At 37.8% G+C, this 125,912-nt stretch overlaps 2 protein-coding genes and 2 long non-coding RNA genes across 7 annotated transcripts; 1 reads left to right on the forward strand and 3 right to left on the reverse strand.

The window, feature by feature from the left end:
• Nucleotides 1-9,935: 9,935 nt before the first annotated feature.
• On the reverse strand, nucleotides 9,936-11,453 carry LOC149478576 (uncharacterized). Its single transcript, XM_089708380.1, has 4 exons — nucleotides 11,293-11,453; nucleotides 10,799-11,011; nucleotides 10,389-10,547; nucleotides 9,936-10,155 (listed from the first exon to the last, which is right to left on the reverse strand). The coding sequence occupies exons 1-4, from the start codon at nucleotides 11,332-11,334 to the stop codon at nucleotides 10,006-10,008; spliced, it is 564 nt and encodes a 187-aa protein (XP_089564506.1). The 5' UTR covers nucleotides 11,335-11,453; the 3' UTR covers nucleotides 9,936-10,005.
• Nucleotides 11,454-11,477: 24 nt separating this feature from the next.
• LOC149478577 (uncharacterized) lies at nucleotides 11,478-14,683 on the forward strand. The gene is made up of 4 exons (XR_016317305.1): nucleotides 11,478-11,673; nucleotides 12,783-12,919; nucleotides 13,054-13,118; nucleotides 14,147-14,683. It is a non-coding gene; the product is annotated as an uncharacterized LOC149478577 (long non-coding RNA).
• A 24,096-nt stretch (nucleotides 14,684-38,779) lies between these two features.
• Nucleotides 38,780-40,189, reverse strand: LOC149478578 (uncharacterized). Its single transcript, XR_016317366.1, has 3 exons — nucleotides 39,890-40,189; nucleotides 39,702-39,763; nucleotides 38,780-39,627 (listed from the first exon to the last, which is right to left on the reverse strand). It is a non-coding gene; the product is annotated as an uncharacterized LOC149478578 (long non-coding RNA).
• A 2,538-nt stretch (nucleotides 40,190-42,727) lies between these two features.
• Nucleotides 42,728-77,984, reverse strand: LOC149478579 (uncharacterized). 4 transcript variants are annotated; one of them, XM_089708378.1, is made up of 3 exons: nucleotides 77,866-77,984; nucleotides 58,108-58,182; nucleotides 42,728-44,502 (listed from the first exon to the last, which is right to left on the reverse strand). In XM_089708378.1, the coding sequence occupies exons 2-3, from the start codon at nucleotides 58,114-58,116 to the stop codon at nucleotides 42,850-42,852; spliced, it is 1,662 nt and encodes a 553-aa protein (XP_089564504.1). In that variant the 5' UTR covers nucleotides 58,117-58,182; nucleotides 77,866-77,984; the 3' UTR covers nucleotides 42,728-42,849. The 4 variants fall into 4 exon arrangements, with proteins under 4 accessions (XP_089564504.1, XP_089564503.1, XP_089564502.1 ...); XM_089708377.1 differs by lacking the exon at nucleotides 77,866-77,984 and adding an exon at nucleotides 74,627-74,795; XM_089708376.1 differs by lacking the exon at nucleotides 77,866-77,984 and adding an exon at nucleotides 67,226-67,393.
• Nucleotides 77,985-125,912: the final 47,928 nt, after the last annotated feature.

The raw sequence follows: 125,912 nt of genomic DNA on the forward strand, positions 1-125,912 counted from the left end.
GGCCTCGAAGGACACTGTGCGATATGCCCTCACGACTCTGAGCGCCATGACCCGCTGCGGTCTACGCAAGTATGGTCTGGTACGGACGCTCAAAGAGTCGGCCCAAATTGGCGCACCATAGAGGGCCATGGAGCGAATGACGCCGGTGTATAGACGACGACACGCACCCCCAGCCCCTCTTAGATTCGGGAGCAGACTTCCAAGTGCCCCGGCCACCCCAACAAGACGGGGGGCGAGGCGACGAAAGTGCTCCACAAATGTCCACCGGCTGTCCAGCACGATGCCCAGGTAGCGCAAAGTGGAACCGACGCCGATGGACGTGCCACCCACCTGGATAGCTGAACCAGCAGCCTGCGCCCTTCGACGGCCGCGAAACAAAATTGCCTCCGACTTGTTCAGAGCGACCTCTAAGCCAAGTCGTCTGATTCGGCGCACAACATCCGCCACACCAGCGGTCGCAATGAGGGCTGCCTCCCTGTACGAGGCCCCGCGTGCAGTTACCAGGGTGTCATCCGCGTAGCAAAGCACGCTGACACCCGGTAGATAAGTGGCACGCAGGACCCAGTCGTAGCCGATGTTCCACAGAAGGGGCCCAAGAACCGAGCCCTGTGGAACACCGCACGTCACTTCCTTTTCTTGCCACCCACGACGCGCGGGGTACGCCACAGCCCTCTCCGATAAGTAGGACTGCAACAAGCGCACCATATACCCGGGAACGTTGTGGTAGCGGAGCGCTTCGATCACGCAACTCCACGGCAGAGTGTTGAATGCGTTGGCGATGTCAAGGGACACCGCCAAAAGAACTCCGCCTTCATTATCTGCATGATCAGCGAGGTTCCGCAATTCAGCAATCGCATCGATAGTGGACCTTCCCCGGCGAAATCCAAATTGGTTCTCGCTTAGGTCCGGCCCCACTCCCTCCAGATGGTCGATGAGGCGAGCTGCGAAGACGCGCTCAAAGAGCTTGCTCACCTCATCGAGCAGCACGATCGGCCTATAAGCCGAGGGCGAGTCGCGCGGGCGTCCCTCCTTCTGCAACAGGACCAAGTTCCCGGTCTTCCACCTACGGGGAAATTGGCCCTGTTGGAGGCATTTTGTGAACAGCTGTTCCACCCTGGGTCCAAGAGATTCTAGCGCCAGCACCCAGGCCCGCCCGGGAACACCGTCAGGGCCGGGGGCGGCATTCTTCGCCTTAAGGCGCTCTACTGCCACAGCGAGCTCGTTGCGAGTGACTGGAGGGACATTTTCGTTGTTGAGCTCCTCCTGCGCAGTCATCGTGGGTGCCATCGGTGGGGGAGAATGTCTTCCCCGACTTGGAAACAAGGACGTCACCACTTGCTCCAGAAATCGTGGCTCGAGACTTTGAGACAAGGGCGGGGCCCAAGGGCGAAGCTTTTGCCTCACCCTCTTATACGGCCGACCCCAAGGTTCGCGGTTCAAACTCTCGAGCATCTCCTCCCATGCACGGGTCTTAGCGCTGCTGATGGCGTGCTGCAGAGACACAATGCAGTCCCTATAGACGGCGTATAACCGCGCTTCCTCCTCTTCGTCACGCCGCCTACGGCGCCTGTGCCTGGTGTACGCCCGCCTCGCAGCCACGCATGAAGCACGCAGCTGGGCAACATCGGCGGACCACCAGTACATTTGGCGCCTACGTGGAACCGACCGCACCCTCCGCATGCTCGCGTCGCACACCTGAGACATAGCTTCGGCAAGCCAAGTGGCCTCCTCCTCTACGTTTTCGCCGTCATTCTGCTGCGACGGGAGCCAAGCCTGCACTAAGGCAGCCTCAATGAGGAGCTCCCTATCGAGGCTACCAAGTGCCCAGCGCGGACGACAATCGCCAGGGGGGAATTGACTGGGAGCCGTCGAGGGCGTGGAGACGCTAAACCGGATATAACGGTGATCCGAGAGCGTCTCCACGTCCAAAAGAACCCTCCAGTCTTGTATACGACGAGCGAGAGGGGGGCTCGCAAACGTGACATCTACAATGGATCCACCCCTCCGCCGAACACACGTTAATTCTGCTCCACGGTTAACAACCGTCAGTCCCGACGCAACTGTCCAGTCAGCGAGTGTCGAGCCACGTATATCACTTGCCACGCAGCCCCAAGACACCGACTTGGCGTTCAGGTCCCCGGCCAGAAGCACAGATTGAGGTTGTGCGAAGTCTAGCAGATCCCTCAGCTCAACCAAGAACTGCTCGAAATCGGCGAGGCAGCGGTTCGGCGAGAAGTACGCCCCCACAACGGTGAAGCCATTGACAACCGCCGAGACGCATCCCCGTCGCCTTATGATTTGCTCAAGCTGTGTGTCGCCTTGAGCAACCAGCGCCACCAAGCCGTCCAGATCGCCCACCCAGTTATCCCGGGGGGGCAGATTGTATGGCTCAGACACTACCGCCACGTCAATCTCCCACTCTGCCAGACTCTGATGTAAAAGGTCCTGGGCCCTGGCACAGTGGTTGATGTTGGCCTGTAGGAAACGCAGTGGGGCCATTACTGCGTTTCCATGGCTGCCTCCGTTTGCGGTACCTCATCAGGCACCGGAGCAGAGCGTGATGGCGTTGGAGCGCCATCTTGCTTCCGCATTCCACCTCTTTTAGGCTTCGGGGCCTTACAGGCTGCGCTTCCAAGCCGATGCTCTGCCGGTAGCTTTGCCTCCGTGCATAGGGCGCAGCGAGCGGAGGCGGCATCGCATCCACCAGCTTTATGGCCTGTTTCACTGCAGCGGAAGCAAGTGGCACTCCGGTCCGTCGGCGAGGAGCACGTGGCGCTGACATGGCCCACCTCCAGGCAGCGGTAACAGCGCAGGGGCTTCTGCTCGGTGAGAGAGACTTTCGCCGAAGCCCACCCAACCATTACGCGCCCCGCCTGCGCCAGCTTCTTCGCCGCAGTCACCGGGCAACTAACCCAGGCTGATACAGCACCTCGGGGGCCCGTGCGCAGGCCACCACACTTCACATGCTCCGCGGTACACTCCCCTGCGCGCGATACCGCAGCCGCAATGTCCTCGACTGTGGCCGAGTCATCCAGGCCAGTGATTCGCAAGTCTGCGCACTTGACCGGCCTGGACACCTTAACGTTATCCTCACCGAGGACCTCCCGCAATTTGGCGGCAAGGGAGTCCGCTTCCTTGGTGCTGGAAGCACCGGGGATCTCTAGTATCCTGGCACCAGTGACAGCGCGCTTAAAACGCATTGCACTGATGCCAATTTCGGCGAGGTCTATTCCACGCCGCGCCTCCGTCAAAACACCGGCGTAGGTTACGCCACGCTCCTTCGCACTCGGCTGCAGGGTAAGGACGACAGCCGAGGAATTCGGAGCGTGGAGCTTTCGCGACTTCTTCTTGCGGGACTTAGCCGCAGGCTTCTTCCCTTTCCCCTTATTTTCTTTTCCTCGCTTTCCGACCACAGTCCACTCTCCGTCCTTTGACGGCTGCTGCGGGGGGCCGGATGACGTGGCCAGCGTATCTTTTCTGGGGGGCTTTGAACCCGCCGGATCAGGCTGCACGGGGACCCTTTCCTTCCCCTTCGCTAATTTCTTTTTCCTCTTCTTCGAGGTTGCCTCGATCTCCAAAGCTGGGACCGCCGTCTGCTTCGCGGTTTTCTTAATTGCGGGCCCAGACACCGATCTACCCGGTTGCGATGAAGCCGCAACACCTGCATATGTCCTCGCCTTTGATGGAGGGGGCGGTGCGAGGTCATCGGCCATCGCTTGTTCAGCCGCCTTTGCCGCTTTCCTGCCATCTGCCGCCAGCGGAGGTCTTATGCGCTTTTCCGGCAGCAGACGCTCCTCTAGAGCCTCAAATCTCGCGTTAATCATTGCTCCGACCTGGCGCAAGATATCCGAATCTTGGGGCTGAGCAGGCAGCGACGAGCCCTGAGAGGCCTTCACCTCTTGGAGTTCCCTTTTCAGGGAGTCGAGCTCCGCCTGTAGGCGGGAATTGGCTGCCTGCAGCAATCTCGTCTCCTCAGAGACAGTGTGTTTCTCTAATAGAGCTACTGACTGCTCAATGTCATCGTGGGCCAATTTCAAGGCCTTTTTAAAAGTGCCCTTGAGATTTGATGACTTGGTCATCACCTTCACGATTGCAGCCAGGTCATCGGCAATGCGGCGACTGAGAGCCTCGGACGTGTTTGTCTTTGCTGGAATGGGAGGGAGAGGAGCGCTAGCTTGCGCCACTTCAATGCGCTCGGCGCACTCAGCTACCTCCTTCTCGGCCTGCGCCTCCAACTCCCTCTTACGCAACCTCGTCATATCGAATGTGGCCTCACGCCGAGTGGCGCTTGAACCCGATGGGCGGCCCTTCCCTCTTTTTGAGGTGGTCTTAATAAATGGGGATGTAAAAACCCCTGTGCCATCTTCTTCGTCGGAACCAGAACAGCTGGTGTCCAGCGTCCGCTTCCGCCACAGCCTGTCTTTTCCATCTATTTCTATGATGCTGTTGGCAGAGCTGGAGCTTGAACGCAGCACAGCCCTGCCCCGCCTTGTCTCGACACGCGCCGGAGACATACTTCCGTCAGTGTCTTCCAAATCATAGAAGTTTTCAGTGTCCATAATTGTGTGTTTGCTAGGGTCGTCGTTGATCGGTTCGGAGTTAAAGGACATTTTTGTTCCCACGAGTATGGGGGATATAAAACGTCCATCCGGGCGGTGCCCCCTGCACCCGGATAACCCTTTTACACCATGGAGGTCGGGCGGTATCCATGGGTGTACACAGCTAAAAGCTCACGCTCTCCCGAGCCAAACTGTCCAAGAAGGACAGGAAATCCACGCCGCTGGACTACAACGCGGATTTGAGGGTTTTTGATGAGGTGTCCTTCCTCTCAGGCCAGCCGATTAAGGCAAGCCTCCTGGTCCGTCATAGCTGCTAGACGTGACAACAACACTACGACGGATAACAGGTTGCCCGACGGGAGGCCGAAGCCTCTAACCAGGCGACAGAAAACCTGCCGCCCGGCCCGCCGCGCCGCGATTGATACAACCGCCATCCATCGCTGCAAAGCAGCCCGTCGTCCAGTAGGACTAAATCGTCCGCAACCACTGGTCGCCATACCTCGCCACAAAAGCAGCACTGTTCGAAAACAAACCCAGCAATTTCTCTGCAAAGCAGAGATTGCAACGAGGACGTGGTAGCCCTCGAGTTCCTCCACGCTGATTTTGGTCCGCGCCGGCAAGACCACCGGTACCCCCCATATCTGGGAGGCCTTCCCCTATCCGCCACCTGAGGACGCGCCCGATGGGAGACCAGAAACTCCACACGGGAACCTAACCTAACCTAACCTAACCTAACCTAACCTAACCTAACCTAACCTAACCTAACCTAACCTAACCTAACCTAACCTAACCTAACCTAACCTAACCTAACCTAACCTAACCTAACCTAACCTAACCTAACCTAACCTAACCTAACCTAACCTAACCTAACCTAACCTAACCTAACCTAACCTAACCTAACCTAACCTAACCTAACCTAACCTAACCTAACCTAACCTAACCTAACCTAACCTAACCTAACCTAACCTAACCTAACCTAACCTAACCTAACCTAACCTAACCTAACCTAACCTAACCTAACCTAACCTAACCTAACCTAACCTAACCTAACCTAACCTAACCTAACCTAACCTAACCTAACCTAACCTAACCTAACCTAACCTAACCTAACCTAACCTAACCTAACCTAACCTAACCTAACCTAACCTAACCTAACCTAACCTAACCTAACCTAACCTAACCTAACCTAACCTAACCTAACCTAACCTAACCTAACCTAACCTAACCTAACCTAACCTAACCTAACCTAACCTAACCTAACCTAACCTAACCTAACCTAACCTAACCTAACCTAACCTAACCTAACCTAACCTAACCTAACCTAACCTAACCTAACCTAACCTAACCTAACCTAACCTAACCTAACCTAACCTAACCTAACCTAACCTAACCTAACCTAACCTAACCTAACCTAACCTAACCTAACCTAACCTAACCTAACCTAACCTAACCTAACCTAACCTAACCTAACCTAACCTAACCTAACCTAACCTAACCTAACCTAACCTAACCTAACCTAACCTAACCTAACCTAACCTAACCTAACCTAACCTAACCTAACCTAACCTAACCTAACCTAACCTAACCTAACCTAACCTAACCTAACCTACACGGTGGATTCGCCTTCTACTTGAACAGATTCAAGCTGAAGGAGAATCCATCGTGCCTGTGTCAGCCCGGAGTCGATGAGACGGTTTCTCACCTGTTGCTCGAGTGTCCGATTTTTGCAAGAGATAGATATGTTATTGAGCAAAAATTGGGCATCGCGATGACGGGTGAGAATCTGCCTGCGGGCCTGGGGGACGAGACGAGAACTGAATTCTTGGAATATTGTAATTGTACATTGTTGGGGTGGTTAACAAACGAAACTGTGATAAGCTGTGATGTTAGGGTTAAGTTTTATTGTTGTGCCGTACTGTTTCAATTGTATTTTTATTGTAATGTTTTAATTAATGTAAGTTTTAAATGTAATATTGAATTTGGAATTTTTTTATTATTTTAGAAATTTTATTGTAAATTGTTAATGTGTATTCTTTTTATTTTATTTCTATTTTATTATTTTCTTTGTAATGTTTTTAATTAATGTAAGTTTTAAAGGTAATATTTAATTTTAGTATCTTATTATTATGTTGGAAATTTATTGTAAATTGTTAATTTGTATTTTTACCTTTAATTGTTCTAATTTAGGCCTAAATTGTTAATAAAGAATTGTTTGGTATTTATTTGATTAAAGAAAAATAAACATCTCTGGACAATATTCCAGAGAAAAGCACACAACACCCTGTGATGGCGGGTGCTTTTTTAAAAAAAAAAAAAAAAAACCTAACCTAACCTAACCTAACCTAACCTACACGGTGGATTCGCCTTCTACTTGAACAGATTCAAGCTGAAGGAGAATCCATCGTGTCTGTGTCAGCCCGGAGTCGACGAGACGGTTTCTCACCTGTTGCTCGAGTGTCCGATTTTTGGAAGAGATAAATAAATAATAATAAATAAATATTATAGGACATTATTACACAAATCGACCTAGTCTCACAGTAAGCTCAATTAAGGCTTGTGTTGTGGGTACTAGGCGACGATAAATATAATATTTAATAAATACATATATAGATAATAACACCCAGACCCAAGAACAAATAATTGAGTTCATCACACAAATATTTGTGTAAATATTTGTGATAAAATGAGGACTGAATTTTTGGAATACTGCGAACGAATTGTGAGGGTGGTAAATAAAAGAAACTGTGATAAGCTACTGTGATATTAGGGTTAAGTTATTGTTGTGCCGTACTGTTTCAATTGTATTTTTATTGTAATGTTTTAATTAATGTAAGTTTTAAATGTAATATTGAATTTGGAATTTTATGTTTCAAATGTGACTTTTTATTATTGTATATTGTAATCAATTTAAACTTTTTATTGGACATTGTTAATTAATTGTATTATTTATTTTTGTATTGCTAATTTGTAATTGTAATTTTAACTGTATTTTAATTAAGGCCCTAATTGTTAATAAATAATATTGTGTTTTTATTTGATTAAAGAAAATAAATGTCTCTAGACTATACTCTAGAGAAAAAGCAGACAATACCCTGCGATGGCGGGTGCTAAAAAAAAAAAAAACCTAACCTAACCTAACCTTTTTTTTTTTTATAGTGGAGAATGCATTTAGGCATACCCAGAGCGCTCGGGGAAAGAGCCCTGGGTTATGTCGGACTCACACCGCAGAATGCGGCGACTACCGACTAAACTCCACTGTGTTCCGTCGCTCCGCTATTTTTGCAGGGCCGCGGGTATTTGGTGGAACCGCTTCCGCAACCCCGTCAGCGGCAGCCTATCTGATATAGGCCCATCGCGATTAGGACCTGGCTAGTGTTCGCCAGTTTCTTCTTCCTGGGGGGGGTGGCGTGAACGGAACACGTCTCACGCCACCTCACCGCACCGGACGATGGATTATGTCCCCGTTCCACCGTCCGGCAACCTAACCTAACCTAACCTAACCTAACCTAACCTAACCTAACCTTATCAATTTGGATATTGTTAATTTGTATTAATTATTTATTTTTGTATTGTTAATTAGCACTCCATAATTGTAATTGTAATTTTAATTGTATTTTAATTAAGGCCCTAATTGTAAATAAATAATATTGTGTTTTTATTTGATTAAAAGAAAATAAATGTCTCTAGACTATATTCTAGAGAAAAAGCAGACAACACCCTGCGATGGCGGGTGCTTTTTAAAAAAAAAAAAAACCTAACCTAACCTAACCTAACCTAACTCACATTTTTTTTTGATCTGCTAAAAAATATGATCTGCTACCGGAAGTTGGCGGATCATTTTTTCAAAATATGTCGTTTCTCGTACCTCAAAGGTAAAAACGCCAGAACTATTTCTAAAAAGTATCAGGAACAGTAGAACTCGTTGAGCTCTTTCTGCCTGTATAATGCTACTTTTTGCAGATCCTCCCCAAACGGTTATGCAAAAACTGACGATGGATTCGCATAAGGCCGAATATACCATTTTAAGGATATCCCTATGTGCGGCGAGTCTGAGTTTTTTGAAAACAAAAATAAGTTTTCTAATGCGTGAGGAAACTGCTTCTATATGGGGTTTCCAGGTTAAACAAGCGTCCAGGTGGACCTCTAAATATTTTACTGATGCAGTACGGTTCACGGACGGGCAGTGACAGTTTCTCTGGCTTGTACACGAGTGAGCTGTGAGGGTGTAAGAATTTTCAGCTGGAAGAGATGATTGTCTGGGGCCAAAAGTGACTGCATGTTTTTTGGATGTTATCTATTTATTATATACAACTGTACTCTTTTTATGTACCTTGATCATCTTATATCTGGAAACGGCTTATTTCCAGATATTCAGATGATCAAGGTACATAAAAACATTACTTAATTCACGTATTTTCTGATTTTCACATATTATGTTTTAGAATATTATGTATAGTTAAAAATGAGATGTCAGCACTCCCAGATACTTCCCGTGAGTCATATTGCTTAGCTTTAAAGCTCTCACAATAACAAAAGAGTTTGTACTATTCTCCTATTATCTGTACTTTATGTGTCTTCACTTTTTGTGTTCTCCTATTATCTGTATTTCTTTTGTGTGTGCAATAAATAATAAAATTAAATAAAAAAATTAAATAAAAGTCATCGAGATACGTGGAATTCCAGTAAAAGATAAGTAATAACTTTATTTCTTATAATATTATTTTTTAATAATTATAGTAAACTAATGTTTTTAGTAAGTAAGTTTTTTCATATTTGTTACACTTTTAGGTAGTAATGTGAATTTGATGATATGTTAGTTATTTTTTCAATGTGTCTGGCAAAATTTAAAAACCATAAAAACTGTCCGGCTCTTGAGGTAACATGTTTTTATACATCCCCAAGTAACGTAATAATAGATATATAAAATTTAGCTCTTATACTATTATGAAAGTTAGGTACTATGTATTTGTATAAAACATAAGAGAGTGAAAGAGAAATAATAATCAGAAGTCAGTCTCGCACAAGACGTGCATGCGGTAACTACTAACTAGGTCTTTTATAACAAATACAGTTCGTTAAAAGTTTTGTGTGGGCTCTTATTTTAACAAAACCAGTGCCTGCTCACACTAATTTTATACACCTTTACTACCTGTTACCTGCCAAAGTAACCACAACCCAAACTTGATAGGTTGGTCGTACTTATCTGTATAGGATACATATTATACAGAGAAACTTTCAACTTTTATAAAATAACAAAGGTCTGGCTGTCATGGGCTCTTGGGTTATACTAGATAATATTGAATACAGAAATTATAATACTAATACTATAGTATTGACAGATCACAGAATAGAAGCGAGATGAAAATAACACAAAGATAAGAATTAAAAGCTATATTTTCGATAATTATAATTAATAGTATAAAGTGTGGTGGGAGAGACGGAGCGCCTATTGCTTGTTGGCGACCTCGTGCAGTTTCTTCTGCACCTGCTCGACTTCCTTGGTGAATTCGTCGTAGGCCTTCTTGATCTGCGGCTCCAGCTTCTTGTTGGTCTCCTCCATGTTGGCGGCCACCTCCTTGGCCAGCTTTTGGGTCTCCTGTTAGATTTGTTAAATGTATTCGTTTATTAATTATTTATACTATTAGTCGCTTCGCTGACTCTTTGTTTAAACTGTTTCCGAATTGGCGGTAAAAAGTCTAGTTAGTTGTATAAATAATGAATGTTTAATACCTATACTTAACTGATTTATTTATATTATTGTATCAATTTAAAGCTTTCGTGAGTGTCATACATAGCACTACATAGGCTGCATCGATCGTGCCCGCATACCTGCACGGTGGACTCCACGGCGGCCTGCAGCTTCTGGCGCAGCTCGTTGGCCTGCTGCTCCACCTCGGGGTGCGACTTGCGCAGCTCCTGCACGGTGCGCTCCAGGTTGCTGCGGGTCGACTCCAGCGCCTCCTTCGCCTTGCCGTTGGCGTCGTTCAGCTGAAACGCACGCCTCGAGCTTTACACGGCACGTCATACGAGTGTTCGTGAACGGGAGAATCGGGGATTAAAACGAATAGCGACTGTCGGTCGACGGCTGGCCGGTAATAATTAAAAATTATTATGTAAAATTGTAGATAAATCAACTCCTAATCATATTATCAAAGTTTTCGCCGGCCTCGACCCGCGGGTGAATGTCGATAAGAGTAACCGGGCGAGCGGCAGATAACGCAGAGCGAAAGGTGACTCACGGCGCCCTGCAGCGACTGCGAGAAGGCAGACAGCTGCTGCAGCACAGAGTCGGAGCCCTCCTTGAGCGCCTTGTTGAACTCCTGCGTGTTCTTGGAGGTGGCGAGCGAGTTGAGCTGCTCGCTGAAGGTCTTGCCGAACTCGCTGGCCTGCTTCTGCAGCGCGTCCAGCGGCGACGCGACCTCGGCCTCGCGACGCACGAGGCGCGCTGAACACTGCAACATCCAACGAATTACTTACAAAATTCAATTCTACCATAAAAGAGCCCCTTCATTGGGAAATAAACTTTTTGATCGATTTTAAATTTCTTTTAATCGTCGCATATATTATGATAGAATGGGAACAAATAAAAAAATTAATTCATAGTGACGAAGAGAAGCGTATTGAACACGATTAGGATAACTATACATATTGACATTGTGAATAAACTTTTCAATAAAATTTTATTATCTAAGATCAGAAAAAATAATACTATATAATAAGGAGTCGAACTCACCACAGCCACTAAGGCAAAGAGAACTAGGAACTTGGCAGCCATTGCGGTGTCGGTACTGAATCGGTGATGAGCTGTGAGTCGGGAGGAGTGTGCGGAGTCGGGCGGCGCGAGGCTATATAAAGCGGGCGCCGGGAGAGGCTCAGCGGGCGGCGGGCGGGGGGTGACGGCTGATAACGAACCTGGAGAAATTTTCCTGATCAACAACGCCCTATGAACCGTGCAGTGTACACACAGTAATTAGGTAATGAGCTGAGCTGTTTGTTTGTGCGAGGATCCGGCCGCCGCTAATGGCCCGGCGATTCGTCTAGTCGCCGATTGTTGCTCGAGCGTGTGTCGTCCGTGTCGCTGATGGGAAGTCGCGAATTAAACAATTAAAGTAACGTAAGTAACTTGCTGCATAATTTCCTACTTCTCGACAATACTTCTTGATTGCAGATTATTCTATTTATACGAGAGAGATGCTACATCTGTGTAACGATGCACCCGGACTGAGTAACTGAACTTGTCAATTATTTCATAGCACACATTTTCGTACCCATAAAGTCGTGAGTAATAAATATCATGTAATATTAACAATATTTAGAAAAATAACATAATATGAATATAATTTTATATTTAATTTAATTTAAATATCTCTGCCCATAAAATTTACCTACTTCTCTTTCATGAGTTATATTATGGTAATAAAATATGACTTGTTTTTCATTTATTTTCTTTCTCAAGGTATATCAATTAAGTATTATTATAATATAAATTATAATATTGTATTTGCTTAATTTATTTTTTCATTTATTGAAGTAGGTAAATAGCAGCATTGGCTGCATTTACAAACATTGCACATAGGTACCTAGTCTTTATCTGATCTAGCCACTTTACGAGTCAGAGATTGATATTTTGACGAGAGAATTTTCGATTGAAAATAAGGTTGTTTTTTTTGGTATTAACTTAGGTATTAACTATTAAGTTGAAATAAGGCGAAAAAATTAATATTATTATACATATTAAAAATTAAAAATAAATCCAATAAATTACAGTGTATTTGGGACATAAAGTAAGGTAAGTTTTCACCAAATTTCGTAGAAAAAATTATATTTTTAAAGAGATAAAATAAAAAAAACCAAAAACTTGTTTATTTAAAAGTTTTAAGTACCTAAATCTTGAGTCTGTGAAAAAATTGAAAAAATACAAAAGTTGTGGATCTTTTTATTACCTACATCTTTGCCATTTAACTTTCTTCCATTCTTTCATATGACTTGTAGTTTTGTCTGAAATCGAGATAAACCAATTTTTACCCTTAAAAGCTCCCCTCTCAATTCCTGAACTCGGAAGCTCGGAACTTTATTTTTCCTTTCATTTTTATCATATCCTTTTCTAATCGATTTCATCCTACTGTTATTTTTTTTGTTTTTTATCATTTTTGAAGGGATCGACATTAATTATTATTAAACGAAATATTCTGTCCACACACTATACTGTGATTGTTTGTTTAGCGTTGCCTGTGACTGCGGCGTGTGCGGCGTGTGCGGCGTGTGCGGCGCGGTGCGGCCCCCAAGGGTCACGGTCTCTCTATTATTTACTTTTTTATGTTATTCTTAATTAAGCCACTCCTCAAATGGAATTTTTTTATGTACGTATTAATTCACCTTCATAAAGTGCAAAACTGCAAACCCTCATGAGGAAAGGAGCAATTGCACTCAAATTTTTAAGAAATAGGTAACTAAAAATGTTTATTTATATAGGTATGTAATTGTATAATTTCAGTTAGCGTTTTCAGTGTTTCAAGTTCGTGCGAAAGTTCGCCGCCCCCGCTTCCCCGTGGTGCATAGGTAGGTATTACTTATGTGTATTGTGTACACTGTATAGCCTGTAGCACTCGGAGATCACGTATATATCCAAGGTTGAATGAATTTTTGAAAACAGTAGAGTGACTCTCGAGACTAGCGTGTTCAAACAAACAAACACTGTTCTATTTACAGTAGGTACTTAATAAAGCTAGTATCGATGCCATTAATTAATTATTATTTATTTATAACATGTCTGTGCATCGAACAATCAAAAATTATCATAAGCCATAATCAAAATTGTATCTCTGTTATTACAACAATTCAAACCTGTAAAAGTCTACTCCAATATTGAGTCACTCTAAATATACCGATCTTATAATTTATTTGTAATTAAATTAAAGTAAAAATTTCATGTTTTTAGGTATTACATATAATATAAATTGTTTGTCTCAATCAGTAATAAGTTATAAACTTGTAATGTTTATCTTCTTTATTAGGTTATCGTAACGAAGCTCTTTTTATTTGGTTAAGTACCTATTGATTATTATTAATCGTTATCGGATAAATACATTGTACATTCATTGTAGATCAGAATTGCGTTTTGATACCATCACATTTGTATTTGTTACGGTTCTATGATGGTTCTTATTTATCTGTTCACCATAATATTATGAGGAGTGTTTTGGCTTTCTGCAGTAATCATCCTTTCACTTGCTGTAAATATAGGAAATTAATGATAGCTATACTACTTGTGTCCTAAACCTATCCTGCAAATACGGGATAAGCGACCGTGGTCACACATTACGGTACATATTCGTCATCAGCATTAAATATGCATAAATAATGTCTGAATAGAAAAAGATAAATCATTACTATATTATGTTCGTAATTATTGATTTGTTTTAAATATTTAACTTCATAAGTGCAATATGTAGATGTGGTGTAGATTACATTATTTTTATATTATGTTTGCAATCGAAATCGAAGCAAATATTGATACGCTTTTAACTATGCAATAAATAATGATATTACAATTAATTGCATAGGTATATTGTTGATAACGATTATAGGTTAGTGAGATCGCGAACCGGAAGCCGCGCTATCGGCCGGAGCCGCTCAGCTGTGTGCCGGGTAAAGTGCACCCTGCACCCTGCACAGTGCACAGTGCACCCTGCCCCCTGCACAGTGCAAAGTGCACCCTGCACACTGCACCCTGCACCGTGCGCTCTGCACACTGCACCCGCTCCCCGCTCACAACAAACATGCTTATTTAATTGCTTTGTGACCCTTCTTCTATCGCCGTTTATTATGTTTGCTAATCTTAAGGATCATTAACACTGTATAAATAAACAAATTAATTACTACAATTATGAATATGGAATGTTTCAGGTTATCGCGATGTTGTTTCTACTTTTTCAATTCTGATGAAATTGTTTCGTATTCCCTATCGGAATTAATTTCATCAGAAGTCGAACTCTGAGTCGGATAGAAATGAACTACGCACTAGAGCACAGCGCAAAGCCTAAAATACATTTAATATGTAATTACATTAAAAAAATAATGTAACTACTTAGGTTCTTTGGAAAATTCAATAAAATATATTTGATAAAATCTTACCTGGTGGCAGCTGCGCCGTTGCTGCGTCGGAAGGCTCGCAGGACACTGGTCAGTTGGTTACCAATCTCACCACCGACGCCACCACACCGCCGTCGCTCTGCACGCACGTCGCACACCTTATTCGGAACTCCTCACATGATGTTTTATTCAAAGTATAATATCATTTATACGTACAATTTTTATTAAGAATCTTTTAGAACTTCGAAGCATAGAGCAACAATGTTTGTCTGTTTGTCGGGCTAATCTCAAAACTGTATTTATGTTTTAGTTCGATTTATTGATGATTAAGTAATAGGTATTAAATTCCTGCAATGATTTCATTGTCACCAATCCTTGATAGATATACATACGTATAAAGGTATCGGGTGAAGCTAATAAAAGCGTGTTAAAAAAAGTTCGTAACAATGTATAGATGTATGTTTGTTAATTGTTTGTTACTCATCAACACATAAACACAAACGGATTTTGATGCTACTTCACAATGATGTGGCTTAGGTATTACAATTACAAGCTAAAGGAATAATATAATAATATTATTATGTACAAGCATAGACTATCTCTCTGTACCTACATAATATTATACTAGGGATGACAGATGTACAATAATAATTATTGTACAAGATTTTGTCTGCGGGATCGCCTGCGGATGGAACCGTCATAGCAATCAATGTATGTTATAATATGTATGTCCAATAATTAACCTTACATTGTTATGTAGAAAACAAATCTGTAAGTGTGCCCTCTGCAATCAACACCAAAAGCGAATTGTAGTTCCTTATGTCTGCCAATTGGTGATCAATAACACAATCACGTACGTGTCGTCCATATTATATCATTAATTTTAATGTTGTGTTATGTGTGTGTGTGTGTGTGTGTATAGAACACAGAGCAATGCACGGCGCTGGTGGCTCTGGGCGCGACGCTCTTTGTCCGCTGATTGCTCATTCATTGACTGACCTTGCCAAATCCTTTTTAACTTTTAGATTAACGGATGACATTACAATTTATAATAATAGCTTCTGATATAAGCAGAGTTTCCTAAACACTTGTGATTTGAAACTTACAAGCAAAAATTAATTCAATTATGCATCCACCTAACATCTGCATATTTAATGTTAGGTGGATGCAATCTTATAGGTGAGCCTCAGCCTTATATTATATCCTCAATTTTTGTCCATTTAAGCAACACATCAATTTTTCATTGTTTTTAAAGTAATTATAGGAGTCCAAACACTCAATGACTCAAACTCTAAAAAATATATTAAGAGCTCATTAATTTTAATCAATTTTATGAAGCTCTGCAGTTTCTCTTTAGCGTACTTTATTAGTATTATAGATTATGGAGTACAACTACATGATATTGCGGTACGGTTGGCAACCCGAGGTTTAGACCAAACGAACTTGAAATGAAGCTTTTTCTATCCCTCCCTTGATCCCTCCCTATACATCCATCAAACAGAATTGCGTCTTCTGAGAAACACAATTAACTAATACTTCATTTTTAAATTTAAGAAAGGTCAGTTAAGTAGCAGTAAGGTATTAGTAATAAGGGCTGCTGTCAGCTGAAGTTATATTTTCGTGGGCAAAGCGTGTGTGCATGCACGACGCGTCACGCGTCACGCGACTGAAGAGTGAAGACGCGCGCGGGCATCAAACTAATTTGTAGCTAGAGACTAGTATTATTCACGTAGAACTATGAATTTACTTGTTATTATAAACATACAATTCAGTATTTTATTACAGTTTACCCTGCATAATAATAAAACACCTTTACAATATAATTCTAATCAAATAATAATATTATGAGACCCTGCCTCGAACCTTGAACTTGATCTAAAGAAGTAAATAGATAACACAGAAATGTATGTTCGAGTAATAATTTATTATGATGAGGTGTTTCATGCGTTATGATCACAGATCAAAGAAACTAAAGGTGGATCTCTATGGTTATGATAATAAATTAGTTTATTTTTCATCGAAGCGCCATCTAGACATACTAAATAGTACTAAGTATTGACTACTAGGTGACTGATATTCTAAAAACCACGCAGTTCATTTAATGTTGTAAAGATGGCATTTTATTCAATATTTAATAACTTTTCAATTATATCGTAGTATTTTGTATACGTAGTATATTATTATTAGTCTGTGGTATTATAATATCACAGTATTACAATATTTCCTATAATATTACGTTAATATTATAATTCTCTACAAAGTAAGTTCCTAATAAAAGAATTGAAACTGGCGCTCGACGCGCCACACTTATAATATTATTTTGATGCATTTTAGCGGACACTTCTATACTACCTAAATAGTAAATACTTATAAGTTGTAACCTAGGCGGGCCGCACACCAGGTGGCGACGTAAATGTTCGATGCATGTAGCATGTGGCGCTGGTGTGCGGCGCGCCTTAGGTTGCTGAAATTGATACGTCATGTAAATGTGTACAGGCGCTTGGTAGGTAATTGGTTTTATTATAAAATATAGTACCTATGTAACTATATTCAAAAGCCTAATACATATTATATACATAAAACTTTGTAAAAATATGTAAAGCCTAATTATATACTAAGTAACAGCTTCCTCTTGATTCTCTCTATCTTTTAAAATACCGCATGGGAACGCGACTTTGTCTTATACTATGTATGTCATCTTTATGTACTACCAACCTAATAATCCTAATCTTATATATAAAAATGAATCGCAAAATGTGTTGGTAAGCGCATAACTCGAGAACGGCTGAACCGATTTCGATAATTCTTTTTTTATTATATTCCTTGAAGTACGAGGATGGTTCTTATGTAGAGCAAACGTAAACATGTACCACGGGCGAAGCCGGGGTGGACCGCTAGTCTAGTCTATAATATAAAAATGAATCGCAAAATGTGTTGGTAAGCGCATAACTCGAGAACGGGTGGACCGATTTCGATAATTCTTTTTTTATTATATTCCTTGAAGTACCAGGATGGTTCCTGTGGATGGTTCTTATGTAGAGAAAACATAAATATGTACCACGGGCGAAGCCGGGGCGGACCGCTAGTTCCTAATAATATATTCATGACCACTTCATGACTTTAAGGTGATTGCAACGATCTGTTCCCAGCCAATATCCCGCTAGATGGCGCTGAATTCTACATTTCTAGTTTATTTGAGTTTTTGCGTAATTGGAATAGTCATCAAACCTAGGAATAGTCATGGCGGTTACTGAATATTATATTTTATTGAAATATGTTATATCATTGCCTTAAAATCCACCCAATTCGGTAAAATTATGCGTTTTAACATCTGTCATTGCATACAGGGTCGTTTACACACACAGACGTATACAAAAATGATAAAGATTTAACTCTAGATGGCGTGAATGTAAAGCGCGTCACACACGGTGAAGATACTACCTATAATATTTTATCTAATCTAGTAATATTTTATATTACAGTATCTTAAGGTATCCGGTATCAGCGTTCTGACCATCATTTTTCTTGTTTCGCTGTAGAACCGCCATCCTGTTACAAATGACCCACAAAGGAGAATGACCACGGGTGGTATCGGTAAAATTTTAGTTGTGCCACGTATTCGTTATATTGTTAATTCCTATTTGTATTTATAATGATCATATGTATCAATATTAAGTCTTAATTAAACCGGATAAATTGAAATAATAGTAAAAGTAAAAGTTTTTCTTTTGAAACATGTATGAACTTTCGCATTAGTAGGAAGTAGGATTGTTATAAAAATAAAAGTTATATTTGTTGGCGTAAACTATTTTATTGTAATTTTGGGAAATAAATAATGTCAAAATTGATTACCTACAATAAAACGCAGTTTTATTTTATTACCTACATTACACTATTGTTTTTTTTTTATCAAAACATGTATTTGAAGTAGCAAATATGATATTATGCTGATCCAAGCATTTTCACTCAAAACTAATATCACTAATGATTTGTAAAAGTAAATAATTTCAAAATACATTTCATAACCAACAAGTAAGAATAATTATTCATACAACAACAAATCAAAAACACTATTTACTATGGAAAAAAAACCAGGAAGGTGAAAAACATATTTACGATTTCGATGCACTCGACTTTTAGTAAAATAATAGGTAAAAATATTATTATGGTTTTGATCACAGACATATCTGTGGTTTTGATATTAGCTACTAGTATCAGAAAGCTGCGTGTTCAATGCACGTCGGGGTCCCACAACTGTGGAGGAAGGAAGGTAGAATACCTCCATCGAATAAGTGAAGTTTCTCGACATACTCGATTTGCCGGCCGGCCTCAATGAAGATTGTCCGAAAGTTGTATATGTCCTCTATAACGAAAAAATTTCGCTAGCGCGATTCAGAGTGAGGTGTCGTACAATATACCTAATGAAGTTTTTCATCTTTTTATTTTACTGCAAATACAAAATAAAAATTAAACAATGGTAATGTAAATTCTAAACAAACTACTACCAAAATACAATTAGAACAAAAATCATTTGACTTGTTTATTTCACCCAGAGGCCAGAGGCGGCTCGTGACAAAATTGTATAGGTGTTCACTTGAAATAAAACAACGAAAATACAATAGCGTTCGGGATGATTTATTACAAAAAAATGAGCACCACATTTTATAAATGTCTATAACACTAAAAATTACAAAGTACAGGCTATTTCAAAACGAATTCAATGACTAGGTATCAATAATTAGTAAATCACCGAATTTGCATTCGCGAGCGTAGGTATCCATAGTGTTTGTCACTGACGGTCACTGACCTCTATAACTTATAGTTATAGAGGTCAGTGGTGTTTGTTGTGTAAACATGTATGTATTTGAGTAGTTAGTAGCATATTATATTCTGAATTTCTGATCCATGCCTATTCACTCAAAACTAATAACACTAATGATTTGTAACAGTAAATTATTTCAATAGGTAGGTATTTGAACATTTCCCAACAAGACGTAAGAATAATTATTCGTAGGTATACAAGATACAATAACAAATCTAATACACTATTTATTATTTTATTATTTACTAGCGGTCCGCCCCGGCTTCGCCCGTGGTACATGTTTACGTTTTCTCTCCATAAGAAGTAATAGCTAGAGAGCTAGCGCAAAGCTACCTGTATGTATTTGACCAGACCTGGATTTTTGTGTGTTGATTCCCCTATACCTACTATACATGAGATGAGGAGTCACTAAGCCCAGAGTGGTGGACGGGGCGCGCGCTTAGGTAAGACAGGTGGAAATTTTTGGCGAACTTTGAAACCATTTGACCACGTCTGCCATTTTGATATTTGAAAATAGATTATTATTACTATCGGAAAATAACAATGGCAGACCATTATCACGCGGATAACATTCTGGCAGACACTTATGAAAGTGCTGAAAAAAATACAATTTTGAAAGTATTTGACCAGATCTGCCATTCATATATTTTATTTATTAGGGTCTTAAAAACTTATTTTCGAAACGGCAGACATTTTCATTGCGTACAGACTTCAGCAGACAACAAAACTTTACAGACTTCAGCAGTCAACAAGACTTAGCTTCTACATGGTCAGATGTATATATGTATTACGTTCCCTGACCTTACATCAATGATTTACTTTATTAATGTTTTTATGGTCATTTACATTTAATTTTGAAAACTATGGAATAAAATTTATAAATTTGATGATACAAAACTAAATATACATTTGTAAAGAATCTCAAATATAAAGTTGTGTTGCAAATAACAAATCATCATTTAAATATTTAGTTTATTTCTTTATTTAAGAAACAATTAACAATAATTACAAAACAACATAAAAAAACACGCATGCATTTATTGAAATGTTCATTCATCATCACTATCGTATGGCGTTGTGTGACTCGTCTTCATAATCCATTGAATCGGATTCTGTAAAAGTAAAACGTAAATTATATAATAAAAGAAATGAGTCATTATAAACTTACCTAGTAAGGCAATGCCTTTGATGTCGCACGATGCCGCGGCCGCGCCGCCAGTGTAGGTACTTCTGCTGCTACATGAAAATATGCTAGGGTTGCAACAAATGGGAAATAAAACAATTGTGATTATTACTATTATGATGTAATCATTTATTCATATTATGTACATTCAAAACAATTGCTATTATTAAATCTGATGTAATTATTTTTTCATAAATATATAATTATTATTAATTACATAATATATTGCACTGTGAAATATTTACGTATCACTTTATTTTTGATGTTCTTAATTGTCTTTTATAAAATTTAAGTGACGCATTCGCATTGGGATCAACAATCCGATAAGAAAAGAATGGAGACAACATATACATAGCTTTGATTTCAATTCTACAGATACAAAATATACAATCTATCTAAAATGATACAACGGATGTTTCCTGCGTTTTCTCGTCAAAATACCGAAACAACGTAATTATTGTATAGTAGTTGGGCGTGAAAGTAAAAAAACAAATGAAAAGTGTTTTCCATATGATTATTTATTAAATTTACGCGATTAAGAATAATTTCAACGATACAATTTAGTAACCGAGAATTCAGAGGATTAAAGAAAATACCTGCCTGATCATTTTATCAAACTCTAAAAGAATTATGGTTATTTCGCATCACTCGGTTTATTAGTTTGGTAATAATTATTAAAGGTAGTTACAACCCTAGCCATTGAGTCGAACGGTAGGCAACACAATATCGACTTTGTGCGGGTACATATGGTACATTTCTTCTTGCTGTGAAGCGTAATTATTATTATTAAGATTTTTTAGGCTATTTTGAATCAGCTGTTCTAATTTAACTCTAGAAATTTATTAAAACGTGATTTTTTTAAAAGTATATTATGAGTTTATAAATACCTCAACCAATAGTTATTGTGTCCTATCCTCATTTCTTTATATCTTGGTAGTTAACTAAAGTGTTAAATTTACATAACCTCAACAACAACATTTACACTGCCACTGCACTAAAACTAAACTAACTAGCTCTCTAGCTATAAGAACCATCCTCGTACTTCAAGGGATATAATAAAAAAAGAATTATCGAAATCGGTTCAGCCGTTCTCGAGTTATGCGCTTACCAACACATTTTGCGATTCATTTTTATATATAAGACTAGCGGTCCGCCCCGGCTTCGCCCGTGGTACATGTTTACGTTTTCTCTACATAAGAACCATCCTCGTACTTCAAGGAATATAATAAAAAAAGAATTATCGAAATCGGTTCAGCCGTTCTCGAGTTATGCGCTTACCAACACATTTTGCGATTCATTTATATATATATACTAGCGGTCCGCCCCGGCTTCGCCCGTGGTACATAATATTTACGTTTTCTCTACATAAAAACCATCCTCGTACTTCAAGGAATATAATAAAAAAAGAATGATCGAAATCGGTTCAGCCGTTCTCGAGTTATGCGCTTACCAACACATTTTGCGATTCATTTTTATATATAAGATAAGATTATGTGAAAATAACCAGGAAGGTGAAAAACATATTTACGAAAACATAGTAACATAATATGGCTGTCGCTACAATAATTATATTTCAATTTTATCTTTTTATACCTAGTAGAACTGGCCGACGAATAAAAAAAATCGTATTAGAATAAATACAATAAATTACGGAACAAAAAAAGGATTGTAACTGAATTAGGTATGTTTGTTTCTGGGCGCACCGTTTTCGACGACGCGACGCGCGACGTAAGCGTATAGGTATAGGTACCTACTTTGCTAAAACAAACTAATAAAATTGTGTGTCTGTCTGAAAATTCGGAAAAGCATATTTTGCAAGTTTGTAATTACTTTGATAGTTTACCGATTTATAATAATTGTAATTGTAATTGTATAATATATAATTTGCAATGTGGTGAAATTTCATAAAAATCACGGGCCAATTTTTTGTTTTGAATCCCACCGAAAATATAATTGCGTTATTAGAATAATTAATTACTATACCTACCCACGATCAATTATTACAATATAGTCTCAAATGCATACTAGAGAAATATTGCAATTTGATTCAATTAAAATGCATAGCATACAAAAATAAATTCACAACACAAGAAATTCCGCGCGCAAATCATAGCGCGTGTCAATGAAATCAAGAATGTTTTATATCAAGCCGACGCGGACGACGACGCGACGCCGAACAAAAGTACCTACGACGGACGACCACGCTTCGAGTTGCCAAACAACATGAGTAATAAATTGTTTACAAAAAAAACAAGTTTTCCATTTTTCTGTATGAGTAGACAGAACTTCAAAACGCCACCTGCTACGGTTTATATTATGAACGATTGTTATAAAAATAAAAGTTATATTTGTTGGTGTAAACTATTTTATTGATCAATAATTTTGGAATTTAAAATTGTCAACATTGATTACAATAAAACGCAGTTTTATTTTATTACACTATTGTTTTTTTTATCAAAACATGTATTTGAAGTACCTGCTGATCCAAGCATTTTCACTCAAAACTTATATCACTAATGATTTGTAAAAGTAAATTATTTCAATATACATTTCATAACCAACATGTAAGAATAATTATTATTATTCCTACCTACAACAACAAACCTAAAACACTATTTACTATGGGAAAATAACCAGGAAGGTGAAAAACATATTATTATTTACGATTTCGACGCACTCGACTTTTAGTAAAATATAGTAGGGAAACATAATATTATGGTTTTGATTTTTGCTACTAGTATAAGAAAACTGCGTGTTCAAACTACTTGTTTGTCTGTCTGAAAATTCGGAAGTACTTTGGTAGTTTACCGATTTATAATAATATTGTATACTAGCTGTGCCCGCGACTTCGTCCGCGTGGAATAGTGACTGCATAGTAGTTACTACTTAACACACAATTATTGAGTAAACACGTCTTGAAACACGTACTATCATATACAACTAAATTATAAGTAGGTACTTACAGATTATTATGTAACAGTTAAGAAATAAAATAAATAATAACACAAAAGAACTGTTAGTAAAATTTATTACTAAACTGAGCTATAAAACTTAGGTACAGAAGAGTTCAAAATTTCCAGGATGTGGCTATCCTCCCGCTCCCATATCCTTCTACTTTCACAGACTTTCAACTTTTCCCTTTCACCCCTAGTAAATGGCAGAATCGATTTTGATCTTAACCATGTCTAATCATACCTATATATGTACATGTATCCTTTCGTTTGGTACTCCATTTGGATTATTTATCCCCACTATCACCCCTAAGGTGCCCTATATGTAATAAACAGATTAACCGATTTTGATAAAACATGACTAATTGTAATTCACACGTCATTTGATATGCCGCTTGAGTATATTATTTGACCACATTCGATTATTCATTCCCACTTTTACCGCTATAAATCAATAAATGGATGAACCGATTTTGATTAAATATGCCTCATTATACTTCTCACGTCAGGTCATGCCCTTTCATTTGATATGCCACTTGGGTATATTATTTGACAACTTTTATTCCTACTTTTATACCTATATCCAATAAATGGATGAACCAATTTTGATAAAATGTCTTATTGTACTTTACACGTCATGTCTTTCATTAGATTCTCGATTTTGATAAAATTGGACTACTTAATTGTTTCCGACAGGTCGTCTTTTTTCATTTGATATATCACTTGGGTATAACAGACAACATTCGTTTTTTTCATTCCCACTTTTACCCCTCTATATTATAATAAATGGATGAACCGATTTTGATTAAATATGCCTCATTATACTTCTCACGTCAGGTCATGCCCTTTCATTTGATATACCACTTGGGTATATTTGACAACTTTTATTCCCACTTTTATACCTATATCCAATAAATGGATGAACCAATTTTGATAAAATATGTCTTATTGTACTTTACACGTCATGTCTTTCATTAGATACGTCACTTGAGTATATTTGATAAAATTCATTTATTTATTCCCACTTTAACCCCTATATCAAATAAATGGATGAACCGATTTTGATAAAATTTGACTTATTGTTTCTGACAGGTCGTCTTTTTTCATTTGATATATCACTTGGGTATAACAGACAGCATTCGTTTTTTTCATTCCCACTTTTACCCCTCTATATTATAGTAAATGGATGAACCGATTTTGATAAAATTTGACTTATTGTTTCCGACAGGTCGTCTTTTTTCATTTGATATATCACTTGGGTATAACAGACAACATTCGTTTTTTTCATTCCCACTTTTACCCCTCTATATTATAATAAATGGATGAACCGATTTTGATTAAATATGCCTCATTATTCTTCTCACGTCAGGTCATTGAGTATATTTGATAAAATTTATTTATTTATTCCCACTTTTACCCCTATATCAAATAAATGGATGAACCGATTTTGATAAAATTTGACTAATTGTTTCTGACATGTCGTCTATTTTCATTTGATATATCACTTGGGTATAACCGACAACATTCGTTTTTTTCATTCCCACTTACCCCTATATATAATAAACTACTAATGTAACAAAAAAAAACGCATCTAATTCGTATTACCCGTTAGCGAGCTACGGTGGCACAGACAGACATGTAAACACACATAGCGGACATAACACCCCTCTTTTTGCGTCGGGGGTTAAAAATATAATACCTACGACATAATTTCAAAGACCTTTTATATAGAAAATTTACCTAGAAGTAACCATAATGCTATTTGTGCAGGTTTTAGACTTATGAGCAAAAATCTAAATAAAGGTCCTTTGACCCCCCTACTACCCCCTCAGCATAACCACCCCCCCCCCCCCCACGCTTGGGGACTTTCGATATGATCATCTGGACATGTCAAGGAATAACTTTAGCGTATAATTTACGTAATAAAGTAATTCATCTATAGAATGCCTTAGCAAATGTTCGCTGTGATTACTTAAATGGTCATAACTTTTTTATTTATGAACCGATTGACATGAAATAAAACTAAATGTTAAATGAAGCTTACCACAATATATTAGTGAAAACCGCATCTAAATCGGATAAGCCGTTTCTGAGATTAGCGTGTTCAAACATACAGACAAACAGACAAACCGACAAACAGACAAACAGACAAACAGACAAAAATTTTTTTAACTACAGTTTTGGGTTCAGGATCGATTTAATAATAACACCTGCTATTTTTTTTTTAAATATTTTCATTGTACAGACATCACTTTTCTACAATTTTATTATATGTATTGATATCGTTGTTTAAAAAATATTCAAACACAATAAAATATGATATATGTACTGATTTATCACTGGTTTCAGTGATGAACTGATGAGTCAATTATAGCCACTATACTTTCGTCATACGTGTGTATGATTGATGTGATTTGCAACGTGGTGATATTTCAGAAAAATCACGGGTCAAATTGTCCCACCGAAAATATAACTGCGTTATAAGAATAACTATACCTACGATAAATTATACATAATACAATATAGTCTCAAATGCATACTAGTGAAATATTTTATTTGAATCAATAAAATAAAAAAAATAAATAAAAAATAATAATAATACAAAAATAAATTCACAACACAAGAAAATCCGCGCGCAAATCATAGCGCGTGACAATGAAATCAAGAACTTTCGAGCCGACGCGGACGACGAAGGAGCCTAACAAAAGTACCTACAATCATAGGCGGCTCGTGACAAAATTGTATGGCCGTGTTCACTTGAAATAAAACAACGAAAATAGGTACCTACAATAGCGTTAGCAGTACAAAAAAAATGAGCACCACATTATAAATGTCTATTTATACACTAAAAATTATAGAGTATTTCAAAACGAATTCAATTATTATTTAGCAATAATTAGAAAATCCCCGAATTTGCATTCGTGATCGTATTCATAGTGTTTGTCTACACTAATATTATAAAGAGGAAAACTTTGTTTGTTTGTTTGATTGTAATGAATAGGCTCATAAACTACTGGACATTTTACCAATGTTTGCAAGTTTGTGGTTACTTTGATAGTTTACCGATTTATAATAATTGTATACTTATATCATTGTTTAAAAATATTCAAACACAATATGATATAGGTACTGATTTATCACTGGTTTCAGTGATGAACTGATGAGTCAATGTTAGCCACAATACTAATCACTTTCGTCATACATGTGTATGAACTATGATTGATGTGATTTGCAATGTGGTGAAATTTCATAAAAATCACGGGCCAATTTTTTGTTTTGAATCCCACCGAAAATACATATATTACTAATTGCGTTATTAGAATAATTAATTACTATACCCACGATCAATTATTACAATTTACAATATAGTCTCAAATGCATACTAGAGAAACATTGCAATTTGAATCAATTAAAATGCATAGCATACAAAAATAAATTCACAACACAAGAAATTCCGCGCGCAAATCATAGCGCGTGTCAATGAAATCAAGAATGTAATTTTATATCAAGCCGACGAGCGACGACGCCGAACTAAAGTACCTACAGTACCATTTACCTTCAGTGTACAATACAGTTTACAGACCTACGACGGACGAACAATAATGAGTAATAAATAAAAAAAACATAGTTTCTAAGGTCATTAGTTTTATTTTATTTTATTGTTATTTTCTTTGAACGATTGGAAATGAAATTACTCAATTTTTACACAGAACTTTGATTTATTAGAATTATGCTCATTATGCATAAGATAACGAACGCGAATGCACGACATCTAGCGCGTCAATGTCTAAACATCGCCTTTCGTTTAGACATTGACGCGCTAGATCTGTAATAAGTATATAGTCTATGCGCTAGATGTCGTGCTTTATGTCGTGTTTCGCTTGGCAAAAGTCACGCACACTACTGTAGAAGTGTCAAATTTTTCCGGTATTTTACTGTTGTTTTTCTAAGTAAATATTGTAAATTATTGATTAAAAAGGTCGAACGCGCACACATTTCATTATAGAGAAGTGATAAAATGATTAGTTTTAAAGAAATAGTGTCTGTGTTAAGTGTTTAGAGGTAATCAAAAATGTATGGAGGGACGGTCGGAACATCAACCTTAATACATAACATCAGATGTTGTCACCTTTTCAGTTCGATTTCGTTCGGGTTTAGCAAAAATATAAAAATTATACTATTTATACATATTTATATCTGCCTGACGGAACTTCTTCATGTCTATTGTCTAACATCATTTCTTCGTTGAACAACAAAAAATAGTTACCGTTTTTTTATAACTGTGTTTAATTTATATCTGGTTATAACTATTTGTACTTTTTATTTTGAATAAAGTCGATTTCAAGGAAATATACCGTGTTTTATTTGTCCAACATTTTATTGATGGTAAATAGCCTGCCTACAGGCTACATGATAAAGCTAAATAAATAAAAGTCCTCATATTTTAATTTTACACATTGCCGATGGATGTCAATACTCAATAGCCCTATATATATTTTCAGTAGTTTTCTGTTTTATGCTATAAAATAGTATAGTATAGAACATAGGAAAAGATTTTTCTCTAGCAAATATCTAGTGTAAAGTTTTATCAAAATCGTTACAATATTATGTAGGTATTGTATTTGTGTGAAAGTTTTCCACTTTCTATCCAGCCCTCAGAACTAAAACTTTGACATCCTAACTTAAGAGGGCGTATAAAGCCAGATAATTCTACGATTAAGCCCCGCACATTACGCGCCATGCCGCGCGCCCTCACAATACCCTCATACACCCGGCTCATCCAACGTACGTAAAGTTCATCGCACGCTAAATTATACACAATATTCTTCGCTCGTTCAACGCGTATTTTCGGTAGTTAGTAGGTATGTTGTCTAAAATAATTCTATAAAACAGTGAAGTTGAAATCCTCACAAATTATGTAATATGTCTTTTTATTATTATTTGTTTATAATTATTAATGATAATCGATACATATTATAAAACAGTAAAAAAACTGTCTGTATGTAATATATAAAAAAAACAATATTAGGGAAACAGTATAGAGCACGAATCCGTAAAAAAAGTCTGTCGAAATAGCGAGTATAGATACTATTTTTAAATAAACATACGCAGTCGACGACACACATTCCTCCAGAACTTTATTTTGATTAATTTGGTTATAGTCCATTGAATGAGTCCCTCCAAGGGGGGTCTAGAGTGCATGAGTTAGTAACGTAAGATGTTTCTTCGGAAACATGTCAAGAGTCCCTAGGTAATAAACATACTAAAACCCCGGGCCACTAGGAGGAGCCCCGGAGTGGGGGGAGGGGGGAAATGGGTCCATTTTTTCATTTTTCGCTTAAATCTCAAAAACGGTACATGTTAGAGAAAAACTTTCAAGGAAAAATTGAAAGGCCATAAAATTATCTACAAGTTGTACCTGAATCATTTTTTCCTATATCCTACCGTTTCTGAGTTATACGCAGTAAAACATGATTTTGGCTCAAACAATTTCAACATCAATCGATCAAAAAATATTTCTTTCTTCCAAAAAACTCAAATGTGCAACTTGTGACCAGTACTGATAGATTGCTCTTAATTAGGTCTATAATTGGTAAAATAAACACATTCCTCCATGGAAGCCTTTAGGAGGAATCGATTGTCAAAATATTATATTAGGGCAGTTTGAGTTACTAAATAAAATAAAAAATAAAAATAAAAAATAAAAATCGTTTATTTGTTTCAAAACACAGTGTACAATCATTTTAGAATACACTAGTCCCCACACTAGGATCCCCTGTGTTGTGGGAAACTAGTCTCTTCCTATGTTACAGAAGTATTTTTAGTTTCTAAAAATTAAAAGCTATACATTGCAGTGTAAGAAATATAACAAAAAACGAAAAACGAAAATAAAATATTTAACAAACTCCAGTGTATGTGTGAGCGAGTGTGCGTGCATGTGAGTGTGTTTGTGTGTGTGCATGTTTATGTGTGTGTGTGTGTGTGTGTGTATGTGTGTTTTATTTTTCACTGACAAGCAATGCTTCAGTTTCACTATAATTTAAGTTAAGTAAAAGTTGTTCTAATCTCTTTTTAAAAATATATATAGATGCATTTATTATATTTACATTTAATCTTTTAATGAACTTATTGTAGAGGAAAGGGCCCCTATAACTATAAAAGCGTTTGACAAAATAGGTATTACATTTCGGAAGCGTGAAATTGACTCGTCTTGGGGCTCTTGATGTTGGTGCAAAGGTTTGCTTAGACATTTTGTGGAACTTTTGTGCGGTAGCCAGAATGTAAAGTTGACGGACTGACAGAACTTTTGCGTCGGCGTAGAGTGTAGATGTAGCATATCGAAAAGGTTTCTTGTAAGCAACTTTGAGTATTGCCCGTTGAGCGCGCTCAATTTTAAGCATAAGGGTGGAACCGCCGCCTCCCCAGACTGAAATGCAATAAGAAATAATGGATTCGCAGAGTGCTTTGTAAACTAATTTTATTGTATGGGCATCGGCAACTGAACGTAATTTTTTAAATATGTGTATAAGCTTTCTAATCCTAGAGCACAGTGTATTTATCTGAGGTTCCCAGGAAAGTTTGGAATCAATGATGACTCCCAGATATTTTATTTCATTAACTTCTACAATGGATGGACATAAACAAGAAGAAGAGTTTGTACACGAATGTATTTGAAGATTTAGCGACGTAGGTGGGACAGAGCGACTCGTTATACTGAAACTGATGAATTTAGTTTTGTCAATGTTCAAGGTTAAAAGGTTGTCCTGTAACCAAGAAGCGACAGTAAGAAGACCATTTTGAGCTGCAGCTTTTACTTCGTTCCAAGAGTTAGAATAAAATACGAGAGCTGTGTCATCTGCAAAAGAGAACAAAGTGGTATATGGAAGGGAAAGGGAGCAAAGATCGTTCATGTACAGTAAAAACAATGTAGGAGCGAGCACGCTGCCTTGAGGCAAGCCATATGGGATGTTCATTAGAGTGCTATGTTGATTATTTATGCATACTCTTTGGCGACGGTCAGTAAGGTAAGAAGTGAACCATTGCAGAGCGATGCCTCGAACTCCGTACAATTCCATCTTACGTAAAAGAATGGGCCGCGAGACAGTGTCGAAAGCTTTCGCCAGATCCAGGAATACCGCGATGCATTTCTGTCCTGAGTCTAACTTATTGCTAATGCAATCAACAAGGGAGGAAACAGCACCGTCAGTAGACCTGTTCTGGCGAAAGCCAAATTGGTTGCAAGCAAGTAGCGATTCTTTTTCCAGATAGGAAAGTAGCCTTTTATTTACGACTTTTTCCAGAATTTTGGATAGCGTCGGGAGAAGAGATATGGGTCGATAATTAGAGAACGTTAATTTGCAACCAGATTTATGAATTGGGATGACGTTTGCGATTTTCCAGTCATCTGGGAATGTACCCGTAGTAATACTGAGATTACATAAGTATGTAATCGGGGCAGCAAGGCAGGTTTTTGACATAATAATCGTTTTACTTGGAATATTATCCCATCCACAGCTAGAAGAGGTTTTGAGGCTACTAATTAAATTGGCAATTTCGAGTTCGTCGGTTGGTGTTATGAAAAAAGATTTTGTAAAATTAGGTATAGATGTCTTAGCGGCAAGAAGATTCTCAGAGGTATTGAGTTTTTGTAATGTTTTATTTGCAAGATTTTTACCTATGTTAGTAAAGTATTCATTGGTTTTGCAAAGAGACTCGTCAATGGAGTCAGAACATTTTAATAAATCATCAGAATTAGAGTTAGACGAGTTTAAACTACAGATATCTTTAATAGTCGACCATAAGCGCTTTGAATTGCCTTTATTTTTCTTTAAATTTTCACTATCATGGAAGTTTTTAAGATTTTGGAGAATATTATTACAATAATTACGATAACGTATGTATTTTTCTTGCAGTACGACATCCTTAGGGCGCTTCCTAGCAATGTTGTGGAGACGATCTCTTCGTCTAACGCAACGGAGTAAACCGGGCGTAATCCATTGTTTTCTAATGGCCTTAGAATTTGGAATTGTACAACAGCTTGAATTGTTTTTAATCGCTGTGTGAAGTGGATTGACAAAAGCTGCCACTGCTTCGTTAATGTTGTCGATGCTGTACAAGAATTGCCAGTCAATATTTTGAATATCATTATGGAGATTATCAAAATTAATTTTTTTAGATTTCTGTGAAGGAGGGAATGGTTCAAAATTGTTGAGGGTAACACCCACTATAACAGCATCATGGTCGGATACTGCTGAAGGACAAACAGCGACACGGCAAGATAATTGGCTTTTGATTTGTGCATGGTCTAAACAGCTGTCGCCCCGTGTCGGCAGGTTATGGCCTGAGGTTATTCCATAGTAAGCCAAGAGATCAAGATATTTATGGACTCTGGAGTCTGAACAGGAATTCCTTATATCGATATTGAGATCCCCTACGATAAATATGGACTTATTTTGGTACGATAAGATCAAACGTTCCAGCGATATTAAAAAGTCGTCAATATTGTGAAATGACGGGGATCTGTATATTGATATAATAACAATGTTGCTATTCAAAACGGTAACCGTGCAGTTGGCATCAGTAAACGAAGGTTCGTGATTCTCAACTTGCAAGCTCGATTTAAAAAGTAGAACAATGCCATCACTTTTATTTAAGAACTTGTTTGATTTAAATAGAGAGTAGCCAGCCAGATTTAAATATGTAAATGATTCATCAATCCAACATTCAGTTAGGATTATGAAGTCAGGAGCAAAATTGAGTCTATTCAAGAATAAGGAAAAACTATCAAAATTCTTATGAATGCTTCTTATATTTTGGCTTACGATGGTGAGATGACAAGAATTAAAGTAGTTGGAACAACTTTCGGGACATGACAAAAGTGCATTTTGAATAAGCGGCGTGTTATCAATGTTATTAATTAGCTTTAAGTTATCGAATGTTATAAATTATTTTAAAATAGAGGAATTCGAATATATATGCATAAAAAGAAAAAGTATGTAAATAGATGTGAGATAAGATTATTAAATTGATTCCCAATATAGTTAATATTTTAGTATATGGTGAAAAATAATTATTTGTGAGTGAGATTGAGTATATTATGTGAAGTGTGTAAGGAATGTTAATATTAAATTGTGATTTAATCAACAAGCTGGAGTTTGTACTGTTATTAAATTTATAATACGAAGGCAAAGAGATGAGTAGTTTATAAAAGTGATTTTTTCTTACTTCTAGTCATTTATTGTTTTGGAGAGATTTAAGATGGTTTTCGTTTTTCACCAAGATGTAGGGGGCCCCATCGTATTTTCTTAGATAGATATTCCCGTTTGATATCCAGCAGTATTTGTATTCCTCCATTTTTGCGAAGTCACGAGCAAGGTAGAAGAGGCGTTTGGCATTAGGCGTAAGCATTTCGGAAATATAAATAGGGGTGGGGGGAGCCTCGATACCCAGGTGATTACAGTTTAATTGGCGGGTCTTGTTTTCTTTATTAAAGTTTCGTGCAGCGTTTAAGATGTTAGTTTTGTGTAAAGTATTTGAAAACTCAATGAATAGGTTGGACATAGATTTATCTTTCCTATTCGTCGTGCGAAACACATCTCTTAAATCATTCGGTTGTATAACAATCTTTAGGGTTGAGCAAAGCTTAGATACGTAGTCAAATAACATGGATTTTGTAGTTTGATCTTTTTTGGGAACATTACGTATTTCTAAGATAGTTTTATTTAATGACCTTGCCAAGGTTTCATGTTGCTCCTCGAGAGCTGCAACTTGTAGGCTAACAGCTTTCCACTTGGCTTGCAAACCATCTATTTTGTTTTCCACGTCATGAATCCTCTCCGTGATGAAATCCACAGATTTTTCAATATCCTGAGTTGTGGTGGAAATTGACGAGATATTCGCTGATATTTCACTTATATATCTTTCCATGGAGTCGAGCCTGGTGTTCTGTTGGTTGCGGAAAGTATCAAGTTGTTGATTTTGTTCTCGCTGGAAATCTTTCAACCATTCTTTCATCTCGTTTCTAAATGTAATAAACTCATCGTCCTCGGATCTTGCCATCGCGCGCTTTTTATTCCGTGCAACAACATGATGTTTGTCACTATCACTATCGTGCGACGAGGCAGCATTGCGATTTGATGCATTACGAGATTTGCCTTCCATCGGGGAATACGGCATTATACGTACGCAATAAGGTTCCTTTTGGCACTTATGACGAATAAAAGTCGGTCGAAGATAGTATGAATGATAGATAATAATAAGGTGCTAATTAGTAGTTTTAATAGTTGTCATCCGTGATTGGAGAATTCAAGGTCATACGGGATGCGGTGCGAGACGGACGAACTATTTGTATTCTTTCTAACGCGTACCGTACTTGATCGCGGTACTAGGCGCACATGAACACTCAGAGATTGTCACTGCTTACACGGATCACCCCGCACTTATGTTCTCCTATTATTTTAAAGATATTTACGCAACTATTTTTTTAGATTTTCGAAGGTTAAAATTAATTATAATATTGTAAACGTCCACTATCCACGACATCCGAGAGGGAAGAGGGTCAGAGAAACATGTCAAGAGTCCCTAGGTAATAAACATACTAAAACCCCGGGCCACTAGGAGGAGCCCCGGAGTGGGGGGAGGGGGAAAATGGGTCCATTTTTTCATTTTTCGCTTAAATCTCAAAAACGGTACATGTTAGAGAAAAACTTTCAAGGAAAAGTTGAAAGGCCATAAAATTATCTACAAGTTGTACCTGAATCATTTTTTCCTATATCCTACCGTTTCTTAGTTATACGCAGTAAAACATGATTTTGGCTCAAACAATTTCCACATCAATCGATCAAAAAATATTTCTTTCTTCCAAAAAACTCAAAAGTGCAACTTGTGACCGGTACTGATAGATTGCTCTTAATTAGGTCTATAATTGGTAAAATAAACACATTCCTCCATGGAAGCCTTTAGGAGGAATCGATTGTCAAAATATTATATTATGGTAGTTTGAGTTACTGAACTTGATATTTTTATTTTTTTCTTCCAAAAAAACTCAAAAGTGCAACTTGTGACCGGTACCGATAGATTGCTCATAATTAGGTCTATCATTGATAAAAAATACCAGATTCCACCATGGAGGCGTTTACGGGGAATTGCATTTTATTAGGGTAGTTAGTTAAAAAGTTCATGTATCGTAACTACCCTAATAAAATTCAATACTGTTACTACAACTACAATACTACAATAATGATAGACCTAATTATGAGCAATCTATCGGTACCGGTCACAAGTTGCACTTTTGAGTTTTTTTGGAAGAAAAAAAATAAAAAGTTCAAGTATCGTATCTACCCTAATAAAATTCAATTCCCCGTAAACGCCTCCATGGTGGAATCTAGTATTTTTATCAATGATAGACCTAATTATGAGCAATCTATCTGTACCGGTCACAAGTTGCACTTTTGAGTTTTTTGGAAGAAAAAAATAAAAATATCAAGTTCAGTAACTCAAACTACCATAATATAATATTTTGACAATCGATTCCTCCTAAAGGCTTCCATGGAGGAATGTGTTTATTTTACCAATTATAGACCTAATTAAGAGCAATCTATCAGTACCGGTCACAAGTTGCACTTTTGAGTTTTTTGGAAGAAAGAAATATTTTTTGATCGATTGATGTGGAAATTGTTTGAGCCAAAATCATGTTTTACTGCGTATAACTAAGAAACGGTAGGATATAGGAAAAAATGATTCAGGTACAACTTGTAGATAATTTTATGGCCTTTCAACTTTTCCTTGAAAGTTTTTCTCTAACATGTACCGTTTTTGAGATTTAAGCGAAAAATGAAAAAATGGACCCATTTTCCCCCTCCCCCCACTCCGGGGCTCCTCCTAGTGGCCCGGGGTTTTAGTATGTTTATTACCTAGGGACTCTTGACATGTTTCCGAAGAAACATCTTACGTTACTAACTCACGCACTCTAGAACTTTTTATTCAATGGACTATTAGATTGTACGACATTTTTCGACTCAGCAATTATTCTAAAAATAAAATCATTCTTATAAATGTGTAGCTGGGCTCTTATGGGTCTATATCAGATGTTCCAGATCTTTGATTTTTTTTAATCAACAGAAAATTTCCATCAGACGCAACAATTTTTGTTGACGTCACTCCTATAAATGTTAGAGTGTGATCTCAGGGTCCCTCATCATACATTCTAGATCTTCGAATTTGTATATTTATATTGCCCAGATAATACCTACACAACAAAATAACTTTCATTCAAAGCCGTCCAATAGTTCCGGAGATTGGCGTGTACAAACAAACAGACACATAGAGTTTTTTTAGGATTTACGGGAACAAACCTATCCAATGTCCTTTCTCAGGTCTCAAGCTATCTCTGTATCAAAGTTAGAGCTTAGAGAGCCAGACATACATACAGACAAACAGACAAAAATTCTATAAACTGTGTACCTATATTTTTGGCTCCTATATCGATTGAAAATCACGCCCCAAGTAGGTATTCGTAAAAATATTCAATGTACAGTTTTTACTTTCGTACAATTTTTTTTTATACCTATGTGATTGTAATATTATTATCTAATACAGATTGTAAATATATATAATGTGTAGTTACTATTCACAACTTGTATTGGTTATTTACTGGAGCAAACATAGGAATCTACCTATAGTAATACTATAATATATATATATATAATATTATAAAACATTCCCGATTTTCCCGAAACGAATTTACAGAATTTACACAAATAATAATATCCAAACTCGCCTGGATAAACTTTCTCAAATGAATCTATAGTTTAGGTGGTCTGTTGCGGTTCTGCATCAGGTGTTTCAGTTTTCAAAATAAATTATTATTTTATATTTCCCGGATAATATAATAGTACCTACACAACAAAATAACTTTCATTCAAATCCGTCCCTAGTTCCGGAGATTAGCGTGTACAAACAAACAGACAAACACAGACAGTTTTTTTTATTTACGGGATAAAACTCATCCTATGACCTTTCTCAGGTCTCAAGCTATATCTGCACCAAAATTAGAGCCCAGACATACATACAGACAGACGTACAAAAATTCTAAAAACTATATTTATGTATAGATATGTACTACATATTACTATGTAATACAGATTATGAATATATTATATATATACATATACATATTATGTATATTATAAAAAAATACCTATTCAATGTAAGTACAGTTTTGACTTTCGTACGAATTTGTTATACCTATGTATAGATGTTATGTATGATTATCTAATACAGATTGTAAATATAATACATATGTACTATTCACAACCGGTTTACATATTATTGATATTATTATTTACTGGAGCGAACATAGGATCTGCCTATAGTAATAATAATAATATAAATCTTTCTTGACTTGATTGATTGCACCGCGACTGTAAGAATTAGGTACCTACCACTATGAATTTTATTTACCTATCTATAGTTGCTGCTGCTATCGCGTCAATACTCAGCCCGCGGAAATTATTTTACAGAAACTAAACTTTCTCAAATAGGTAAATCAAGTCTTATCTTTTTATATTATAATTATTATTTATTAATATTATAACAATACTATTATAACTTACCTTCGACATTTAGTTATCTTTTCAATTTGAATCTTTTTTAGTTCTCGTTTCTTAAGTCTTTTCATTTTGTTGTTTACAAATCAATATTCGGCGTAATTATAAAACACGGCGCAGCAATTTTAGCGTGGTCTACTCGTCTCAACGGAGCGATAGCGTCTGATGTATGAAATAGAATTATGTTTTTAGCTCCCGGAACGTGCGATGGAAGATGATTTCTTGCGTAATTAAAAATATAGTAAGCGCCAAAAGTGTTTTATCGTGATTAAACCAAAACTAAAAGTAATTACACAAAATGCTCGGACAAATATCTTGCAAATGTTTTAATATAATTGTTTATGAAAAAAAAATCTTAATAAGTATTACCATGTCCAGTAAAAAACGTAAAAGTGTGAAATTTAGAGGTAACTTCGTGAATTTTTTCTATCGAGTCAATTTCAATATTTTATGTTTTTGATCTGACAATATAATCGAAAATATCATCAAGTTTTACATATATTTTATTTTTTATATTTGGTCTTGAATATTACACGTATCAACTAAAAGTTGATTGGTGATTTGACTTTATACGCGCCCTTAAATTATAAATGCAAAGTAACTCCGTCAGTCTTTTCTTTTCGTCGCAACCACTGAACCGTTTTGAATGAAATTTGGTACGGAGGTAGTTTGCGACCTGAAAAGGGACATAGAATAGGTTTTTAGGATGAGAACTGTGCGGGTTTTTCTTTAACTCGGGCGAAGCCGCGGGCTGAGTCCATCCATAGTCTGTGCTATGGTAATATTACTATGGATTAAGTTACTACGTGTAGTAGGTAGTACATAATACATAATATAAAGTAGGTAATTATTTACGCCTACTGTCACAGCTACTACTGTCGTCTGCCAACATAATTGGTATTTTTGAAACTCACATTCAAAAACTTTATTCAAAGTTTTACAAGTATTTCTTTTTAAGACGATACACAAAAAAAAATCCACTGCTTGGCGGGCGGAGTCTAATAGCTCGCTATCGCGAACGCGGGTGTGCGCGAAGTCATTCTTGCATACTCGCCGCGCTGCCGCTGGCCGACTCGGGACAAACATGTATGGAGTCGTCATACAGTTATAATATTGTTATACATATATTTAATTGTTGATTTATTGGTTTTATTTTCTTGCTTATAAACACAAAATTATCTTCTTTTTAACAACTACTTAGACATTATTAATAATTATTAATTATTATTATTTCGTAATGTTTACTTTATTACAAAATAATACAGGTTATAAATAATCTTTAAAATAACAAAAAATATTGTTACTCTGAAAAAATGAAATGGTAAGTACCTAATTACGCGGACTACTGAATTGATTTAGATAGAATTTGATGCTGACGTAGATATTACATCATGCCCAGAAATGAAAGGTACTATTTCTGAAAGAAGTTATAAACCCTAATTCTTCTCAGTCAAAGTCAAGAGTGGAAGATATCGCTAATACAGTAAAACTGATGCGAAACTTTGGATGTTAATTTGTATATTTTTTTTGTTAGTTGTTACTTAATCACGTCATTACCAATTTTGATAAAATATAGCTAATTGCCTGGATTTACACATAGGATACTTTTTATCCGAACTGAACACTTCTGTGGGATAAAACAGGATTCACGATATAACCTAATTCCACGCGGGCAAAGCCGCGGTCGGAATGATATTTTTTTAAATAAAAAAATTGTTTAAAAAAAACACAAAATATACTGACGCATGTATTTATTTTTTGCACTCTATTTTAATTGTAATTATTCATTACAAATAATCAAAATAAAATAGCCAGAACAAAGTTAGGCCCTGGTAGGATAGGTAGGCAGGTACAGCAATGTGAGACGAACACTGGCTTATTTATACCAATAATAATGTATTATAAACATTAAATTAAGTTTACTTTCTAACAACAAAAATACATAATATTAGCTAATGTGAAAACGAATCAACCAATCATCCCACAACAATGAAATGTGCACACAAATATTCATCCAAATCGGTTCATGTGATTAGGAGGAGTGACTGCAGCGCCATCCTCCGGGCCCAATTGTGTTTCCAGATCACCCAGGAACTCAATTTAATATACTTACACAAAATTTTTCGAAATGAAAACTCACATTACTATGTAAATATGAATATAAACCGGTTTTAGTACTAAGCAATTTCCCGCACAGGTGTAGTAAGTATAAATGAAATAAATATCAACATCAAATTCTTTATACAACATACTGATCTACCACCTACTAAGAAATTCTTGAAATTTTTTTCGTATTTTTTTAAAATATAATACTACTCCAACGAGCTCCTGTTCCATAATTCCATATTACGTCCACCATACTTCCACTAAGTTCACCATGATTTTTTATTTCTTTGCACTTTGTTGCTTTTTGCTAAAAATGGAATCATGCGATAAAACCAGTAGAGCGTTGATAACATACATTTTTGACTGAATAAAGGTACTTACGAAGGAGTGGGTTCACATTGTGAACAATCAGTGGGTTTATTTTCCTTCTGGATTCCGGATTTCTGAAAAGATTATTTATGCTATAAATGAAAAAATCTTACACATTCGTTATGTACTTAAAACAGGGGTACATATCAAACATCGTCTATAATACAATTATCATCAAATTTAAAATAAAACCAACTTACTTCATTAATTTGTTCCAATTGTAAGCATTCTTTTTCCTCCAACCTTTATGTTTCTTCTTCTTATTTTCTTTATTGTCCCCATTTGTCTCATTTTGTCTTATCGTGTTGTCACCCTTTTTTACGATTGCGCAAGCGACACAAGTTCCCCGTGTGACGGCCGTAGCGGGAATGACTCGTGCAGCGATCGGGGTAGGAAGGTACAGGGCGGCTCTCGCTATATTGGCTGGTCAGGCGCTAATTTCAAGTATTTCTTGTTTATTTCAAAACCATCGCATATTTCAAAATTCTAAAACGGTAGACGTATAGGTTGTACATTTTATAGTTAATATCCAAAAAGTCGTAACTTTACGTTTGTTATTTTGAAGATGCCAGAGATTAAAAAAAAATAACAATGAGAACTTTGTATTTTTTTTCTATCGATAAAATATCATGGAATCATGTTTCTAAAACGGTAGACGTATTGTGTTACTATTGAACTTTCTTGTCAAGAATTTTCATCACGACAACTTTAATAATATAAAAATTACGAAGGTTTAAAAAGGGCCGTAAATGTTAGAAAAATTAATTCATCACCTTAAAGGTAACCTATTAAAAACTCGAATTTCTATTACCCGAATCTTAAAATCCCTAAAACGGTTGTTAGAACTTTTAAAAGACAGATGTAGTGAATGACAACTTTTTAAAATTCCTTTTTTAATTTCCCAGATGAATCAATTTCCAGATACACCAAAACCAGATTTTTAAAAAGTATTTTTTTGTTTCCCGTATTCTCATAATCCAGATATAGTTATACCAGATTCTTTGAATACTTTTTTTTGTTTCCCATCGTAACATTTTCCAAATAAACTATTACCAAATTTTCATAATCTTTTTATTTGGTTCCCATGAAATCGTGATTATACCTTTACTATTGCCTGAAAATAAACATTACCAGTAAGTAAATTGTTTTACTTGCCCATTACAGAAAGGTTTAAGTGTCAAATTCGACTCAGTAGGTTAGGTTAGGTTTGAACTGTGACCCTCACGCACGAGCCGAGCGAGCGAAGCGAGCGTGCCGCGGCAGCGGCCGGCGAGTGCCAGAACCGACTCGCTATTGTTTTACTTACCTATTACAGAAAGGTTTAAGTGTCAAATTCGACTCAGTAGGTTAGGTTAGGTTTGAACTGCGACCCTCACGCACGAGCCGAGCGAGCGAAGCGAGCGTGCCGCGGCAGCGGCCGGCGAGTGCCAGAACCGACTCGCTATTGTTTTACTTGCCTATTACAGAAAGGTTTAAGTGTCAAATTCGACTCAGTAGGTTAGGTTAGGTTCGTGCTGTGACCCCCTGAAAGGATTTCGTTTCGTTTTTCTGGATATCGTTTATTTGAATTTAAAAAATCTGGACATTCTTTGTCTGGATATCAATTAACTGTATTTCAAAAATTTGTGTTTTAAAAATCTGGCTTTCGTGCATATGGATTACGGTCATCTGGATTTTGTGCATTTAGATTTCGTATGTCTGGAACTCATTCGTCTGGATTGTAAAACGTCGTACAAATAAAGAAATGGGCAAATGAAATTCGGAGTTGCGATTATATGGAAAACAAAACTTCGAAATTTTAAAATTCGGGGTTATGAAAAAATGTCCAAACGTTTTCGGGATTATGATATTCGGAATATTAAAATTCGAGATTAAGATAGGTAACCCTTTTTAAATATATAAATCGCATACTTACTGCAAATAAAATTAATGGTAATACAGCTATACAGAATTACGTCGCGTTAGAGTGTATATTATTCTATGGTATTATCTCATTACGCAGGTTTAGCCGTCATTCAACGGCATGCAAATTTATTACATAAATATTAATAACTAGCGGTCCGCCCCGGCTTCGCCCGTGGTAAATGTTTACGTTTTCTCTACATAAGAACCATCCTCGTACTTCAAGGAATATAATAAAAAAAGAATTATCGAAATCGGTTCAGCCGTTCTCGAGTTATGCGCTTACCAACACATTTTGCGATTCATTTTTATATATAAGACTAGCGGTCCGCCCCGGCTTCGCCCGTGGTACATGTTTACGTTTTATCTACATAAGAACCATCCTCGTACTTCAAGGAATATATTAAAAAAAGAATTATCGAAATCGGTTCAGCCGTTCTCGAGTTATGCGCTTACCAACACATTTTGCGATTCATTTTTATATATAAGAAGAAGATAAGAAGAAGATTATTGTAGTTCCTTTAATGAATTCTGAAGTATTTTTGAAGTGAAACTTCTTTATCGGGGTTGGAAATAATTTAGTGTAACATTTTTACGTTACGCGTGACATTTTTCCGTTACGCGCCATCATCTTATCCCTATCACGCGTGATTCGACGTATTTCTGTAAAGTTGCATATAGTAAATTATTTTTTGAAAAATAAGGTCATAAAGAAGTTTCACTTCTTACGTGTGTACACTAGTACACGCGCACACATTTTTTTAAATGCTAAAAGCTTGCTTCAAGCGACAGGAATAAACAAGAAAACAAACCAACCATAGTTTATTATGATTTATTTACATATTTGTCACTTTTACAGTATACCTACTTACACCTTGATAAGTTACATGAACAACCTAAGCATCAGCCATTCAGTGCATCCAATTTTATTATGATGTAATGGCTGATAATGCTAGTTTGATATGGACGGCTGATTCTTTATTGTTATGTCTAAACGTATTTGTGTAATTCAATGAATAACCAGATAAATATGAAAATTGATAATATTTTTGTTCAGGGTGAGATCTACTCCACTCCTATTTATAGTTTGTTTCTGTTTATCACCATTGTCGGAGTGGGGTCAATAAAACACAAAATAAACTATAAAAATACATTTATTAACTAGAGTTTAATATGTTTAATAGACTAAGCGTATGAGGCGGCTGGCGGCGGACGGCGGGCGGCTGGCGGGCTGGCGGGCCGGAGGGCCGGGCGGCGGTCACCGGTGCGGCGGCACGAAGCCCAGCGCCGCCAGCGCCGCGTCGGCGGCGGCCACTAGCGGCGCGCGCCACCGCCACAACGCCGTGTCGCGCACGGGCTGCGCGCGCAGCTCGGCGCACGCCTTGCTGAGCGCGCTCACGCAGTCGGCGCGGTAGTGCTGCAGGCGCGCGTGCCGCGTCTCCAGCGCGTACGACGAGCACGCGCCGCCCAGGCACGCCAGCGGGAAGTGGTTGTGCAGCGCTAGCACGCGCTCCGTCTCGTGGAACGCCTTCACGTACTGGCCCGGCTTGGTGAAGTTGCGCGTGCGGTACACGTGCTGCAGCATGTGCAGGTAGCGCGGCGCGCCCTCCTCCCACTCGTGCTCGTGCCGCAGCGAGTCCAGGAAGTACACGTTGGACGCGTGGTACGAAGAGCGCGGTGGCTTGCCGGGCGCGGGCGCGGCCAGCGGCAGCGCGCGCCGCATGAGCCCGGCCCAGTCGCCGTCCTCCAGCGGCACGATCACCTCATCGATGTCGAGCAGCGCGAGCCAGCGGTAGCGGTACATGTGTCGGTATAGACAGTCGTTGTACGGGATCAGCTCCATCTGCCGCTTGTGCGTCGTCTTCTTTTTGAGGTACATATGCTGCAGGCCCGGCAGGTTCGGCTGGCCGCCGGGCAGCGTTATCGGCGTCACCTCCGTCACGCCTATGCTGTTGTAGTAGTCGAGGACTTTGGTGATGTTCGGATGCACTTGCAGTTCATAGAAAAATATCTTGTCCGCGCCCAGTAGGCGAATCAACTCGATCCACTCGACGAGACGCACGGATAAGTCTTCGTGGAGGAAGTCGAGTCCCTTGACACAGACGGCAAAGTCTTTACGCTCCTCTGGAGCGGCTGGGCGGTCGTTGTGCACGCGCAGGTTGTTGGTGGCGCGGTCGCACGGGCTCGCCACGAGCGACACGGAGGCTGGCACCAGGTGGCGCACCTCAGCGGGCAGCACGCACGCCAGTAGGTACGGCTGCAGCACGCCGTCGCGGTAGTTGCCCCACTTGCTGTTCCACACGTACTTATACTCGAGGTTGCGCACCACCACGGGCGCCTCGCGCTCTTCGAACCACAGTTGGCAGTGCGTGGCCAGAGTGGGCTTGATGCGGTCGTGCACGGCGAGCACGCGCACGGCGGGCCCTATGCGCGAGGCGTTGCGCGCGTCCATGTACGCGCCGTACAGGTGGAACACTTCGCCCTTGGCGCGCAGCGTCTGCCAGTACGTGTTGTGGAACTCGAGATCGTAAATGGAGGGGAAGGGCGCGCAGTCCTTCTTTTTGTAAAACTTGTTCTTGTCATCCTTGTGCCGGTGCCAGTAGGCTAGCGGTAGCGAGGGCAGGCGACGCTCGGCGTCGGCGCGCAGCTCTTCCTCGGTGAGCACGCGCGTGTCGGTGGCGGGCAGCGGCGCGGAGGGCGCGGGCGGCGAGGCGGGCGCGGGCGTGGACGCGGCCGGCTCGGACTGCAGCAGCAGGCGCGCGGGCGGGGCGGGGTGCGGCGCGGCGCGGCGCGCGGGGGGGTGCAGCCGCGGCAGCGCCAGCGCCACCAGCGCGCACCAGCACAGCAGCGCCGCCAGCCAGCGCGTGCGCGCCCGCCCCGCGCTCCACCGCGCGCACCACCCCCGCATGGCCTGCAACGCAACACACACACACGTTACTCTCCATCGTCTAACTGCTAACGGAGCCGGTATTAATATAACTTAGAAAATTATTAAGGGATGCAATTTTTTAATATACACAAATTGAGACAATTTGCAGAATACAGACTCTGATAGCAGTTTAAAAAAAACTATTAAGTAGGTACACTTCATTTATTCAATGAAGGAATGAGTTTGTGAAACAAAATCTTAATGTATTTCAACGACTCCTAATTAATTCAAGTCGTAAGTAAATATTACATGACTTCCAAGTTGTGGATCAATCTGTGCTCATAAACCCAAACTTCGCTACATCACGTCAGAGAGCGGACGACTCCTCTCCCATATCCCTTACTGAAGTAATGACTTTGGATTTCTCTTCACATTCCCTACGATAAATGCTTTAACTTAGATTTATAGAGCTTGCTTATTTTATGGAAACGTTTACGTCTGTCCTCTGGCAGATGACTGACATGAACATTGACGATGGACATCGAAAAGGTTTTACACGGTAGCACAGAATACATAATAGTAGCTAAACGCTAATAACGATAGTTACTCAATGGCTTGGGTATTTAAAACCACGCTTCGGATTTCGATGAGCTTTTTTTATAGATAGAGGCTAGAGCGGCTCTTGTAGAATGTTTAAGTAATAATTTAAACCTTCCTAAAATCATAATCATTGGTTATACTTTCTACAAAGGTAATGTAACCAAATAAATTATGCGATGAAATAGACTGATATTTAAAACAACATAGCGACCACTTGCATATTTTATTTAGATAAAGTATCTAAGAAAGCATATAAGAAATAATAATCCAGATGTATTATTACAATATAACTTTTTTGTGTTTTATCCAATTATAAAACACAAAATATAAAGATAAAAAGAATAAAAAATGTAGGTACAATGCTAATCTTGTTATCATAACAATTAAACGTATTTTCTCGCTTTCTATAATAGATTTAATTATAATAGAATATATTATATCCATACTAATATTATAAATGCGAAAGTAACTCTGTCTGTTACTAATATTATAAATGCGAAAGTAACTCTGTCTGTCTGTCTGTTACTCAATCACGCCTTAACTACTGAACCAATTCGCATGAAATTTGGTATAGAGATATTTTGATACCCGAGAAAGGACATCTTTAAAGGCTACTTTTTATCCCGGGAAATAGGATAGGTTTTATCCAGGAAATCCCACGGGAACGGGAACTATGCGGGTTTTTCTTTGACTGCGGGCGAAGCTGCGGGTGAAAAGCTAGTTATACATACATAATAATATTTTAAAGTAATCTGTCTATTAATTGGACAGTTTTAAGTGGGTTTGTAGCACAGAACATTTATATGTTCTGTGGTTTGTAGTTTCTATTTTGGATTAAGAAAATTGCTTATTAATTACGATTACTAGGTATTATAAATGCGAAGTTGCATCAGCGTCACCGTCTTTATGTTCCTCATTTACTTACAATATATTTTTGTTACCCGCAAAGTGGGGCGATAAGTGGTTATGGCGATGTGGGTAATGGGTTATTGACATTCAGTTGGGAATAAAGTGAATAAATTAGCCGACGTGTCGTCAATCGAGAGTGACGTAGAGCGTATTGTGCCGCGCGACGCCCGCCGCACCGCGCCGCGGAGGTCGACTCGCCTTTCAGAGCCCACTAGTGAATGTGCAGTGTGCACTTATGTATCACGGCTACTGCACTCTATCTAAGGCTACAGTTTCTTGTTTTCCCGTGAGATTTGAAAAACATTTGCTTGATCGACTTATATTTATCACGACTACAGTCTTGCAAAACACTCAAACTTAAACAATAATATAGGTACTTAACTTATGTATTTTGTAATGGGACTTTAGAATAATTCAAAATCGAAGGTCAGCGTCGCATCGCTTTAAATTCTCTTCGTATGAATATGGTATGAATATCTTGATTGTTGATAGCTGTGATAACATTTGCTTAATTGTAGGTTAATAACTCGTGAAACGGAAACCAATCAACCTTGGAAGCATACAGTGCAGAGCAGTCGGCTGCCGGACCGGTCCACGCGTTCGGTGATCGATTCATGGCATTTATAGTTTTGTTTATAATCTTCACATAATTTTAAGCATTTATACGAATTTTATCACTTGACCTACTAAATAACGATTGATTTATGATTTATTTCAAATTATAAATGTATTCTCATTATTAATTATCATAGATTGATACTAAATTTTATAATAATTATTGATGCATAAAGAAGACAACATTTTTTTGTATCCAGAAGGTGAGCGAAGTAGAGGCACTCTGGGTGGTATAATATTGTTAATAAAGATGAATAGACGAAAACTAGTAAATAAGCTTCGTCACGTCACATCGAGGAGAGGTGCTTTGTCCTTAGTTGCAGTCCGAGCGAATCGGTCACGGCCGAGGAAGTACGGGCGGTAAAATGTTGAATATCATTTCCGAAATGATTTAGGCGAATACCAGTCTAAAGACAATTACATAAAATGTAAATTGGTTTGCAGCGCGGCCGGGCTCGGGTATGCCATTAGAGGAATGTGCAAATGCGTCCGCGTGATGAGCATTCGCAAGTTAGTTTTATATCGCGAACCTTTCCGCTCTGCTGCGGGCCGCGGCGTGTCGTTCTTGTATCTGCGTCTCGATCAAAGGTTTCGGCAGCTATTTGTAGCACTTATGTATTGTTTTGATCGTTAACGTGATTGAGTATCTATTGTTGAAACATAGTAGGTATAATGGTTGAAAATTTGAAATCCATATAGCATCACTGTAATTTTTTACCCTAGGACGATTACAAGGCATTATTTGAGGCCATCTTCCTATTATAAATGCTTATGTTATTGCGACTGATGTTAACAATGTTTGATGTTAAATAGTAGTAAGCAATGTCTTTTCAGTCGCTTGGCTGTGTAGATATGTGGTACTAAAAGCTCGAAGAATTGAAAATCAGTAATATTCTGCCTTTATTCTGCATTATATTTCATACGGTTTGCCTTACATTTATAACATTGTTGTAAATATACATTGTTTTCCGCATCAGTGTCATTGATATATCTAACATATTGCCCGTACGTGACGTTCCTTGAGTCGACCGTCAACGTGACCGGAGGCTGGAGGGCACAGAAGCAGCAGCTCGTGCAGTCACCGCTAGTAATCATGTTAGAAATACTTAGTTATTCCCACACTGCTCTGATTATTCATGTTTTATGTAACTTGCTTCGATTAAAAACATTCGGTGCATTTATTAATAGAATACAGATACCAACTTTATATAACGACTCACAAAGAATGTAGGTACATAATATAATAATACTGCATTCGTTTATATGTATATTTTTTTAATTATAACTATATATTTAAAGATATTATGGAAATTTTTAAAGTTTTTATATATTGGTATTGGTAATTGAGTTGCACACGAATTGTCGGAACCTTGAAGGACCCCAATAGCTGGCTCGTCTGATCGCGGGTCGCGGCGTGACCAGGAGTCGTGATGCGCGCTCACTGACATCATCCGAGGACAAGGAACACCGCACAAGGAAATAAACATGACGACATGACTCTAGCTATGTCTGACGATACTGACAAGGCTTTAGGTGCATCAATATTTTAGCTATCATTCCAAAGATTATCAATGCAAACTCGAATCGGTTATAAATATATCTACGTATTTGTTGACAGTTTTCCCAGTATTTTCACGTAGTTATTAAGTAGAGACATTCAATTAAAGTCCTAAAATGAATTCTATTTGGTTGAGACAGTTTGCAATGTGTTTGAGTATGTGTTGTCGCAAGAGCGCGCGCGCGTGTCTGTGTGTGTCCTCTCAATCGCTTGTGACGTGATGACTGATGACATTATGACGAAAGTTTCACTTTCAATAAGCAAATCCGCTTCGATAAGTACATTATTATTTTACATGACAATATGTTGTTGCAGTATATTCATTTTAGAAACTTGGCTTTTAACTTATGTGAATGAAAATCCATCACGTTTCATCTGTCGCTACAACAAATACTTAATACGCTTTCGTATCTCGCACGGTATTAGCACAGGTATTAGCATTTAGCACGGCAATACAACAAGTAAATATTAGCGTGGTATTATCACAACATTACGCTCGTCTGACGTACATAATACATTTTGGCTGACATTCCCAATGTAAAAACAATGTTGCAAAAGGTTGACGTCATGACCTTAATAAAACTTATATGTAGTACCTACCTACTTAAATTACCTACTGCAGTAAAACAAGTGGTCACTAAGAAATACAATAAGTATATTATAAATACCTAATATGTTTTGGAACTAAATAAAATCAACTATAACGCGTGTTATCAATACTTCACATTATAATTAATATCAGGAATTTGTAAAATACAACAAAAACAGCATATAAATCACATTTGCGAGCGCAGCAGACATATTGTGTAAAATTCAAATATAATTAATGTAATAAATATACCGTATAAATTATAATACAGTACATATTATGTTGCATTATAATTTAAATTTTTAAGAGCCATTTCTAAATTATCACGCAAAAGAAATAAATAAGAGAAACACGAATAAGCGCGTCGCTTGGCGAAACCGCAGGGGTCAGCTTGCTTAAATTAAAAGAAAGACATACTGTGGACATACTTTATTATATTTGTATGATAATTATCATGTGTGTGCCGCGAGTCCGCGACCGCTACCATGTGGCTACGAATTGCACAGATTAACACATACGTTATGGAGAGTAAATGAGTACACGCTGCTTCCTACAGGCTAATGATCTTCTCGGCTCTGAGATATACATTAATACTGTATAATATTATATTATGACTACGTATGCACACATATAGTTCTAAGTCAGTGTGCGAGTCGCGAGCGAATTGCGCGTCATCTCGATATATCACCCATGGATCAATGACTCATTTAGGATTATTTAAATACACATATTAACATAGGCAATAAGCCATTAACAATGTAACATGTATCGTGTTTTTGAGGCTTTTAATTTTAAATACCAATGTTTGTAAACCGGAAATTAATGCTTATTGCACGTTCAATATTACATGTTTGTGGACGGCCTTCGAGTGAAAATAAAAAAAAAAAGGTAAGTGATAGTTTAATCGATAATTTGTAATCTTGCAAATAAATGTAATTTGAATTTGAATATACACAATATTAGGTATTCATTGCTATGGTAATCCACATAATATTATCATTTAGGTATACAATATCGCCAAGACTAGCCAAAGTGACGTTTATTATTTTCACATAATAGAAAAGGAAGCGATGTCAATAAAGAATAAAGTAATTTAGTCACATCGGTTAACCTTTAAAGGCATCATGAAGCAGTGTAACCCAAACCAATCTAAATGTCACAGCCGTGTCGATGCGAGCTGGAACCGGGTGCATCAGCACACGTGCCAGCGCCGCCACGTGATCCAAATCAATTACGTTTGAAGTTTCGACTGAATTGCGAAATAAAATAATTCGAGCGCATTAAGAGTGCATCTGTCAGGATTGAAGTGACATGTCGACGAGGAGCGGCAATAAATTGCCGGTTGGCGGCGCTCCAGCGGCCGCCGGCAGCAGACACGCGGCTGCACAGGGCGCATCACTCAGTTACCGCTCAATTAATGAGCAAATCGTACAACAAAGCTGCTCTTGCGTCTTTATAACCTCTGTAGTCTATACTAGGAGCTTCATATAGTGGACTTAATGTGTATTTGTGTACAAATAATTGTAAATACATACCTACAGCTCGCGGTCAGTGTATATTATTATGACAGACAGACATGGCATATGCACATTAGTACATTGCTATTATTTTGTATATTGAATATGTCGAACTCGAGAGATTCAATATTAGACTAGAGTAGATAATTTTTGAAACAAAAAAAAAATCGCATTCGGATGAAACCCATTAGAAAAGGAGGGGAATATGATGAAAATAAAAGGAAAAATAAATTACGGTCAATCCGAGTTCGGGAAATGGGATGCTTTTAAGAGAAAAAAATGGTCTCTCTCGATTTCCGACAAAACTACAAGTCCTACGGAATAAAGTTCAATGGCAAAGTTGTAGGAAATAAAAAGTACCACCATAGTAAATGTTCTCAGGAAATGCATACAAACAGTGTGAAAATAAGCTTTTACTAAATCAGGCACACTTCTCAAACTACCTGAAATGTTTTTATCGACATCATTTTGCTTTTGAATATGCTGTAAAATATTATACTTAGAACAGATAATTTTTTTTTCTTTTGAAATATTACCGAAAAGCCGATAGGTACAAGATAAGATATAGAGTTCGAGAAGTGTGCCTGATTTAGTAAAAGCTCATTATCACACTGTTTGTATGCATTTCCTGAGAACATTTACTATGGTGGTGTTTATTTTTTTTACACCATATGAAAGTAGAGATTTCAATGAATAAAAGGCTCCCCAAGTTTTTGAAAAAAGCTGATATTTTGACGGGTGACTTTTCGATTGAAAATTAGTTAGGTTGTTTTTTTTTTGTATTAATTCAAAATAAGGCGAAAAAATAAATATTTTCAATCAAATAAATTACAGTGTATTTGGGACATAATAAAGTAAGTTTCTACCAAATCTTTTTATTATTTTTAAAGGCTTCTACCTCAGTCTATAATGTACTTGTTATTCTATAATTAAAAAGAAAAAACTTAATATAACTCGCAAATTCCTAACGAGAAATCAAATTGTTTGTCTCAAACTAATAAATTTTAGAGTTATTCATCTAACGCGCATTGTAGTTGTCATTTAATTATTATTCAATTTTCCTTTTTATCGAATCGCGTGTCTTTGCTCGCACAATAACTGGCGAGTGGCGAGGTTCTCACAAGAGCACGCGGCCACGTAACGCCGGGTGCCAATAAATAATCCCATTGTGTCAATTACTAAACCCATCTGTGAAGTAACAAGACAGTACATTGGTTTTGATTACATTTTGTTTTAAAATTAGACCAAATGAGATTTCATACATCATAACAGAGTGACCTACATGATGTACATGCAGATTTTGCACCTTATTGCATAGGTACCGCAAAAACTAGATGTTAGATAGTTATAAATCATATTATCTCCCCTAAAAGCTTATGTTTATATACAAAGAGCTTTGGAGGGCGAAAGTGTAAAGAGCACTGGAGTCTGGAGCGGCTGTAAGACGTTCTGCAGCTGCATTGTGCGGGTCACGCAGCCCGCAGCCTGCAGTTCGCAAGTAGGTACTACAATGTGCTAAGGGGACCGGTTTTCAGCGCGCTTCCGTCTTTGGTTAGAAAACGGAAAGATTTCTACTCGCTCAATAGCAATGTTGGCTTTCTTTTGAAGCAAATAAAGAATTTACCCTACTATCCGATCACGCTACGCTGTCACATCTGCGAAATGCGAACCGCAGACGTTTACGCGTTTGAATTAAAAGTGTGACGTCACTTGATTTTTAAAATTATCGTAAATTTAAGAGTCAATAAGATACCGCTATAAGCGAAGAGGCCACTGAACTGTAGTCTAAATATATTGTGACGGCAAACAGTGTTGTTTGGTTTGTGTGACGTTTACAGTTTCTTGAATGATCAAAGATACTTATTAGATTCTTGTAAAAATTACTACCTATTCATTTATTGACTGTAAATGTAAACGAAGTGTAACCAATGACAGCCGGTTATTCAAATGAATGACAACAAATCGTCACTACTCGAATTAATGTGTTTAGTGCTTGGTTTAGTGATAGACTACTGCAATCGTCGTTGGTTATAGACATAATCTTTGTTGTTACTGTTAAAGGAGCTATGACAATTTGTAGTTTTGTTACAAGACTAGTTGAGGTTTTTTAGCCGCAGAAGATCGGATGCCAAGTGCCAACGAATGATTTGAATAAGAATTGAATTCAGAAAAGCCGTGCACGAACGTGGCATGCCGCGGAGATGCGGCGATTGTAAATACTAATCAGTCGCTAATGCAGTGAAAATCGAGCATTAGCACTTAGCAGCCGCGAGCCGCCTGCGCCAGCGACGCTCAGCAACCAGTGAAAATGAATAGTCTAAGATCCCACCGCAGGATCAGTGCGTTCATCGGTTTTTTGCTGAAAACCGAATTTTTATGTATATTTATAATTAGGAGAATATATATCGACTAGGTTGCCAGTCAAAATTTGGCCGCAAGCATGTTTAATTAAAATTTTTCTAATCGATTTTTGGGAAAAAAATTCGTTCACTTGTTTTTTGAATAAAATGTAGTCTACATCACGTCAAATGATATAAAAATTCTAAAAAATCACGGTTGCCGCTTTTCACCTGGCCGCAACATCTTGGCAGCCTGGTGCAAACAGGTATGATTTCGATTTATTTTTACGTTCATAACGCACATTTATGAATCATATATCAAATTAAAGCTAATTTTTTTCTATTTATTATCATATATGGTTGCCTAATTAAATCCCGCCGCAAATAAGGGTTGCTGGCTTTTAAAAATTATAAATATAGGATTAGTGCGTTCATCGTTTTTTGCTGAAAACCGAATTTTTATGTATATTTATAATTAGGAGAATATATATCGACTACGTTGCCAGTCAAAATTTGGCCGCAAGCATGTTTAATTAAAAATTTTCTAATCGGTTTTTGGGAAAAAAATTCGTTCACTTGTTTTTTGAATAAAATGTAGTCTACATCACGTCAAATGATATAAAAATTCTAAAAAATCACGGTTGCCGCTTTTCACCTAGCCGCAACATCTTGGCAGCCTGGTGCAAACAAGTATGATTTCGATTCATTTTTACGTTCATAACGCACATTTATGAATCATATATCAAATTAAAGCTAATTTTTTTCTATTTATTATCATATATGGTTGCCTAATTAAATCCGGCCGCAAATAAGGGTTGCCGGCTGTTAAAGATGTTGAATATTTAAGGTTGAGTGTAAACATGCTTGCGGCCAAATTTTGACTGGCAACCTAGTCGATATATATTCTCCTAATTATAAATACATATAGTTACATAAAAATTCGGTTTTCAGCAAAAAACCGATGAACGCACTGATCCTGCAGCCGGATCTCGTACTAGAAAGTGTTATTACTGAACATTGAGTATGTAATATATCAAATTACATTATAGAGAACATTCGAACACGTTGTGGGTTGCGACCGAACAGCGCCGCCATGTTCGAAGCGCCTGCAATGTCTGAAGACCCGTAATTAAATGTTATTTCTCAAATTGCTCCCAGCATGATGTTATGTTTAGTACATTATAAATTTTAATGATTTTAAATTGTTGCTCTTGAAAATAAAACGAGTTCGAGCGGAACGTTCCGTTTCGCATTCGAGTTCCAGTTATTGTTTGTGAGGTTTTCATTAAATTTGTAATTTTAACTAGAATGCGTAATCAGTGAGGTAACCGCAAACCTATATTTACAAAGTTCGACTTTAACTGCTGAATAGATATCTTCACGACATGGCTTTCTATAATGTTGGATCCTAATTAAGAAGAATTTGATGCTTCTATAAAACATATAAATATTTAAAATAAAAGATCATTGACCTGATTGAAGCTACTCTTACCTACTGCAAGTCGCTTCCCTCCAGTCATTAGAATGAAGTAGTGCGTTAATTTTATCTCAATTTTGCGTTTATTTAGTTTATGACAGCTGTTCAACTGTTCTTCTTCTTATTATATTCTACTAGCGGTCCGCCCCGGCTTCGCCCGTGGTACATGTTTAAGTTTTTTCTACATAAGAACCATCCTCGTACTTCAAGGAATATAATAAAAAAAGAATTATCGAAATCGGTTCAGCCGTTCTCGAGTTATGCGCTTACCAACACATTTTGCGATTCATTTTTATATATAAGATTTATATGTTTACGTCTTACCTGAGTTTTACGTATTTATCATACAATAAAGCTATATTAATAAATTTGATAAACCTGTTTATGTGCTGTCATTAAAAGTAATATAACGTTACTTGAATGAGTGTGCGTTCACCCGTGTGCGCTTCAATTTGGGGCAGAGGCTAATGGTCGTAATGAATTGGCCGCTGACTGAAGCTCCTCTGCGCCCGCGCAGATCAGCTCGAATCAGGTCAAATGACCGAAACGCTTGTACTGTTCGACACAAACAGCGCGACTCTATACAAGTGATCAAGCAAATAAACACTTGTAAGAAGCGAAAGATGTTTAACGCCCTCTAAAAATACCGAAATTTAGAAATCTTTCGTACTGTTATGATACCTTTGAACTTAATAACTCAGGCCCCGGAATCACAGACACAATAGAAAATCTATTGTGTTGTGGACCGATCGGGCCGTTCGGGGCTCAATGGGTTAAATAGAAAGTTAAACAATAAGGCATTTTAGACTTTAGATATAATGTTCCACGTTGCTCACTTCATAAATATTAAACTAACGCGATAACTTACCGAATCTATTTTACGTATGAAACAAGGCCAAGTATGTTTAGTGGAAACCTTGACAGAGACGTAATTATAACAGTAAATAACTTCGTAAATAATTTAATGTAATTCGGAGCGAATTAGCGTGAAATTTGTATTGAAGCAGATACAGCTGCGTATTGTTTGGCGAGTGATTACGAAGGAATATTATTAACACAATATGGCATTGTTTCAGTCTTATCATTCATATCAGATAAACGTAGTAACTAATTATACTAGCAAAATTATTATGTATTATCACAGTATTACAATATTATGTATTATATTATGTCAATAAGTTACAGTTGTCGGCACGTAACTTGACCACTTTTTAACGTAGTGGAGGAAGCTTGCGCATATAAAAATGTACTAAAACTTGATGCGCAAACTTCCCCCACCACGCTACTTTTTTGCCAAGAAGTTTGCCGGGCGCTATACCATAGAATAATATTATATTATGTTAACTAATAACGACGAAGTTAAGAATTACAGCGTCCAGATTGAGTTCAAGCAAAAAGCAGCAGCTGCAACGGCCGAAGAAATGCGTCACTGAATGTGGCCTTGTCGCTTGTCCGTTTTGTTGTTCAATTGATAATATTAGGTACGGACAGTTGCAAATTAATATTGTAACAGTAATTTGTAATAATGAAAAAGCAATAACAATAACAATAACCCACAAATTTTCAACTAAATTTTATTGATGAATCTATAAAGTCGATAAAACTTGTGTTAATTCTGAAAAGAAGAAACTTTAACAAATACAACATATCAGATCGATTCTTTATAAAATAATGAGAGAGAATCACAGTATTGAGATGAAGGGAAGGATGAAATCAGCATTTGTATGAGACGCAGTTACCTGGCCGGCTGCGCAACACAAATAAATGAAAATGCCACTTGATGACCAACATTCACTATAGGATCGTGATGAATGCCTCAATAACGATCTATTTTGCATACAGCAAAAGAGGGTATTTTACAGATTATTACAGATATAATACCTACACTGTGAACGTAAAGCTGTGCTCATCTTGCAAGTTGCACATAATAAGAGCAAAGTTAAAAATATTTAAAAGTAATATACGGTTTTATTTGGATTCTTAAAGATAGAACGCAGTTCGCAACAAATTACACAGCAAATATTCGCTCTTGGCAGGGAATTGAGAATATAAATGCTCTTGAGCAATTGCAAGCTAACAACAACTGTTTGTCGTGAAGCTTTCACGTACATTGACCGCTTAGCGATCGATAAACTTTAGTTATTGTGTGAGCAGCGCGCAATGTACTCGCATCACAACGACACCACGTGGAGCTGCGCCAAGTGGGCCACACCGTCATCGCCAATGATACACTAACCTCATTTGCCTCAAAATGCATCGTCAACGACTCTTCCAATAATCACTCTTCATTGTAAATTATATTGCAAACGATTGCTTTCAACTGCTTGTTATTGCAACAATTGTGATCTTTACCAATACCTACAATATGTACATTGTACGCCACATCTATTCACTTTGTGCATGACTTGATGATACCGAAAACTATGCTAATGTAGATTCTGTTTTGACACAAGTGAGGACTGTTGTAACTATAATTACGAGAATCAGTAAGTATAGATATAATAACAATAAAAAAGTGTTTGTTTGAGTCGGTTCGGCTCGGTCCATCGGAGGCGGAGGTCGGGACTCGGGAGACAGGCGCTACTGCGCTCGCCGCCAGCCTTGGCTAAATTTGTGTTACATCTGAAATGTATGTAACATTTCATATTGGCTATTCTGTGCTCTGATAACTTGCGATTATTTATTGGTCTAAATGAACTAGCTTATTTCAACTCGAACAGAACAGAAACATAATAGAGATTTTAGGTACATTTGTAATTACGTATTTGTTTTAGCTGTTTGTGTCATTGTATGATAGTACATATTGGCGCGGAATAAAATATTGTATTTTAATTGATACAAAAAAAAACATGTAGAGCACAATATGTAACGCGGCAGAACTGGTACTGCCGCCTTTATAGTTTATTTGGATTAAACGTGTTTAAAAACTAGTACACCTCTTTTAATTCCTGTTTTCGAAAAAAAAACACGATCCACGCGACGATAACAAAGTTCTCTTGCTATTACATATAATAATAATGTGTAGTTAGTGATGAGTTAGTGTTCGTCTGTGAGTGGTGAGTGGTGACGTCAAACAGAACAAGTGCACTCGATCGTTACGTAGTTGTAGTAAATTAGTGAATAGTGATGTCTTCATACTTCCGTATTGTTTCAACTCGCATAATATATCGATAACGCACTTTAAACACATTCGGACGAATATCAGCAACTTCCGTGACAATTTGTTTTTAAAACAGTAACTTACACTGCTTACGTTAATCATTAATTTATTATATGTAATTTTTGTTTCTTGATACACATTTCCGCAATAAGTTTTACATAATACGACTGCGATATATGCAGAGTCGATAGCCATGTTCAAGTCGTAAGCTGAATCGTTTTACATAATAATGTTTACACTTTAATGTTCCGAGCTTTTAGTGATGTGTTTGAAGTAAACAAATACCTGTCCGAGGTGTGCAATTAGAGCATCGAATGTGATGCGTTAATTGTAGTTGTCGCTTGGAAGGACATAATATTTCAAAAATAGCGATTAGTCCTCATTACAAATGAAAGTATCGAAGAGTATTGATACAGTGTTTATTACATTAACATTGTAAAACTTTTGTAATAACATTATTGACATGATCAAAATTAATATTTTAATAATATAATAGACACAATCGTTCAGTCGAGAGTGAAGTTGTTATTAATTTAAGCTGTCGTTTGAACACACTGCACATGAATACATAGGTATATTGAAATTTGAACACGTGCGTTACGACTTACGAGTGGGGAGTCGGGAAGAGGTTGTTAGCTATTTATAGCTGTTGTGTACATCGAGTGAAGGTCTTCATTTAATACCAACTACCCGGTAAGTGCTGGCTGATGAATAGGAATTCGGTGTTGTCAGAAGGGACCAGCCTTTGTGTGGAATGATTGAATGTAATCGAGTTTGAGCTTCGTAATACGTGCGTCATTGTTCACTAAGGGATATTTGGAAGATCAGACAATACGGAAATACAGTTACAATGTGGTTACAATGTTAATAAATGAATTCCAACCTGAGTCATTTTCTCGTCAACTTCTAGAACAGGGGATTACCCGCTCACTGCATAAAACAACCCGTGTTTGTTTACCTGAAATAAAAATAAAAAATATTAAATAATTTTTAAAGTAAATATATGTTTTTCATTCGAAACATTCTTTAGGTATAGCAACCGCTTGTAAATAAACATACAGCTATTAAAACTAAAATTAGTGTATCTAGAACGATACAATCGAAAGTAAGTTTCTAAAAACCCGTTCGTAGCATTGATGTGGCAAGGATAATTAAAAAACTTATAACATTCAAGTCTCTTTGGGGAAAGACAAACGTGCGGTACTGCAGAGTGTTTACACTTTACAGCGTAGTTGTGGAAAGGTGCATGACTGCATTATATTTCATAATATTTCGGCTAATGTTACGTTTTGTTGACGTGAAGCGGGTCACAGCGTTGTGCAAGGGGCGGCTCGGACGGCTCGCGCGGCTCGGCTTTCACACTGCACTCGTTTATTGTGCCCTTCATCTCGTTAAACTGGCTAATTGTTATATTATCATGCTGTTACTAAAATTATATACTTAACTTTCGTAATTCTTTGCTACTATATCCGCCTTACTTATCTAATTATCTGGGTTTGGATCTGAACGACATAGAGTCTAAACGAATCGAATGTGTTTAAGTACTCTTGATTTCATAATGAAAGAATAACAAACCCATCAGTTAATAATAGACACCATTCGTAAGGTTTCGCTATTCTAAACAACAGCTAATAAGTTCATTAATCATTAGTTCCATCAATAGTGGATATCACCATAATATGCACAAATCTTATACAAGCAGGTAAACGTTTTAAGCAATCAACAGTTTAACAGGCCGTTCAAATATATTAATTATAATATGCAAATTAAACAACCGACGGAACATTAAACAAAAGTGTATCGCATAAAACGGTCATAAATTTCGATTGATGCTATCGATATCCGTCGATCACGCCAGTTACATAATCGGTTACATATTTTGGAAGTCAAGGTCTCGACAATGGTCTCTGAGTCTCACCCACTAGCCACTTCCTGCGACGTGACTCGTGAGCTTCGCCGAGCCGGTACAGTTAGGCGCTGCGGGGGGGGCGGGGACACAACGGAACCACTGTCCACTTCCATTGTGTGGACACGTACTTGTTTGTAGACAGAATCTCGTCTTTTGTTGTCCTATTGTATATTTTCTTGTTTCTGCAATACCGTTATCGTCGTTGATTACCTACGACAATAGTCTGTAATAATCAGCAGACTGATTCGAAAACAAGTTTGGCTCCTGTTTTTTCTCATCGTTTTTGAAGGTGATATATTATTTACTTGAATAACCTAGATGAGTGAATACGCCAATTAAAGCTGAAGCAACGCTCTACTTGTCAGTCATCTGCGTCCGCCTCACGCAGCGGCTGCTTATCTCGTCAGAGCTGAGACAGGCTATGAAATCACTTCCAACGACCAAGATAATCAGTGTTGTTAGAATATCTGGGACGCAGATATTCTAACTTCAGAGCATTTGTGACAAGACTTCATTGGTGAACATGACTGAGACATGACTATATTTATTAAGACATTGTACATTGTTGGTAAGAAATCAGCGTGAAAAACCAGGTAGTCTATCCAAGGCTTAATCATCGAGACAACAGATTAACTACCGAGATTATTGTAGGAGCAAATATTTACATAGAGCGCACTAATCTTAGCCGGGGATAGTGAACTCAGAATTATGTTACTGGGTTAGTTAAAAACTAACAAGCAAACTACTGTTCTTTTATCTTCTATAGTTAACATTACATTATATTATAATTATTATTGTTCAGTTGAAGCGCGTTAACAATTATTGTTAAAGTTAAGTAGAAAGGATTCAGCCTCGAGTTCAATCGGTTTAAACGTATTTATATGCGATTAGATCACAGCCGAATGTAAGAATTGCATCACTGCAATTGGTCCGTAACACAAGATTGGACATTGCGATACAAAAATAAAAGTAAGAGGGTGTAGAGCGAGTGCAGGCGGCGTGTGGTGGCGTGTGGTGCGGCGGGCGGCGCGGCGGGCCCGGGCGGCTCCTTGCAGTTTCGCAACCAGTGAGTACGTAGCTTTCGATGTTGCTCCAGAAAAATTCGAGCAGAACTAATGGGTGCCTCACCAATCACCATAAATGTGTTATTATCGGCGCCTTTAATTTGGAGTAGAGCAGACCTGAGAATGCGAATAGTAAGACAGATATGGAGTTTTGAAACTACACACACAATGTATAATCTCCATGAGGTCTCGCAATTTCGATCAGTGTCGAAAGTGCGTGATTTACATTATGTAAATTCATTTCGCAAACCATGCGTTAGCCTTGTTATTTATATGCTTTCTTCACTTCCAATGTCCAAATCTAAAATTTTTATCTTTTATTTCCTTAAATATCGATCATACGAGTTAATGTTTATCGACGAGGATATTTTATGTCGATCGCGGTAATAATTCACCAATTTTAATGAATGCAAAGATTTATTGGGTCATAACTTAAATGATGATCGCGGAAGGAGGGGTGACATTTGGAAAAGTCAATCAGAATCAGCGACGCGCTCTAATTCAGCTGTATAATGAATTAATGAGCATTACCGCCCAAAGCCGTTACCTCGTTTAAAGGTTGATCGTTTTACTAGCATTAACAAATTCATCTAATTAATAAGGTCGTTCGTTTTTTGTATTTAATTAGAGCACAAGCATCTGTCCGTGGACCGTGGCGCGTGGTCATAAATCAAAAGACTGAATAATCATTCGAACACTAAAGATAGGTTGTGTTTATAATGCCAAAAAGATTAGGCTCTATTTACATAATATCTCAATTGGTACACTAGAAAAAGTAAACCAGTAGCCTGACCAACACTGCCGCGACCTCGCAGGCGCCGTCGGACAACCAACCTTCAACCTTCATCTTAATATAATTCTGGATCACTTACATCTAATTAATAGCTAATTTTCATATATTCTAATCTAATGTTGTCATAAAATAAAGTATTATTGAGATATGGGCATTATTAATTTATATTGCACGATTTTTGAAGGACATCCGATTAGTCAAAATTAGGTAGTCCATGAAAGTTATTTGATTATTATAATATTATTTATAACAGACGCATTATAATTATTGATTTTTATCACAGAGATAAGTTCTTGCTATCGCCACGAAAAATACCCGACTTATTGGAAACGGAAAATTAATAATTCTTGTAAACATTTGTTCGGATAATATCTGCGATAAGGTTCATAATCATGTTTCCGTTTATGAAGCTGCTTAAATAATTTTCAGCGATATAAACAGCTTAAATACACTATCGTCAGTCGTCACAAACATACAAACCCTGTCATAACATTTTGGATATTTCCAACTGAAATTGAATTGTGCTTTTGATTCGGCATAATATTATTTAAGTAACAGAAATTAGGTCGGTAGTTACCTAAGTAAGCGATAAAGTATTGCGAAACTTACAATCTGAAATTATTACTATCACTCGCGTAGGTGTTTCATTGGAAATCGTTTTATATTAAATCTCACATAAAACTAAATGTATTCTCGCTGCATTTCTAATCCGTAAAAGCTAAATGGCAGTGGCTCGTAAGGCCACGACACGTCACCGCTCACGAACTTCGCTCATTAGACATTACTCGTGAGTTAGTAAATAAGTAGCCAGGTACTAATGACATAACGTAGTAGCGACTCTGCGTAGAATGACTTATACATTGATCATTTACCATGACGCAACATTTAAATGTTGTCACGAAGAAAGCAATGTATAGCGTATTGAAGTTTAAAGACAGATTAGGGAAGTGCGTCAATGTTCTAGGGTAAAAGCTTTGACTGCATATTTGTGCGACCGCGACTTGACCGTGAAGCTGCGACCGACACCCCTCCCGCTCCCCGTGCTGTCCCCCCCGCAGCCCCTCGAGCCACAGCCGGTTATTTAAACTTTTATTTTTCTTCTGGTCGTTAGAATTGCCCAGTCAGCCCGATACATGCCGATAGGCTCTGATACGTTCTGACGTAGACATGAGTCAATTTTTTTGTTGACTATCGAGATTGAAGTTACTCATTTGTTATTGGTCCACTTTTTGCGCTTGTTTGTGTGCTTGGGTATGTTCACTGGGAAGATTCCTGAATGACTAAAGATTTTTTATAAGCAGTTATAAGATGTTTGTGATGATACATACATACTATATTTTCTGTTAAGACGTACTGTAGGCTTTTAAAATTGTCCATAATAAACGCATACACGTCTCTTTCAATAATGAAAATTCAATATACCAAAGTTTCGCTTCATTCCGAGGTAAAAATTAAAAATTACAACCTTTTCAACCTACTACCTATACGATTAGGATTATATTTTAATCTATCTCTTATAATTTGGCATAAGACATATTGTTCAACTTCCTAAATGTTGTCAAAATTGTTGTAGACGACAAAAAACACTGCCCAGTGCAAAGGGCCTAAAATTGTTGCAAATGGTTGCCACTAATCAGTACTGGAACCCGAGCAACGGCCACAGCTAGGGCCGGCGATGACACTTCCAGGCGGCAGGACGTCCGCGCGGGTCGCCGGCGGCCCCGCACCCCGCACCGCGCTCCGGCTTCCGCCTCATTAGGGCGCGCGCCCAGAATCGCTAATGGCGCTTCTGACATACGCAATAACTTCGTGATTTATATAAGTACGCTATATTCATATATTCACCCGATTTAGTATTCAGCATCGAACTGTTCCTGGCAAGTTATAAATTATCAGACGGTTCCACTTTACAATTATGAATATGCGTCGTTGATGCTAATGCCATAAGATAACGGCACATGATAGGACACTTTAAAATGAATCAGGTTATAAACTTTACAGGATAACAAGTATAGGTAATAAAGTGTAAGGTCATGTTTATTCATTATTGTGGAATACATACCACCGACCAAAAGCTACGTTGTACATACTACTAGTAACTATTTAGTAATCTGTGCTACTACTACGAGAAAGTAATTATTTGACTGCAGTGTAAACAGATATCATTTTCCATTAATTTTTTTGTTCTTCAATTCATTACATTAATTAAATCGTAGCAGATACTAAGTCACCTTCAGCGAGGGAACCAAAAGCTTCTCGGAATCGGCAATGACAACAATGAATCACGTGATATTGATATACAATGCACTGTACACATGGACATTGTGTCCGTGTGTTTGTGTTGGTGGTTCAGCTTACGAGGCGAGCAGCCGCGGCTGTATGAGTGTATAATTATCCGCAGAAACTTTCTTGTTTGTCTTCTGCGGAATCGTCACTAGATGTACACAGTACAGCATCATTGTAACCAAATGAATTACGTAAGGAGCAGATAGCGACGTTAGAAGAACTGCAACGCGATTAGCGGTCGCACGCGTGTCGTTTACATAATTAAACAGTTTAATTGACGCGAGTCGCGAGCAAAGGCTAGCGTGTAGTTACGTCTAGAGGAAGGTAGTGTTTAAACTTTCTCGTCTTTATATCAAACAATTATATGCTTTTACACAATATTTGCATTGATAGCGACGGCACAATGTTCAGTGCCTCCATGATAGCTTTTGCTGCGGTGTATTGATGACTAATGAAAATAAGTTTATCACCTCAGACAATAGGCGCGACTGAGAAATACTTACAGAAATACTTGTTTTTTTCACTCTTAAAAATAAATTACTGGCACTAATAATTCATAACAAACGGCTAAAGGTATACGCCAAACCTTAAATATAGGTATGTACTAATAATAATCCCATCAACATAATATTATGTCTAGTATATAAAAAAATAAGTGCTAATATACTTTGTGCGATTATACATTATAATAATTGATTTTCAAAAGTGTTATAAGTTCAGAAATGTATGTTTATTTTAATACTCTAGAAAGATAATCACGCATATTATATATATTAAGCTATTGCATAGCTTCTATCGCGGGCCTTGAGCGCGGGGACCGAATCCAGAAATTCCGTAACGAAAAACCTCACGCTCCCCACTCCGACGGGCTCGGAGGTGTGGCTTGAAGGCATAGCATGCAATAGCTTTACCGCGGCAGTCCCCGAGTGCCACACGTCTTCATTTTTTATTAAAGACCACCTCCAGCTTCTGCGAGCAAGTTTAAATACGGGAGATTTGCGGGTATGTTTGTTTTATAGTTGTTTATGAATCACACTGGTTGTAAATACGAGCTTTATAATGTAACATTGAAGTAAGAGACGTAACAATACGATAAGATTAGCTAATTATAGTTTTTCGCTCGTTATCAGCTTATCGAGATCTATATTAATAGATCTCGATAAGCTGATACCATCGATACCTCAAAAACATGTAAATTATTACATGTTTTTGAGGTGCCTGCATTGTGTAAGGTAATTTCTAGATGTGATGATAATTGTAACAATCCATACTTATATTATAAATGCGAAAGTAACTCTGTCTGTCTGTCTGTTACTCAATCACGCCTTAACTACTGAACCAATTTGCATGAAATTTGGTATAGAGATATTTTGATACCCGAGAATGGACATAGGATAGGTTTTATCCCGGAAATCCTACGGGAACGGGTTTTTCTTTGAAAACGCGGGCAAAGCCGCGGGCGGAATGCTAGTAATTAATAATTGTCAAACTGCTCGTTGCAAAGTGGTCTAAAAATAAAGATGTTGATATAAAATTGTTAATAATACACGAATCGTGGTATTATTCAAACGTGCAAAAATAAAATGGAACACGAAAATAAAGGGCGCGATCAAGGCGCGATCGCTGACACCGGCGCGGGCGCACAGAATTAGACTCGGTTGTTTCATATAAACAGACATTTTCATTATGTTATTTTAAAACATTCGAATTATTATACCTTTAAATTTGCGAGTCAAAAACTTTGTTAAGTTCTAGTGCACTTAATAGATACTTATAGTTAGAATATAGTTGATAAAGAGACGTAACACCTTGCGGGTATTTTCAAGTTTGTATATTAATACGGAACCACTTGCTGCAAATACACATCGATAAAATGACTTGTGAGGTGAGTTTTATAAAAAATATTAAACCAAAAATATTAATACTTTTAAGTATCTAACTGTCGATATCAATTCATGTAAAAATAAAGAGCGTTAATTGAATAATGACGAAACAGCCGATATGTCAGCTTGAATGAGCAAGTAGTACTGCACGCGTGGCTACGTACGGTCCAGCCAGATCATATTGCACGGAGATCACTTGATGCAAGCTACAGGGTATGGCGCACTTTACAGAACGAACAGTTTCATATTACACAGGTTATGAAATCATACCAGTATTATAAATGCGAAAGTTGGTATGTTTATTTGTTATGCCTCACGCAAAAACTGCTGAAACGAAATTATTTTCATGAAATTTGGCCACAGGCGGGAGGGTAACTTGGATTGACACATAGGAAAGTTTTACATAAATATTAAAATATTATGTTGTGTATGAAATGATTTTTCAGAATTTTCTAATTATAGACATTGTAGGTACATGTGTATTGTGTATATCTCTGTAACGTTTATTTTCTTTAAAAAAACATGTTTAAAAATGGTTTAGAAAATTATGCACTTATACCGTTAAATATAATGGAACAAAATATGTTCAGATAATGATCTAAAAGTAGCATACCTAGTTAAATTTAATCGATTCTACTCGCATTCGCTAATTAACTTAATTACGATTAGTATTATTTACTAAAACTATGTTTTCCGTAACAAACTTCTGGAAAGCATAGGTATTAGGTACCTACCTATCAACCGAACGGCAAAGGCAACCATTAAGCATATAATAATGGGGTTTTATTTGTTCTTACAGGTAATTTAGATAACAATATCAACGAATACGATACGATAATCCAATTAACATAATATTAAAAATCTACTTTTACGACATTCGTTGTTGGTGCTAACTTGAAACTTCAAATTACGAACCGCGCTGAAAACGTTACACATTACCTACTACCTACTAGCTGCTCCGCGCGGTTTCACCCCCGTGGCTCCACTCCTGTTGGTCGTAGCGTGATGATATATAGCCTATAGCCTTCCTCGATAAATGGGCTATCTAACACAGAAAGAATTTTTCAAATCGGACCAGTAGTTCCCGAGTTTAGCGCGTTCAAACAAACAAACAAACTCTTCAGCTTTATAATATTAGTATAGATTAGCTGATCGTCATAATAATTATACTCTAGAACGTACTATCAACGTGGTGTTTGTAACTAATTTGCTGCCATAAAAACAACGCGAACGTTGTTATAGCAAGAAGGCTTGATACCGAGACACCCTCTATGGAGACACCTCACTCAAATAAACAGTTTCCGACGAGATTGTGTTATCTGTATTTGTTCCGTCTCACTGATTTTCTGTTTACAGACAAATATTATAATTATATAACAATGAAAAACCACGATTATAGTGTAAATAACTTACTTATAATTGCGTTCTAATATTTGATAAATCCACGTGATAGATTTAACATAACTACAAACACTTCGCAATTGTGCAGAAAATCGAAATCAAATGTTAATAAACTACGCAAAAAATATAAGCATCATATTAACGCGGAAATAAAATACTAGTTTCGTATGTACATAAAAATAATACTATTATGTATGAAATGACGATTTTTACGGAAATCAATAAACAATTTATTAAGCCAACTTCTATTGTATAACAATAATTGCACGTTGTTTTCACAAAGAATGCCTACACGCATTAAATTTGAAATTCATGGTTTAAAGAGTAAAAACCACAAAGTATAGAACCATGTCCGAATTATTGCGCGAATTAGCTGCTGTAAACATATTCTACTAATTTAAATCTATTTTGGGTGTGAAAGTTTTTCAAATTAATAATTAATTGACATTTTAGAAGAAAATATACTATCCCAATTTTTATAAAAAACAGAAAGTTAAAACTTTCATGAACTTGAAATTAAATTCAAGTTCAAAGTTCAAGTTCAAAGCTCGAACTTAAATTATAGCAGCTTAAAAACTTACTGTATACGAAAGTTACCCATATCAACACAAAACTAGTTATTCTAAATTTTAGATCTAAACGAACACGATTCAAAAAGTTCTTACATGAAAAGGGCTGCTGAACATATCACTTAATATCAGTGTCACTGTCACAAAATCCCGGTTACTGTCAAGTGTGGTCTATGGCCTGGGCCGTGGTCTGTGAGGAGACAGCACTGATGACTGAGCGTGTGGTGCGCGGGAGGCGGTCGGTCGCGGACTGGCGCTGCGCCTCGCCGCGGCCGCTCTGCACTATCACTGCTTATCATGATCTGATAACGGCTACAACATCGCTTAACGCTTTAGATCACCACTATCGATAGATGGCCGCTAATTAACTATTGCGTGTTATGACGACATGTATTTACAAGGATATTCATTAAATGTAGAGAGCAGATAAAAAAATCTCAAAATTTTAACCGTTATCACCACAGGATGTGCAGATTGTGCTGGTAACCTTTAAAACAATCCAAATATGTATTTAAGGCAAATATTTTTATATTCAGAAGATATTAAATAAATATTGGAGGAGGTCTAAATAAGGTGCCGTATAGGTCGCCAGATGCCTTTCAAGATAGACTAAATTTACTATAAGAGAGACTTATTTGGATTTGTTTGACTTATTAACAAGTATAGAGAGGTAGGGAAGCGAGATCGTGAAAGGTCCCGGAAGATTGGCACAAAGTCGGTCGTTGACCCGCGAGCTAGTCTAGGGCCCGCTAAAGGTCACCCAGGATCAGAGAAAGTACGGAACTAGGCGCGTCGTGAAACGAAAATTGAGATAATATTGGCTGGAAACGCAAACGATAGACCGTAATGACTCAACCGTGGGATGCCGCAGTTGCAAGTCACCAAGATTTATATGAATTAACACCACCAAGAATTTGTAGAATATTATTATTAATTCATAGAGGACTAAAATCAATAGTACCCTGCTCCAGTTTAGGCGTATCAAGTGACATAATTAAAATTATAGCAGAAACTGAAAAAACATACATCACGTCACAGGACATCCTTTGAGTGATAACAGCTTTCATCGCAGCGTATCTCCACAGCTACAACTACTAAACTTTACGAAGCATGTGTACAATCCTGTGACGTCATATAACCATAATGAAGACGTGCAATCGTCATCTAACGTGCGAGATATGAGATAACATATCGTGGTTTGTTGAATGATCTCAATCTGAGTTGATTGTGTTGCAGGTTCAATGTCACGTGTTAATTAAATGACAACAGTCATTGTATCTCAGACGGCACTTACTGTCACTTTTGTTGAGGAAGTATTGCCTAATGCAAGAGATTGATCGCAGACATCAGATGCAGCTGTAAGGCAAATCTGCGTGACTGATGAAGTGTTATGATTGGTTGGCAGTGCAAACAGTTACGTATGTGCAAACCCGGATTGCGAATGCTCATTGACCGTGAAGAGGGCAAGTGTAAAGAAAATCTTTGATCTGTTTAGAATGTAAACAGGAGAGGACTTATAAGTTCCTATCTGAAACCACTGACATTTTAAACCAATTCTTTACCCAAGACTAGAACACTAATCACTATAAATTGTGAAAGGATAATAGGTGAAAGCGCTATATCAATTTTAATTTGACAAGCTGCAAGATTTATCCACCTCCAAGTGTTTTAAATTTTAATGAATAATTCCGTGAAGTAGATGCGTTAGTGTGTGGTGTGGAGTGTTTAGTGCAGAGTGCGGGTCACCGCGAAACATCTTGGTTACACAACCGCTCTCTCTCTCTGCATGAATATGCGATGAGATGGTGACTTATAACAAACGCTGTGTTGGCGAAATCTCTGCGATATCAGCGAATCTTGACTTATCTCTCAAGTATTCTCTATAGTACTGACATTTACAGTTTGCCTTTTGTGTAAAATTATGTCGACACAAGAAAATTTTATTGTCTCAGAAGTCGAAAAGATTGTTTTAAGTTGTTCAAAGAAGATAGAAATAAATCAATTTACGTCAATTATAATATTTAATGCTAGGTGTTCATAGATTATTTAATATGACGTGGCGGTTCTCTATAGTGGTATTAACACTGACTCGATCAGAAAGTTCCAAGTGATTGTTTTGCAAATGAATCTAATTAATTATTAAAACAATAGCACACATGACATATTCACAAATAACATTTTCACAATTTGCATCGGGTTAGGAAGCGAATGCCATTCGGCATATTTGTAAGGTCAGCGACAGGTCAAGCGTGAGTCGCGCTTCTTCGATTATGCAACTTTTAACATAATATTTAGCAAAAGTACGTGTTGTAGTTATACTGCTATCACTAAATATCAATTTGTATCAAATTTTGATAACCCTGATAGATTATATTTTTTATATTCAAATAAATTTCAAAACATAGGTACCGACACTAACATTCTATATAAAAAATAATGGTCTTACGTACGATAATATATTCGGAGAAAAAAAATCGATGAAACGTTTAAAACGAATTAATTTTTAATATTAAAATAACGAATTGAATCGAATTAGAAACTCATTAAATTGTAATAGTACAATAGTGAAAAGATATTAATTATACTATATTGACAAAAACATTACTTTTATAACATTTATACGTAATTATTATGACGAAGAGAATACATAATTTGTACAAAGACGAAGTGAAATGATTTCAAAGCGTCCGCGCGGTGCGCGCGCCGACTTTCGGAATACATTCATTATAATAAACACGATTCATATTTCATACTCTTTGCTGGAAAACTGATCTGTACAGAGTCACGATTTGCTAGCTACACTAGCTCTTACAAATAAAAAGCCCATATCATTATTATTAACAAGAAACTGGACAATTTAAATTGGTAAATGTCATGTCCAAAGATTTTTTTGGTTTGATTGGATTAAAATATTCCATTAGGTACGTGGTAGGAAGACCAAAAACAAAATCAAGCAATCATAGCTTCAAATAGATTGTAATATAATTGATAGGCCAATATGCCATTATGTACGAATTCATTTTAAATCAAAACCTGAACCGAGAACAGGCTCGTTTAGAACCCAATCTGCTCAGGCCTCAGCCTAACGAGTCTTTAACTATAGCGTCTATAAAATATTTTACGCATAATAGGATCTAATTGCAGATAATGATACGTATAAGATTTTAGCAGTCTCTTTAATATCCTTTAGTTTTATTATGCTTTACTTGAATAATATTTAGATTTATAATATGATGGAAACTATAGATGAAGCTATAATTAGTGGTTTGTTAAAGATTCATCGCGATAATTAACTATTTATATTGCTGAATATTGAAGAAATAAATGAATAAAACTCTGTGATTTGATAAATACGCTTATATCGAGTGTACTTTTACTTAATTACGCACTTTTTATCAAACCTATATTAGCATCACCCGCATACGGCATAGCTGTGACATTTACATGTAAGCGATAGTTAAATTTTTTTTTGGTGCTCACAAACATTTTTTTCTCAAATACATAGTAGTTTTTGACGCAGAAGGTTACTGACGTATAATCTACTCAACTTACTACTTAACAAAAATGCTGTAAAATAAATCTATGGTACGAGTTACCTAATAATTGCAGTAAGCTTACTTATAAGTGTTTTCGAATTAATTTATTTAAATTAAGGGGTAAGTATAAAAATATATCATCTAAATCGACTCATTTCTACTCTACGAGCTGCAAATCTTGTAAAAAGAAACTGCTTATTACTGGGTAAAATATACATTATGTCAGCTCTACACTGGACCGCCTCTGGTCCACAATGCTATCTACCATCGGGAACTGTTCTGCGTACACTTAGTTATTTCCTAATATAAGTGACAGATAACCACTAATCCCACTATACAGTGTGATTGTTTTGCCTGCGATTAGCATCGAATCTTACACTATTGTAACAGTTTTTAGCACATGTTTTTAGGGCCTTACTTCCATCATTAATGCTTATGCAATTACATATAATGAACATATCTTGCGAGTTTTAATAATCTCAAGAAAAGGTACTTTCAATGGATTGACCATCATCTGTAAAAGTTTACATGTTCTCTACGTTTATAGTAGTTGCTTGAAGTGACGGTAACTACTTGGTAACTACCTATCTTGTGTATCAAATGACTAAATGTATCGTCCCAGCGATCAATTTACACTTCATACGTTGTTTGATCAATAACCTATTATTGATCAAATTTGATATTGATAATATATACTGTGACTGCATCTGTTTAGAGAAAAATATTCTCAATACATTGACTTCGGATCACTGTGGCCAGAAAGTAGTTTTTGAATGGGATTGCATACCTACATTTAAAAGGATTAATGTTAGGCCTATTACTAAAAAAGGCATTAATAAATTTAGGAATAATATTAATAAAAACCTGCCCGTACTAAATGATCAATCCTTTCCTAATAGTCCTTGTAAAATGTTTAATAATCTTTTTAATTTAGTACATAATGAATTTGAAAAAATATTTAAAGTTAAATCTTTAAATATTACCAAGGATTTACCATTTAGTAAATGGGCGACAGCTAGTATACATAGGTGCAGGAACATTCTTTATGAATTATATGGTATGAAGCAATATAATAAAGACCCATCTTTTCTTAGTTATGTTAGAAATTACTCAAAAATTTTTAAAAAAGTTTGTTTTACTGCAAAGCGTTTATATATCAAAGAAAAAATACGCGACTCTGATAATAAAGTTAAAACAGTTTGGTCAATTATTAATGGTGAAATGGGTAAAAGCAAATCAAGTAATACCATAAAACTTGTAAATAATGACAGGGTTATTGACAAAAGTGCTGATGTTGCTCTTGCTTTTGAAGAATTCTTCAGTAGTGTCCCTGCTACTATTACTAATAGTTTAAATTCGTCTTCAGCACTTGCAGAAACCTTTTTGAGGGACCATGTTGCGGGGTGTAGTACATTATTTGAATTACGACACGTAACTGCTAGTGATATTGTTACTGCCTTTAAGACGCTTAATCTGAAAAATACTTGTGATCTTTGGGGAATGTCCGTAAATCTAGTTAATAATATAATAGAAAATATTGCGAAAAATTTAGCTTTCATATTTAATAAGTGTTGTGACTATGGTACATTTCCTAATTTACTAAAGCTTAGTAAAGTTGTACCTCTATTTAAGAAGGGCGATCAAGAAGACTGTAACAATTATAGACCTATCTCTATTTTACCAACATTAAGTAAGGTATTCGAGAAGTTAATTTTAAACCAATTGAGTAGTCATTTTGCATCTAATAATTTACTGCACACCAAACAGTTTGGTTTCACAAAGGGGCGCTCAACCACAGATGCTGGAGTTGCACTTCTAACACATATATATAAAGCATGGGAAAACTCAAAAAATGCTCTGGGGATATTTTGTGACCTCTCCAAGGCATTTGACTGCGTTGAACATTGTACTTTGTTACGTAAGCTTAATCACTATGGAATTAAAGGAAAAGCCCAGAACCTCATAGCGTCATACCTGCATGATAGGATACAGACTGTAGTTGTTAATGGAGAACGTTCTAGCGGTGCGTCAATTAACATTGGTGTTCCACAGGGGTCAATTTTAGGTCCCTTCTTGTTCTTGGTATATATCAATGATCTTCCCTTTTATTTGCAAGATAGGTGTGAAATAGTTCTGTTTGCAGATGATACCTCATTAATTTTTAATGTGGATAGGCATGACCCAAATGTTGACGAGGTGAACAGTGCTCTTTTACACATATCTAAATGGTTTACTGCCAATAATTTATTATTAAATGCCAAAAAAACCACTTGTGTTGAATTTTTACTTCCTAATGTAAAAAAGTTGAACAGAGATATTACCTTGAACGGGGAGGTATTGCATCCTACTGAGTCTACTGTATTTCTAGGGTTAACATTGGACGAGAAACTACAGTGGGGAGCCCATGTCAACACCGCTGCAGGTAAGCTCAGTTCAGCTGCATATGCAGTCCGAAAAATAAGGCATCTCACCGATGAAGATACAGCTAGATTGGTTTATTTCAGCTACTTTCATAGCATTATGTCCTATGGAATTCTACTGTGGGGCAAGGCTGCAGATATAGAAACTATATTTATCTTACAGAAAAGAGCCATTCGCTCTATATATAATTTACGTGCTCGGGACTCACTAAGAGATCATTTTAAGAATACTGGTATCCTTACTGTACCATCACAGTATATATTTAATAATATTTTGCATGTACACAAAAGCTCCGACTTGCACACAAGAGTAGGAGATAGACACGATTATGGCACAAGGAACAGGAATAGAATTGAAATGCCATTTTTCCGATTAGCTAAAGTTAAAAATTCATTTATGGGTCAAGGTATACGCTTATATTATAGAATTCCTCACAATATTAAAGAGTTTAGTAGTTCTAAATTTAAAACTTATATAAAAAATGTACTAGTTCAGAGAGCGTACTACAGTATTCAGGAATATATAGACGATAAAGACCCATGGAGGGTTATCGCGTAAAAACCACAGGACAGTTCTTTGGCATATTATGATATATTATTATGTAGTTAGATATAAGTTACATATTATGTAATATTGACATGATTTAAAAGAGCAACTATGGAGTTTCTTGCCGATTCTTCTCCGTAGATACTGCTTTCCGAATCGGTGGTAAATGTTAAAAATACTTATGTAATGACGATTCGAAAGTGCTACTAAATAGTAGTCTAATTGAATAAATGAATGTTTGAGTTTGAGTTTGAGTTTGATACCAGTTCAGTGGTTTAACGTTCGTTCTTATTAGTCTCGTAGCTTGATGTACCAAGAGTGACTTGAAACAATATGTAGCGCTCGGCGGCAGGCGCTTGGCTGGCCCGAATGAAGCTGCAGTGCGATCGAGAGCACTTATCTCGGCCGCGCTCTCGAGAGCCTCGCCGCAGCTTTCAATGCACGCCTCACTTACATCACCGATGCTATCTCTTGTAGCCTAATTCTATTGTGTAACGACTTCGTGTTACAATACCGACTCATATCCTTGTCGAGTTCTCGCAGATTTGATATGGCGAATGTCGACGGGCGGGTGACGCTAGCTTTTGTAAATGCGGTCCTATCGAACACTGGACAAATGGCCAATCTTATCTGTAACCTGATCATTATCAGAGACCCATTTCGCAGTTTGCATTCGCTTAATGTTTATTTAAAATCCTATTACTGGTTAATGGTTGTAACGAATAGAAACACTAATAAAATTTTAATATTCATGCGACCGCTACGTGTGCTTTACTTAAATGATTTGCATAAGTTGAAAGATTTCAAGATTTATTTTTGAAAGTTGTTCATGGATGTGTTTCTTTTCAATAATATTTATACTTTTACGGCTACCGTCCTTTGTTGTCCAGTTCCAACTTCCAAGTGGACAATTGTGAATCAATATGACTAGCGTCCACGACCAGCCGTTCGATGGGACGGGGATCTGCCGTCCCGTAGATGAGTGGGCACTCACCTGGTGGGTTTCTGTCAGAGTTGGGAACAGGTAAGGCGCGCGATCATGCTCGCGCGGTCGTCGACCCGACAGCTAACTGTACAGCAAGCAAGCGAGCACAGAACACACTGACACCACTGACGCGTCTGATTTGCACAGGAGCGCACGGCGAACTGGTTCTAGTCGCCAACACTAGTCGCTAGCGCCGCATGCGCCCGCGGCCTTGACCGCCCGCGCCCCGCGCCCCGCACCGCGGCCCCCGCGGCCCTGCCTCGGCCCCTGCGCGCTGCAGCACGCACCTCGCAACAGCTCGGAACCAACCCCGTCGGCGCAGGCGCATCTTCACACACCCCCTAGTTTTTCATCCTTACCCAGGTATTTTGTAAGTAGAATATATCATTAACTCTTCTGCAGACCGCAAGTCTGTTAGAACTGTATTTGTACTTGAATTTATTGATATAACATTCGATATGCCTAATTGACACCTTTTGTTGCCCTCAGTTTTGCGTTGTGACGTCTTTAGTGTACTCGTATTAGGTACCTGTATACGAACGACTTGATTGTAAGTTATCTCCTAAAATTCTGGGTAACATAATATTTATCAAGTTCCAGGAAAGGACATTGTTTACGAGAATTCTTTAGAAAGGCAAAGGACGAAAGGAAACGAGATTGGGCACTTGATAATAGAGAGATAATAAAAGCTTTACCACCGGCAAGGTGAATGACGACACGTTTTCGAAATGGAGAGCGAACTAAGACAATAAAAATTATTGTTTTTGTGCAGTGCCGAATGCTGGTGGCATTGAGCTAGCGCGGCGAAAGTGCGGGCAGCGGGCAGCGGGCAGCGGGACAGGCGCAGTACCGCTCTTCGCATAACTCATTCCATATTATAGTTTCCGTGTCATACAAGAATTTTTAAGTGTTTTATATATAAATAATTATTTTATTTAATCTATACACAAGAACGGATAGCATGTACATTCTGATCCTTCGAGCCGGATTTGAACCATTAACCTATAGATAAAGTATTTATCCACAGGATATACCATTTTTCTCTTGCTAAATAATCATCAACTAAAAGCAAATAATTAAAATAAGTAAATAATTAAAAAAACAAACCTGCCAAACTGAATCTTCTATTGTTTAAATATGGGTCAATCAATTTTTTAAGGTCCCGATCATAATTTTCTCGTATTTTTTTTTACTTAATTTTCAGCATTTTACTATTTCATTTAGAAGATAATTCTTCGTAGATTAAGATTATATAAGCAGCAGTGAGGTTGATTAAATACATTTGTGGATTTAACTTCACGAACCGATCTATTCACGGGAAATAATGTCCTTTGGACAACTTACACAATAGTACTTTTTTAAATGTTAAATTCCCTTAAGAATTAAAACAAATTCTTCTAATCTTAAAAAATAAATAATATTTTGATATTTGTTCTATTTACACCCAAAATACGAAATATTTTTATTAAAATTGAAACGAATGATGTCTTTTGAACAACCAAATAATATTTCATATATAAAAAAGTTTCAGTAAAGCGGAAATAGTGATATTTTTTACAAAAAAACTATTAAGGCGAGGTTGTTACGTATCGTATTATTGATTTTACTTAATTAAAATGAACTGATTCTCGATATAACTGAATGAATGAAGTATAATGTGATTTTCATATGGGGACATCTTAGTCGTCTTGATTTTTGAAATGTTAAAATTACAATTAAACTAGACATAAAATCGCGTAATAAAAATGTTTTTCCGAAACAGCCGAGTAATAAACAAAACATGAACTATTTAACTGTTAAAGTATAAGTTTTATATAATTATTGTCCTAGGGACAACCAAATTGTCCATGGTACAACCACTTTCGTTGACCAAGTGACTGGTTGTCCGCGGGACATTTTTAAAATTTTGAGCCGCCAAGCAAATACTATTGTTATTTTATATATTAATCTCAGCTCACACTAAAATATAGACGAAAGCGCATCTCGTGTAGTATAATTGATAACAATGCATCAAGTACTTACGTTTTAATCACAGTTGTCTGACGGACTGACAATAAAGCCACCCCACACTCACCAACATTGCTCGGACGACTGTTGCCGTGATTTTATACAAATCAAAATGGCGTTTGAGCCCGACAGTTAATTATTGTGTTTAGCTTGTTGTTTAGGAATCTACCGCGCCATCTGTGTTTTGTTTCCATAACTAAATTACGGTTGTCTGTGAGACCTGTGCCATGTAGATGATTTATGGGGACAAAAGTAAAATGCCTGAAAATCGTATTTATATCCAATAAAAAAAAATTATTTGTATGTTTTTATGTCAATAATCATGAACTGAAACAAGAAGTGTATTTGGTATTTATGGTCGTGATAGTATGTGTTCGTGATGCGAAGTTTGTTAATGCATTGTAGCTTGGGGACAAATGTGTTAGTACTGGAAAATTGCATTTAGTCTCTGGACAACCATGAAACTACGCACAAATTAATAAAACAAGTAAAATATTGTTCACAATAATGTTAGAAAATATTAAAAGGAATATAATTAAAACCAATTTAACTCTTTATGATTTCATGTTTATTAATTATCGTTCAGGGACATGATGCGTGTACCGTCGGACCATTAAAAGTTGATCGACCCATATAATGTTTGCTTCTGATATGTTGTACATTTCCAGAAAAAAGCCATAAACTTTTTTTTTCTTCCTTACAGTAAAAATTGATCAGATAAGTTGATAATTTCTCGGTACCTTCTACCCTTCAGCCATCAATAATTAAAGGCAGGGAGATTAATTTTGAAACCTGTATCCCAGTAATTGGCCCATTGCTATTTGATGGACAGATAAAGTTTTTACTCACCATCTTAACAGTGTAGTTAATAGAGCTGCCTTTCAAGACGGATTTAGTGAGCAATAACTAGGAGCTGGCTTAACGCAAGCGTCACAGAACCGTTGCGAGTTGCGACTTGAACTAGCACAAGCAGCACAAGCAAGTTTTACATCATAATAATTAACTATTGAGTTGCACTATTATTTAAGAAGGAAAAGAAAGTTATTCAGGACTAGGAACAAAATATTGTCAGATGAACATTTCTAGGCAGGTTATAAAAAATCTATGCAATTTTTAAAGCCTTTGCTAATTATTGATACATATCAACTTTTAATGATCCTCACTACATCAATAAACTATTAATTACCGCTTTAGCTGAGCAATTTCCGGAAAATCTGAATAATTGGAGAGAATACACTTACATTTGTTATAGTTCCACTACTGTCATTAAAGAAATGATAGCATCCTCAAATCAAGTTAACCCGAAGCAGGAAATTCCTTGTCTGTACAAGGATTTGCTTTTTATTTCACTTTTTGTGTTTCAACCGCCGCGCTCGGATGAGAACTGCACACGCGGCGCGCAAGTAAATAAAAACAACAATAAGTCGCATGCGAATATATCTCCTAGTGTGGAGCGTTTGGTACTCAATTCCCCTGATAGTATTATGGTAAATAGAAAGCGGTGGTTCGCGCACGGCGGACCGGTCGGCGGAGCCGCACAGGGCCGCGTCCTACAACGATTTATTTAATTAAAGCTATTGTACTTGCGTTTCGTCATCAAAGCGAAGACGCGTCTGTGAATGTGACTGATTGTATCTTACGTCACGCGATGTGAAATCAAAATCATCTATTATTGTCACTTTTCAATCCGGAGAGTTATGCGTGTTGCCCAATCGCACATCGTGAATCAGTTTTGCACGATGTTCTTCGATTAACCTTATCATAATATTATGTCACCAATGGTAATGAGGAAGGAGACGATGTTCGAGCACGAAGCTGACCTGATGATGAGAATGTAACGTTTTCTATTCATACAAAATGCCCATATAAATACCCAAATTGTCTCGCAGATAAGACAAAATAAAAGTATGAAGGATAATAAATTACAAGACTATTTGTAGCCACTAAGACAAGATAATTAATTAAGAAGTGAAATGAGTACGTTTTGTTATAATTAACAAAACGTACTCAATAATTTAATTAATGTGTACTTAGCAGCTTCACACTGACAATAATGATTCTTCGGACTGATTGCTAGTTGCCTGCAGACAGTTTTAGTAGCTGACGATTCATTCATCGCTGTATTATGTTTCTCATCAAATTAAAGGATTGCCATATAACGTATTTATAAGTTTGTAATTCAGGGTTCAATAGCACACTGTGAATGACCGGTGGTCGTATATAAAGTCGTGGAACGTATAGGTACAATATGTTTGAACAAGCGCGGTTACGGCTAAGTGCTTGCCGGAAACAGATTTTATGTGTAAGCTTTACAGTCAGGGCTGATTGCTTCTGTGCTACACTATAAAAGATCCGTAATAAACACAGATAGTCCATAATTCATTTTACAATTTATAGATAAGTCTAAAATAAAATAGGCAACAGAATAAACTGTAATGAATTTAAACCAATCAATCAATTCAATATAAACAGAGGTGATACTATTATCTACACTTTGATTTTGGATTAAAAAGTAAGGTTACAATCGATATTGATAACAGACAGCTCTACTGTTGCTGACGTAAGATTATGTTTACTACCGTCGCGTCGTTTACTTCTTATAAGCTAAATATTACTTAGTGAAGTACCATATTATCGGAGTAAATAAAGTACATATATCATTAAATTGGGTAAAACATTGTTACGTATATATGGTGGCCATATCGTAGATTTGCTCATTTCATGAAATGGCCAACATAGTTTGATCAGATCGTTAAATCGTTAAACGTTTCACGATTTGGTCATCGACATTTGGCCAGATCGTATAAAATATCTTAGAGAGTCCATAAAACATTAAAAAATTCAGTATATTTTAAGAACTTGTTTATTGTCATTTATTTAGTGCCGCGGTAGCGCCGGCGAATACCAGAAGCGAATGGTTTTTTCAATAGAAAACAGTTAGGTTAGGTTAGGTTAGACTTTAATAAACAACGCACGAGTCGAGCGAGCAAAGCGAGCGTGCCGCGGTAGCGGCCGGCGAGTGCCAGAAGCGAATCGCTTTTTAAAAAAGAAACAATAATGGTCGCATTTCGTGAAATGGACATCCACGTTTGTGGATGTGGATGACGCAAATGTGGATGACCAAATCGTGAAACGTTGACGATTTAACGATCTGGCTAAACTAAATTGGCCATTTCATGAAATGAGCAAATCTACGATATGGCCACGACATACACAAGTACCTATGAAATGATAACATCTCGTCACACTAAGTTAATCTGCCGCTAGCCCTTGCTGGATTTCGAGTGTGTTTTGTTTGTAATAATAATTAGTTGAGAGAATCGCGACCACAAATAGAATAATTGCCATCCCGGAGCGGCGTGCGGCGTGCGGTTTCGAGTGGCAGCGGTCAACAACCCAGCACGGGAGGCGGGAGACGGCCGCCAGCCGGGATGAGCTCACGCGGAGGATTTGCGATACAGCTGGGTTCGACTTAACCCCGGGTTCAATAACTACATTCACTTATTGACTGTACACAGATCGTGTGTTTACCAAATATGGGAACTTCAAACCACATATTATTAAACTAATACATTTTTATGATTTGCTGGATAAAACTTTTGCAGGTTTATCGGCAGTTATTTATTTATTGTTAGTACAGTTTAGCTTTGGCAGTTATTTTTTTGTTGTTTATTTAGGGGAATCGATCACTTGTTTGTTTTTATTTTTATTGGCCCTCTCATATTTTGTTTTTTATTTTGACTACATAATGGTGGTATTGGTCACTGTGCCACTTAATGGGAAATGGTAATGTGATCTCAGCTGGTAATTAACGTATCATTAGGTGTCTATAATATCTCGCCTCTGGAAAGTGTCCATTTTGTACTTCTTTGTAAAGTCATTTCAGTTTCTGTGAACCTTCATACTAAGAGAAATGATACTTCGAACTTTTATCTTGTATTCTGTGATAAGCAAGAATCGGTGTTGTATTCACTTATGCTGTTAGCATCGCTTGGCCAACTCGCGTTGAGCGCGCTGTCCGCTGTTTGCAGCGGGAACATATTGGAACGTATTGCTGCAACAAGCAGTGCGTATCCGACACGCTTTAATGGCAACCATGTCCGAACCGTATTCGCTTGCTCTCGTGAACACAATATTGTGTCAAACACGGCAGCTATCGCGTTACACACTCGATGTTATTGACTTGCTGTAATAACGCTACTCCCAAATATCCAATTACGAGAAATATCCTATAAGAGAACATTCAGCAAATAAAGGCAATTTGAATTTGAATTTGAATTTGAACAGAAATTGAAATATATTTATTAGCGTCGTATTGTACTAAGAAGTATATTATATAGTACCTATTAATGTGAATGGTACGCAAACTGTCTTATCTATACTTAATATTATAAAGCTGAAGAGTTTGTTTGTTTGTTTGTTTGAACGCGCTAATCTCGAGAACTACTGGTCCGATTTGAAAAATTCTTTCGGTGTTAGATAGCTCATTTATCGAGAAAGGCTATAGGCTATATTATTTACCATATAGGCTATATTATTTATGTATATTATTTACCAGCAATATCATCACGCTTCGACCAACAGGAGAGGAGCCACGGGGGTGAAACCGCGCGGAGCGGCTAGTTAATTATATCCTCTCTCATAATATTGTTAAACCGGCAATTGACCGACATTAAATTCTATTATGCACTGCTAGAAGTATAATATAATCACAGTCAATTGATATTACGGCGTGTTGAAAGCTTCATAAATAGAGCGGCTTCAAATAGATTAGTTAAATCATCCGCGCTCCGACTACTAAGAATAAATATAATATTATTCCTATAAATCTGCCTCCACAGAATCAATTGAATGACTACCGTATTACTTCGGGTAATTTGAAAATTGTAAAATTTTCCAGAATATATAAAATAGCATGGTATATTCTGATTAATATACATATAAAGCAATGTAGAGACACAAACTATAGAGATTATAATTGGTTACTTAAGATGAGCTTTTAAAAAGAAACATCCAGTTGCCATTTGCAACCCATGGCCATGGTAAAACTATCTATAATCTATATGTACCTTTATAGTTTGTGTATATTCATTGTATTTTTATCTCCCCTCTATTTATATGAAAATAAATTGATTTTTATAGCGCGCAATAGATGATTGAAGAATAGTAATTTGTTTGTACTGTATATATCTTTAAAATGTCTTCATCACAGCATAGTAAATAATCTGTGAACGGGTTAATATTATGACCATAGAATAAATAAATATGCCGTATAAAACATTTATCTGAAAAGTTGACGACTATTCAAAATCAACAGTGGCGCAAGTTTCGCCGAAAACGATCTCGCACTGAAAGAAGATACTATTTTTGTACATTTAATGATCGCTTTTCTTACGATACGTGAGTGACCCATATTCACATCTCTTCCGCTTCCAATCCAAGCATCATATTCAAAGCTTTTCATAGTAATCACTTCAAAACAGTGATGTATATTATTTACCAGCAAATGACGCGTTTATCCGTTCGCCTACCGAGCAACGGCTCAATAAAAACTTAATAAGAACATCCGTTGCCAAAATTAACGTGGGCGAAAAGAAATATTTACTTTTCTAATAATAGCGAACAATTTTTTGTCCAAAACACATTCATCTCGACGTATTTAAATTAGTTTAGCGGTACTATGTGAATGAACTAGTGAATACAAATATTTTTCATGTGTTGGTCATAATATTTAATACATAATTAATAACGGTGCGTTATTTATAGCACCATTTTAATTTTATTTCTTCAGTCAATATAATAAAATAAATCATGATAAATGATGGACAAACTTACACGCTTTTTTATATTTCTGATGGTTTCTGCTATCAAATAAAAAAATATTGCGAAAAATTATAGCCGCCGTAAATGCGTTTCTCTTAAATGTGCTCCCGGCGCAGGTGTCGTCTTGGATGAGCCAACAATGATTACTATATATAATATCATTGTGAGCCAAGTAAATTTATTTATTTTTTTAAGATACTTTTTCCTACCTGATGGTAAGTAGTGATGCAGTCTATGCATGCCTGCCTCGAACTCGATCGAGCCTATTCACTTATACTTTCTTCTCTGTTGATATGAGTTTAGATAAATAGATTATAATACCATAGAAATATTAAAAGGAAGTAAACTAGCAACAGACACGTGTGGGCAGGTGGGTGACCCACTTCCGAGGCTATGTATAGCGCACGCGCCGCACTGTCTTACCAACAACACTTACTCAACTGAAATCCGTAATGATCAAGTAATTCTCATATAAGTAGTTACATTCAAAGTATTTCAAAATAAATGTAACTCATTTATTTTGCGTGTCCAATTTTAAGTCTGTCTACTTTTCGTAAAATTTTTGTTCAAATCTTCAAGAAAATAAAATCTTCATCATAGATATATGTTTATAGAAATCGAACTGTATCGAGGATACACGCTACTATACTTTTCTATTCTTTATTAATTTATACTTGCTACTACTTGCTCTGAAATGTAGACATAATTCTACATAATCTTATTTTGCTCGATAGCTACAGATACTAGTATAGCATTATATTATCTGTGCTACGGAACAAATTACTTTGTATAACTGTATCATTGGAGATAAAGCCTAGATTATCCGTACAAATGAGCTTAAATAATGAATGAATGTGAATAGTTTTGTATTGAGTAATTGTGGAGCAGTGTGCATTGCCAGTCCAGTTGGCTGACACTTGATAGGCGTCTTACTTCGCTTGCAATTAGCGTTGTGTTACTTGCATTTACATCATAATAATATTATTTTAAACATATTTGTAGTTCATACATGTTTATAGCTGTATTATTTTAATTTTTAAGTTTTATGTTTTTAATGTAGAGAGTATGGTTTTGATGCTAGTATTACGATAATTATGTTCATTGTTCGGTGTCTTCATATTCTTATTATGTCTTCCAGATCCACACTGCGTGTATGAGGTAACTAAAAACTTTTTGAGCAAAATACATTTATTGTTAAGGTTCCACAGTAAACACAAAAAGCTCGTGTACTTATGACATAAGTTTCTTCCTATTTGGTTATTTTATTGATCACTGCAGAATTAGATGCAATATAGCAATGATTTCTCGTCGGAGAGTCTGCGGTCCCGTTGCGCGTTGCTATCAGGCGCGAGATGATGCAGAGATAGCACGCAATTAGCTGCTAATTGGGTCGGCGCGGTTGTAACGCGGTTTAATTAGTACCTAAATAGATTGCAGGGCACACGGGCGGTTGGAACGCGACGGTTTTGATGCGTTTTTTTCATGGAATACTGTGCTGGGTGAAAAGATAGTCAGTATTTAGTGATTCGTGTAATAATAATAATAATACATATATGTATTTTATTAAGTATCTATTCTAAGGTATCTATATTCAAATACATTACAAAATATAAAGCTCTCTATATTTAGCTGTTATGTATTTCAAATTTCAATGCTCTAACGAAATTGTTATTTGGTTATTAACCTTAATAATGAATTTATTGAATTTATTATCTGTTAATTATACTTAAGCTTCATTAGTCATAACAAAAACAAATAATTGTATATCTAGGTAATTGCAGCACGCAAACCATTTCGCTAAACCACAGATAATATAATACTATACAGTATACTAATAAGCCAGTTCCACCCATGTAGTACTAAAAATGTTGGCCAAATACAATGTTATTAGTAAATAATTACTAAAGCATTATATCCAATAATAATATTTTAATAATACTTTGGATTTACCATATTAAATTAATCCCCAAAAATATAACAATATATGTGAAGCCGATGAGTGGTGAGTTGATCCCCAAACCCACAATCCCATAATCGTCCGGCTCGCGGCGCACTAATCCTGAAGCCTTGTGGATTATCTGCTAATACTATAAGCTGTACTAAGAGATTTCATTCACCACGTCATGGCTAATCTTACAGTTGTGGCCATTGAAAACTTTCAAATAGTATTATGAGATGAGAACGATTACTACTAAAATAATGAATGAAGCTTTAATTATTCTGACTTCTGAGAATACACTAATACCACCTAATACTTTGCTCTATGGCATGTTAGCATCGTTAGAATGTTTACTAAACAAATAAATAAAGGACACTAATAGTAACTAATGTAGTAGTAATATTATCATTTGCTAATGGATTTCTATAATTTTTTTATTGCCATTTATAATTTTGCGTCGAATTAAATAGTAGATATGCGTGCCTAAAATATATTAAAATCTATAAATTATAGATACTAAATTATTAGATATATTCTAAGTTATAATAATTTCACGCGTAGGACATAGAGTTTTATTGCATTTTGTAATATTTAAGAAGTGTTTAGTATGCAGATTAGACCGGTTGGTATTCACCTATTTCGAGACGAAATCAAAACAGGCTTGCTGCAGTCAGCGAGTTCATGTCCACTTTATATTGAGTCTGTAACATAATATTACGTAGTTTACTTTGTATTCTATTTTAAACATGTTTTTCCTTGACTTGATTAGTATCCGTGCAGTGATCAGAAACAAAAAAAAAATGTTTAAAATGCAAATCATAAAATGTAAAAAAATGTTTACAAAACTAAATAGTAAGTAACTCCTTTGTAATTTTTAGGGTTCCGTAGCCAAAATGGCAAAAACGGAACCCTTATAGTTTCGTCATGTCCGTCTGTCCGTCTGTCCGTCTGTCCGTCTGTCACAGCCGATTTACTCGGAAACTATAAGTACTACAGTGATGAAATTTGATGGGAATATGTGTTGTATGAACCGCTACAAAAATATGACACTAAATAGTAAAAAAAAGAATTGGGGGTGGGGCCCCCCATACATGTAACTGAGGGATGAAATTTTTTTTTTCGATGTACATACCCGTGTGGGGTATCAATGGAAAGGTCTTTTAAAATGATATAAAGTTTTCTAAAAAACATTTTTCTTAAAGTGAACGGTTTTTGAGATATCAGCTCTCAAAGTCGTAAAAAGTATGTCCCCCCCCCTCTATTTTTATAACTACGGGGTATAAAATTCTAAAAAAAATAGAGGTGATGCATGCTAATTAACTCTTTCAACGATTTTTGGTTTGATCAAAGTATCTCTTATAGTTTTTGAGATAGGTTGATTTAACTGTAATTTATTATATTTGCTGCTACGGAACCCTTTGTGCGCGAGCCCGACTCGCACTTGGCCGGTTTTATTGGTTAATGTATTGGCTGATGGATTTAAATGTGTACTGGTCTAAGATCCGAATATAGTTCGACCTGCACCCGCGGCGTGATAATAGAATGAGACCAATTTTATAATAAACTAGCGGTCCGCCCCGGCTTCGCCCGTGGTACATGTTTACGTTTTCTCTACATAAGAACCATCCTCGTACTTCAAGGAATATAATAAAAAAAGAATTATCGAAATCGGTTCAGCCGTTCTCGAGTTATGCGCTTACCAACACATTTTGCGATTCATTTTTATATATAAGATGTAGTCTATTAAAGAATCTATTAAAGATGGGTTGACTGAAAAAATCCTGAACAGGACATTTTAATTCATTTTTAAAAAATATTTTTTTTAATTAATTGCAGTACTTATCAAGATAATAAAAAAAATTATAATAGACTTGAAGTATGAAACCTACAGAATGTGCAGTCATACCTAGGGTTTTCTAATATTTACCTGGACAAACTGCTAGTATGACAGGTATAAACAGGCATGTCCGTAACAGTTACTTACTTTCACTTGATGGGATGATAGAAAAAAAAATATATCAGCATGAGCGCTGTTTTATAACAAAATTGTTCATTGTCTCAACACTGCATAATTAAAAAAATAAAAAGATTTTTTTAATAATTAACTAAAAATATCCTGTCCAGGATTTTTTCAGTCAACCGATCTTTAATAGATTTTTTAATAGACTACATTTATAATAAAATTGGTCTCATTCTATTATCACGCCGGTGCAGGTCGACCTATATTCGGATCTTAGACCATACAGGCTTGTTTCTAGACTTTATACTTTGTAATATACATATATACTCAATAATGTATTACAAAAACGATGAGCAATATCATGCAATATTTATAATTAGTATTTATTTGGTACCTGAAAATTTCAAGAAATAACATTGAATACATATAAAATACAAAGAAAAACGTTATCTTGCTTGAGTTTTAAATTATTTTAAAGGTCGCATTTTATATACGTTTAAATTCTATACCAATAGCTGCTGCATACATAATTATGTATAAACTACTTCTGCTTTTGAGAAATTTGTAAACAATAGAAAAGAATCGATCGATAGAATTTTTCTATTCATTAATTATTTTTTCATTTATAAAGCTTTGCGCCCGCGGCTTTGCCCCTAAAACCTATTAAATAATATTACCATATAAGTCTAAAACCTTCCTCTTGTATCACTATCTATTTAAAAATTCCGCGTATCCTATCCTCCGCGTCCGTTGCGTAGCGTAGTTTTAAAGATTTAAGTATACACAAAGCGACTTTGTTTTATAGTATGCAGTGATTTGAACGCTATAAAACTAAATACTTATCATATTTCTGTTTTTACTTTTTATAGAGCATTTAATATAATTCCCCTCGAGTTCCGCGTCATCAAGCAGAGCGCCCGCGCCGTGTGCCGGAAGCCAGCGATCAACGGAAAAGCTATAAGTATCACATGTTTTTGCAATGACCAATGGCAAACAAGTTTAGTATGTACTTTTTAAGAAGTCGTATGGAACTTTCTGTAATCTAAGTTTATGTATGAATTAATTATTAAGCTGTATTTACATAAATTTTCGCATAATTGTGTTTTCTTTAAACTTTATTGTAATAAATACGAATAAAATAACTTATAGTAATGATTAAACAACACCGAGAAATATCAACTTTCATATACCTACATAATTTCCTTTACTATTGTTTATTATCACTTGGGTACATTTACGCTGACCGGAAGGCTGCGTAGGAGTCGCTAGACGAGACTCGCCTACTCCTGTCGATGTACCTGATGTAGGGCAACCAAAACATCGTCAGTACCACAGATAATAATATAATACTATACTACCGAGTACACTTTACAACAGTGACAGATATCTGTATACCCAAAGCACATGATCAAAGTAACTTCCCCTGAACAGACATCAAGCAAGAGGCAATGAAACACTCTCCTAGAATAAGTTAAATTATTTATAAGTCTTGTGGGCTAGATTGTAATTAATATACGGTACTATTTTTATGTTTCCACCTTTTTAATATAAGCAAAGTACTCCTACTTATCTACTATGACTCAATTGTTAAAAATACATAGTAATGTCTCTTGCCCGCTCATTTATTGTAATGGTAAGACTCGTGTCGTTCAATGGGTCAATTGTTCCATTATGATCGGATGTATGATACTTTGGTAACCAACTAACCAGTTATATCTGGTTATTCAATGCCATTTCATAATTTAGCAAGTCACATATTATAATGCTCATTACTTTTGGCAGACTTTCAGTAGAGTTAATAATGTAGAGATATTTTTTATTTTATTTAAATGGTACTTCAACTAATTGTAAAACTACTGAAATAATGTAGCGTAATTGACGAATATAATGTAATTTTACGATCAATGTATGCGAGACATGAATAACAAGTGATTCATAATTAGGGTTGCCAACACTTCATCATCAAAATATAGTATTTTCCAAAATAAGGTGAAAAAATATAGTACATTTAAAAAAAATATAGTATTTTTTGGGAAAAACAAAAAAAATAGACAAATATATATTTATTTTTATAAAAACTATATTTTTTTGCACTTCTTGCACTGTGTAACAGCTTTTTGGTTAAAATAAAAGTGTCAAGCTTTGTCACATTCAATTTTTAAATTAATATCATAGAAATCTAAATAACAAGACACATAGAAGTGCTATAATGTCATAATTCATATGAAAACCGCTGTCGCCAAAATCAACACATTTAAACCGATAGCTAAACAGTACACACAAGTAAACTATGCCTTTTATTGGACAGCTTGATTTTAGTGAAAACCTTGTGAAAACTAACTTAAATATTAAATTAAGCTTTTTAATATGTATCCTAACGCACGAATTTACGTTTATTTTAGAATAACATCCCTAAGTATATGAGACGTTTTGTTTCTTTTTGTTCCAATACGAAAAAATTCGGCTTTTCTACAACAGAAGTTGTCAATTTTCAATAGATAGGTATAACTTTGAACATAAACTCATAGAAATAAGGTTGAAATTTGTGTTGAACGTGATAATAAGAATGGTAGACTGTGTCATTCATTGTTATTTCGATTACTATGGTGACACTCGTAATACTTGTAAATATTCTATAATTTTAAGGAAAGCGGCATTATTTCTAAAAAAGAAATATTTACCTATGAAATATTATTCCTTTATTAGTATAATTACAACTTGTGGAAGAATTTCCGCAATGGGATATGCTGAAACACACCATGTTTATACACATACGTCTCCAGAGCAACTGAACAGTGACGAACACGCTGGTGTTGTGAAAGTCACCTGAGTGGCGACAAGGTCACGCGCGCTTACGACTTCTAGTGTCTTGTTATTTAGATTTCTATGATAAATATAAATCAAAAGCTCATTTTTTATTAATGATACACTACTTCTGTTTCTTTCTTCTCGCCACTGGTATACAGGGTGTAATCGTTAAGTGTGCACAGGCGATTATTCCGTAACTATGTCAGATATCAAAAAACTTTACACTGATATCGAAAGAACTATACCTAATGAGCAAAATGACAATAATCACTTTTTAAAAATAAAACGAGAAATATCCAAAAATGTTACATAAAACGCTCCCATATATTTTATTTCCCATACATTTTGTATTCAAAGCAAATGTTCGAAATGACATCCTTGGTTTGGAATATCCCATCGAGCTCTATTTACAGTTTCTAAATGAACTTTCATTAAAATTTGCGAAGTAATTAAAGCAATCAAAATATAAAAAAGCAAAATCTTTTATATTAAATGTTTGGAATAGTCATATTTCATGCACAATGTATGGGAGCGTTTCATGTAACATTTTTCGATATTTCTCGTTTTATTTTTAAAAAGTTATTATTGTCATTTTACTCATTAGGTATAGTACTTTCGATATCAATTTAATTTTTTTTGATATCTGTAATAGTTACGGAATAATCGCCTGTGCACACTTAACGATTACACCCTGTATGCGCAATAGGTTATATGACTTAGCCATCTTAACAATTAAAAGGCGCGTTCTTATTTTTTTAATGAAGGATTTGTTTGTAACATTTGTCGGTGTTGAAAATATAGTATTTTTGCGTACTATATATGTTTTCAACAGTATATAGTACGCAGACCCGAAATATAGTACAATACTATATATTATAGTACGGTTGGCAACCCTATTCATAATATACATAATATATGCGTGTGCGCAAGGGCCGGGACTCGGCGTCGGAAGTGGAACCCATCCCGTCGCATCGTATGTGACTGCACAGCGCTGACTGCGGATCATGAAGCACATATTGTATTGCTTGCATTATCTCGCGTTAAACATTTACATCCTCTGTTCTGTATTTAGCGATGACGTCACATCTCATTGATGTTGCATTCAGCGCTTCTTTCGAGGAATCGTTAGTTGTTTATTTTGAGCGTTTATTATAATTTCGCTGAAATGTTGATGCAGACGATAATTTACTTGTCTTTTGTAATTTTAACAAGTACTAAAATTGAGCCAATTTGAATTTGAATAACAGAAATTATGTATTCTTCTCGCAATCACAGTAACACCTTTACAATGGTATGTTAAAATTATTTTCAGATTGCAGGTTTTTATTGCTCTAATTCTAGTGGTTCTTAATACATAATGGGCTAAGGGCAATAATATTTAATCAAGTTGTCCTTCTGTGACACAAATGTGTAGCGAGGTCTGATGTCGCAACAATCGTTTATTGTAACACATGTCACATCTGCGCGGTATCGGGTGTCAACTGTCAGCACACTACACACTCTACACTACAAAGTCTAAACTACGCATAATATGGTACACTAATAAATAATAATAAAACACCTTACTACATGACCGTATTAATTGAAGATCCGTTAAATTGAGTAGGTACATCAGATATGTCAGTTGTTTGTTAGGCATATTTAGAAACTAGCTGTGCCCCGCGATTTTACCAGCAGTGCTCCGCTCCTGTTAGTCTTAGCGTGATGATATTATAGTATAGCTTTCCTCGATAAATGTGCTATCTAACACCTAAGAATTTTTCAAATCGGATCAGCTGTAGTTCCTGAGATTAGCGCGTTCAAACAAACAAATAAACAAACAAACTCTTCAGCTTTAGACAAAAGACGTGCATCTGCAGTGTGTTAGCATAAATTGTATTTCCAACCCATTAAACTCAAACTCAAACATTCATATTTTATTCAATTAGACTACTATTTAGTAGCACTTTCGAATCGTCATTACATAGTATTTTTAACATTTACCACCGATTCGGAAAGCAGTATCTATGGAGAAGAATCGGCAAGAAACTCCATAGTTGCTCTTTTAAATAATGTCAATAAATTTACATAATATGTAACTTATATCTACCTAACTACATAATATGCCAAAGAACTGTCCTGTGGTTTTTACGCGACAACCCTCCATGGGTCTTTATCGTCCATATATTCCTGAATACTGTAGTACGCTCTCTGAACTAGTACATTTTTTATGTAAGTTTTAAATTTAGAACTACTAAACTCTTTAATATTGTGAGGAATTCTATTGTATAAGCGTATACCTTGACCCATAAATGAATTTTTAACTTTAGCTAATCGGAAAAATGGCATTTCAATTCTATTCTTGTTCCTTGTGCCATAATCGTGTCTATCTCCTACTCTTGTGTGTAAGTCAGAGCTTTTGTGTACATGCAAAATATTATTAAATATATACTGTGATGGTACAGTAAGGATACCAGTATTCTTAAAATGATCTCTTAGTGAGTCCCGAGCACGTAAATTATATATAGAACGAATGGCTCTTTTCTGTAAGATAAATATAGTTTCTATATCTGCAGCCCTGCCCCACAGTAGAATTCCATAGGACATAATGCTATGAAAGTAGCTGAAATAAACCAATCTAGCCGTATCTTCATCGGTGAGATGCCTTATTTTTCGGACTGCATATGCAGCAGAACTGAGCTTACCTGCAGCGGTGTTGACATGGGCTCCCCACTGTAGTTTCTCGTCCAATGTTAACCCTAGAAATACAGTAGACTCAGTAGGATGCAATACCTCCCCGTTCAAGGTAATATCTCTGTTCAACTTTTTTACATTAGGAAGTAAAAATTCAACACAAGTGGTTTTTTTGGCATTTAATAATAAATTATTGGCAGTAAACTATTCAGATATGTGTAAAAGAGCACTGTTCACTTCGTCAACATTTGGGTCATGCCTATCCACATTAAAAATTAATGAGGTATCATCTGCAAAAAGAACTATTTCACACCTATCCTGCAAATAATAGGGAAGATCATTGATATATACCAAGAACAAGAAGGGACCTAAAATTGACCCCTGTGGAACACCAATGTTAATTTAAATGTCATTCTTCATGATATATCTAATGCTTACATAGTACCTAGATAAGTATACCTACCTACATTGTAGAGATCATGTAGAGATACTTGTAAAAACAATTAAAAATCAATCCTTATTTAATACTTATATTACAGATTACAGATTAACTACCTACCTATAGGCTATAGAATATTCCATACAGATACAGATTTCAACTTACTCATTCAATAAATTCTCATAATAACAAGTCGAGGAGTTTAAATTACTTACCTACTTTATTGTTTGAGGAAATATTATAATATTATCCCTACGATCAATGCCGTAACGAGGACAAATAATTATTTCCTCCGAACACTTTCTGGGGTACCTTCTGTGAAAAATCCCTACACAATGTAATTTGTATCTCTATACAACAAAGAAGTGTGTAAAAATTTATTTTCTATAAAAATAGTAATATTATCGTTGTACATTTCTTAAATAAAATTAAAATTAACAATTACGTTTAGTATTTTTAATAAGCAAGTTAAGGTGATGAATTAATTTTTCTAACATTTACGGCCCTTTTCAAACCTTCGTAATTTTTATATTAACAAAGTTGTCGTGATAAAAATTCTTGACAAGAAAGTTCAATAGTAACACAATACGTCTACCGTTTTAGAAACATGATTCCATGATATTTTCTCGATAGAAAAAAATTACAAAGTTCTCATTGTTATTTTTTTTAAATCTCTGGCATCTTCAAAATAACAAACGTAAAGTTACGAATTTTTGGATATTAACTATAAAATATACAACCTATACGTCTACCGAGTTAGAATTTTGAAATATGCGATGGTTTTGAAATAAACAAGAAATACTTGAAATTAGCGCGCGACCAGCCAATATAGCGAGAGCCGCCCTGTACCTTCCCACCCCGATCGCTGCACGAGTCATTCCCGCTACGGCCGTCACACGGGGAACTTGTGTCGCTCGCGCAATCGTAACAAAGGGTGACAACACGATAAGACAAAATGAGACAAATGGGGACAATAAAGAAAATAAGAAGAAGAAACATAAAGGTTGGAGGAAAAAGAATGCTTACAATTGGAACAAATTAATGAAGTAAGTTGGTTTTATTTTAAATTTGATGATAATTGTATTATAGACGATGTTTGATATGTACCCCTGTTTTAAGTACATAACGAATGTGTAAGATTTTTTCATTTATAGCATAGATAATCTTTTCAGAAATCCGGAATCCAGATGGAAAATAAACCCACTGATTGTTCACAATGTGAACCCACTCCTTCGTAAGTACCTTTATTCAGTCAAAAATGTATGTTATCAACGCTCTACTGGTTTTATCGCATGATTCCATTTTTAGCAAAAAGCAACAAAGTGCAATGAAATAAAAAATCATGGTGAACTTAGTGGAAGTATGGTGGACTGTAATATGGAACAGGAGCTCATTGGAGTAGTATTATATTTAAAAAAAATACGAAAAAATTTCAAGAATTACATTTCTTAGTAGTTAGGTGGTAGATAAGTATGTTGTATAAAGAATTTGATGTTGATATCTGTGCGGGAAATTGCTTAGTACTAAAACAGGTTTATATTTACATAGTAATGTGAGTTTTCATTTCGAAAAATTTTGTGTAAGTATATAAAATTGAGTATTTATATTTATTTATTTATATATTTATTATTTCTTAGTACATATTAAGTTAAATAAATTTTTTTTGTGTTGTATTGTTAGCATGTACCTAGCTATATTTCAGTGAGGAAGAGGGAACTTTCCTACTACAGGTCTATATGACTTAAAAGGGAAGTTCCAAATGTTTGTGACCACACCGCCATGCTGACCAATAAATAAATTGTTTAAATGGTTTAAATTAAATTGAGTTCCTGGGTGATCTGGAAACACAATTGGGCCCGGAAGATGGCGCTGCAGTCACTCCTCCTAATCACATGAACCGATTTGGATGAATATTTGTGTGCACATTTCATTGTTGTGGGATGATTGGTTGATTCGTTTTCACATTAGCTAATGTTATGTATTTTTGTTGTAAACTTAATTTAATGTTTATAATACATTATTATTGGTATAAATAAGCCAGTGTTCGTCTCACATTGCTGTACCTGCCTACCTACCCTACCAGGGCCTAACTTTGTTCTGGCTATTTTATTTTGATTATTTGTAATGAATAATTACAATTATAATAGAGTGCAAAAAATAAATACATGCGTCAATATATTTTGTGTTTTTTTTAAAACAATTTTTTTATTTAAAAAAATATCATTCCGACCGCGGCTTTGCCCGCGTGGAATTAGGTTATATCGTGAATCCTGTTTTTTCCCACAGAAGTGTTCAGTTCGGATAAAAAGTATCCTATGTGTAAATCCAGGCAATTAGCTATATTTTATCAAAATTGGTAATGTAGTCTTGACGTGATTAAGTAACAACTAACAAAAAAATATACAAATTAACATCCAAAGTTTCGCATCAGTTTTACTGTATTAGTGATATCTTCCACTCTTGACTTTGACTGAGAAGAATTAGGGTTTATAACTTCTTTCAGAAATAGTACCTTTCATTTCTGGGCATGATGTAATATTTACGTCAGTATCAAATTCTATCTAAATCAATTCAGTAGTCCGCGTTATTGAGTACCATTTCATTTTTTCAGAGTAACAATATTTTTTGTTATTTTAAAGATTATTTATAACCTGTATTATTTTGTAATAAAGTAAACATTACGAAATGATAATAATTATTAATAATGTCTAAGTAGTTGTTAAAAAGAAGATTATTTGTTTATAAGCAAGAAAATAAAACCAATAAATCAACAATTAAATAAATGTATGACAATATTATAACTGTATGACGACTCCATACATGTTTGTCCCGAGTCGGCCAGCGGCAGCGCGGCGAGTTTGCAAGAATGACTTCGCGCACACCCGCGTTCGCGATAGCGAGCTATTAGACTCCGCCCGCCAAGCAGTGGATTTTTTTTTGTGTATCGTCTTAAAGCATATCGTGATGAATAGATAGCATCAGCTGTCACAATCCGACCCAATCACAAACAAGCGTTCGTGTGATGTCTAATTACCGGCGACCTCAGGAGGCTCTATCAATTAAGTGACATCATCGACCTTGACGTTAATTTTTTAATAAACCATACATTTTATTGCGTATTTCGTGCATTTAACGCACGATCATTTAAATCCACGAATTAGGCGCAGGATTTTTATTCTACACATATTATATTTGTAAAGGCAATTTAGTATGTAGATATTAATATGTACATATTTGCAATATTTGTATTGTTTATGTTCAAATTACAATGAATTCTAGATAGGCTTCTAGATAGGCGATATCTGACATGCAACGTACGCTGTCCAAACTTATTGCTAAAAATAACTCGATCAAAATATAATACAATAAACGAGCTGAAAATTTTCTTAATTTTATCCAGTGGGATGCAGTGAAACGCAGTATCGGAAGTAGGTAGTAGTAGATTTATCTTCATAAGCACTAATTCGTATGGTTACATTTACCCACCTATTTTTGAAGCACATTCTTTATTCGACGTAGTTATATTGATTTATATAAATTACTTAAAAATATGATTCCTAACATGTATTACGTTTCATTGATAAGATCAAGGAAAAAAAGTATTGGAAATGGCATCAACTTCAAACTTAAACTGTTTATCCAAATTAGTTATCATAAATCACGCCATCATGATTAGTACCTATAATATTTTTAGGATAAAGCATCTTATCATAATATGTAAATACTAGTTTTCCGCCCGCGGCTTCGCCCGCTTTTTTAAAGGAAAACCCACATCGTTCCCGTTCCCATGGGATTTGCGGGATAAAACCTATCCTATGTGTTAATCCAAGTTACCCTCTATATGGCGCTGACTCCACGAGCGAGAGAATCGCGGCGATATTATCGTCGTGCCACGTATTTCTATACACTCTCTATGGAACCGTCTCCACACGGCGATATTATCGCCGCGATGCGACGAGTGGCAATGAGCGTGCGAAACGTCATTACATCGTCGCTAGCCCGCCGCGACTAGCAACGAGCCCGCCGCGCGCTCGCGACGATCGCGCAGCGGGCGCGCTGTCAAACGCAGCGTCATTTCAGCGTTGCCTCTGGTCTTCTCGTAGTACTCTTCAAGGAAACGTGGCGATACCGTAACGAGTCGCCGCGGAAACGCTGCGATTCCGTTACGACTCGCGACGATACGCGGCGGAATTATCGCTCGTTCGTGGAGATTGTCCGACGATATAAAGGCGGACTCGTCGCGATTCTCTCGCTCGTGGAGTCAGCGCCTTAGTGTGCTTAATTTCATTGTAATCGGTTCAGTTAGCGTGAGTGAGCGTGAGTCAGCCTGAGTGAGCGTGAGTATGCCTGAGTGAGCGCGAGTGAGCGTGAGTGGTTCTGAGTTAGCGTGAGTGATCCTGAGTTAGCGTGAGTGTGCGTGAGTGATCCTGAGTTAGCGTGAGTGAGCGTGAGTGAGCGTGAGTGATCCTGAGTTAGCGTGAGTTAGCCTGAGTTAGCCTGAGTGAGCGTGAGTTAGCGTGAGTTAGCCTGAGTTAGCATGAGTCAGCGTGAGTGATACTGAGTTAGCGTGAGTTAGCCTGAGTGAGCGTGAGTAAGCGTGAGTTAGCCTGAGTTAGCGTGGGTTAGCCTGGTTTAGCGTGAGTGAGAGTGAGTTAGCTTGAGTGAGCGTGAGTTATCATGAATCAGCTGGTTGGCTGGTAGGCTGGTTAAAGTAAATGCAATTTTGTCTGACGATAAGACATTATTAACCCAACTTTGACATGATCAGGAAAGTGAAATCAACAAACAATTTTTCTTGTAGATGTAATCATTTCATTTGACTTATAATTTTTTGACGTGACAACGTCTTATAATTCGATAAAGCCGGCTGCACGCGCGAAAAATCATGACTCATGCGGCGTTACCAAGAATCACAATCGGACGTTGTCACGTTCAACTATCGTCAGTAATCCGACTTTACAGACAACCAATTTTTTTCAGATCGTTCAAATCTGACGAATTCTCAACGCGCACATGTCATCAATGCGATGGATAGATAACTCCATAGCACAGATTTCAACCAAACTCGAGCAACCCACGATACTCTTAGAAGAGATAATAATGAAAGATCTTTCAACATGGGCGTAGCTAGCCATGGGCACAGTGTGGGGCAAAAAAAAACGGGCCAAGCGCGATTCCCTTGCGAATGTCGAAATTTGCGATAATTTGCAGCATAAAACGGCTGTATCTTTTGATTTTGATTTTTTCACAGCTTTAAGAGACCGTAGACTTGAATATTCGATATTTTCAGCTTGATACCTCCATGCGTTCCTGAGAAAAAGGGTGTTGACAGACAAACTGACAGGCAGACTTTGTTGTCCGTCTGTCTGTCTGTCTAAAAATACCTTTTTTTTTCAAGAAAGCGTAGGGCGATATCAAGCTGAAATAATAATGAATTAATCAACACAAAAGATACAGCCGTTTATGTTGCAAATTTCATCCCTATATTATATAGTTTATCTTTCTAATACAATAATATGATTCCTTTTTATCCTAAACATGTCTATGTAAATGGAAAAATAAACTAAACATTTCAAATCTTAGAGCATTAAAATGCTCTAAGTTTCAAAATGGTAGACATAACTCAGTAAATAAAGCAGTTAACCTCGCACTTCCGATTCAATTTCATTTTTGTTTTAGGTTAAGGGCCACTTATTGACCATAAAAACACATAATGCTGATAGATCCAGGTGGAGGTGGAGCTTTGCTGTCGCGGAAGAATTCTAACAAATACCCGCGGCCTCATCATTAAAGCGGCTCGACGGAACACAGTGGGGTTTTAGTCGGTAAGAATCCGACATAACCCACGGCTCCTTCCCCGGGGGCCGTGGGTATCTTTGGAAGATTTCCCCACTATAAAAAAAAAAAAAAAAAAAAAAAAAAAAAAAAAAAAAAAGGTGGAGCTTTGCTCGCAATCTTATAGTTTTTGACCGATATCTCGAAAACTATCCACTTTAGGGCAAAAGTTATGTAGACTTTTTTTGTAGAAAGTCAAATTTCGCATCTTTTATCTTCTTATATATAAAAATTAATCGCAAAATGTGTTGGTAAGCGCATAACTCGAGAACGGCTGAACCGATTTCGATAATTCTTTTTTTATTATATTCCTTGAAGTACGAGGATGGTTTTTATGTAGAGAAAACGTAAATATGTACCACGGGCGAAGCCGGGGCGCACCGCTAGTATTCTATAAACTTTTTTGTAAATCTTACTGCTTACGTTTTATGGACTATATAATGAACCGGTTTATCGTTTTTGGCTAATAACTCGTAAAATATTGGATTAATCAATAAAATGCATGTATGTAGTTTTTAGATAACTTTATTCTCTACAACTTTTGATTGAAATTTTTTCTAGTGCCCATAGTTGTTGTACGTTCAATGTAGAAATGCCGCCGCTCGGCGGGTGACGTGGCAGGCCAAAAGTTTTTTTACGGATGTAATGAAAACGAAGAAGAAATTTCCAATGCAAGTGGATTTTCGCCGTTTTCGAAACGGAATTTTTTTTGATTTTTTTTACTTATAGAAATTTTTTAATACATTTTTTCATATTTTCCTTTCATTTCCTTTTATTTTATTCTTGCATCCGAATATAAAATAACTACTCAATATTATTTAGTTGTACGAAATATATAAGAAACATAGTACATACCTTGAAATTTTCTATTTTTCGCCCGGTAATCCAACATTAAACGTTAAATAACTCAAAAAGCATAAGAAAAAAAGTTTCTAATAAAGCAATGCAAAAAGCAAAAAAAATGGATATATGCATTTCATTGATTAATCCAATATGTATTTAAAGAGTTACTTGCCAAAAACGATTAACCGGCTCATTAAATAGGCCATAAATCGTAAACGGAAAGTTTTACAAAAAAGTTTACAAGGTATAAAAGATGTAAAGTTTTACTATCTTCAAAAAAATACAAATATTTTTTGCCTTAAAGTGGATAGTTTCCGAGATATCGGCCAAAAACTTTTATTTAAGATTGCGAGCGAAGCTCCACCTGGATCTGTCAGCTTTTTGTGCTTTTATAGTCAGTAAGTGACCCTTAACCTAAAACAAAAGTGAAATTGGATGGGAAATTTGGTGCGAATTTGGCTAAATAAAAACAGCTTTATTTAATGGGGTAACAGAACTACACTACTTTTTCTGTCACCAAAGGTGGTTTAAATCATGCAACATAGAAGCGCAAGCTTTTTGTGTCGACTGACAACTATCGAGTGAGAATTTTTTAACGGATATTAAGTTTTGTAGTCGGTACCTAGATAATTAAGTTTTTTAGATTTGGTTAGGTACCTTCCAGGTCAGAGCTAGGGTGGGGCAAGCGCCCCACCCTGCCCCACCGTGGCTACGCCCATGTCTTTCAAATTGACTTATACTTAGCTAAATAAGTTTTGAAGATATAGATTTTTTTTGTAAAAATTTGTCGTGAGAATAAGTGGAAAAAAGTTCATGTTGATTCAGAAATAAATGTGATGCGGTGAAATTGTGTTTTATGTAAAACTAGCGACCCGCCCCGGCTTCACAGTTCACACGGGTGCAATGGCGGCCGGCCGGTACCGCCGCAAACGGTACCGGCGGCGGTATCACTTAAATCATACGGTGTAAAGGGCCATACAGATCTATATTAAATGAACAATGTATTCAAGGTATTTTATTCGTTAAGGATTAATGCTGTATTGGTTAAAATCGCTTCGAAAATTAACCATTATTTGTCGTAAAAAGTAAATGACAAAAAAAAGTTATTGTGGGTTATCCATAAGAGGTAGACATATACCATCGCTTCAATGTGTACAATACTTAGTGGATATTATCTTGATAAAACTCGTAGAGTTCAGCCTGCATTTGCAATGTAAGCGGAAAAAATGTAATTAGTTATTTACGACGTCAAACTCAAACTCAAACTCAAACATTCATTTATTCAATTAGACTACTATTTAGTAGCACTTTCGAATCGTCATTACATAGTATTTTTAACATTTACCACCGATTCGGAAAGCAGTAGGTATCTATGGAGAAGAATCGGCAAGAAACTCCATAGTTGCTCTTTTATATCATGTCAATATTACATAATATGTAACTTATATCTAACTACATAATAATATATCATAATATGCCAAAGAACTGTCCTGTGGTTTTTACTCGATAACCCTCCATGGGTCTTTATCGTCTATATATTCCTGAATACTGTAGTACGCTCTCTGAACTAGTACATTTTTTATATAAGTTTTAAATTTAGAACTACTAAACTCTTTAATATTGTGAGGAATTCTATTATATAAGCGTATACCTTGACCCATAAATGAATTTTTAACTTTAGCTAATCGGAAAAATGGCATTTCAATTCTATTCCTGTTCCTTGTGCCATAATCGTGTCTATCTCCTACTCTTGTGTGTAAGTCGGAGCTTTTGTGTACATGCAAAATATTATTAAATATATACTGTGATGGTACAGTAAGGATACCAGTATTCTTAAAATGATCTCTTAGTGAGTCCCGAGCACGTAAATTATATATAGAGCGAATGGCTCTTTTCTGTAAGATAAATATAGTTTCTATATCTGCAGCCTTGCCCCACAGTAGAATTCCATAGGACATAATGCTATGAAAGTAGCTGAAATAAACCAATCTAGCTGTATCTTCATCGGTGAGATGTCTTATTTAGAAACCTCAAAAATAACAGTACTTCTCCACTATTTAATGGATGTTATTATACATAATATAAACCTTCCTCTTGAATCACTCTATCTATTAAAAAAAAGACGGGTTGCACTCCGGGAGTGCCGGCAGAAGTGAAAACTTGATTATTAACGTTGAGCATGATTGATATCCGTTGCGAAGTTTCAAAGATTTAAGCGTACAAAGGGACATAGGGACAGAGAAAGCGACTTTGTTTTATACTATTTAGTGATGTGGAAAACTATACCTCTGAACCATCCACGCTAAATTAAGATAAAAACGTACAAGAATTTATTCAAGAATAGAGCAGCCACTAACACAAGTGATGCAGTTCTTGCAAACTCAAGTTTCAACCACACAACGTTACTATGATAAAATTATGGTAAATGCTATCATTTATATGAACATTATTACTTTTAATAATGTTTTTGCAAGCGTGGTGGACTCTATATCCTAACAGTGTGGGTCATCCGTAACGAAATCAACAACAATAGTCAATTTATAAATTACATTAACGCATCATCATCAATAATGAACAAAAACTAACCGGATACAATTATGTGTTTTTCTGAAACCAGCTCAATGCATCTGAAGCACAATCGAATGTTACTGCTCTACAATCACTCTACAATTCAACAGACACATTTTTTTCTACATCGTTCATTTTAATTTATACTGATCATAATATTTTCTGTTTCAATTATTATAATATAATCTCCCCATTTATAAAATGACCTTTGAGTAATTGAATCATCAAATTTCCAAAAAATGCTGATTTTATAAACTGTATACTCATGACTAGATTAGAAAGACAATATATTGCGCAAACAGTCTCACTTCTTAGCGTTTGGAATTCTGAGAAAAATTTGGTATTCAATAATGTTTTACTGCTAATGGCCAAACCTAACTCGTAACATTGTCTTACGTCAGTTGGCCAAAATATAATACTTACTAGTTACTAGCATAGTAGATACATCCCAGTTGCCACATTAGAGTGATCACGCTAAACGGCTGTGACAAAACCATTGTTTCAAACTTTAATTATCGCCTTACAAGATATTTTTAAAGTTGAAAAGCAAGGACGTAAAACGAAATTAAAAATAAACAGCTATTGAAGGCTGCAGTGTCTAGTTTATTTATCCTCAACAAGATTTATGATATTATTTCTTACTTTTACACTGTACTATAATTACTTTATAATAATTGATGTAACCAGATAACAAGTTAATTTTATGATATTTATATTTTCAATTATACTAGTTACTTCTTGTATTTTTATTAAAATCTTAAAAAGAAGCAAAAATATATCCGTAGAAAAGAAGTGTTTAGCTATGGATGGAATAAATAAGTATTACTTATGTGGTATTATCCCGGAAGGTGTAACTGAGGTCGACTCGGGTGTCAGGTGCCCATGAAACGTGATCAACTAGTATTTAACTGTGGTTTTTTTGCTGAATATAAAAATAAATTACATTTCATAATGTTTTTTCATAATATCCATAAAACTTATTTGCAAAACAGCGTAAATAAAACAGTACGCATAGCCAAACGTGATTCAGCACTTACAAATTAAATTTATATGTAAACAAAATAAATGAAAGTAAAAAATCGTAGTCGATTCAATTTTAAGTTCTGCCTTTATATTATAAAACTGTATAACCTTCTCGATTGATCAACTTATTTTTTACAGATAACCTGTTTTGTAGCAAAAATTCCCAGGCTAAGTAATTGTATAAGATATTTAAACCACGGCCCTTGCAATAGGATCTCAGCGAGTAGGAATTGAACGACTTGTCAGATTAAAATCATCATTTTTGTGTTTACAATATTATGTTAATTCTTGTATACGACGCGACGTAGCTGTAAGCGAGTAAATATTAAAAATATACCTACACAGCTTTTAGCAAAGTTCATTTCTATTCAATATAAATTTATATTTATAAATTTGTATAAAGTTCATTCAATTAGGACTTAAAGCTGGTTATACCTACCTGATTAGAGCTTTTAATTTTGATTTATGTCGAGCTCAACGTAAATCTTTTGATTTATGTAATTTCCAAAAACTTAAGTATCACTGTTCTCTAATAGATATTATGCTTTGTGGAGAAGCACGTGTATCGATGCTCACAATCTGTGAAAATTAATTTGATTTTTTATGAAGTATGTCTTAAAACTAGTTAGCAGATCGCGGTCAGCAGTGCGTGCTATCGAGTGCTTTTTGTTTGGACAAGCTCGCGGAATGTGGGTCGCTAGTGGTTACATCAAATTGTAACTGTAGGGGTCAGTGGCCTGCAGCCTCCTGCGCTGGCGGCCCGCCATCTCGCCACCGCGACCGTTACACGGGCCCGGGGGTAACGGCAATGTCTTCTATTGTAACGTATCTGCTGCCAACTAGCAAGCTTTTTGTATAATAAAGCTATCCGACCAAATGGGACAGTTAGCATACTGAAATATTGTAAGGTGATAAGGGCATATAAACAGTGCGTCTTTGAAATTTAAAATAGTGAGCGATATCGCAAATTCTTTTTCATAAAATTATATTCTAAATGGTTAGTATGAAAAGCGAATAATATATGCCCTTTACAAGTGTATTAGATGACATTAAAGTATTTAGAAATGCAAAATATATTGTATCATAAATACCGTTTCTAGTTTCTACCGGTTTGTGTTGACTCGTTGGAATGTGAATGAGAAAGGAAATAGAAGAAGATTATCGCTAATTACACAATTCTAGGAGATCTGAATATTCTTATTTAGTGGCATTTCTATGACTATTTTTCATTTCACATGATAGGCCTGAGCACAAGATCACACACAAATAATAACAAATTTTAATCACATAAAAGATCTTTATTATCGATTTAACCTTAAGCACTTAAAAATTTTCACAATACATAGTTTAATTCAAAACTAATCAAGAATTAGTATTGAATAGTACCGTATTTCGCATTATATAAACAAGACAAGCTTGACATGCCTCGTTATTTACATCTGTGACCCTTGCGACTTGCGACCCAGGGCTGCCAACATTATGCAATTTTCTCTTCTGTTTAATAATTATTTATACGTAATTTTATAACATAAAAGTTGTTACGTCTTAATTTTAAACTCTACGTAAACGACACGGACGGCGAGATCAATCTGCAATTTTATTAATAAAATTGTGGAAAAGCCATATCATATTGTAATTAAGAACCTGCTGGTACAAGTTTTGTTTTATTTACTTTTCAAGTACTTACTCAATTAAAATTGCGTCATAAGGTATTGTGCTATACCTACTTAGAACTTTCAGCAATACAATTGTCTTTTGTTTTCCTTGATGTTACAAATGTGTCAATATATGTACAATTTAAACAATCATTAAATGATTAAAACAAAAGCTATTCAAATATGTACTTATATTTGTATATATGTATATACTATATACATATAGGTATTAAACTACGTAATAAATATTAAATACTTATTGACTTTCTCTTATTATAACTTCTCTTATGTATTTTAGAGTGTAACGATGTTAAATACTCTATGTTATTTTGTATTACAATACAATTAAAAATTTGTCGACTGCAAGTTTCATCGCGATAAGCGCAGCGGAACACAGGTAAGAGTAGTTAGAAAGACAAGGTCGAATTTCGATTGAAGTCAATATTATTATATATATATAAAGCTACACTACCACTCACTGACTGACATCGGGTTTCTCGGAAACTACGCGGAAAGTTGGGGGGATTTCGACGTGATCGTGTAGAGGTGCTCCCAGTGACCACCGGAAAAATATAGCGATCTCGATCATCTTCGAATACCGAGTGGACCCCTGGTGGTGCGCAGAAACGGTGCCACCTGGAGGGGGGGTGTCTGAACAAAAAATGCTCAGAACTGGTGGCGATTACCAGGGGTGGTGGAAAAATGGGGATTTTCGCGAAAACAAGATGGCCGCCGTACTTTGCCAAAATCGCCGTTTATGAATCCTTACGTCTCAAATTTGGCACACGTGCTCTGTGCGAGCCGGCGAATCGATCGGTGCCCCGTTCGAGTGGCTCCGGGCCCCCGTTTCCAACTTCCATACAACGTAAAACCCAACGGCCCGCGGAAACGGTGCGAGTTGGGTGGGGGGTCCCGGAACTAAAAATGATCACCACCCTGGGACGCTACCAGGGACGCATAGTGGGTCGCTCGATTTTGGAATTTTTCCATTTTTGGCGCAAACATAAAAACGTAAATTTAGACGAGGTGGCGCAACGGAGAAATACACCAATGATGCATTCATACTCGCCCAGCTCCCAGGATATCCAGAAAAATACGAAATCTTAAACTTTCCCTCATCTCTCGAAGACGGTCAACGGCCTGCGCAAACGGTAGCAGCTGCATTTGGGGTGCTCGAACTAAACTTGGAGTAGACCTCGAGCAATTACCACAGATAGTGAAAAAAAATCAAAATGGCGGAAAAAATGGCCGCCGCCATACAAATGCTAAAACGGCCATCGCTGGTCCGATCGCGCTGAAACTTGGCACAGGGGCTTTAATCGAGCCTCACATTACGTTGGCATACTCATCATCGAGTTTCCATCGCTGGTTTCCGAGTTTCATACAACGCGAAATTCGACGGCTCTCCGAAACGGCGCCAGATAGGTGGGGGGTGCAGAACTAAAAAATGATCAGGAAGATGGGGCGCTACCAGGGCAATGGAGAAATTTCAAATTCGACGCAATTTTTTTTTTCAAAAATGGCCAATTTTTCAAAGCAAGATGGTGGCGCCGGTTACTTCACGATCGGTCTGAAAATTGACTTCTGTGCTTTGATCGGCCAGATTTACAAAACTGCATACTCAGAATCTTTCTCCGACCCCTGGTTTCCATTTTCCATACATCACGAAATTCAACGGCTCTCTGAACCGGTGGCAGGTAGGTCGGGGTCGCCGAAGCAAAAAATGCTTCAAAACCTGGTCCGCTTCCAGGCATATAAAATTTTTTGGTAAAAAGCGAAATTTTTTTTTTTTGAAAATTTTGTATGGAAATTTCCATAGTAGGAAGGGTAATTGAATAGCAACGGCAAAAGACGGCGCCGCGGGCTGCTTGCTGCCCGCGCACCGCGCAACCTCGAAGGTCTCCCGGAGTAGAAAATATTTATTAACTTTTGAACTACCGCACGAGCCAAGCGAGCGAAGCGAGCGAATCACGGCAGCGGCTGGCGTAAATTTTCAAATAGGTAGCGAGGAGCGAAGCGACGAGCGAGTTAAGTTAACTTTTGAACTACCGCACTAGCCAAGCGAGCGAAGCGAGCAAGACACGTCAGCGGCCGGCGTAAATATTCAAAGAAGGAGCGAGGAGCGAAGCGACGAGCGAGTTAGGTTAACTTTTGAACTATTGCACTAGCCAAGCGAGCGAAGCGAGCAAGTCACATCAGCGGCCGGCGTAAATATTCAAAGAAGTAGCGAGGAGCGAAGCGACGAGCCAGTTAGGTTAACTTTTGAACTACCGCACTAGCCAAGCGAGCGAAGCGAGCATGTCACGTCAGCGGCTGGCGTAAATATTCAAAGAAGTAGCGAGGAGCGAAGCGACGAGCCAGTTAGGTTAGCTTTTGAACTACCGCACTAGCCAAGCGAGCGAAGCGAGCAAGTCACGTCAGCGGCCGGCGTAAATACTCAAAGAAGTAGCGAGGAGCGAAGCGACGAGCCAGTTAGGTTCCTTTTGAACTACCGCACTAGCCAAGCGAGCGAAGCGAGCAAGTCACGTCAGCGGCCGGCGTAAATATTCAAATAGGTAGCGAGGAGCGAAGCGACGAGCGTGTTAGTAAACTCTTTAACAGTTTATTATGAAAAGTCACTGCCCGCTATCGATTAGACACCTCAAAATGATGAAATTCGGGGATCACGTTTCAAGAATTTAACCAATATTTGAATAAGTAATTTATAAACAGTTTCGACTGACTGTAGAATCGCTGTTAGCAGATGTAACAAATGGACAGGAAATTCAAATGTATTTTCAAATGACTGAAGATTTCTGCCCTGGGATGAGCCGCGAGCTGCTTGCAGCTCGCGCACCACGCACCCTCGAAGGTAGACAGCCGCCCGGAATAGAAAATATTTGAATGGGAAATTTATAAGCACTTCCGATTGACTGTGGAATCGCTGTTAGCAGATAATAACAAATTGACGGGGGATTTTGATGCATTTTCAAATGACTGCCCTATTGCTTCAACCCAGGGGCAAAAGGGGCTCGCGGGCTGCTTGCAGCCCGCGCACAACGCACCCTCGAAGGTCGACAGCATTCCAGAATAGAAAATTTATGAATTGGGAATTTATAAGCACTTCCGATTGACTGTGGAATCGCTGTTGGCAAATAATAACAAATTGACGGGGTATTTTGATGCATTTTCAAATGACTGCCCTATTGCTTCAACCCAGGGGCAAAAGGAGCTCGCGGGCTGCTTGCAGCCCGCGCACAACGCACCAGCTAGTATATATATAAAGCTACACTACCACTCACTGACTGACATCGGGTTTCTCGGAAACTACGCGGAAAGTTGGGGGGATTTCGACGTGATCGTGTAGAGGTGCTCCCAGTGACCACCGGAAAAATATAGCGATCTCGATCATCTTCGAATACCGAGTGGACCCCTGGTGGTGCGCAGAAACGGTGCCACCTGGAGGGGGGGTGTCTGAACAAAAAATGCTCAGAACTGGTGGCGATTACCAGGGGTGGTGGAAAAATGGGGATTTTCGCGAAAACAAGATGGCCGCCGTACTTTGCCAAAATCGCCGTTTATGAATCCTTACGTCTCAAATTTGGCACACGTGCTCTGTGCGAGCCGGCGAATCGATCGGTGCCCCGTTCGAGTGGCTCCGGGCCCCCGTTTCCAACTTCCATACAACGTAAAACCCAACGGCCCGCGGAAACGGTGCGAGTTGGGTGGGGGGTCCCGGAACTAAAAATGATCACCACCCTGGGACGCTACCAGGGACGCATAGTGGGTCGCTCGATTTTGGAATTTTTCCATTTTTGGCGCAAACATAAAAACGTAAATTTAGACGAGGTGGCGCAACGGAGAAATACACCAATGATGCATTCATACTCGCCCAGCTCCCAGGATATCCAGAAAAATACGAAATCTTAAACTTTCCCTCATCTCTCGAAGACGGTCAACGGCCTGCGCAAACGGTAGCAGCTGCATTTGGGGTGCTCGAACTAAACTTGGAGTAGACCTCGAGCAATTACCACAGATAGTGAAAAAAAATCAAAATGGCGGAAAAAATGGCCGCCGCCATACAAATGCTAAAACGGCCATCGCTGGTCCGATCGCGCTGAAACTTGGCACAGGGGCTTTAATCGAGCCTCACATTACGTTGGCATACTCATCATCGAGTTTCCATCGCTGGTTTCCGAGTTTCATACAACGCGAAATTCGACGGCTCTCCGAAACGGCGCCAGATAGGTGGGGGGTGCAGAACTAAAAAATGATCAGGAAGATGGGGCGCTACCAGGGCAATGGAGAAATTTCAAATTCGACGCAATTTTTTTTTTCAAAAATGGCCAATTTTTCAAAGCAAGATGGTGGCGCCGGTTACTTCACGATCGGTCTGAAAATTGACTTCTGTGCTTTGATCGGCCAGATTTACAAAACTGCATACTCAGAATCTTTCTCCGACCCCTGGTTTCCATTTTCCATACATCACGAAATTCAACGGCTCTCTGAACCGGTGGCAGGTAGGTCGGGGTCGCCGAAGCAAAAAATGCTTCAAAACCTGGTCCGCTTCCAGGCATATAAAATTTTTTGGTAAAAAGCGAAATTTTTTTTTTTTGAAAATTTTGTATGGAAATTTCCATAGTAGGAAGGGTAATTGAATAGCAACGGCAAAAGACGGCGCCGCGGGCTGCTTGCTGCCCGCGCACCGCGCAACCTCGAAGGTCTCCCGGAGTAGAAAATATTTATTAACTTTTGAACTACCGCACGAGCCAAGCGAGCGAAGCGAGCGAATCACGGCAGCGGCTGGCGTAAATTTTCAAATAGGTAGCGAGGAGCGAAGCGACGAGCGAGTTAAGTTAACTTTTGAACTACCGCACTAGCCAAGCGAGCGAAGCGAGCAAGACACGTCAGCGGCCGGCGTAAATATTCAAAGAAGGAGCGAGGAGCGAAGCGACGAGCGAGTTAGGTTAACTTTTGAACTATTGCACTAGCCAAGCGAGCGAAGCGAGCAAGTCACATCAGCGGCCGGCGTAAATATTCAAAGAAGTAGCGAGGAGCGAAGCGACGAGCCAGTTAGGTTAACTTTTGAACTACCGCACTAGCCAAGCGAGCGAAGCGAGCATGTCACGTCAGCGGCTGGCGTAAATATTCAAAGAAGTAGCGAGGAGCGAAGCGACGAGCCAGTTAGGTTAGCTTTTGAACTACCGCACTAGCCAAGCGAGCGAAGCGAGCAAGTCACGTCAGCGGCCGGCGTAAATACTCAAAGAAGTAGCGAGGAGCGAAGCGACGAGCCAGTTAGGTTCCTTTTGAACTACCGCACTAGCCAAGCGAGCGAAGCGAGCAAGTCACGTCAGCGGCCGGCGTAAATATTCAAATAGGTAGCGAGGAGCGAAGCGACGAGCGTGTTAGTAAACTCTTTAACAGTTTATTATGAAAAGTCACTGCCCGCTATCGATTAGACACCTCAAAATGATGAAATTCGGGGATCACGTTTCAAGAATTTAACCAATATTTGAATAAGTAATTTATAAACAGTTTCGACTGACTGTAGAATCGCTGTTAGCAGATGTAACAAATGGACAGGAAATTCAAATGTATTTTCAAATGACTGAAGATTTCTGCCCTGGGATGAGCCGCGAGCTGCTTGCAGCTCGCGCACCACGCACCCTCGAAGGTAGACAGCCGCCCGGAATAGAAAATATTTGAATGGGAAATTTATAAGCACTTCCGATTGACTGTGGAATCGCTGTTAGCAGATAATAACAAATTGACGGGGGATTTTGATGCATTTTCAAATGACTGCCCTATTGCTTCAACCCAGGGGCAAAAGGGGCTCGCGGGCTGCTTGCAGCCCGCGCACAACGCACCCTCGAAGGTCGACAGCATTCCAGAATAGAAAATTTATGAATTGGGAATTTATAAGCACTTCCGATTGACTGTGGAATCGCTGTTGGCAAATAATAACAAATTGACGGGGTATTTTGATGCATTTTCAAATGACTGCCCTATTGCTTCAACCCAGGGGCAAAAGGAGCTCGCGGGCTGCTTGCAGCCCGCGCACAACGCACCAGCTAGTTAAAAGTATAATTGTCAGGTGCATTGGCAGCCCTTCACTCGCGACTCGCGTGCATCTAGCGTCTTCGCAAGGTTGTTTGACATTCCCTCCCGGGTCCAGGCCTTGTCGCGGCGGGGGGGCTCAGTAACTTGGGATGCAATCCAGCATCTTGAGTGAAGCCAATTGGACCGAGTGGACTGCTCTCGGTATCCCTCTTATGAGAAGAGGGGACAGGAGATGCACTAGCGCTTAGGCGTGTGTTTGGGGCTTCTATTGCCTAGAGGAGCTTCATGCTCGTAGTATGGCAGGCCTGCAAGGCTTGCGGTCATGGGCGGCGGACTGGTGAGAGTTAAAAACCTCACTGGTCAGATTTTGGTCAACGTCGGCCAACCCGTTAACGCCTATTTTTAGGGATACGGAGGTCCTACTGGACCAAGAGGAAGTCTAACCTCACTAAAAAATAGACCCTAACACTAAGGTTGGGACGTCGCTGATGGTGTGTATGGCCGGGGAGAGCCCGGTTCCTAGGCGTCCATGAAGAGAGAGGGGAGGAAGAAATATGGAGAAAGCGAGCAATAACCAAACTACTCAGGCGGGTACCAGTGAAGCTGGAGAATCCCGTGGTGTGTCGACAGATGCCTCTGCGGCAACTGTGGACACACTCAGCCCAATCGTATCTGAGGGGGCAATTGGTCGCTGTGTTGTTAGATTGGAGAGAAGTTTAGAGGTGGAATCGCGGCTTGAGTCGTTAATAGAAGACTCTGCGATGAGCCTGAGCTCAACGGGCAAGTTGAGCTGTAATAACAGTACGGGTACCCCAAGAATACAGAGGAAACCCACACGTGAAAAGAGGATACGGTCACCTGAGGGGAGTATTTACAACTCGGACTCTCCTAGTGATAAGTCAGCTGCTCCGCTGCCCAAAGTACCTAAGACAAGGGGAAGGCAGAGATATCCAACTTCTTCTATAAGAAGTGTTGGTCTTAGTAGGGCCACTAAGAAATTGGTAGCCAGGCATGGAGAGCAGCGAAAAGAGGCGGAAGAATGTGATGAGAGTGAAGCGGCGAAGCTTGTTGAGGATTATCACCTAGCTAGAGCTTCTTGCCTAAGTGACACGTCCTCCATTATTGAGGTCGAGACTGGTGAAATGTCTCAGGGCATTAGAAACGTGATCTTGCATTTGGCTTCCATGGTGAACAATGTCGAAGTCAAGTCAAGAAATATTAAAGGAACTTTCAGGAAAAGTCTTAAGGAGGTAGTAGTGGGCTTGAGGGACCTAGGTGAAAGAGTTCATCGCGTAACTGCTTCCGAGGAGACTGCAAGGTTGGAACGGGAATTAGCTTCGAAAGATGAGGAGCTAAGACTCATGAAAGAGAAGTACGAAAGAGCGGAGGCAATGAATGCCCGCATGTTTTCTGAGCTAGCCGAACTTCGTAAAGAAGTGGCGGCACTGCGTGAAGAAGCGAAACGGGACGATGGACATCGCGAGCGCAGACTTATGGTCCAATTTGGAGAATTAGTCAATGCTCGCTTTGAAGCCGTTGAGTCTCGGCTCTTGCCAGAAACCCGAGTCAGACCACCGCTTGCAGCGGACAAAAGGAGAAAGGAAGGAACAGCGAAAGCTAATCCAACTAAAGATAAGTCTCAGGAGAAGAAAAAATCTAAGAAGTCAAGGGGTTCGTCTGATGCCCAAGCACAATTGCAAGAGTCTGGTGCAGCATCTACATCCCATTCTAAAAAGAAGAGAAAGAGGAAGAAAGGAGGCAATGGGAATAGGACGTTGGCTCAAGCACCTATTTTAGCAGATGAGAATCGTTTGGTTCCTGTTACTGATACCCTTAGGAAAGAAAGTTGGGCTACAGTTGTCAAAGGAGGTAAAACCATCCAGAGAAGTCAGCAGGTTAAGAAGACGATCGCACAGTCTACGCGGCAAAAAGCTGCAAAGCTGCGTCCCCCAAGGTCTGCAGCCATAGTTTTAACGTTGCTTTCCGCGGGTGTAGACAGAGGTTTGACATACGCTCAGATTATTTCTGAAGCGAAAAATAGAATTGAGTTAACTAGTCTTGGAATCGAGTCTGTACGATTTAAGCGTGCCGCTACAGGAGCCGCTATTATTGAGATTCCTGGCGTGGCTAACGAGGAGAAGGCCGATCTACTGGCCAATAAGTTTAAGGACGTATTGAATGAAGCAGAGGTGCGGATCACCCGACCGATGAAATGTGCTGAACTGCGCATTTCCGGGTTGGATGACTCGACCACTTCTGAGGAAGTGACTGCTGCCATTGTAAAGACGGCTAGCTGTCCTCCAGAGATGATCAAAATAGGTTCCATCCGATGCGGTCGGTCAGGTACAGGAACGGTATGGGTTAGATGTCCTATAGCGGTGGCCAAAAAACTTTCAAGTGAAGGAAAGTTACTGATTGGTTGGGTGTCGGCCCGGGTTCAGCTTCTTGAACAAAGGAAAAGGCGTTGTTTCAAATGCCTAGAAGTGGGACACGTCCGAGACCACTGTAAATCAGAAGTCGATCGAGGTGCTCAATGCTATCGGTGCGGTGAACTGGGGCATAAAGCAAGGGACTGTGTGGCAGCGCCACACTGTACTCTATGCGCCTCATCTGGCATATCCGCCAACCATTCCATTGGTAGCAGAGCGTGTGGGGCATCCAAAAAAAAGCGGCATCGTTCAGCTGTATCTGCGGTACAACCACAGCGGCTGGATGCAGAGATGGAAACAGAACATCCCACTTAAGATGGCTCTGCGGTGTTTGCAAGCGAATATCAACCACTGTGCGAGAGCTCAGGACCTCCTGGTTCAGAGCATGGCGCAGTGGTTGGTGCACGTTGCAGTTATTGCGGAACCATATTTTATTCCAAATCGGGATGACTGGTTAGGAGATTGTGATGGCCTCGTAGCCATTGTGGTGAAAATGCCTGAAGACAGCCCACCTCTTGAAAGAACTATTAAAGGTCATGGTTGGGTTGCGGTTTTACTGGGTGAGACGCTCATCATTGGAGGGTATTTCTCTCCCAATAGGCCACTATCTGAATTCGAGGACTATCTACTAGAGTTGGAGGCTATTATAAGACAAAACAACTACCGTCGAGTATTGCTCGCTGGAGATCTCAACGCAAAGTCTGCAACATGGGGTTCTCCAGTAACTAGTGCACGTGGAGCGCTTTTGGATGAGTGGATAGTAGCTGTCGGGTTGGTAGTTATGAATCAGGGCTCCGTAAATACGTGTGTACGTCAACAAGGTGGATCCATAGTAGACATCACACTTGCGTCAGCCGCGTTGGCTAGCAGCGTGCAGGGCTGGAGGGTGCTTGAGGACGTAGAGACATTGTCTGACCACCGATACATCCGGTTTGACGTCTCCGTTGTTCAAATGCCCCAAACCGGTCTAAGCCGGATTGCCTGTTCGGGAGAAGGTCCTCGGTGGGCATTAAAACGTCTTGATCGCGAAGCATTGCAGGCTGCAGCGATTGTTCTGGCTTGGGCGTCACCGCTAATAGAGGCTGTTGATGTTGAGGCTGAGTCTGAGTGGTTTCGCCAGGCCCTCTCACAAGTTTGTGATGCAGCCATGCCTCGGGTCAGATCTCTGCCTCCCAAGAGGCAGGTTTACTGGTGGTCTGAGAATCTCACAACACTGCGTAGCGCCTGCGTTAGGGCCAGACGCCGATACAGTCGGTTACGTCGACGCCGCTTCCGTGATAGGGAGTTGGAGAATCAGCGCTATGCAGAATATCGCGAGGCCATTAACGAATTGAAGAGAGCCATGGAGAGAGCAAAGGCAAAAGCCCGGGAAGATTTCTTAGCATCTCTCTCTAGGGATCCATGGGGCCGGCCATACAGATTGGCGCTGGGCAAGCTGCGCCCCAGGGGTCCACCATTGACGAGGACGTTGGAGCCTGGGTTCCTGGATAGAGTAGTGGGGACCTTGTTTCCAAACGGGGATGCTGCAGTTGTGCCACCTATAATGGCACAGCCGTTGTCAGAGCAACATCTTACTGATGTGCCAGCTGTTACGGAAACAGAGTTTAATACGGCACTGATGCGACTTCGGGGTAAGAATACAGCCCCAGGTCCTGACGGTGTCCCCGGACGAGTGCTGGTAATGGCAATGGATTGGTTGGGTGGAAGACTGAAAAAACTCTTTACCCAATGTCTTCTTGACGGCACTTTTCCACGCCAATGGAAGATAGGAAGGCTTGTGTTGTTACGAAAAGAAGGCCGTCCAATGGACTCTCCTTCGGCATATAGGCCAATAGTCCTATTGGACGAAGTAAGCAAGCTTTTCGAGCGAGTAATTGCTAGTCGGCTGGTTCAGCACTTGGAGGGTGTTGGTCCCGATCTAGCCGACTGCCAGTTTGGTTTTAGGAGGCGGCGCTCAACTCTCCACGCAATCTTGCGTGTTAAGAATATAGTGGACCAAGCAGTTGCTCGTGGCAAGTTCGTCATCGCGGTGTCTTTAGATATAGCCAACGCATTCAACACCCTTCCTTGGGCTACGATCAGGGAAGCATTACGGTTCCACGGGGTGCCTCCTTACCTGTGCCATATCGTGGAATCGTACTTATCTGAGAGGTGGGTTGAATATCCTGGGAGGCTTGGCTGGCAGCGCCGAGAAATCACATGTGGTGTTCCACAGGGGTCGGTTCTGGGACCACTCCTGTGGAACATTGGTTATGATTGGGTGCTGCGAGGTGCCACTGTCGAGGGTACCGAGTTGACATGTTATGCCGACGACACTTTGATAACTGCTGGAGCGAAGACTTTTGCTGAGGCAGCCTTGCTGGCAGAGACTGGAACAGCCCAGGTAATCGCACGGATCCGTCAAATTGGTCTAGAGGTTGCCCCATCTAAATCGGAAGCTATATGTTTCCGCGGTTCACGACGAGCTCCTCCACCTGGGTCTTGTCTGAATGTGGGAGGAGTGTCCATTACCATTCAGCCGTCAATGAGGTATCTGGGACTCATATTGGATAGCAAATGGACCTTCTATCCGCATTTCAAATGTCTGTCGCCCAAACTTCTACGAGTAGCGGGCGCTCTAAGTGGTTTACTGCCCAATATTAAGGGACCAAATGAATCCTGTTGCAAGCTGTATGAGGGGATTGTGCGGTCGATGGCTCTTTATGGAGCTCCTGTCTGGGCTGACTCGTTGACGAGCCGAAATATCAGCCTCTTACGTAGGCCTCAAAGGATGATAGCAATCAGAGTCGCCCGGGCATACCGTACAGTCTCTTATGACGCAGCTTGCTTACTAGCGAGATGTCTCCCCTGGGACTTGGAAGCGGAGATTCTCTCAACCATGTTCCACTGGCGAGAAGACGTAGGCCTGCATCGGAGCATATCTCCTATAGATATGGACAGGCGTAGGGCCAGACTCCGACGACAGGCCACGGAGGCATGGGCCAGACGGCTAGGGAACGCGCAATATGGCATGGTGTCTATCCATGCCATTTTGCCTGTATTTAGGCAATGGATGACAAGGCGCCACGGCTCGCTTTCTTTCCGTACGACACAGATTCTGACGGGGCATGGTTGCTTCGGTAAGTATCTGTGTCGAATAGGAAAACAGCCAAATGCTGCCTGTCACCATTGTGATTGTGAGGAGGATACGGCTCAGCACACCTTGGAGTCGTGTCCGGCGTGGATAGCGGAACGCGATGCACTGCGTGCTACGGTTGGATCTGACCTCTCACTTCCGATCGTAGTTGGTGCTATGTGTGAAAGAGAGGATGCGTGGATGGCAGTGCTGTCTTTCTGTGATGCAGTGATGTCACAGAAAGAAAGTGCTGAGCGCGACCGGGAGCGTAGGAATCCCGTGCGTCGCAGAGCACGCCGCAGGGGACGTCGGGTCACTTAGGAGACCTGACGAGCTCCTGCCTTTATCGTTGCAGAGTGTGCGCGGCGGGGGCTGCGCACATTCAATAGGCAACGCGAGGAGGGTGACAGACTGTTGTGGCTGCAGTCTGTTGCAGTGATAGGCATGCGCGTAGGGTAGTCGCGACTACATACGAGTGGATTGCCAATGGCAGGCGCGCGAGGGGTACCGTGAGCGTTCCTACCGGAGATCCCGGGATCCCCTCTTTACTTGCGCGGTAGTAGGCCACCGTGAGGTTTTAGTCAGTAGGAGTCTGACATAACCGTGCTGCTGCCCCCGAAGCAGTCGGTATTCATGATGAATTTCCTCACGTTAAAAAAAAAAAAAAAAAAAAAAAAAAAAGGTTGTTTGACATTCAGGTATATACGTTTATATACAGAGTGTAGACACCAACACAACTTACAAGCTCAGACAACCTTTGTCGTCGCCAAAACTTGTCCTAGCCACGTCATCTTCTGACATCGTTAGCAGTATACACAATACAATACCTATGTCTGAGAAATAACAAAAGGAAAATAAACACGTTCCAAAATATCGTCTAATTTACATATTTTTGTTCGCATATCTTTCTGGCGCTTTGTAGCGCAGCTCTATTTTATATTTTTTGCTCAAGATACTTTAAAGTTCATAACGATTAACCTTTCCAAATATTTTTTCTAAATTTATATGTATTTACATATTGATTGGAAGCTGAGAATGGTGTTAGGAAAATTTATAAACCATAACGTACAATGATCATCATGACGTCACGACTCACGTCGTGCTAAAAAGCTTTAGATGAAATGAAATGAAATAATTATGGTTTTGAATAAGCTGTTCACCGTGTGAACTTTGATGATCGGTTGACGTATCCAACGCGACAATTATCTCCTTTTTCAAAAAATCTCTATCAATGTAGAGTCGAGAGTCTAGACAATCACATTAATTTGCTAAGAATACATGAAAAAGGCAGCAATACGACGTATAAGATTTCTTTTTAATATTTAATCTTTAAATGTCAAGGTGCGTGTAATTAAGCATTATCTTCGCATTTCTATTCAGCTCATCGTCATATTAATTCCGATCCGTGACGCAACTACGAATGCCAATTGCCAATTTGCGATTTGCGAGTCGACGCAGTGTGAGCTTCAAACGTACATTATGCACCCTGTAACGTTTATTTTAAAAGACAAGTATTGCACAATACGCACAAAGGATTCTCGAGTTCTCACAATGTTTATTTCATTGTTAGACGTAACATTTGATTTAATATTTTTGTGGATGAATAGTTGTCAATATAGCTGTCACTGTCACCTGTCAGAACATGCTTAGCTGTCGAATACTATAAATTGCCGCTTTCCTTTGACTCGTGGCGCAATCGTACGGATCGTGCCTAGGGGCTCGGACGTTGTTTATACGACGTTCGACCCAACTACCTTCACTTTGCTAATAGTCGTTGACTAGCTGCGATTTGTTAATCAATTAGGTAGCTGTGTAGAATCGCAGTACATTCTTATTACATTTCAACCTAATATTTAACCTAGTCTCCCTTGTTATTTCTTACATCAGAATTGGGATAGAATTCAAGCCCACTATTTTTAAATGTGTTTAAGTTTACGTAGTTTTGTAACTGGCATTTGTGTTTTTTTTATTTCGTGCGTTGTGTAAAGTAAAAGTTTGTTACGTGGATTATTGTAACGGGAATGTAGTCCATCGAAGAAATTGTGTGTGCTATCTGGGCTGCGGTCCAGTGTTTGTAATAAAAACCTCTCAGTTCACAGGTAAATTAGATTGAGGGATGCGAGGGCCCTGCGAAGTAGTGAACATCCTGCCTAGTGATCGATACGAGTTGAAACTTGTTGTGGTGACTACGGAAAGAAGACTCAAGCCGCGGCACAGCATAATATGGTGCCCTGGCGTGGCGAGTGGTGTCCTGAAGCATGTGCCGAGTTTTTTTTTGACGATGAATGTTATTGGCTCGTAGTGATTCAAATCGCTAGTCGAACCCTGGCGTTGAGGTATTGTCTAGTCGCTGACGTATCGTAGTGATGTATTTCACTAGTCGTACGAGCGTAGATATACCGTCAAGTCGCCGTCTGCATGTCCGTAGTGAGTTGTCTCGCTAGTCGGATTTGAGCGTTGAGGTATTGTCTAGTCGCTGACGTATCGTAGTGATGTATTTCACTAGTCGTACGAGCGTAGATATACCGTCAAGTCGCCGTCTGCATGTCCGTAGTGAGTTGTCTCGCTAGTCGGATTTGAGCGTTGAGGTATTGTCTAGTCGCTGACGTATCGTAGTGATGTATTTCACTAGTCGTACGAGCGTAGATATACCGTCAAGTCGCCGTCTGTATGTCCGTAGTGAGTTGACTCGCTAGTCGGAGTTGAGCGTTGAGGTATTGTCTAGTCGCTGTTTTACTAACGAGTGCGTAGAAAAGTATGGTCAGTGTGGCCGAGGCAGTGTGTTTTTGAAATCCCGAGATGAACTACCGTTGTATTGTAATACGAGAAAAGGCGTACGAGGACGTACGTTTGTCAGTATGGCCGTGTTAGACGTAACATTTGATTTAATATTTTTGTGGATGAATAGTTGTCAATATAGCTGTCACTGTCACCTGTCAGAACATGCTTAGCTGTCGAATACTATAAATTGCCGCTTTCCTTTGACTCGTGGCGCAATCGTACGGATCGTGCCTAGGGGCTCGGACGTTGTTTATACGACGTTCGACCCAACTACCTTCACTTTGCTAATAGTCGTTGACTAGCTGCGATTTGTTAATCAATTAGGTAGCTGTGTAGAATCGCAGTACATTTTTGTTGCATTCAAACTAATATTTAAACCGGCCTCCCTTGTTATTTCTTACATCATGTATTCAAGTCTTTGAGGCTAATATATTGTTGTATTGACTGCTAAAATTGCGAACATTTAGCGGGCCCATCTCACAATTGCCAAGAAAACGGCACATTTTAATGTCTTTGCTAGTTTTCGCGTTTACATAAATGGAGGGATTGCATCATGTAAGGGCGTGTGGTAATACGTGTTAGGGATTTGCAATAATATATTGTAATATAATAATATATTGTAATATAATAATATATTCCAATAGACCTTTCTTGCAAGTTTGTTTAATTTAATAAGGTTTTTCATGCTCTACGAATTGCGATGTAAGTAATTCATGGTTGAAGTTTAAACAGTTTGATTTATACTTTTTAAACATTTTGATAGGAATTCGTCATTGGTAACGCGTACATTATATCGTATTTTTTATTATCTATGGATGAAAGCTCTCGTTTGAGTTGCAATTCGGATAAATTATTTTGGGATTTATCATGAAATTTAATGTCGTTGGATTTATTTCACACAATATTATGTTCCATTGTGTCGTAATTACGAAAATACAACAAGACACTTCTTGGGGTCCCTAATTTCTAAGTCTACTGTTTCAAATGGAGATACAGTACACATTATTCGAGACTCTCTTTCATATTACACAAACATCCACACTTGTATTAATTGCTGCTTAATTATTTTTATGTACGACTAGCGGTCCGCCCCGGCTTCGCCCGTGGTACATGTTTACGTTTTCTCTACATAAAAACCATCCTCGTACTTCAAGGAATATAATAAAAAAAGAATTATCGAAATCGGTTCAGCCGTTCTCGAGTTATGCGCTTACCAACACATTTTGCGATTCATTTTTATATATAAGAAGATTAAAACAAAGTAGTCATTTATTTTTACGATTGAAAAACACCGACTAGTTTATTTTTTGTGAAAATAAATTATAAGTAAATTATATATCTACAATCTACACAAATGCGCAATAACGGACCGGTTGTACGGACACTATTATTTTATTATAGATAATGTGATAAAAAGTTAATTGATATTAATTAACATTCCTAGAATACATTAATTTTTCTTGCATCTTCATAGTGTCTTGATTTTGCATCTTCTTGAGAATCATCTTTTTTTTAACACATGATCCCATAGTAAATGTTTAAACTTTTATAAAGTATATTTAGGTACTTTATCAAAAATTAAATGGAATTCGTGTGATAAATAATTAATTATTTAATCGAAAACGAGTATTTACTAGCTTTAAACGATTAATAGCTCTATGACGAGAAACTTTTTGAACAATGACGTCATTAAATAACAGTTAGGGCACTATGATTATCACAAAACATTCCAATCATATGGGTCAAACCCACACCGCTGCGTGAACCAGCTTGTCAAATACATTTTAGTTAATCATGCCTCATAATGAGTCATACAAACTAGTTGAAAGCTCTATTTAATACAACTTGGAAGCTTTCTGCGTGTTCTCATAAAAAGAGGGAATTCAAAAAAATTAATGCAGCGTCGCCGCTGAAAGCTCGACATAACACAGTGGAGTTTAGTCGGTAATCCTTCAATGGTAATTCTACGTAATCCAGGGCATTTCCCCTCATAAAAGGGAACCTTGATAGTGAATGTACGTCGTACGATTGCTAACAAAGGCAATGTTACCAAGAGCATTAGCTCGAGTAGGCCGGAGACACAGTCACCTAGTGACAGTGATATTGCAGTTTTTGTGGTGCGCCCGCGCCGCGCTGGGAGCGTTCGCTTTCACGCATTGTGCCGCGCGAGCGTGCGACACGGAACCATTGTCAGAGGATACAGATATCATTCTTACTCTGTACTGCTGTACACTTAATTTAATATAGTTTATTGTAGTTTAAATTGAAGTAAACATAGCGGTGCGAAAATATCTAAGAACAACAGTGAACAGAGGCACTCGATACAGATTGAATGTTTCTGAAGATGTTCGCTGTTATCCTAAATACCTACATACTTTATTTTTAGCGTTCCAACTGAAAGGTAAAACGGGATCCTATTACTGAGACTTCGTTGTCTATCTGTCTATTTTATACTAGTCAGCTATCTAATTTGCAACTTCAGAGGCATGCATATTATGGAGTATTTTAAAAATTACTAAAATTAACATAAAGATAATGAATAAAATGAATGCTTTCAAACTATTACGTCAGACCTTAACCATAACGCTATTCTACACTTGCACAATCCTCTAATAGTTGCTATTAAAGCAATTACAATGCTATGTCAATAAAACAACACAAGTTCACGCATGTGTTGTGTAATGCTGGGTAATGGCTACATCCGTATCGTTTATTGATCATAATTGAATTGTTACAGGACCAACACAACACGATCTGTCTGAATCGAGCACCAATAGATGCTGTACTAGCAGCTACTTAAATAGATTGGCTGCCAATTATATTACTTACGTACCTACCTATTAGTTAATCATGGACACATTATGCAATCAAATGTAGGTATAAGAATAGTTGAAGAATACTGACACCTACGTTATATTATAAGGCATTGCGGTTGCCTAAGTTACCAAGGCACTAGCGTAACCTTCGGATCAAAATCAAAATCCCATATCAGATTTTATGACACATTTTTCGTGTTTGTGTATAAAACTGCATTTACTCCATTAGAATATGTAGGACTATTATCTAAGCATGGTACTTGTTCAACTTTCAATAACAACTTAAATATTTCGGGAGTTTTTGTCGGAAATAAGCCAATAAAGTTTCCAAAATGAAAAGCCATAAAACATTATATAAAAAAACTCTTTGCTAATAGAATTCACAAACTAATCATAGCTCAATGGTGACTCTTACAGCGAGCGATGCAATCGATTTTACAGCTTTAAATGAAAAGTCATAAACCATCGACGTATAGCTTCCGCGACATTCAATTTATTTCGTCATTTGAAAGGGCATCAAACGACATTTCATTTTCATATAAATAAGGAAACATTACAAGATACAGAGATAGAGTATTCACTAAGAATCATCTTTTATGTTACAACATAGACTCCTTAAAATAACATAATTCTCGGCTATATATTTAAGTTAATCTTACCTATCCGTTTATGATGAAATAATGTGTCGAATATAAACAGAAATGATTAAAAAACATTTCGATATTTAAATCAGGTTTAAAACAAACCTAAGCGCATATAAATTGTCACGATTATGTATAAAGTACGTGCAGCAGCTGAACACAAATAAGACAATAAAATCAGTTCGGCGAACGGTCTCAGCTGCAGTGCTGTTGCTAAGGGCATGAGCTTTTTATTCAGCCATTGTTTGCACACGATTATATTATCTATACTACTTATTATAAGACGACAAAGTGCGTTTGTTTTTTGTGTTCTTAACTGACGAACTAGTGGCTAGTGCCCTCATTAAGAATAACATACAAAATTTTACATCATGATCGCGTTACATCGACAACTTCAGGAAATGCTCCTGTGACTTCCATGATGTGATATATTGATATGTTGATTCTTCTTCCACTGTAGTTTATATATGTTTTCTATGATTTGAAGAAATAGTGAAGCTAATCGAAGTAATCGTGTATTTAAGATAAGATCACCATTTCTATTCATTCACGTTATATCTCTCTACACTCAAGCTCTACAATGTTATTCCATGCAAAATTGTAGAGCTCAAGAGCAAGCGAGTGAAAAATAAATTATTTTTCAATAATGTCTAGTCATGTTGGTTTTAGAAGGTTTAGAAAACTAATTAGTACCTATATAAGAATTATCTTTTATGTATTTAGACATTTTCTCCTTTGATTTATTAGGTTGACTAATGATTCAGTTGAAGTACATAGTATCAATATAAATTGCCAAAAATGAGTGTAATATGATCAAAACACACCAGCATGACGCAGGACGCGAGCGCCTTATCGCAGATCTGGTTTCCCATGCGCGGTTCCCAGCCCGCCGCCCGCCGCCCGCCGATCGCCGATCGCCGCCACCGCTGCTCAGTGCTCGCCACTCGCCACACAATGCTGAATGCTCTGCTAATTAGCACCACAATGCTTATGTAACCGGTGACATTCGCCCTCCGGCCCTAGGTCACTGAACGCGATGCCCGAGATAATTGCGGAATCCTATTGTCGGGAACGTTGCGTTACATTCGTGTGCGTGTCATTTTTGTTCCAATGGTAATGTTTCATGGTCATGGCCCGATTATGTATGCGTATACGTAAATTGTGACGGAAGCGCTAATATTGCATGCTAGAACGTAGAAAGAACTAGCCGACCCACAAAGTATTGCACAACATAACGATCGTTTTTATACGATTCTTGTGCGAATATGCATAATGTTATGTTCTATGAATTAAAGATGACAGTTTTGTTCGAAATCATTTGCAACATAGAAAGTGTTTAAACAGGATTTAGTTATTTAAAAATTCACGTTCAAATAACACAACAATCTATACTGAATTTAATCGCTTTATTTACACAAATTTCCCACGGCGCCATCTATTTCTAATCTAAGCGTTATATCTAATTTACATTAAAAATAATTCTACAAATAACTGTTTTGTATACTTAGTAGTTAGTTGACTAAAAAAAATTTGATGGCAGCTTTCAACATAATACGTTGTAGGTACTTTCATCGTAATCAGAAGCTTTAAAAAAAATGATATCGATCGATTTACCCATTGACCACCGAGCGCCCCGATCGGGCCACGACACAATAGATTTTCTATTGTGTCTGTGATTCCGGGGCCTGATGGATTAAACTTACACTTTGCACATTTTTACAAATGTTTTTCGTGGGAGGTACTTGAACTTGTAACTCGTAAATATTAGTAAAAGATCGATAGTATCGCGGGCACGGCGCGGGCGCGGCGCGGCCAGACGAGCCGCAGACGTCCCGTGCGTTTCGCTTCAAATGTCTTGTGAGTTGTGACAAACATAATCTATTATTGTAATATTAAAAATGTATCTGTATACGGAAGGTTTGGAAGAAAGTTTTGTCCAGCACATAATCGAAATTGATCACAAGTTTGCACTCATATTAGTACTCTGAGCCCTGAGGTTATATAGGGGATAATTTTAATCCTGATATTCGGTACAGTTCTCTCGAAAACCAGTACCGATTATTGTTTTAACTCAATATCGTGTACCTAGTCCCTGCCTATCTTGTAAGTTTTAAGGCGATATTTCTTATAAATTTTTGTTCTCCTGTCAATATAAAGCAAGCAAATTGTGAAGACTGATGTATCTACAAATATGTACCTACCTATCTAATGTAAATAAAATAGTTAAAAAAAAACTAAAAAACACGCTTTTTATAGAAAACCGAACTAAAAAATAGAAAATTTTATCAAATTAGTGTATTGTCATCGGTCCTCAATAAATCTACAAAGTTTGAACGAAATCTGGCCGTTTAAAGTGGGTCAAAATCACGCCCAAAGAAGTCGGTTACAAACAAACAAACATACAGGTGAAGCTAATATAAAGCGTGTAATAAAAACATAAAATTTGATCAAACGGAAAGTGACTTGAAATGACACTCCCGAATAACATTTTAAGTATCAAGCGTAGATTTATTTAGTTTCATTCAGATTCAGACATCAATAGGAATTATTGCATAAATAAAATAGTGGATAAGCATCATTAAGATTTTTATAAAGTAATGTATAAACTTCATATAATATTATTATGTGCGTAGGTAATGTGTATAAACAAACAAGTGTTGTTCAATCTAATACATTTACGCTTCAATTAAGTCATTAAGACGAGCCATACATAATACATAATACATATAAGGTTCTGGGATTTGTCATTCTGTATGCAACGCGATACCTCAGCACTGAGCACTGCTGGCCTTCTGCGAAACATATCCAACACTTATTAATACTACACAGTACACACGATTTAGGTACTTTAGCATGCGAAATTTTTTAATGCATTTATTTTTTGCATTGTTTTAATAGTAGTATTACTATATAACTATATATACGTATACAAGAAATATATTTTTATAGATTGTGTGATCATGTGGTACAAATTCAAAATCGAAAAGCTAAGTATTGAATGCCAGCTATTACAAAACTACGCTACATTTTTAATTGTCATTATGTGATGGACCACGCATTTAATTGTTTTAAATTGGATACACTGTACAACTCGATTAATTAACAACGCTATTTCATCATTTACATCGCGATCCCATGGCCGAGGCGCTAATATTATTTGTATTTAACAGCATTGTCAAATTACAGTAATTATGACAAAAACCAACGGGCCAAAGCACATCTATTATAATCCTAAGTAAGTGTCAATCGAGCTATTAGAGGCTACCTTGATTAAACAGCTGTCCAGTATTGCGCAAGGGAAGTCACGGCGCATCGCGTTATAGCGTGTTGCAATTGCATACCAACGCTAGCATCTATTAAGTATTTATATTGTATATCCTTAATACAAATTGCATCTTTGCGGGTGCGATGCGTTTATTGGAGATAGATCTGCGCTACAGCTGCGAATGTCAGCAGACTACAAGAATTTGATCTTGAGGTGGGCTATAGCCATTGCAACTGAACACTATGGGAAGTGGGAACATCAATAACCTATTGGGGAAGTAGGTACAGTTTAAAAAAGTCCACGGGTGGTGTGCCTGTAGATAATAATTAATGACGTGATCTGAAGGAAAAAAGTACATTGCTCGGTGCTTATTTATCTGACTAAGTTTTTTTAAACACAAGCTGTCAATGCCATTAAGCTCATATTTCCCACCATAATATTTATATTGAATGTTTATTAATATGTATTTAATGTAAGGTATCATTTGAAGTTAACCTCGTGACACACATGAGTGCCATTACGGTTTTCCAGGTAAGAACAAGTATTCAGCATTATGTGGCGACCATTGACACTCGCTCTAACAAAGCTAATAGTTCAGTTCGGGTCAAACGACGAACAATTACCGTTTCTAAGTTA

The sequence above is a fragment of the Colias philodice genome, chromosome 21 (genome assembly GCF_061535455.1).
Source record: "Colias philodice isolate Cphi_HAF_F1 chromosome 21, ilColPhil1 Martin Lab GWU primary, whole genome shotgun sequence".
NCBI lineage: Eukaryota > Metazoa > Arthropoda > Insecta > Lepidoptera > Pieridae > Colias > Colias philodice.

Excerpts from the sequence above, each read along its gene's own strand:
- LOC149478576 (XM_089708380.1), bottom strand. The coding sequence starts at position 11,334 with ATGGCTGCCAAGTTCCTAGTTCTCTTTGCCTTAGTGGCTGTG. Across the intron at positions 11,012-11,292 it reads TCTTTGCCTTAGTGGCTGTG|TGTTCAGCGCGCCTCGTGCG; the intron begins GTGAGTTCGACT and ends TGGATGTTGCAG. Across the intron at positions 10,156-10,388 it reads CCGTGGAGTCCACCGTGCAG|GAGACCCAAAAGCTGGCCAA; the intron begins GTATGCGGGCAC and ends CAAATCTAACAG.